The 117,375-nt window shown below is 32.3% G+C and overlaps 3 protein-coding genes and 1 long non-coding RNA gene across 5 annotated transcripts; 3 read left to right on the top strand and 1 right to left on the bottom strand.

The window, feature by feature from the left end:
• Positions 1–2,823: 2,823 nt before the first annotated feature.
• LOC127717622 (uncharacterized) lies at positions 2,824–18,869 on the bottom strand. 2 transcript variants are annotated; one of them, XR_007989274.1, is made up of 4 exons: positions 18,509–18,869; positions 8,592–8,731; positions 6,884–7,009; positions 2,824–3,139 (listed from the first exon to the last, which is right to left on the bottom strand). It is a non-coding gene; the product is annotated as an uncharacterized LOC127717622 (long non-coding RNA). The 2 variants fall into 2 exon arrangements; XR_007989275.1 differs by lacking the exon at positions 18,509–18,869 and adding an exon at positions 18,337–18,502.
• Positions 18,870–22,824: 3,955 nt separating this feature from the next.
• Positions 22,825–85,674, top strand: LOC127717616 (dynein beta chain, ciliary-like). Its single transcript, XM_052223329.1, has 47 exons — positions 22,825–23,393; positions 28,954–29,138; positions 29,688–29,877; positions 30,446–30,545; positions 31,252–31,463; positions 32,218–32,451; positions 32,839–33,006; positions 38,425–38,541; positions 38,922–39,187; positions 39,508–39,576; positions 40,106–40,488; positions 41,574–41,818; positions 42,295–42,882; positions 43,368–43,537; positions 44,680–44,902; positions 45,887–46,090; positions 46,641–47,042; positions 47,728–47,973; positions 48,851–49,075; positions 49,576–49,794; positions 50,232–50,384; positions 51,224–51,457; positions 53,632–53,924; positions 54,803–54,959; positions 55,978–56,240; positions 57,693–57,924; positions 59,020–59,214; positions 60,426–60,636; positions 61,754–62,030; positions 62,323–62,605; positions 63,421–63,594; positions 64,237–64,710; positions 66,158–66,397; positions 68,020–68,805; positions 69,383–69,544; positions 70,088–70,582; positions 72,465–72,611; positions 73,355–74,815; positions 75,865–76,035; positions 76,676–76,798; positions 77,963–78,156; positions 78,977–79,253; positions 80,017–80,244; positions 81,208–81,519; positions 82,493–82,735; positions 83,256–83,444; positions 84,350–85,674. Exons 1-47 carry the CDS (start codon positions 23,037–23,039, stop codon positions 84,965–84,967), a joined length of 13,395 nt encoding a protein of 4,464 aa, XP_052079289.1. The 5' UTR covers positions 22,825–23,036; the 3' UTR covers positions 84,968–85,674.
• A 12,852-nt stretch (positions 85,675–98,526) lies between these two features.
• On the top strand, positions 98,527–99,773 carry LOC127718674 (uncharacterized). Its single transcript, XM_052224727.1, has 3 exons — positions 98,527–98,668; positions 98,947–99,063; positions 99,724–99,773. Exons 1-3 carry the CDS (start codon positions 98,527–98,529, stop codon positions 99,771–99,773), a joined length of 309 nt encoding a protein of 102 aa, XP_052080687.1.
• A 5,827-nt stretch (positions 99,774–105,600) lies between these two features.
• On the top strand, positions 105,601–110,227 carry LOC127718673 (cerebellin-4-like). The gene is given in 4 exon segments (XM_052224726.1): positions 105,601–105,660; positions 105,662–105,793; positions 109,212–109,221; positions 109,775–110,227. Coding segments are annotated over 4 exon segments (600 nt in total). The 3' UTR covers positions 110,173–110,227.
• Positions 110,228–117,375: the final 7,148 nt, after the last annotated feature.

The raw sequence follows: 117,375 nt of genomic DNA, 5'->3' as shown, positions 1-117,375 counted from the left end.
TTGTTGATATTTTCCCGTATGCAGTGACCTTTACTACGATACCTCTCGTTAGAACTTCGGCAACTGCATAGCGCAAGTGCAGGGGGAAAACTTTGATGAAAGAATGTAAAACATATACTGGAAGGTAAATAGTAATAACTGATTCTTAAAGAACAAATTTAATACAACAAATCAATCCAGTAAACTTCGGCAACAAACTCTAAAATTTAATTAGCTTGTGATCAACAATCATTGAATGAAATAATATTTGTCGATAATTAATAATAGATTCGTAATACTTATAAAAAAAAGTGCAAACAGGACTTAGTTTAGTATATATGAATGCATTGGTTCAATAATTTAGATAACATTAAAATTGCAAGAAACTCGTTTCGTATCACTTTAACTAACAAGTTGGTACAAAGCAGGCATGGCAGGGTTAACATTCATATTACATTAACATGTTCTCGTCCTGAATATGCATTTAATTTGCTGCTGGATTTAAAACAGCCATCCATCATCATCATGATCATTAATCACTTATTCATTTAAGTCCTGATTATGCTCATTGAGGAACTGATATTGTTTAATTTTATTTACTATTTTCTATAAAATAAAAATAAATACTTCTTTATCAAAACATGTGTGGATAAATTTATTTTTGCTTGGTTTATGGATGATAGTAAATGTTCTTCTTGACAAAATCTTTTTGAATTCAAATGCAATATCATTGACCAAATTATATTATTTCCATTTTGAAAAGAATGGACATGATCAGTTTAAGAGTTATGCTGTAGGTGAGGTTGTTTTTTAAGCTATAATTTGTATGTTTAATAATTTTTTTTCTGCACTTACTATACATTTTAAAAGATAGGCTCATTATTTACTTATTTGTGCTTGAAATGAAAAATATGCAGGGATTTATTTCATTTCGCTTAAATAATTGTCAGCACTTCAAATCACTTTATAATCATGGAATGTTCATATATATACATGCATATATTTCAAAAACAGTTGTACGTTCAAGATTTACATAATTACAAAATAAAAATGTATAACTCCTAACAACTTCATTACAGTATTCAGTATTCAAAAATAGTTTTTGATTTATTAGACAGATATACATACAATTCAAATTTAAACCCAAATATTAAACTTAAAAGGTTTATATCTAATAGTTAGAACGTTAATATGTCTTCATGGTCAAGTGCCCCTCATGTTAACAAATAGTTGTTTAATAACTATAATGTCATTGAAAAACATCAATACAATAATAGATAAAAAAATATTAAAATATTTGATATGAGGGTCTGGATGGGGGTCCTTAATTTCTGTATTCTTTAAATTTTAAGGACATTTGTATGTATCTTTAATTATAATGCTTATTCTGTAAAGTTTTCATGCAAATAATTTCAATATTAAAATTTTCTGTAATAAGATGATTTCTTTAGAACTGTACATCATTCATTTCTGTAATTAGTATTTTATTACTTAATTCTTTTCCATTGTTATTCCTTATACACAGGCAAATTTTGTTCACGTGAATTTAATGTGAAATTAACGTGAATTTCACGTGAATTTCACGTTAATCGAGCTTATACGCGTAATTCACGTGAAATATTTCACGTGAATTTCACGTTAAACTCACGTGATTTTCACGTGAAATACTGATTCACGTGAAATTCACTTGAATTTTTTCAGGTGAAATTCACGTGAATTGAGCCTTCACGTGAAATTCACGTGAACTTTTCACGTGAAATTAACATGAATCGAGCTTCTATTTTTTAATGAAATTAAAGTGAATTCAGCCTCAATCACACTAATTTCACAGGATTTGAGCTTATTTATGTAAGTCAATTCTAATCTAATACAAATTCTGTTTTGATATATATAAACATGAAAAATATTCTTCTTGGTCTGGACCATGTGTTCATACTTCCATTCTGTTTTACTTTCTTTGTTTCCAAAATTTTTTGGTCTTCAACAAAGAAGGCAAGCAAATGCATCACAGGATATAAATTATATCCAGGGCACCTTAGTTCACTCCTAGAACTTTTTTGGTTGTGTTGAGTCTCAATCCTTTTTTGTAAATGATTTATGGACTGTGGTCATTTATAGAAGTTGATTGCACTGATGTATATTTCATTTGAGTTGATTTTTATTATGTTTGTATAAGTCATATTGTGTGGTCATCAGTTTTGACACAAACCAATCACATTATGGAAAAGACCCACTTGCAAAAGATGCCAATTCTCTTTAAGAAGGTTTTGAAGAAAAAAAACTAGTTCACCTCGCCACATATTCATGTACCTGCATAAAGCCAGAAATCTTTTCAGTGGTTGTCAAAAATCTCGTCTTAATAAAAAAAAAAATATTCAGAGAATTTGGTGTTGATGGCTATTCTTGATTCATATTGTAATTTTTTTTATAGCCTCTGGTCAATTAAATAGATCATGGCATATCTTTTAGACACCTGTTTTTTGTTGAGGACTGCATGTTAGCACCTTAATGCCTTTCAGGTGTTTTTGTTGTTATATAGCTGGCTCATTGATGTATACCTCATATCTCATTGTACTAATAAACTAAAATAGAAAGTTCTGTGAAATATAGCTGATATACAAATGTACCATATTGAAAGGCTCTCTGTAATTTACAACCATTTACTTCTTATTTCATATATGCAAAAATAGTTTTTTTCTCATTTTAACACTGATCTTAAGGTTGAGGCAAAATGTTGACAAACAACAGGCATATACCATTAAAAGATCTCAAAGTTTGGCTGCACAATAAGCTAAAAATTCTAGTTCTTTCATTTTTTTTATATAAAATTCATTTTAAAACATGCATTTTCATTTTTTTAATGTAACTTGTATGTTGACACAATAATTTGAATTTGAATTGTATTATATTCTGAAAGTACTTGTGGTTGAAAAAATATACACAATTGTTAATTCCAGTTGGTTTACGTTTCTTGAAAACACCACTACTATGACTACATGTCTGTTAATAATGTTTAAGAGTCCTCTTCTGCATATAATTGCTATTTGTACCCAAGGATTCCTTCATACATTTGCACTTCTCCTCCTAAGATGTTGCTCCAATGATAAAATCCTGTAATGCATACTTAGCAATCAGACTCTTTGAATACTTCCTACAGTTCCTGTAATATAATAAAATCAGCATGTTTGTTTCTGTAGTCAAGCAAAAAAGATAACACCAATTTAATCTCCAATGATTTACCAAACTTATAATTAGGAGATAACTGTTTTGTATTTTAAGCTCAGACATGATCATTTGGTGATTTGATGGTGATTTACCCAGTAAAACCCAGTAATTCCCACTGGGCTGGGCAATACTCATAAAACCCAGGTTTTTGCCAACCCTGTTTCAGGACATTTTGTAGCTCGCTATGCTGTATCAGTTTTGCTCATTGTTGAAAGCTGTACATATGATCATTTATAGTTGTCAATATTCAGTCATTTGGACTCTGGTGGATAGTTGTCTCATTGGCAATCATCCCATGTCAAATTTTTTAATAAATTACTTATGAAAACAAACCATATTCATGTATGTGTACTACACATTACCTGTATATACAAGTATACTTAGTGCCTATAGAAACACAACTCATCATTTTCAAGCCCCCTTCTTACATGTCTTAGCCCCATTTAAATTACAATACTAACACAGTATGTTTATGGCTCTATGCATTCTGGAAACATCTGGTTACCTGATACTTTTCCAGTTAAGAAATTTGTGATTAGCTTCCATAGGGGTATAAATCAAAACTCCAAATGCTCTGAAAATTGATAATCTAGCAGACTGTACATTTTTAAATTACCTCCGCAACAGAGGTGTGGCGGTTCATTATGGTTGAACTTTGCCATGTTAACAAGTTGTACCTCCAAAACTGTAGGAGGAGATAGCCAGACAAACAAAGTATCCTCATCCGGACGGACAGGGGTAAATTGATATTATTCCCCCACAACTGTTGCTGGGCATAACTACATGTGCTGTAGCATGTGTAAGGGGACCAGAATTGTGTTTTTATTGGCACTCAGTATAAATTTATATAAAATAGATATCACAAGAGACGAGTAAACACGCTGAAATGTCTTGCCTGTTTTACTATTCATGATATATTTTATGTTGATTGTTCTAAACATGCTAAAGATATAATTTTACTATATAAGTATGATATATAAACTTAACATAACTAATGATCCATGAAAAAAATACTGTCAAGCAAATAATGCCAAGGTCAGAAAAACCAAGCCAGACAGACATGTGCACCTTACAATCATTGCCTACCCCAAATATAGCTGATCTGTTAATTGATTATAGCTTGTATAGTATACAACAAACACAGTGGCAGATCCAGAAATTTTCATAAGTGGGGGACCACTGACTGCCTAAGAAGGGGCCGCTCTGGTCAAGCTTCAGTGATTCCCTATATAATCAACCAAATTATTCCCAGAAATCCGCCTCTGCAAACAGACCAAAATATGAAACTTATTATTGACTAATGAACTATGAATATCAGGTCATGGTAAGATGAACCCTGCCCAGACAGACATGTAAAAATGTACACCATACAATCAGTTGCAGACAAGACAAAAATGGCCTAATTCATGATAGCAGTTATTGTCTAATCTTGGTCAAGCTATTTTGATAATTTTCCTCAAACTACAAGCATAACACATGGGAATATTAATATGAAATAAGAATTGAAATCTAAGGAAATCCAGAATATAAAATTCTATTCTCATAAATTTACATGGACTGAAAAGGGGTAAACAAATCTAACTACATGCCTATTCCATACATGTATATATAGCAGATTAACTTTTCCCTTGATCTGTTGATTGATAGTGTTTTTTTATTTTGTCAGTTTGCGTTGACTCCTTTTTATACGACCGCAAAAATTAAAAATTTTTTGGTCGTATATTGGTATGACGTTGGCGTCGTCGTCGTCCGGCTTCGTCCGAAGACACATTGGTTTTCGCACTCTAACTTTAGTTTAAGTGAATGGATCTCCATGAAATTTTACCATAAGGTTCAATACCACGAAAGGAAGGTTGGGATTGATTTTGGGGGTTATGGTACCAACAGTTAAGGAATTAGGGGCCAAAAAGGGGCCAAAAATAAGCATTTTTGTAACTTCCAGACAATAACTTGTGTGTAAGTGTATGGATCTCTCTGACATTGTACCACAAGGTTCCATATCACAAAGGGAAGGCTGTAATTGATTTTGGGGGTAATTGCCTCAAAATTTTAGGAATAAGGGGCCAAAAAAGGGGCCAAAAACAAGCATTTTTCTAGTTTCATGACAATAACTTGTGTGTAAGTGTTGTGATATATCTGAAATTGTACTACAAGGTTCCATATCACAAAGGGAAAGCTGGAATTGAGTTTGGGGGTAATTGCCCGAAACGTTTAGGAATTGGGGGCCAAAAATAAGCATTTTTCTAGTTTCCAGACAATAACTTGTGTTCAAGTGTATGGATCTCTCTGAAATTGTACTGCAAGGTACCATACCACAAAGGGAAGGCTGGGATTGAGTTTAGGGGTGATGAATCATAAGGGGGTTCAAAAAATTTGGGGGGGGGGATTTTTTTTCTTTTCTTTTTTTCCTTTTTTTTTTCTTTTAAAATTTTCCATTTTAAGTTGGTTATTTCTGATTTATATTTAAAAGCAAATAATAATGATATGGTAGAAGATACACACCAAACAGGATGTGTAAATTATTATATAATAAGTATTGTGCAATAGCAAGAAATTTTCAATTGCACAGTATTGCACAATAGCAAGAAATCTTCAATTGCACAGTATTGCGCAATAGCAAGAATCTTCAATTGCACAGTATTGCGCAATAGCAAGAAATATCCAATAGCACAATATTGCGCAATAGCAAGAAATTGTCAATTGTACAGTATTGCGCAATAGCAAGAAATATTCAATTGCACAGTATTGTGCAAAAGAAGATACTTCGTATAAATTGCTTATTTCTTGATCAATTTCAATGGGGTTTTATTCTTGAATTCTTGGGGTTCTTTAATATGCTGAATCTAACTGTGTATTAAGTTTTTGGATTTTGGGACCCGTTTTTTAATTGGTCCACATTGAGGTCCAAAGGGTCCAAAATTTAACTTTGTTTGATTTCATCAAAAATTGAATTATTGGGGTTCTTTGATATGCCGAATCTAACCGTGTATTTAGATTCTTAATTTTTGGTTCCGTTTTCAAATTGGTCTACATTAAGGTCCAAAGGGTCCAAAATTAAACTTAGTTTGATTTTAACAAAAATTGAATTTTTAGGGTTCTTTGATATGCTGAATCTAAACATGTATTTAGATTTTTGATTATGGGCCCAGTTTTCAAGTTGGTCCAAATCGGGGTCCAACATAAAACTTTGTTTGATTTCAACAAAAATTGAATATATGGGGTTCTTTGATATGCTGAATCTAACCATGTATTTAAATTTTTGATTTTTGGGCCCCGTTATCAACTTAGTCCACATTGAGGTCAAAAGGGTCCAAAATAAAACTTTGTTTGATTTCATCAAAAATTGAATTCTTGGGGTTCTTTGATATGCTGAATCTAACCATGTATTTAGATTTTGGATATTGGACCATAATAGGTGAATGTCCAATTTAAAATTTTTAAGTTCTTAGACCACATTCATTCTGTGTCAGAAACCTATGCTGTGTCAAATATTTAATCACAATCCAAATTCAGAGCTGTATCAAGCTTGAATGTTGTGTCCATACTTGCCCCAACTGTTCAGGGTTCGACCTCTGCGGTCGTATCAAGCTGCGCCCTGCGGAGCATTATATTAAATTTGCACAGGATTCAGCTTTTTTGTTATACAATTTTGACAGCAAATACTGTAACAAATACATACCAGTTACATGTACTGTATCTATAGGGTCTCCACTACATGTACAATGTATATCTAATCAAGTCATTCATTTCATCGAAACATATAACATGTATAACTTCACTTCCACTTACATCTAGGGAGCTAATTCTGAAAATTTAAATTCCAGTGATTATTATAAATATAAGACCTGAACCTGATCATGCTGATGAACTGTTTTCCAAATAAAAAAATGGCAATACAACTGAAAATTCATTTAGATATATGTCAAATTCACACAGGCAATTGTTGTAAATAAATGTTGATAGTGTCCACATGAGGACACAGATGATGCCCCTGCTTGCATATCATATAGTTATAAAGGGACATAACTGAAGAACAGTAAAAGTGATGCTACCCAAATTTGAACTTGATCTGAGTTTTGTGGTAATAAGCATTGTATGTAAGTCTCATAACATTCGGTTGAGGCTAACTTAAGTAGAAAACAGAAACTAAAAATTCAGCAATTTTTCTATTTGTAAACACGCATAACTCTAGAACGGTTGTGTATAAGTTTCATAACATTTGGTTGAGGGAAACTTAAGTTAGAGAACGGAAACTAAAAATTTTGCAATTTTTCCATTTATAAAGGGGCATAACTCTAGAACGGTTAAAGTGACGCCACCAAAATTAATTCAAACTTGATCTGTGTTTTCTGGTAATAAGCATTGTGTATAAGTTTCAAAACATTTGGTTGAGGCAAACTCAAGTTAGAGAACGGAAACCAATTTTGGGACGTACGTACAGACGGACAAGGGTAAAACTTAAAGCCCCCACCGCTATGGCAGGGGCATAAAAATATTCACCAAGAGAGAAAACAATTGATTTTTCTTTTAACCAATAAGTGAACATCACTAGCAAAATGACTAGTACTAAATTTCTAGATTGAACTGTTGCGCATTTTGTCCGGATCTTTAACAGCTGAGTAAACAGTATTGTTCTGTTCATTGTTGAAGGTCTTAAAGTGGCCTAAAACTGCTTACATCCCCTTCATTTTGACCGTGGCTGATCATGATAGTTTTCTTATTGGCAATCCTACCACATCTCCTTATTTTCAAATTACTAAAAATTATCAATCTGCAACAATTAAATTCTATTTATATACACAGCTACTTTTGCATAGGTACTATTTCTGTACCAAACATATGTAGTACTGGAAATCTACTTTTAATATTCAGTACTATTTTGTTACTTTAAAATTAGTGCAATATTTAGGAAACTTTATTTTACAGTAGCAGTGTACATGTACATTGTATATATATTGATTAAAGGTAATCTGATCATCACTATGAAGCAATGTTCAAAACACTCTGCCATTATCAGAAATCAAATTTATTTAAAGTCCAATGACCAAGTATATGTGCAAAACACTCAAAACTTGTTTTAAGTACCACAATCTGACAGAATTCATACATATACACAATCAGTGAGGCATAAAATGAAGGTCAAAAAGATATACTTTTTGTTGGATGCTGCGCATGCATCATCATTATTAGTTAAATGAATGCGAGACATTGAGTACATGTAGTTACTAGTACATAATATTTGAACTTAAAATAAAGGATAATCTGATTTTTATCAGTCTCTGATCAGAAATAAAGCCACACAACAGCGAAATATATGTATCAGAGATGCACATACAATCATTGAATATATGTTTAAGATTAATACTTAGCATTGGCTGTCAACGTACATTTTTTGGTACATGTAAAAATGGACTGTCTGATAGGCAAACTCCACATAGAGATTGGACACTACATGTAGGTTACTTCATTAATTCCAGTATCAGTCATTATCAATAGTCAACTCCTCTGCCCATACCTTGTAATACTGCTGAAAGGGAGAAAACAGTACATTTGTGGACGCAATACTATTCAAAGAGTTTTGCAAACAATTAGCTTATAATATACATGTATTTCTTGCTATATGTATTTATATTAAACTTAGAATTGTACCATCAAATATCAACTAGAGGCTCTCAAGAGCCTGTGTCACTCACCTGTATCCACTGTTGTTTTGAAAATCATAATTAATATATAGTATTAGATACCCTTTTAATGATTTTATTAAATTTGGTCCAGTAGTTTAAACTAAAAGTAGCTTATAGGTCATCCCATTGTAGTCTTACAACAGTAACTGAAGACCCCTTGTCATTATTAAATTAGTTTTCAAGTTGTAACCATTTGAAATTGATTGTTTACAATTTCCCCTTAGACTGTATGGAATTTGCTCATTGTTGAAGGATGAACTGTGACCTGTAGTTTATGTTAACTTCTACATGTATGTCATTTATTCTTGGGTGAAGGGAAATTATACCATATCTTCTTTTATCTATATATTAGTTCAGGTGAATGAACATATACAAATGATGTACAATGTATATTATTCAAGACTTAAATGTTTGGAAACCAGAAAATCCTTCTTTTTTTTTGGCCCCAAATTATTAAATGGTTTACATGGTTTAGTCTGTTACCCCAAAAATTAATCCAAACCTTCTTTTGAGGTATGGAACCTACAAATGACCTATTAAGTAGTACAATTTTATAGTTATCCTACACTTATACACAATTTATTGCCATGAAACATGAAAAATGCTTGTTTTGGACCATAATTCCTACATTTGTCCTAAACAGTTTCTGCTATAAAAAAAAATCATCTGAACTGAAACAAAATTTGAACTTGATACGCAACTTGTCATGGTAAAACTACATGTATACAATAATCATGAAAATTATCAGATCAATATCTTCAAGCATATATAACAATAAAATGCTCTGCTGGGCGCAGCTTGATACGACCGCAGAGGTCGAACCCTGAACAGTTGGAGCAAGTATGGACACAACATTCAAGCTTGATACAGCTTTGGATTGTGATTAAATATTTGACACAGCATAGGTTTCTGACACAGAATGAATGTGGTCAAAGAACTTAAAATTTTTTAATTTACCTATTATGGTCCAATATCTAAAATCTAAATACATACACGGTTAGATTCAGCATATCAAAGAACCCCAAGAATTCAATTTTTGTTAAAATCAAACTAAGTTTCATTTTGGACCCTTTGGACCCTAATGTAGACTAATTTGAACAAGAGGCTGTCAGAGAGACAGCAAACCGGATTTTCCTGCAGAGGTCGAACCCTGAACAGTTGAGCAAGTATGGACACTACATTTAAACTTAAAACAGCTCTGAATTTGGATTGTGATTGAATATTTGACACATCATAGGTTTGTCACTTTGTGACACAAAATGAATGTAGTCAAAGAACTGATATATTTGAAATTGGACATTTAAATACCTATTATGGTCCAATATCCAAAATCTAAGTACATATTAGAATCAGCATATCAAAGAACCCCAAGAATTCAATTTTTGATGAAATCAGACAAAAGTTTAATCTAGGTCCTTTGGACCCTGATTTGGACCAACTTGAAAACTGGGCCTAAAAATCTAATATCTAAATAGAGTTTAAATTCAGCATTTGAAAGAACCCTATATATATATTTAATTTATGTTGAAATGAAACACAGGTTAATTTTATCCATAATATTTTCTGTGCAAATGGAAATAACTCAAACTGGATAAATAGTTCTCTAAAATAAGATATGATGCATTTTTTCAAATTATAATCAATAATATAATAACAACCAGTGATGACTAATTAATATAAGTTCTCTAAAATTAGATATGATTTAACACTCAAACATTGTTAGAATCAGCATATCAAAGAACCAAAGAATTCAATTTTTGATGAAATTAAACAAAAGTTTAATTTAGGACCCTTTGGACCTCAATGTGGTATTATCTTATTAATAATGAAAAGCTCGACCGTTTACAAGTTCTTAAACAGGAGGGGGGTGGGGGTGACCCAAAGGGACTCGCCTTATACCCCCATGGATTTCATTTGATTTGTTTTATTGTCCCATACAAGAATATATATGGTTTCGGGGTGGAGATCTTGACCCTTTACAAGTTTTCAAAAAGAAGGGGGTGGGGGTGACCCCTGGGGACTCGCCTAAAATTTTGAGGCAATTACCCCCAAAATCAATCCTAGCATTCCCTTTGTGATATGGAACCTTGTGGTACAATGTCAGAGAGATCCATACACTAACACACAAGTTATTGTCTGGAAGTTACAAAAATGCTTATTTTTGGCCCCTAATTCCTTAACTGTTGGTACCATAACCCCCAAAATCAATCCCAACCTTCCTTTTGTGGTATCAAACCTTATGGTAAAATTTCATAGAGATCCATTCACTTGAACTAAAGTTATTGTGCGAAAACCAATGTGTCTTCGGACGAAGACGACGACGCCAACTTCATACCAATATACGACCGCAAAATTTTTTAATTTTTTGCGGTTGTATAAAAATGAAAGTGAAAAACTGATTGTTTGCGTGAATGTAGCTCTGCAAAATTAAAACAACTTAAGTTATTTTTTCTGAACAGAATATATATTGAACTTGATCTGTGAACTTGTCATAATGTATACATATCTAAATATTATTGTTTATAATAATATTGTTTGTTTGCTATATGCCCTTCTGGGGCCCTAATTTGGTGAATAAAAATATTCTATTCTATTCTATATATAAGGGCGAGGGTTTGGATTCCCCTAACATGTTTAACCCCGCCACATTCTGTATATATGTGCCGGTCCCAAGTCAGGAGCCTGTAATATTAATTCAGTGGTTGTCCTTTGTTGCTTTGTTACATATATATTTGTTTTTAGCGTTCATTTTTTATACATTAATTATGCCATTAGTTTTCTTGTTTGAATGTTTTACATTTGTGATTTTGGTGCCTTTTATAGCTGGGTTTGTGGTATGGGCTTTGCTCATTGTTGAAGGCCATACGCAACTATTATCAGCACCCGCTTTGCGCATGCGTCAAATTTGACCACAATCAATATCGATAAATTTACTATAGATTGTTAAAGGAAATCTTAAATTTTGATTAGCTGTCTTTAAATATCATTAAATTTCTTTTTCATTGGCAACAATTTTGAAAGTTCAATTTATAAGCTTTCTACAGATCTAATTTGTATTTTGATAAGGATTGCAGAAGTACGGGCCTTTTTCAATTAAAGAACACCGGGTGCACGACCTATTACATTGTACTTCATACAATACGAAACCAAAAATGTGTGCACATGGGTTTTCTTTAATGAATTGACATAAAATCTTTATTAGAAACAGCTTCATTCGCATGTATATTTATTCTCTGGTTTTAAATCTATCCAACGATATAAATTTCATATTTTACAATTTTTTTTGAATCAGGGCCTTTTTTATTCAAAAATCGAGATGCGATCATTTTTTGAAGTTGACCAGAAATAATCTAAGTCAAACCAGGTAAATATAGTATTCATGGATAAATAATTAACTCATGACAATGTGATAACTTCTGTTATTCTCAGTAGACATGAGTTGTTTGTGTTTTTTTTTCTTTGACGGTTTAACAATGTTTAATCATGTTAATAGCCTCTTTCTTTTCAAGTTTATTTTATAAATTGTAAATTTCAATGCACAAAAGTTTCAAATGAGAAAAAAAAAATATTCTCCAAGATAAACCAATTGCCAAAGTCATGAAAGTCTTAAAAGAATAAGACAAGGGCAGCATATGTGCCAGTGTGGACTATATACGAAAATATTTGTATATAGTAATGCTAATTTAAAGATTACAAAACGGCAATCGCTTAAAATTGAAATAAATTGAACTAAAATATTTTAACAGTTTAAGAAACAAAATTTTAGATACATACATGTACATGTGAATTTACTAGTCTATTGCTTGTTTGATGCACATTCTCCTTTTATACACTTAACTTTTAGAAAAATAAATCGCATTGAACAAAATAAATATTATTTTTAATTTGTCTCCGTCCTTTCAAAAGATTCTATCATGAAAAAAATTTTAATTTTGCAATTGAACATTTATGCAAAATATTTATTAAAAAGGAAACTTATTTTAATTATTTTTCTGTTAATGTAAAGTTTACGGAGAGCTGTCTCATTGGCACTCATACCACATCTTCTTACATTTACAAAACTTAAAAAAAAAAAAATGTATATTGTACATGTATTTGCAGAATTTGAAATTTTTAATTTATCAAATGAATAAGATAATTGGAATCGTTAAAATTCAGAATTATACTTGAAAACAGATGCCTGCGACCCCTGTTGTTTCGATTAGCATGTTTTCTAAAGATATCCGTGTGAAGTTCACAAATTGCAACATGTATTTGGTCACCTGGTGTGAATTTCAGATAAAATTGTCAAGTTCAAATCTGTGGTTAAAACTTTCCTTTACATATCAGTTATATTATTATCTGGGCAGGGTACTCCCCCCCCCCCTTTTTTTTATATTATACTCTGAACATTATTGTATACACTTTTTCTGTGGGACTTTCTTTATGTAAAACAAGATAAAAATCTACGTTGTCTCATATTCGGATTTACGTCGAAAGAAAGGTTTAAGATATATCAAAATCGAACAACATCGTGTGAACATTTCTATTGATGACTATAGTGAATCATTTTTCGATTATGTATTTTGTTATTACATGAATTACATCTATCCATATTTTGATTGTCAACTCATTGCATACTTCTCTAAAAATGATGTTACTGAAATCAAGAATATTATATCTAATATAATATAACCTCACAATTACAACCCTCTTGCTTTTGAAATTGTTAAAGAACAATTTTAATTTTATGTAAGTGCTTTTATAAACTATAACAAGCCAACGATTTAATGATAGATATATATAAATGTATATATGTTTGGTTATCATAATCTCGTATTTGTCCTTTTTCGACTTTTTATTTTGTATGTTTGATATTCGGTAAAATCGAATTTTATCTTTTGGAAATAAAGTCAGTTTAGGCCGCAATTAAAAATATCTTTGTTTCCCCTTACCCTACCCACCATTTTGGAAGTGGGTAGGTAGGTAGGCTTTTTTTTTTTTTTTTAGAGAAAATCCCTTAAATATATCTAACATACAGGAAAACACAGAAAAACAACAAATTGAACTTTATTGATACCAAAACAACATACTGTATAACGTATAATGCATGACTAGAAGACCTTACAATTTCAGACTAGAAAATGTTTGTAAATATCAATGCCTTTGTGACTTAGAGTAGACCACATATAAATTGAGACACGGTTCTATATCTTTCTTATAGTTTTATTAATTCAATTGAAAATATAAAACCCCGAGACTGATACCTAGTAACATTCGATGCAAAAAATATGTACACTTGTTTTTCATTTAAGGAAATACTAGAAGCCACAAACCGTGATCCAAGCGAGTATGACTACGCCTATTAAGGCTTATTCTAGAAAACTATGAATTTATTTTTAACAATAAACTTTACCATGAAACCTTGGGCGTGCCTATGTGCGGATCAGCATTCGCTGAGTTAGCACACCTTACAATGTTTGTTAATTCTTGAACACATTTTACAATGCTTTCAACACAGAGAAACAAAATGATAATGATAGTTGAAGTTCACCTACGAATTTTCCTGTAATGAAACAATATTCTTAGACACTGTCATAATTATACAAAGGAGAAAGATTCTTTAATGAAGGCATAGTATGATACAAGACATTAAAACCAATATCAAACCAACTGAAACATATCAATATCTGCACAGACACTGCTCACACCCAAAAAGTGTTTTCATTGAAAGGATTTATCAAGGGTGAAGTATTGAGGTATCTCAGAAACACAAGCAGCAAAACTGATCTTAAAAAAACAGTAAGAAGCTCAAACGAGGATATCAAATATCTGAAATCAACGATTTTTTTTATCAAACACAAAATACAGAAAGGGAAACCTTGCTAACACATCGCCCAGCGAAACGTGAGCAACCGCTAGTAATGTTGACAAAATTCAACCCATCTATACAGAAACTAAAAATATAATAATGAAAAACTGGCATCTTATTTCACAAAACCCTGAATGTGTGACCATATTTAATCATCAGCCCATTATAGCTTATAAAAGACATAAGAACTTACAAGAACTTTTATCAAAGCATTAGCTGGTATAGTCATCTCGACTTTTCACAACACAATATGATGCTGAGCTCGAAAAAAATCAACTACTATTTTATCCAAAGACAACTAGTGTATGGTCCAATATCACATACGAAATGAAACAAAATAGCATAAATAGCACGCCAATATACAACTTATTGAGTCAACCACTGATAAAGGCGAACTCAGGGATTAACCACAAACACGACAGAAACACCGGGCCTAACATTTAAGCTCAAGGGTGAGCTTTGATGCGCAATCGTAACTACTCGACCATTCTCGCTACGCATTTTGTTATTGGAGGCGTAGCTAGAATGGAATAGTAGTTAAGATTGCTTGGATGCATTTATTTAAAACATTATTCCATTCCAATTTCAGTATCCTTGCATACGTTGTTTACCCTTTGCTGCAAACACACGGGCGACAATGATTTCGCGGAATGTTGAAAATACGGACCATTCAAGGAAACGAAATTAAAAAACGAACTTTTGAGCGAAACGAAAAAAAAACAAACAACAACGTGATTTTCGAAAAAAATTATTTCAGTCGGCGGATTTTTAGAGGGTCGGTCGGGTAAGGGGAAACAAACTTAATTTTAATTTTGGCCTTATACAACTCGTATTCATGCGGAACCTAGCATGCTACAATGTCATATGGTTATAATATTGTTTACTTAGTGTTGTCAAATTATTAACGAGTGTCAACATTGTCTTTACAAACTCAGCATGTTGTCTTGATAAGATATCACACACAGAAAAGACTGATCAGACGGATAAGAAATTAAAATCATGCGCGATAACTTGTACTGGCTTACACTGAGGATAATAGTTGGCCATGCTGTACAGTGACCTGTAGCATTCTCATTGGCAATCATTCCACATCTTCTTTTTTATACTGTATCGTTTTGTTGTCATTATTGATTCATACCATTTGTAGTTTTCTGTAATCTAAATATGCTGGAATAAAAAACTAGAGGCTCTATAGAGCCTGTGTCGCTCACCTTGGTCTATGTGCATATTAAACAAAGGACACAGATGGATTCATGACAAAATTGTGTTTTGGTGATGGTGATGTGTTTGTAGATCTTACTTTACTGAACATTCTTGCTCCTTACTATTATCTCTACCTATAATGAACTTGGCCCGGTAGTTACAGTGGAAAATATTTTGTAAAAATTTACAAAAATTTACAAAATTTATGAAAATTGTAAAAAATTGACTATAAAGGGCAATAACTCCTTAAGGGGTCAATTGACAATTTTGGTCCTGTTGACTTATTTGTAGATCTAACTTTGCTGTACATTATTGCTGTTTACAGTTTATCTCTATCTATAATAATATTCAAGATAATAACCAAAAGCTGCAAAATTTTCTTAAAATTACCAGTTCAGGGGCAGCAACCCAACAACAGGTTGCCTGATTGGTCTGAAAATTTCAGGGCAGATAGATCTTGACCTAATGAACAATTTTATCCCGTGTCAGATTTGCTCTTAATGCTTTGGTTTCAGAGATATAAGCCAAAAACTGCATTTTACCCTATGCACTATTTTTTAGCCCTGTCGGCCATCTTGGTTCGCGGGCAGGGTCATCGGACACATTTTTTAAACTAGATACCCTAATGATGATTGTGGACAAGTTTGGTTAAATTTGTCTTAGTAGTTTCAGAGGAGAAGATTTTTGTAAAAGATTACAAAAATTTACGAAAAATGGTTAAAAATTGACTATAAAGGGCAATAACTCCTTAAGGGGTCAACTGACCATTTTGGTCAAGTTGACTTATTTGTAGATCTTACTTTGCTGAACATTATTGCTGTTTACAGTTTATCTCTATCTATAATAATATTCAAGATAATAACCAAAAGCTGCAAAATTTTCTTAAAATTACCAGTTCAGGGGCAGCAACCCAACAACAGGTTGCCTGATTGGTCTGAAAATTTCAGGGCAGATAGATCTTGACCTAATGAACAATTTTATCCCGTGTCAGATTTGCTCTTAATGCTTTGGTTTCAGAGATATAAGCCAAAAACTGCATTTTACCCTATGCACTATTTTTTAGCCCTGTCGGCCATCTTGGTTCGCGGGCAGGGTCATCGGACACATTTTTTAAACTAGATACCCTAATGATGATTGTGGACAAGTTTGGTTAAATTTGTCTTAGTAGTTTCAGAGGAGAAGATTTTTGTAAAAGATTACAAAAATTTACGAAAAATGGTTAAAAATTGACTATAAAGGGCAATAACTCCTTAAGGGGTCAACTGACCATTTTGGTCAAGTTGACTTATTTGTAGATCTTACTTTGCTGAACATTATTGCTGTTTACAGTTTATCTCTATCTATAATAATATTCAAGATAATAACCAAAAACGGCAAAATTTCCTTAAAATTACAATTCAGGGGCAGCAACCCAACAATGGGTTGTCTGATTCATCTGAAAATTTCAGGGCAGATAGATTTTGACCTAATAAACTATTATACCCCATGTCAGATTTGCTCTAAATGCTTTGGTTTCAGAGATATAAGCCAAAATCTACATTTTACCCCTATGTTCTATTTTTAGCCATGGCGGCCTTCTTGGTTGGTTGGCTGGGTCACCGGACACATTTTTTAAACTAGATACTTGAATGATGATTGTGTTTAAGTTTGGGTGCATTTGGCCCAGTAGTTTCAGAGGAGAAGATTTTTGTAAAAGTTTACGGACGACGGACGCAAAGTGATGAGAAAAGCTCACTTGACCTTTCAGGTCAGGTGAGCTAAAAATGACACAATTCAAGTCAATTGTGTTGCTTCTGATATGACGTTAAATCTAATGTCAAAGTGAGGTACAGCCACGTGACCAGTATTAGAGTGTACATTTTGTACAACAGATTAGGTGCATTGTATTTGATCTGGCTTTCAGTTACTGCTAGTGCTAGCAAGTCCGGAAACTTGTCAGTGATTGTCTTGTGTCATGTATGTGATAACTGTAAGTCAGCCAAGTGTTTGTTATCTATATAACTTTTGAGTTAATCATAGATAAGATAGTAATACGTATGATTTGAATCATACACAAATAAAAAAAGAAGTGACAAATTTATACTGTATAAGACTCAGTCAGAATTTGACATATCCATCTCCATTATTCATAAATATTTTTTAATCTGCCATTATCTGGGAAGTTGCGACACTTAAAGAATTCGATATGAGAAACTAAATCATGAATGCGTCTTAAAAGATTTAAGTATCCATATGAACATTGAAAAATTATAAGCAGGTAATGAACTAATAAGTTGGTAGTTTAACTTTAGTTTGTTCAAATTGTTAAAAAAAATCGATAGCTTAAGACCCCTTGACTTCGTGAATAACAGAATGCAAGCTACGTTACTGTATACAAATAATAAAATAACTTACAATTCAACTGGAATTTGAAATTAGATGCGTTAGGTCCTATGGGGCGAACGTGTATAAAAATTATTTCGGAGCGAACGAAAACGATACCAAAATCGAAGATGAAAACCATTCTCATTCAGTCATTGCAGATTTCTGTTTATTCCTGCACTATTAAATCATTTGTTTGAGTTACCTGTAGTACATCCTCGAGTATTCATTGACTCATAGCTCCTTGGTATTGTTTGTCTTGTTAAATTAACTGAAACAAGTACTGTTGTTGACAATCGGCTGACGGCGTTCTTCTCTTTAAGACGCGTCATAATCTGTATCTTTCAAGCGTTTTAAAAAAAACCCGACTCCGGACGAGAGATTCACGGATATTGTCCTGATCTGATGTTCAAAGTATTTCTCCATGTGAAAAGTGAAAAATAGGTACCTGCTAGTTCCCCCATTCCTACTATACAAATCCTTGGAACATATAACAAATTATTTTGTTAATAAGCATCCTTTACATAGGAGCACCTCCACATGGAGCTGTTAGTTAATTAAACCCTTACAACTATTTAATATAATATATTTATAAAATCTTGGACTATTATACTAACTTAGTATAATAGTCCCAGATAAAATATAATAAATATAATTTTAATTATGACTGTGATTTCATTGTGTAAAAGAATATATATATATATATCTATACAAAAGTAAAATGTTTAACCTTAATTCAATGAGCAAGCCTTGTCTAATTGGCAATCATTTACCACACATTTATTAAAGCTTAAAGAATGTAAGTTTTTTTTAATAATAAAGTGTAAATGTAACCAAGGAATTGTATATTTAAATATACAATTCCTTGATGTAACCATTCATTTTTTCTGAATAAAAACATTAATCTAAGAATACAGGGACGTAAAATTGTTTTGTAATTTTAAAATGTGTCCCAGTGCAACAATTGATCATGCAATCTTTCAATTTCAAAGATTATAAACAAAATTTGCTTCTTGTATAGATGTCATGTTATAAAAAGCAATACAAAAAATTTTATACTGCACTTTCAATATACTTAAAAAATTGATAAACATTCAAATTTACATTTATTGACAAAATTTAGTACATATAAAATTCTTTTCTGTATTCTTACTAGTTTTTATTCATATATGTCCTAATGTTAAACTTATGTGCGATTCAATGCTCACAAATTTTCTTGACTTATAAGTTTGAGGAAAAGTTTTATGCACAGTAAAAAAGGGAGATAACTCATGTTTGGAAGTTAATGATATATATATATGATATATATTATCCTTTTTTTCTTTGCAATAATGGGAAGTAAAGAATCTATTACAGTAACAGTAATCTATTTCATAAGTTGGAGTTACCTCCCACATTTTTTAAAAGTATAAAAGTAAAGAAGACATAAGATGTGTGAAAGTAATTAAATTTACTACTTAATAATTATAGAAATATTACTAGTAAATCAATTAGTCCATCAATATAATATAGGCATCTAGGAATTTGAAATAAGAGATACACATGTATACAAAATTCCATCCTAATGACTCTACTAGAGATAAATATAAACAGTGATAGAAAATATAATTCAAAACCAACATGTTTTTGTAGTTGCATCTAACCCACTATCAAGGGAGATAATTCATGCTTAACAAAAAGATAAATATTTATCATTTACAATGATTGTATGTCCAAATGTGTAAATCTTGAGAGACAAAGAATAACAGTTTTGAAATGATTCAATTTTGCAAAAAGAAAATTGGAATGAATAATAGCAAAATTCAGGTGAATTTGTTTCTCAATGTTACAAAAATTTAACTCAATAAAGTTAAATTTCTCTTATGAATTCATGGTTTAATTCAGATAAAATGAAACATAACATTTTCACATGAGTTTTGATTCATGTTAATTTCATGTGATATTGTTCACGTGAATTTAACGTGAAATTTTTCATGTGAATATATCATGAAATATTCACATGAATTTAACGTGAAATATTCACGTGAATTTCACGTGAAAATTGAATTTTTCAAATTAAATTAAGATTTCCATGGAATATATGATACATATAATACAAGATATTAGAGGTTGACAAAATGTTTGATTTTCGGTTATTTCATTTTAACTTAGACACCATTTATATTTTTTCACGTGAAATTCACATGAAATGTTTTACGTGAAATTCACGTGAAATAATTTCACGTGAAAATTTAACGTGAATTTCACGTGAATTTCACGTGAAATCACTTCACGTGAAATTAACGTGAAATTCATGTGAAATTCATGTGAAATTCATGTGAAATTCACGTGAAATGAGATTCACGTGAAATTCACGTGAGCAAAATTTGGCTGTGTACTTTGCACCCCTTTATTCTCTATTCTTTATACTTTTTCTCCTTTTTCTCCATTCATTATTTATTTTAGCCATTATTCTCTATTCTTTATATTTTTGCTCCTTTTTCTCCATTCATTATTTATTTTAGCCATTATTCTCTATTCTTTATATTTTTGCTCTCTTTTCTCCATTCATTATTTATTTTAGCCATTATTCTCTATTCTTTATATTTTTGCTCCTTTTTCTCCATTACATTATTTATTTTCCCCACCATTCTCTATTCTTTATATTTTTGCTCCTTTTTCTCCATTCATTATTTATTTTCCCCTTTATTCTCTATTCTTTATATTTTTGCTCCTTTTTCTCCATTCATTATTTATTTTAGCCATTATTCTCTATTCTGTAAAGCCCATCCAGAACCCCAAATATCACAAATACAGGTACATGTACTCAAAGTTTAAAAGGGAAAATCATTAAATTTATTGTCAATCAAGTTGTTAAGGTGTAACATTACAATTGAAAAATCACCTGTGAAAAACACTTAATTATTTTAATTCATACTTTTAAATAACATAATTATACATGACTGAACATTACAAACATAATAATCTTTAATTGTATTTAACAATTACATATGAAATGAAAAACAAGATTTTATATTTTAAAACAATAGGCTTATTCCATACAGAGTTATCTGCTCATGTACTAATTATAGAATATTTTGGAACTTTGTATATTTTAACTAGATGATTATATAAATTCGATTTCAAAATTTTAATTTATATCAAAATTTGTTACAAAGATATATGGATGCTTAAAAGTACATTAAATATAATGGAGAAATCTGACTCTGTACCTGGGAAGACTCAAATCATCCATATATCTGTATCATGTTGTTTACAGTAGGTAAAATGAAGTTTGTGTAAAACTTTATAAAATTATAGTAAGTGTTTGAAAATTTGCACAAGTATGCACAAATAGTTTATGCTTGAAATAGTTGAAATATTTTTGCCATTTTTAATGAGATATTCACATTTATGTCACCATTATAATGATTTTCATATTTGATAATGGACATAGAATACAATAAAATTGTAATTCACTAAATATAACTTACAGAGAGATTTTCATGATAGAATTTAACTTTTGGGACCATTAGACATTATCACTATTTGGGAATCTGTGACACTTGACCTGAGAATTTGCAACACTAAATCTGAGAATCTGAGACACTTGACCTTTTAATTTGCAAAAATTGAACTATTGACATCATGCAACAATCACTTTGTGGCGTCAGACATCATTAACTAAACTAATTTAACTTTAAATTCACTAACCAAATGTGTAGATCATGAATTAATTGAAAAAATGTATTTTTGCGGATTACTGAAGGTCATGACCTCTAGATGTTAATTTTTTATTTATTTGGAGGAGGAGGAGGGGGAGGAATTAATGTGTCTTAAAGGTTTTCTCTATTTCCTTTTGACGAAATAAAATTACATGTTTTAAAATAAGATACTGTCAATTTAATTTTTTTTTTTTGTCATTGTTAAAATGCTCTCTGTTAGAATCGACATGACACATTAAGGTTAGGTTAAAAGGAATATAAACCCCTCCCCTTTTTTAGAATTTTTTTCTTAACTATGTACAGCAGATGTATACATTTAACTTATAAATCTTTTATAAATTCTTACATTATTATAAGTACAATTTAAATGAAACTTAAAAGTTTTATACCAAAAAACAGTAATAAAAAACCCCAGCTGACGTAGACTTGAAACATTAAACCATGACAGTCACAATATCATGTATATCAATACACTAAATAAAAGAAAAGCACAATATGATTTGCATTCTTTTAAGTTTAAATAACTGTTAAATCAATAATGAATTATTTAACCATGCTGAGCATACATGATACAAGGTAAAATTTGATAAAATCTTAGCATTTAAAAGACATGTTTTAAATCCCTGATTATATTAAAGCAGTTTTAATCTTTTAATTCTTTCTTAAATCTACTTTATAATTTATTGACAATATATAAGTTCTTTTCAAATCAGTTAATGTATTTTATTGACAATATACCTGTATATAATTAGTTTAGCGGTTCAGCGAGTATGACCATTAATTTATTGATTTTAGCCTTGTACTACTTATAGAACTTAAAACCCAGTTTGCATGACAATGGTCCTGATCCTGGTAACCATGGCCTGCAGACGACACACAACAAGTTCCCGTACAAACTGAATCACATGGTCCAATTAAATCTGTGAAGTAGGTCTGGTTAGGATATATTCTGATTTAGAGTGGAATAAATTTGAAAGGACATTACAGTATTATTTTCTATAGTGTGTGAAGACAGCAGAAACTGCCACCATGTCGGCGGCAGATTTAGATTTACACGATGCCCGTGTGGAATTCATGGCAGACTATGTCATCAAGACATTAAAAATAAAACCAGATAAATTTCAAAAGATGTATAGTTTGGAAGATACCAGACAAATGTTCATGGACTTCTTTGAAAAATCAGACTGTCAGTCTATAGTTATTGGTCAGCCTACTGGTAGTTTAGTTGCCACATTGGAATGGCCCACGAAACCAAAAGCCAAAGCTTGCTATTTCGTCAAGATGACGGGAAATAATATCAACAAAGACACCAATATGAGGACGGCTCTAATGTATGGAGATCTCTCCTATGCTCCGCTAGATCAACTTTCCGCATTCGTTGACGAGGTATAGTTTTGTTATTTCAATAAATTTACATAAACACAAAATTATTTTTTACTGTGGATTAATTTATTTTCTGTTATTTCAAGGGTACTTAAATTCATTTGTCATGATTTACACCTACATATGTGTCAAAATAACTAAAATTTGTATTTTTGATTGTTTTAATTCATGGGTTTCCTCTACCAATAAAATCCATGATAATTGGTATACAATGTATGATGAACATTAAAGAAACCACAATACCACTCCTCAAGCCCAGTGACAATAATGATATGTTATAAAAAGGACTTTATGTTATATATCGTTTGTTTAATATGTTTAAGGGGGGTTAGTTTGGTTGATGGTCTTTACTCTCCTGCTTGTCGAACCAAATAATATTGTCTTTACTCATAGAATAACAAATAATGGGAGATTTGCGGATTTAAAGTAGGAATTCTATTAATCCTCACCAAGATATTTTGTTACTTTTATTATTTTCTATAAAAATATGGTGAATACTTTTTGTCCAACAGTAGGATCTTGTATCATTAAATATGTTCACAAAGGAGTAAATTTCGAGTAATCAAAATACTATGTATGGTAAATGTTTGAGACTCCATTCTTTAAAAAAAACAACAACAGTAGATCTTTAGTTATTAGACTGTGGCTCCAACATGGTCAAATCTGACCTGCAACCTTGGGGAATATATTGAACGACCTTGAGACCTGACATCTCATTTAAAAGGACCTGTGACCTTTTAAAAATGATCAAAATTGTTTTATTCAAATGTTTTATTTGCTTAAAAGCGACTTGGTGACCTGAGAAAAGTTTTTGATTTAACCTTGTGACCTATGTGGGGTACCCTATTAGAGCCCCCAGAATATCCCTTATCGAATTTGATATGATTTTATTAGTGTAGGAATCAATGGCTTCAGATGGCAATTAGATAATCAATATGTGAACCTTTCTAATTGGTTCTCATGTAATATTTTTTTTAATAAATCGACATTTGATTTCCTGGTATAGAAAATGTAATCCTAGAAATAGACCATATAAATTTGATTACCCTGAAATTACCAATATTATTAAATGATATATTTAATTTGTAGTTTCAGGATATTTTTACTATACCAAGGTTATCTTTTAAGAGGATCTGAATGGGGAGGGGTGTTCATTTTTATATTCTTTATTTTTTAGGCCTTTTTTCTCAATATTTTGTTTTTTACCCATATTCCATTCTTTGTATTATTGAAGCACCCCATTATCCTCTAATATTCTTATATTTGCTTACCCATTTTTCTTTTAATCTTTTTTTTAGGCCCATTATTCTCTATTTTATAAACCCCAATCCACACCCTCAGTTATTTTTCTTCTAGGAAACCACTTAATTAGTCAAGCTAATAAGTCAAAATCAATATCAAACAATTGTTTTCTAAACTTGACCTTGCACAAAGAGAACACACAATAGTTAGATATCTTCATGTTACAATTTGCATACAAAATCATATCAAGATATTATAGAAGAAAGTAGGGAATTATTAAGAACTTCTATTTGAATATACAGAGTACCGGTAACTCTTGTAATCCCTGAATAATGTAACACTGACTTAATCTAATTTGTATTGGGTAATAAAAGTCCCATATATGAATAATTAACGTATTAAAAGTATGGATAAAAGTTATAAGTAAAAGATAGAAAGACTTTTGGATTGAGTTGCCATATGTAAAATATCAAATAAAATAGATAGCAGTATATAATAAACTTGAGGTACATTTTCTTTCCAAGAAAGGGAGATAACTATGAATGTTTTACTTTACATTGGATCTCAACCCCCCCCCCTTTTTTTTGTCTTTTTTTTTTTTAATCATTTGTTTTATATTTAAATTAACTTAAATGGTAAAAAGTGACTTATTCTATTATGTCAAGAAGGATACAGGACATTCCTTTTGAACAAAATAATTAAAGTACATGTAGCTGATCATAAATCTTGTAAAGGCACAACAAACTGTCGTGAATGTATTAAATATTGGCATTGTATTTCATGTGATGCACTATTTCTCTGTTTTCAATAGGTATCTGACTGTTCAGTAGTTGGTGTTTGTTGATGTGGTTCATAAGTGTTTCTCGTTTCTCGTTTTTTATATAGATTAGACCGTTGGTTTTCCTGTTTGAATGGTTTTACACTAGTAATTTTTGGGGCCCTTTATAGCTTCCTGTTCGGTGTGAGCCAAGGCTCCATGTTGAAGACCGTACTTTGACCTATAATAGTTTGCTTTTGTAGATTTTGACTTGGATGGAGAGTTGTCTCATTGGCACTCATACCACATCTTCTTATATCTATATCTCAAATATTTAAATCCCCTGGCTAGTCTGGTATTTGAAAATTTGAAAACTGTCTCAATCAATTGAAAACATTTCATATCTCAATCAATACAGTGTTAGAATCTATATCAGACTCTATCATGACTTGTCTCTTTGATGTATGACAGTTGTTTCTTCACCTTAAAGAAACATTCCACTCACTCGCGGTATATCTTAGAAACATTGTCTCACATGTGTACCTTCACATGGTCCCTAAATTTAGATAATATAAACAACTGTCTATTTCCGGTGGAGGGGGATGTGTTGATGGATATTTTTTTTTTTAACAGAAGAATTGTTTTTCTGAGAAGAGACTGAAAATTAATATACAGAGTTGATTTAATTTTACCTTGAAATCGAAGATCAAAATGTTGGGATTTTTTTTCACATTAAGAGTATATTGAACACCTCAGCAACAAAATATTTTGTTAGTAATTAATCATTTCTTACGCTGTAAGCAGTAATTATACATCAATGGCATTGAGTGAGAAATCTTTTGTATCATATAACTTTAAACTGGTAACCATATTATTATGTAATGAAAGTTAAATAACTTGTATTTGGTTGTCAAGTTTTTAACAGTAATAAATAAAAAGTTTATAAAGAAACATGATGTAATGTAAATTGATTTACTTTTTAATGCCCCCCCTTGGTAGGGTAATAAGTTCATTTACCTAAATTAGCTTTCTATCTTTTACATTTGGTTTTATTTTTCTCAATAATTTATGTATGGTTGTGTTTACACGGAGGCTCAAACAAGTTTGAAACAAGTTTAATTGGATTTTTGAACATAAATGATTAAGGATCAGTTCATTACTTTTTAAGCACTTTAAGCTGTAATTTGACTTATAGATAAAGAACTGAATGCATGGCAAAGAATTAGTTAGTTTTCATTAAAAAGATAACAACAAAACATGTGTACACAAAACACATTTCACATGGTCCATGTAAACACACCCTAAGCCTTACAATATCTTTTGCGATTATAAAATATTGTCAGGTGTTATTAAACACAGGTCAAAATTTACTGTAATATTTTCTTACTCATTTTCTTTTTGCAATAACCTTGATATGTTAAAAAGAGCCAAATTTGATATTATATATTCAATCTGAAAATGTTGTTAAAGACCATCAAAGACTATTCAAACTTTGCTTTGACATATTTCACATGTGTCATTCCTTAGATGTACCCTTGATTATATATGGAGAATAGCCAAACCAAGATCTCTATTTGATAGTTATAGTCATGATAGTATCATTTAAAAACCAAAGACATTTAGAGGTTAATCTAATGTTTGATAACAAAAGACAAGTTGACTTAGTCTGCTCTAACATGTTTGAATTACCCTGTATCTAAAAAAATCTGAGATACGAGAAATTTATCAGAGACTTTTCATGTTTGGAAATCAAATCAAATCAAAAGCAAAATATAATTCTGAACAATTAGTTTATTTTTTGCTTTTCTGGTAAGCCAGTGTTTGGAGTGATACTTGTAAATTGTCTCTACTTTTATCAAAAATGAAGCTGCATAAGGGGGGTTTGGGCCCCTTGTCCCCCTCAATCAGCTTCTGAATTAAGGTGCCCTGTTTGAACATTGATTTGGTCTCTAAAGTTTAAAGTTAAAGCAGAAAAAGAAGGTTCATCATACATCAATTTAAATTTAGATTTATGTTTTTAATTAATGATAACCATATGTATTTTTTTCAAGTGTAATTTTTTTGGGCGAATTTGATAAAAATATATTTCTGATGAATTTGTGTATACAATTTAATTTTCAAGTATTTCTGAAAAATATTAAAACATGCTCAACAGACTTAAAATATTTAAATGTCATTAATTAGGTCTGTCTTTGTTTGTTTAAAAAATGAAACAAAACAAACAAAAGTTTATTATATCATCAAAATAGACCTCTGTTCTATACAGGTTATTATCCAATTGTAATTTACACTATAAAGCTGTCATATTTTGCTTATGGCATTACTTGTTACCTTTTGTCCTTTTTTATCCTTAATTTGTTTTCTGTATGGATAATTGGTGTTGTGTTAACAGTTTCACAGTTCAATAGAGGTTATGTAAGGTAAAGAAGGTAACCATGCATATACAAGTGTATAATCCCAGTGGTATCTATTCAAGGACAGGTGTATAATCCCAGTGGTATCTATTCAATGGTTTCTATATGCATGTAACCTGCATTTGTAATCATGAAATTATATCTATCAGGAACTTTGTGAATATTGATACACCGCCAAATATACAATATCATAAACTTTTATTAATATATATTTAGAATATCTGATGAGTACACATTCAACAAGATTTTTCATGTTTCATTTATTAAGTAATGCAGCTTTTGAAGTAATAAAATTTTGTACAATAAACAGTTTTTGATACTCTCTGATAGTTTATGCATATACTTTCCAGACTTAGATATTAAGAGCAATAGATCATAGACACTTGGGGAACGACTGTGAAAGTTGACTTTAAGATGTGTGTTTTAGTTGTTGGGTTGCAAGACCAATTGATGTTAACCCCTAACCAAAATGAACTTATATTTACATAGTACACAGAAAATAAATGTTTGATTTATTAAGATTAGCAAATTTTAGATTGGAATTTTAGTTTTGTATATGATGCCATAGTTCAATTTTAATTTATTTGCCCCTGGACATTAAGCAGCCAACAATCAATCAATCAATTTTAATGGCTAAATTAAGTCCTTCCTGGTCCTACTCATTTTCCTGTATATTTGCTGTGGATTCATTATTGGATATCAATTATTTTGTGGATTTTGTAGAAAAGGTGAACTATGAATTTTAATTTACAAATTAGAAGCAGCTTATATGCTGACAATTCACAGTTGTGGCATGATCGTCATTTTGCAAAGAATTCCGTCTTAAACAGTGCTAGGGGCCATCTTAAACTTACAGTGAGGTGAGAGTTTTTTGGATGTGTGTTGAAGGCCTCATTGTGACTTTGAGAGAAAGAACAGCAATAAAAGCGCTGTTCCTTTGCTTTTTGTGTTTTTTGCTGTGTATATAATGATTTTGTGTCATGGATGGATACCCCATATCTATTCTTTTCTATGGTTTTGTCAAAACCATAAAATCAAATATCCACAAAAAGTGGTACCCATTTTAAAAAAAACATTCTAAAAGATTGAAATTAATTTTGTTATATAGAATAATATAGTTCGATATATAACCAGATAATTTTTATTACAGGTTTTAGTTCCACTGTTATCCAACGACAGAAACCATGAATCCTGGCCACAAGTTGTTTCTGCTGATGTCTCCCGCCATTCTCAGAGACTTAAAAGTGACGTATATGTGGTGTCTGGACAAGCAAAGGGCAAAACCTTATTGCCACTTCCTGTTGGTGCTGAAAAAGTGGATGCTGATGATGATAAGTATGTTATTATAAATGTCACACGACTTTGTTCTTAAATTAAAGAACTTTTCTTTGGTAATCTTATTTAGACTATGATGTGTAAATGAAGTGATATTAGGGAATTTATTATTGACCTAAAAATCTGGGTTACTTTTACTTTGGGTGTCTCTGTAGCTCAGTTTACAGTTAGGTTTAGGTTAGGGGTTGGTTTTAAATGTTAGAACGATTGTTATGGTTAGTTATGGGTTATAATAAGGTTTAGGCTTAGGGTTTATTTATTATAGCTCTAAAAGGCACAAAGAATTTAGGAATAAGGCAAAGATTTGATGATACTGCAGCCCTAAAGCATTAGAGAAATTAGTCTGACAAGAATGAAGTAAAATTTCTTCCTGACTGTTTCAAAAGTTCTCATTTCACATTAAATAAAATTGGCCCCATCTTAAAAACTGGTCAATGCATGTATGATAAATAGTAAATATGTCCACTTTTTGATATGATTCAATAATGAAGGTATGAAAATGAATTGTCATTGATTGTTCTTATAATATAATGATTGTTTTTTTTCCAGAGCGGACAGTATTGACAGACAGCTTATCCATGCCATTGAGTCAGTGGTCATTGACTGGACACATCAGATCAGAGATGTTCTGAAAAAAGATTCAGCTCAGCCATTATTAGAGGGTCTTAACCCAACACCATTTGTAGAAATAGAATTCTGGAAAAATAAATCCACTAATCTGGATTGCATCTATGACCAGGTAAAAATTGATGATTAAATTATACCAGCCTTACTGAAAAGTACTTCCATTCAGAGCTCAGACCATAATCAAAATGTTACGATTATTGCCTTTTTTAAGTCATTTACCAAAAGACCAATGTTCCAATACAACAAAAAGTGATGCATTAAAATGAAATTTTGACAACATTATTCATGTTATTATTTTGTAAAGTGTTTTATATTATAGATATTTACTTCAAAATTTGAAAATTGCATATTGAACAACTCTTACAACAGAGCATATTGCCAATTCTTAAGAACTAAATTTTGACCTTAATGGTGAATTCCAGAAAAGTGCCAAAACTAATATACTTGACTGAAATATCCGATATTCATTACATTCATTTGTAATTGGCAACTGGACATCTTTTTTTTCTAAGTTGAGATTTTTCTTGTTAAAGGGAGACAATCCATGTTTGATTTCACTTTACAAATACATTATATGTCTGATACTTATGTTAAATAAAGATAAGTTCCAACCCACATAAAGATTCTGTATAAGTTTAGGTGCTTCAGGATGTCTCTAATGATTGACTATGTGTTTGTAGCTGAGAGATCCAAAAGTAAGAAAGATGGCTGAAGTATTGGAAAGGACACAGAGCAGCTATTTCCCAGTTTTCAAAGATATCTTCAGAGATGTTGTAGCAGGTTTGTATTCCACCATATGAATATTCATTATGAAATACTAGGAAGTAGGGAGGGGGGAGGTAACTAGACTTTGAAAGGTTTTGATAGAACACTGGATAATGTAGATTCATTATTTAGTTTGGTACTAATGCTTGGGATTGTGGGAAATTGTATATAAATAAACAGGAGAAGCAATACTTTTTTTCTTACTTTGTGTAATTTAACAAAGAGATTTACTGGTAATGTTTTGTGATTATTTGCATATATTCTTAAATTGAGCTGAATTTACCACTAATGATATTGATAGACTTATAGAGGCTTATAGAATAATTTCATTTTAGTATTTAATGCTAATTATCAGCAAGAATGTGTTGCAAGCCCACTGTGGAGAGCTGATATTCAAGCTAATGAAGTCAGTATCAAGAAATAAAATGCCAATACTTTTTTATTGACTTTCAAGTTAGAATTTGAAATTACATACAGAAGATAATAAAACTCTTTTCTTCGCATACTACAGGTTGCAAGAGTTGTTCAATTGTATGAATGATTTTGCATGCATTTCATTGATATGTACATGGAAGTTTGACTTTGCTACATTGTTACTGGAATTCATTGCTTAATATTTTCGTTTATCACCTGTCCTTCACCTAAAAAAATATTAAGCAGTAGGATCAAAAGGAATATGTCAAAATTGCCAATGAATTACAATATTATTCATTTTATTTAGCACTTGAAGAAGCCAAGGACATCAACATTTACCTGAGACCAGCCAGACATCACTTTGAGGACTATGAACAGTCTGAGTTTGATGATAGTGGTCCATTATTGGCCCCAATGATGCACACAGTCTGTTTGATATGGGTCCATTCTCAGTACTACAATACCCCAGCTAGAATCATTGTTCTGCTTCAGGAAATGTGCAACATGATTATTAACCATGTAATTATATAATTACTTTGTCATTTAATAGTAATAAACCTTTTCTAAACAGTTGTCTATTAAAAAATAAGAAGGTATGGTACTATTGCCAATGAGACATCTATAAGGCCCCCAAGTTATCACATAATGACAAATATTTTGCCAATATAATCAAATAATCATTAATTATTTTTTTAAACAAGATAATCAAATAATCAAAAATACAGTCCTGGATTATCAAATAATCATGAAATATTTGGTCTTGTAATCAAATAATCACTATAAAAACGGCCAAGTAATCATATAATCAAAAAACCCCATGAGGAGGCTCATCTATCCATCAGAGTCTGAGAGACCAATAACTATAGATCGCCAATATATACCCATTGTAAAACTGTAATTGTGCACAAACAAATATTTATTTTGCAATTTTATTATGCAAATAACACATTAGAGCATAAGATTTTAAATAAACTGGTTCTACTACACTGCAGTGTTGAGATTCAAAATAACCAAAACAAGACTAATTCTGTAATAACCATGAAATTAATAGGTTTTCATGAATCCTCAAGGAAGACAATTGTAAAACAAAAGGAAGGCAAGAAAAGGTTGATAACTTTAATTGAAATAAAATGGGGGAAAACATCAAGAAAAAAAATCATTTATGAGGTAAAAATTCCTGAAGGAACATTCTTTGTTCAAATAAATAGATAGAACAAATGTGAAAAGTTTCTAAGTGAAGTTTAAATTATGTCAAATGTTCCTTTTTTTCTAGGCCAGAAATTTCTTAGACCCAACAGAATTGTTTAAAGGTGAGCTAGAAGAGACCATAGGCAAGGTCAGGAAGTCTGTTGAGGTGCTCCATACTTACAAGGAGACATATGAAGACCACAAGAATAAACTGAAGTCTTACTTTGGCGAAGGGGAGGAACCAAGGGAGTGGGAGTTTACTCCTAAACTGGTGTTTGCCAGATATGACAAATTTACAGAGAGAGTTGAGACAGTTTTGGTAAGGCTATTCTTAGGCCAAATTGTAAATATTTGTAGAAACAAAAAAGTTTTTTTGTTAAGGCAATACATAAAGACTGAACTGTTAATGTTTGTAGAAAAAAAAAACGTTTTGGTAAGGCATACTTAGGCTGAATGGTAAATGTTTGCAGAAAAGAAAAACATTTTAGTAACGACTTATAAGGATTTGAACTTATATGATTGAAACAATAGTTATATAACTTAAGACAGTATCAATCTGACATTATATTTGTATTCATAACGGATATAAATATATTAACATTACTAAAAATGAGTAATTAAAAAAAAAAGTTAAAAGAAATATTACCTCTTTTAAAAGTTTATTTTCAACTTGACAAAAAATAACAAAATTATGTTTGTTCCCTAGGAATTGATGGAAACTGCCTTAGAGTTTCTGAAGTTAGAGAAAGTTGAACTTGGTGGAGTTAAAGGAAAAGTGCTGAGTCAGCAAGTTGTACAGTTGTTCGAGGAGTTTAATGCAGTATACAGTACCTTCACAACAAGGAGTTATGATTCACTGGACCCTAGTAATCCAGTACGTTTTTATTTATGATCTTAACTGTTTTTCTCATTATTTATCACTTTTTCCCTCTATCTATTAAGTTTCAACTAATTTCACTGCAATTTTTTATTTGATAGTTTATTTCAGTTTTGTTCTTATTTTGGCTTTTTATATTATTTATGAATTGTAAAAATTATATAATTCTATAAAGTTTTTATGAGTAAAAGAAAAGATACATGAAAACTAAAACAAATAAGAAAGAAAATAGAAAATACAAGTAAAGACTGCACAAATTGAGTTATGATAAGAGCCATTCACTGGTCACTATTGTGAAAATATTTAGGATAAAAAGTGCAATCAACCATACCAGTATATTACATATTCAACTTGCTAGTAAAATATTCTTTAAAAAAACATTTTTCAAATGCACACTGTAATTGATTTTAATTTGCACTGTGTTTTTTTCCTTTTTTTCACTGTTTGTTGGCTTTAAATTTTTGTTCTTTTTTTCAGACTTTTTGGCCAAATAAATGGTTTTATGATAAAATTTCAAATATTAATTGAAATTCACCAGCATTTTCCTCAATTTTGTGACATATGTGCATATAATGACATTTATAATAATGATCTAAAATCCAGACAAGATAAATGTAAACTTCATTTTTTGCCATAAATATACAACTTTTTATTTGGCCAGAGAACATTATTTTCAAGCACCCTATGCTTTTGTATGTGTGTTTTACTTACATATTCAGTCATAAATCTTTCAGGCTTTAGATAAGGTAAGATTGTTGACACCTAACTCAGTGGTGTGTAAAGTGATCAGGAGTACTAAGCTAGATAATTAACACCCTTTTTTAATGCTTCCAAGTGTTTTATGATCCTAGGTTCTCAGAATGTAAAGAGTGTATCTGACTTTTTTTGATAAATTAAGAATATTAATTGTTAATGATTTACAATCCCGAACTAGCTCTAAGCTTTCTCTGTAAGACTGTTCGAATTCCTTTCAAAAGAGATTTTTTTCACCTGCAATATTTATATGTAAAGAATGCATGGTTGCTGTATTGTGTAATGCTCTATGAAATCATATACCTGTTGTTGTGTTTTTTATAAGTGTTGTAATATGTTTGAAAAAACTAATGTGTTGTAAATTTTTTGTGTAAAACTCCTAATTAGCAACAAAAAATCTGTATTGGCAAATTTGTAAGCTTTATTTTCCCATTGTGAACCTTCCATTTTCTTGTAGCAACATTTCAGCAGCATCTGCAAACAATCTGCCAATATTTTCTATGTGTTGTTTTGTGGACTTGTCTGTCTTTTCGTAGCCTTTTGATTCTAGCCATGGCGTTGTCAGTTTTCTTCAACTTATGGGTTTTGAATGTCCGTTGGTATTTTGCACCTCTTTTTTCTCCCACCTTTTATTTGAGGTTGGAATATATCTATTCACAAATCAGTCATTTTAAAGGAGGATATACTCCCTCTATGTTTCATTTTATAATCAGTTAACTCGAGTTTTGTGTTTATTCTAATCGGAAAACTTTTATATACATGTATATGTCAATTCTAGTTGTAAGATCAAGTGTCCACAATGTAGTGATCACTTAATCAAGCAAGGTAAGGAAAAATTGGTTATTTACTATTTATATACAGTAGAATCTTGATTGTTCGAATTTAAAGTTTCTTGTGCAAAAAAGTTAATTTTTTTTTTTGTTCCCAGCGGATCACAAACTGTCAAAAACTTTGCATTACAGTATAACAAATTTTTATGACTACTTTATGTTATTATAATTCAATTTATATTAACTGTTTGATATTGAGAAATATTGTTGAAAATGACTGGATTCAAAAACAGACCATACAAGAAATCCGAGTTCAAATATGAGGTTCAACTGTATTTAAATGGTTAAAACCAATTACCAAGGGGTACATATATATGTATCAGTAGGCAGTAGAAATTAATTAACTGCTAGATATTCTGGTATTAGTATCTTGTATTTCATAGTTGCCATCTCACTAACCTGTCTGAATACCAACAAATGTAAAAAAAAAATAAAACATAATTATATGCATTTACCGTACAAACTGAGAATTAGGTAAAATGACCTATTGAAAATCTCTGAATCTTTAATGATTAATCATTACATTGAGATTGGCAACTATGGTACATAATCAGTTCAGCCTCTGTTAAACTAGAAATAGAATGTAAGGGGATAAATATCTAACTTGTAGATAGCAAAGATGTTTAAATTCACCATATCATTTTATCCCTTATAAAGGGCAGATAACTCCATGTTCATCTGTTTTCATTGGTACACCAGTGTCAATAAGTAAGTTCAATCAATAGTTTTTTAAATGACTTAGGTCCTGAAATAATTATTTAACCTACAATGAATTAATTTTGGTCCACCAGAAACATTGGGAATTTGAACATCTCATAACCATACACATTTTTATGATTTTTTTGTCGAGCCTGCGACTTTTGTCGCAGAAAGCTCGACATAGGGATAGCGATCCGGCGGCGGCGGCGGCGGCGGCTGCGGCGGCTACGGCGGCGGCGGCGGCGTTAGCTAACTTCTTAAAAGCTTTATATTTTAGAAGATGGCAGACCTGGATGCTTCATACTTTGTATATGGATGCCTCATGTTACGAAGTTTCCGTCAGTCACATGTCCAATGTCCTTGACCTCATTTTCATGGTTCAGTGACTACTTGAAAAAAAAGTTCAGATTTTTTGTAATGTTAAATTCTCTCTTATTATAAGTAATAGGATAACTATATTTGGTATGTGCGTACCTTGCAAGGTCCTCATGCCCGTCAGACAGTTTTCACTTGACCTCGACCTCATTTCATGGATCAGTGAACAAGGTTAAGTTTTGGTGGTCAAGTCCATATCTCAGATACTATAAGCAATAGGTCTAGTATATTCGGTGTATGGAAGGACTGTAAGGTGTACATGTCCAACTGGCAGGTGTCATCTGACCTTGACCTCATTTTCATGGTTCAGTGGTTATAGTTAAGTTTTTGTGTTTTGGTCTGTTTTTCTTATACTGTATGCAATAGGTCTACTATATTTGGTGTATGGAATGATTGTAAGGTGTACATGTCTAGCTGGCAGGTGTCATCTGACCTTGACCTCATTTTCATGGTTCAGTGGTCAAAGTTAAGTTTTTGAGTTTTGGTCTTTTTTTCTAATACTGCATGCAATAGGTCAGCTATATTTGGTGTATGGAATGATTGTAAGGTGTACATGTCTAGCTGGCAGGTGTCATCTTACCTTGACCTCATTTTCATGGTTCAGTGGTCAAAGTTAAGTTTTTGAGTTTTGGTCTTTTTTTCTAATACTATATGCAATAGTTCAACTATATTTGGTGTATGGAAATATTTTATGATCTATATGTCAGTCACGCAGGTTTTATTTGACCTTGACCTCATTTTCAAGGTTCATTGCTCAGTGTTAAGTTTTTGTGTTTTCGTCTGTTTTTTCTTAAACTATAAGCAATAGGTCAACTATATTTGTTGTATGGAAGAATTGTTAGCTGTACATGCCTGCCTAGCATGGTTCATCTGATCTTGACCTCATTTTCATGGTTCATTGGTCAATGTTTAGTTTACTTGGTTAATGTTAAGTTTATGTGACAGTTGTACTAAAGCTTTATATTTAGGACTATCAACATAATATCAATGATTAGTAAAGAAGGCGAGACATTTCAGCGTGTGCACTCTTGTTTCCATGTGCAGTTTAGTTTTGCACCCATTAGTGTATTTTGAAATTTATTTTCATTTAGGAAAAATAATGGAATTTTTTTTAGGAAGGAGTCAGTGATTTGCCTAATTGTTAAGATCTTTACTGAGTTGGATGGATTCATACATCATAGTTACTAGTTTTATATTGTTTATTTTATATTGTAAAACTTGAGAAATGTAGCTACATAAAGACTCTGTATAATCAGAAAATCACTTAACAAAAGAAAAAACACACATTTTATTATCTGTTTTATAGTAGATATTTTTTTTGCGTGGTTAGTTTTTAAATTTTTTTAATTTGAAATGTGGAAAGAAGGCAATATGACAATGGTTTTGGAGCTGGAAAAAAATAGCTCAAAATTTTAGAGAGATGGGAGAAAAGACTTCAAAAAGTAAATACTTATAAAAATCATCAAATATTAGACAAGAGTATGAACACTCAAAGGATTTAGATATAAATATATATATGTAGGACTCTGAACCGCGATGGTACTCCGAACCGCGATGGTCACGCTGAGGTGCGATGGTTTGACGCTGAAGTGAGTTTTGATCACGCTGAAGTGCGATGGTGGCATTGTGACGCTATCTTGTTTACAGCTACGCCGAAGTGCGATGGTGATAACGCTGAAGTGCGATGGTCTACACAAACTACATTTTCAATTCTTTTCATGTCGATGTAGAACTCAATGTGTATGTTAAGAGTTTGTAAGTTGATAAGGAGCTTATAAACTTTGAATACTACGAGACACGGGGAGGATTGTTGGATAGGGGAAAGTTAATCTTCTGTAGCGATTTTTTTTCCCAAAATCTTCAAAAGGTTCCTCTTTACGGACGATGGAGCTTGACATTCTGTAAATACATACAGGTTCGCAGACAGCCTCTCCGTATTACTATATTACGGTAAACGAGGAACTCATGAGAAGAAGTAAAGATAAAATGTTAATGCAGAATTATGTCCACATGAAGAAAATCAAAGAGGACGATCTCTCATTTAGTATGCAACTGTAATTAAGGACAGACATATACAATAATAAATGTAAATTGATTTACTAACTATTGAAGAAATCTACATGTATTTCTCATAATAACTGCACATCTCTATATTTTAAACTAGCCGTCAGGCGTCAAATAGACCATCGCACATCAGCGAACGGACCATCGCACTTTGGCGTAGACCATCGCACTTCAGCGTGACCATCGCACTTCAGCGTCCCCATCGCACCTCCGAGTCCTACATATATATATATGTATGAAATCTCTTAGTTATGATGAAATATTTAGGTAACAATTTTATGAAATTCTGATTTCTACTCAGGTCAGTAATCACCAATATTAGTTTAAAAACTTATATTATATATGCTATATGAGATTTAGTATAAAATAATTTGCATGAATGCATGTAATCTAATAAGAGCTGTAGCTAGATTTTTTTCCCTATCATTCTTGTTTAATCATTTTGTTTGTTTCTCTGCAATTTGATTTAATTTGTCTACACTAGATCCAAAAATACAATCTCCTAATTCATTCTACTTAATACTGATTTAAACTTGTTTAGAATTTAAAAATTTAGAAAGTAAATGGAATCGTCCGATGTTATAAAATTTGGTATATACCTTCAACCCTCTTGATGAATTTGAACAGAATTGCAGATTTCATATTATTTTATTTTTTCGTCTCTTACTATGATTATGATATTATTTTTCTACAGGACTTTCTAGAAGATTATAGCCGATTCCAGGAGAAAATAGGTGATTTTGATCGACGACTAGCTACAATCGTCTGCCAAGCATTTGATGACTGTTCAACATCAGAGTCTATCTTTAAGGTATGAAGGAATATTCATGTTTTCTGCAAAATCATAATCTTAAATTTTACACAGCTGCTGCAATCGATATTTATTTCTCATAGCACAAATTTTATAAAATTTGCAGCTGGACATTAAAAAATAAAGATTCTAAATAAATATATCCTATAATTTTTTAAAATCCTAGTTGTTAACTTCTATGTCATTTAGTCTCTGGTGGAAATTGCTACATTTGCAATCATACCACATCTTCCTATTTTATATTTAAAGAATTTGAACGTATATTTTACTTTAATATCAATTCTTTACTTCATTGATGAAATTTTTGCCTACTTCTCTTCAACTATGAGATGTCTTTAAAATGATATAAAAAAAAATCTACTTTTTATCTTTTATTTTAGTTATTGGATATCTTGGGTACCCTTTTGGAGCGACCCTTGATAAAGACAGATTTTGAGTCTAAATACCCAATTATCATAGATATGATGAACAATGAACTAGATACTGCCAAGGGTATCTATGATGCACAAGTGGCTATGAAGAAAGGCAAAGGAAAAGCTGGTTTACATAAGAACATGCCAAAAGTTTCTGGCAGTTTGAGATGGTCTCATGAACTCAGAGAAAGGATATCTATTCCCATGAAAGACTTCAAATCAATAGATCACTCGTATGTATACATATATAACGATCATTTTGTTAATGAGCGTTATTGCATTTAAGCGTGGGGATATCAGGATTGGAATGCATGTTAGACAAATACCATGTGTATATATCATAATTTGAAGAGCTTTCTAACCTTTCAGAGTTTTGTGAAAAAACCCTAAGCTGTATTTTCAAATGAATTTGTTAAATAATCAAACAAATGTATACTTTAATGATTTCCTGAATAGATTTAACATTGTTTTATTTTTGAAAAATATGAAATTTGTTTTAGTATTTTTCATGTTTTAAAGGCATATTTAACCTTTTGACAATTTTTTTCTTCAGGTGTATGCAAGGAGAAGATGCTAAATTAGTTTATACCAAGTTTGAAGAAATGTTGGGACTTTTGAATGGGTAGGTGATTTGTCATTTTTTTTTTATCTATGATTAATTTCAATTCATTTTTGCTCTTGTTTATAACACCTTATCACTTTGTCCACCATTATAGAATATCGCAGAAGTTATTTTAAAATTTTGACATCACGTGAAATTGTCTGATGCGACAAGATTAAAGTGATCATTGTATGACATCAATAGGGCAAGTCTCTCAAATCTTGAGTCAAGTGTCGCAGAATTGCAGATAATGACGTGGTGGCTATTACTGCTCTTACCAAATGTCCAATATGAAAAACATCATATACATTGCGAAACAACCAGTTATCAATAGTATTCTACAAGTTGTAAAATATGAACAAAAACCTATAAAATCGGATATTTTTCGGAATTTTCTTTCAGTCACATTTAAGAAAATAAACATTTTATTGTCGATTTTTAGTTAGAATCCAGCATGTCTAAATTAAATAAAAAAATTGGTCCAAAGTCTATGACATCACACCTTAACTTTCCTTGACTTTTAATCAAACTGGAATTTTTTTAATTTTAGTTGGGACTCTGAAGTCTATTCTGAATGGTCAGCCAGTGTAAGTGAAGCTTGTGCCTTCAATATGAGTCAGCCACTGATCGTTAGAAACGAAGAGACAAACCTTATACAAGTTAACTTTGACCCACAGCTTACTGCCGTGTTACGAGAAGTCAAATATTTGGACGGACGTGAAGAACAGGAGATACCAGAATCTGCCAAAGCCATGTTTGCCAAGAATGATACTTTCTGGCGTTTTGTAACCAACTTAGATCTAAGCGTTCATCTCTATAATAAAGTCAGGAACACTGTGTTAGAGGTTGAGTTTCCATTAGTTGAAGACCAGTTGAAAGATATTGATGTCCAATTGGAACAAGCTGAAAAATCTCTCAACTGGGAGAGTGAAGGTAAGCAAATATGTTTATATAGGTTTTACAGTAAAATATGTGAGGAAAATATATTTAATAATAAAAACGAGTAGAGGTACAATGAATATATAAATGAAGGTTAAGTCTGAAAGTTTTGTCTTTGGTTTATGCTTTACTTACAATAGTAGGTTTTTGTTGGTCTCTGCGAAAAAAAGTTTTTTTGGTCCAGCATCAGATTAAAATTTTGGTTTAAAGTAAGTCACATCAATTTGACACTTAGTACAGTACTCATGTTCATTAAGGTAGATGGGGTGTTTAAATTATAATCCATAGAATTTTTTAATAATTTGCCAAAATGAAGTTTATATCATGCTTTTTAAAAAAAAATAATAAAAAGAATGGGTCACGGAGCTTATTTTCACGCTACAGGTTGTGCAAAATTGACAGATTTTGTATAGATTATGCATGGAAAACCCAATTTTCTGCCATAAAACAAAAACTGCACCATAGAATTTTGAGATAAAATATGAGAAGGTAGCTCTATTAGTATGCTTTCAGATAAGAAAAAGAAAAAATAGGGTCACGGGACCCGTTTTCTTGCTACATAATAAAATAGGTAAATTCCTAACACATTCTATTGTAAAAGTAACTTTATCTGAATTATCTGCCCTTACATTTGAGTTTCCTCCCCTTATGTGGCAAAGTTGGAAAAAATAGAATCAAACAAAAGTATTCAGTTATTTTGTAAAATACAACCATAAATATGATAAAATATGTCATTTTCTATATTGAATTGAAAATTCTTACATATGAATTACCTACTACTCTCAAAATTTGCACCTTTTATTAAAGATCTAGACCGATTGTTTTCTGGTATTTCAAAATCCAAGATGGAGGAAGACACCCTATCTACCTTAAATGATTCGATTTTTTTCAAAAATATATGCATCACTGAACCTGGAAATGTGATAGTGCAAGTTCAGCATTGTGTCCTATGGACACATATTTTCGTTTTATTTACTTATTGTCTTTGAATATTTAGTTTAAACATATTTGATTTGCTTCAATATTCTAAAGGAAATGAGATGCAAGTAAATCAATTTATAAATCCTTGTATATTTCAGGGGTATGGGAATATATCCAAAAGACTAGAGACCAAGTCATAGACCTCGAGTCCCGTGTACAAAAGGCCAAGGATAATGTAGAGGAAATCAAGAAACTGATGTCAACATGGAGTAAAACACCGCTGTTTGAACGTAAAGAAGAAAAACATGATTCTCTTTTGAATTTGGATGATAGAAAAGAAAGACTTGAAAAGCGTTACACTAACATTAAGGGACTAGGCGACAAATTACATGAACTGTTAAAGGTAAGATTAATTGAGCATCACAAGAATGAATCTTCAGAGTCATGGTTTGATTTCAACCATCGAAACAAATATTTAATGAGATTAATATGGATAAAAATTAGCAAAGGCAACGATTTTTCACAGTAAATATTTTTCGGTCATTAATATGAAGCATAATTTTTACTGTAATAAAAGTTGAAGTTTTAAAAAATAGAATAAGTAATTTATCTACATATGCACCCACTATTGCTCCTTAACAAAATATGTATAAGTGTGGCATAAAGGCTAAAATTAAATAAACCTACTGTGCTTAAAATTCGTCTACTGTACTTTGTGAAAAAATACATTTCAATATAGCTAACAATCAATTTTTGTCTTAAGATTTTTTGTGAGAAAAGGCCTTGATATTAATACATAAAAATATAATAATATAAAACACTATGTAATGTCCTTTTTGTTAGAGTCACATTCATCAAATAATAATGGATTTATTTCAGCAAAACTTGGAATATTTCAAAGCCAGTGGTAGTTCAGATACATGGAAAGCCTATGTAGATTATGTTGATGAAATGGTCGTCGATGGATTCTTCAACACCATTCACTGTAGCATTAAATTCTTACTAGACAATACTGATCCTAAGATTGAAGTGGATCCATTATTCGAAGCACAATTAGAACTAAGAGTACCGGAAATGATTTTCATTCCATCTCTAGATTACGGAGTAGCCGATGGATTCTATGACTTGGTCGATAGCCTTGCCGGGGACATCTACAAACAAGCTTCTCTGATCCCACGTCTCGCTGCTCATAGTGGACAGGAAAATTACCAACCTGATTTGGAAGAAATGGAAGAACTGTCTGACATGAGAAGTGAACTCATGGATAGAATCACTAACATAATGAACAAGGCTGTAGAGTATAGGAATTCTTTTGATAATTACTCCTACCTTTGGGTTGATGATAGGACAGAGTTTATGAGACAGTTCTTACTGTATAACCATGTTCTCACACAGGAAGAGATAGAAGCTCATGCAGAGGATAGTGTCCCTGAGAATCCACCCACACTCAAACAATTCAAAGAACAGGTAGGATTGAATTAAGCATTCTCATTAGGTTCGCCCTCACCCTACTGATGTTTGTCTATATGCCCATGTTAATGCTACCAAATTAAAAAAAAAATTAAGCTTTGTCCCCTTGAAATGTAAATAAGATAAGATGGAAAATCTTTATTTTTTTCAGGGAGATCAATGTTATATGTTAAAGGTTTTCATCAGAGTCAGAAATATCTTTACCAATTTTGCAATCAGCAGTAAAAAAATCTCCTTATTTTATTTGAATTTTGAATTCTATTTAATTGAAGAAAAACATTAAAAGATTCTGTAAGCTCACTGCAGAGATATTGCTAATTGATATTTGTAACTGAAGATATTGTATGCTGCCATCTGGTATTCTTGTTCTTCTTTTGATGTAAATTTCAATCTGAATGCTGCTATGAAGAAATAAAGTTTTGGTTGATTTTACTAGGAAACCCATAGTATGTAAGAATCATCAAACTTTATTCTATTTATAGATTGACACTTATGAGAAGATATACGGAGAGGCAGAACAAATTCAGCCTACACAGTTATTTGAGAGCTGGTTCCGAGTAAATTCTAAACCTTTCAAGCAAGCTCTATTAAACACTATAAAAAGATGGAGTTACAGTTTCAAACAACATCTAATTGATCATGTGACCAACAGGTAAGTAGATCTCTTAAGTACTAAGTTCATTATCCTTTGTGGGATACCAGATTTCATGGATTTCATTGGTTAAGGTAAATCATCAATTCTAATGTTCAGTGATGTACACATTTCCTATAGGCTTGTGTGCAGACTATGACAAAGCCACGAAATCAAATATCCACAAAAATATGATTTTCCTCAATCCACAAAAATTGATATCTTCAAAAATATGATTTTCCTCAATCTCCGAAAATTGGTATTCACAAATATGAATGAATCCACAGTATCAATTTTGCAAATACATGTATGAACAAAAGGGGATTTGGGGTATAAGTTATTGAGACAGCAACCTGATGACTAAAAAATCAGAAGACATCAAGTTCATTTAAAAATGAAAAAATCATGTAAACCAGGAATATTTTTATGAAAATTGCAGAAAAAAAATTAAAAATATTAATTTTTGAGGGTCTATAGACTATATATATAAAAATAAGAGAAAGGGAATGAAATTGGCTTTGAAATAGTCAAGTAACAAAAGAAAAAAACAGCATAAAAATTTTCCATCATACAGTTGAAAAAAATGCAGTTGATTTAACAACAGTGTAAATCATGTATCACTTGATTTTATTGTGAGTGATTGAATTTGAGTTTGAACTGATATGATTGACAGATCCATTGTTGGTTGACTAATGTTCTGGACTAGACTGAAAGAAAAAGTTAACACATTTTTGGGACTACACAGTCGATATGGAATGTGTTTTCAAGTCTAATAATGTGTAGTTTGGTTTAAATTGCTATAACATGTATTAAATAATTTGATTTGTTTTCTAAAAGTAAAACAATCATATGAGCTGCATCGGATAGAAATTATGCAAATGAATATCAATACATCTGTTAACTTATTTTGGGTTGAAAAAATCTATATATATATATGCAAAGTCTGGAACTGTTTGAAAATTGAGTTGATATTCATGTAAGGACCCTACAAAGCAGACCCACATTCATCTTGTATTTTGTATTTGAATGTTCCAAAATCAATCAAAGTCTTATACATGTACACGTATACGTGCACTTGCATAAGGTCGATTTCTATCCAACGCAGCTAATATTTTTTGCATTGCAGTTCATAATAACAGTTTCTGTTTTTTTATTTTTTAAAGTTTGAAGGAGTTAACTGACTTCATCAAGACAACAGATGCTGGATTAGAACAACAAGTTGAGGAGGGTGATTACAATGGGCTGGTCGGATGTATGGGTTACCTATTGGCTGTCAAGGATAGACAGGCTACGACAGATGAGATGTTTGAACCGCTGAAACAGACTATAGAACTGCTGAAAACTTATGATCAGGAGATGTCTGAGGAAGTACATCTTCAGTTACAGGTAAATTATATTAGTAACAGGTAAAATATATTTGTTACAGGTAATATATATTAGTTACAGGTAAAATATAATATTTACAGGTAAATATATTAGTTACAAGTTATATCAGTCCCAGGTAAATTAGATATTGCTGTTACTATTTCTTGAGGTTGTTTTAGAGAGGAAAAAACACTCATGCTATCAAATGGATATTTTGAATCTCAAGAAAAGATTTTATGTGAATATATTAGTTACAGCAAAATGATTAGAGTGTGTAGGTAAAGGTAATATCTTTGGCTAGCTTGCTTGCTAGCTGAACCGTGAAATCATTATTAGGTTATGTATACTACCCTCCATTCTAAGTAGTCTTGTCCTACAGACAAAATAGATTGGTTATCTGTTGGACTAGTCTACTCTCCAAGGAGGGTAGTATACCTAACCTAATAATGACTTCACGGTTTAGCTAGCATGCAAGCTAACCAAAGATATTACCTTTACCTACACACTCAAGTGATTTGGCTGTAAATATACTTGCCTGAATCCACCTCTACAACTTCATAAATTTTTGGTGTTGTATGAATGATAATGAATGTTATAAATTAAAGGCATCATTAAAACTAATGAGAGTATTCTAATATAAGCAGAACATATTCTTTATGTAAGGTAAATGTATCAGGCAAGTATATTTAACTATTACATATATACAATTCAAATAAAATTATATATTTACATGCTATTAGACCTCTCTACAATTACATCTAAAAAAATATTTCATTTTCAGGGTTAAAAATGGTAAAGAAGGGGCATTATTTCCTAATTTATTTTTAAGGTTTTGCTTATATTAGATGATTTTGTACATGGCTAGCATAGACTACTCTATGATGATTGATTGATGAATGCTGGTTGTCTCATCAGGATTAAACGACTGTGTGGGGGTGGGGGTGGGGGGCAAGGGCTCTCTATGGTACTTAAAAATATTCACAAAATTATGTTTTTACTTTTTAGGAATTACCTGAACAATGGAAGAATACAAAGAAGATTGCCATCACTGTAAAACAACAGGTGGCGCCACTGCAGGCTACTGAGGTGGCTAATATTAGACGTAACACTGCTACATTTGACGTCAACCAACATAAGTTCAGGGAACATTTCCGCTCCATACCACCATTTAGATACAATTGTGAAAAACCATATCGTAGTATTGATTCTGTAAGTTTTTTTCTCAAAAAAGTATTTTGTGTCAGAATTATGTTTTTTATAATATATTATATATCTTTCAATGAATCCAGTTTTTGTGATTTAAATATTTCAGTTTGCCATTAGCCTGACATATTAATGGAAGTTATTTCGATGAAAGAAAACAATTGAAATGAAGAAATAAAACAGTTTTGTGTTAAACTTTTGACAATACAATTTTTGTACGAGCAGTATGCCTTGACCAATGAAAAGAGGTTATTTTTGGACTAGTTGTAATGCCATCATTTATAAAGATTAAAGTAAACACATTTTGGAATTTTGAACCTTAAATGTAAAATAGGTTGTTATAATATTTCTACAGTGAATAAAACACTCTTGGCTTGTTTTCTTTTTTAAGTCTTTAGAAATGATGATCAAGAAAGATGATTGATTTGAATGTTGTTTGCTGGTCCAGTGGCAAATATTTCATGCATATTTAGAATGAAAGAAATTTGAATACACAATTTTAATCACAGGAGACCAAAAAAATTAATAACCAACCTTATTTCCTTTATTTTTTCAGTACCATAAAGAGATATCTGATATGGAAACAGAAATGGGTAAACTATTAGATGCAGCAGGACTTTTTGAAGTCAATGTCCCAGATTTCAAGCAGCTTAAACAATGTCGTAAAGAACTGAAACTATTGAAAACTCTGTGGGACTACGTTATCATGGTCAGAAGCAGTTTTGAAGATTGGAAAACAACATCATGGAAAGAAATCAACGTGGAGCAGATGGACATGGACTGTAAGAAATTCGCCAAGGATATCCGATCCCTTGATAAGGAAATGAGAGCCTGGGACTCCTACACCGGTGTGGAAGATAGTGTAAAGAATATGTTGACATCTTTAAGAGCCGTTGGTGAGCTCCAGAATGATGCCATTAGGGAACGCCATTGGCAACAGCTTATGGCTGCTACTAAGGTAGGTTGAAGGGTTATTTTCATAACAGAACTTAGATACTGTTATTTTTTCAAGCGATTTATTTACAGGATTATTGCAAGTAGAAATATAACTAGACAAATTTAAATCATGTAAATTTGTCCATAAATGGTTTACTGATTTATATAGATATAGGAAGATGTGGTATGAGTGCCAATGAGACAACTCTCCATCCAAGTAACAATTTATAAAAGTAAACCATTATAGGTCAAGGTACGGCCTTCAACACGGAGCATTGGCTCACACCGAACAGCAAGCTATATCTACTGCAAAAAGTATCTGTAAAAATAAATTGGTCTTTACAGTACCATCTTAGACTTCAGTCAAGTTTTACTCTACTGGCAAGGACAAATTTAACAAATTTGTAAATCTTGGAAATTTTTTAGGAGGGAAAAATTTGCAATACAAATGAAGAAATAAAAACAAAAATTAAGCCATCAGCTCCAATAGGCTTATTTGACCCTAGATCGGTCTCCAAATAACCTTCTGATGTCATGCAACAATCACACTTTAATTATTATGTCAAATATTTTAAATTGTGATGCAAAATTTTACATCATTTTCTAATATACAATACAAAAAAACTGATAAATAATTTGTATTTCTTTTTTTTTTTTTTTTGTTTTGAAACTGAAATACTTTAATAAAAATGATATTATATTGACAGGTACGATTTATGATGGACGACAAGACAACCCTGGCTGACTTACTCTCCTTGAACCTCCACAACTTTGAGGATGAGGTCCGTGGTATTGTTGACAAAGCTGTAAAGGAAATGAGCATGGAGAAGGTTCTGAAAGAATTGGATGTTACGTGGGCAACGATGGAATTTGAACACGATCCCCATCCCAGGACAAAGATTACTATGCTGAAGACCAGTGAGGAGTTGATAGATACTCTTGAAGATAACCAGGTAATTTGGTGCCTAAGGAAATTTGCTGCTGAAATAAAAAAAAATCTTAGATGCAGGTGCAGCTTTAAAGGGTGTGCACCTCACCACCTCCCCCTATCAGAAGAAAAAATATGTAATTTATAGGTAAAATTACAGCCAATTTTTTGGTCAAAATATGGTCCTCTAAATCCTAATTCTCAGGAGCGCCTCCAGCCCCCTAACATCAAATCCTGGATCCAAGCCTGAGATGAATTCTTAAGTACATAGTGAATCATACATCAGAATTGTCGGAAAATAACGATAGTACTTTTATGCATGTTTTTAATATACCAGTGCAAGCTTTAAAAGCAATAGAATTTTTGGCTGCTTTATAATTATTTTGCCTTTCAGCTTTACATGGTTAAATCTGTTTAGATTACGGTATTTGATAGGCTTTTATATACATGTTTTTTCTGTATTTGAACATATTTGCCTATTTAGTGTTACACACACTTAAATTTGCAGGATACGTCTTAAGTTTATTGTAAAAAGTTATTTCCAAGGAGTCTTTTAAGGTAAATGTTTATAAAGTTTTACAGGTAGTTGTATGAAGAACACATTTTAGCAAAAACTATATTGTAAAAAGCTCTATTGGTAATGTTTTTTTTCTGGAAAAAAGTACCTTCAAAGGACCTCAAGTTCTCTTTCCTGCAACAACCCTTATTACTTTACCATATTTTAACCAGAGGCCCCCGTCAGTCATTTTAATTTCAATACCTGATATTTGTTAAAATACCTCCTGATAAGATAAAACTAAAAGTGACTACCATTAGAAAAATTATTGTACACACATTTGGTTTCTGTTATTAATTATGAAATGAATTCAATTAACAGTTATATTTTAAAAATTACATTTCAGGTACAATTACAAAATATGTTGTCATCTAAATTCATCGCTCACTTCCTACAAGAGGTATCATCATGGCAGAAAAAACTATCGACAGCTGATCAAGTTATCCAGATCTGGATGGAGGTACAGAGAACATGGTCTCATTTAGAAAGTATCTTCATAGGATCAGAAGACATCAGAAACCAGTTACCTGAGGATTCCAAAAGATTTGATGGAATTGATAGTGATTTTAAGGTTAGTAGAATTTAATCCCCTATTTGATAATTTAGGAAGATCGCATCATTTTTGTGTCACACAGTATCATAGCCTTGAAAAACTTGAGAAGAGAATTTAAAGTACTGTTAGTTCAAAAATTTTTGCAAGGTTTTTATTAATGCGAATAATGCGACTTTGTGAGTATCGTATAAATAATAAGAGCTCGCATTATGATAACCAATATAGATATCTGTATGCAGCTTTTCCTACAATCGCAATAATTAATCTTGAATTTTAGTAGGTTATATCAAAATTGCAATAATAAATGCACACAATAATTTTTGAATTTACAGTACTCATGCATTATCCAAAACTGTCCATTTTAGAGTACAGAAGAATGCGAATGATTAATTACATGATTGATTTTTGGTTGCTTAATGTCAATAACATGATGAATGAAAATTCATTTCTTTTTCGAGATATTGCACTAAAATTCCATAAATTTACATGATAGAAATTCTATATTTGTTACTTTGCAGGAATTAGTGTCTGAAGTTGAAAAGACAAAGAATGTTGTTGATGCTACTAACCAGCCTAACTTGTTTGAGAGATTAGAGGCTCTCCAGGGGCAACTTACACTCTGTGAGAAGGCACTGGCTGAATATTTGGAAACAAAGAGATTGGCATTCCCAAGATTCTACTTCGTATCATCAGCAGATTTGCTTGATATTTTGTCTAATGGAAATAATCCTCCAGTTGTAAGTAATTGAAAACAACCCACATAATTTGAATTGCCATTTGCACAGTTTTGAGGGAAGAATTCATATTTAAGGCAAATTTCTGTACAAAAAACCTAGAATTTTTTCATATTTTTAAAAATCCATTAATGTTAGGCTTGAATTGTGTTTCTGGATAGTAACCCATTATGGTTGGTTGATGGCGGCTTAATGTCCAGTGTTAAATATTACATGCACATTTATGACAAAAAGAAAATGTGAGGCTAATAGAGACAAAACTGGTAAAAGACCAAGATTTCTATTCTTGATAATTTTTCTGTTTAAATTTTTTTGGCATTCAAATTACTGCAGTTAAGTGCTCAGAAATCTTCTACAATAAAAGAAAAGAAAAAAAACAATTTTTTGCCCTTTATAGCAATGTACTTTATGTTTCTAAAACTCCTGATCTCACATTTTAGGTTGCCCGTCATCTGACCAAATTGTTTGATAGTTTGGCAAACCTTAAGTTTGAGGAGGACGACAAGGGAAACAAAATCAAATCTGCCATAGGTATGCACAGTAAAGATGGAGAATATGTGGATATGGATAAACCATGTGATCTGAATGGTCAAGTAAGTATAATAGTATGAAAAAGGCCTTGACCTCCTCACGCAATTTTATATTTTCAGTTTTTGTGTATTTCCATAAAAAGTCAGAAACATAATCAATTAGCATTAGCATGTTCCTCAAAATAGTAAATGTTTTCTTGCAATATATATACAGGGTGTCTCAACATATAAATTTAGGTACAGGCATCTGCCTGGAGTTAAAAAACCACCATCGAGTCATATATTGATTTATGCAAAACTCCCTACCCCATTCATAGGAAAATCACAACCCATTTGTATATATTTCCCAGCTAATGACATCTTATTTAGACGTTTACCACATGGGATCATTCATACTATAAGATAAAAGATCAGTAGACAGTTTTTACAGATATCTTAACATAAGATGATTTTGTAAGATCCATTGACACATAAATTTCTACCGATTGTTATATTTTTTATTACCTATGTGAAATTGCACCCCATTGATATATTGAACATTCCAAAAAAGTGACCCAGACCAGAGGCAGCACATCTGTGTATACTTTTGTATAGGAAAAGACCTCCATGAATATGAATATGCTAACCAATCACATCATCACAAATAATATTCAGATAAATTGTATCGACCACAACTTGATTTTAATTTGTTGCCAAAACACCCTGTTTCAATGGTTGCTTTACAGAATTGGGAGTTCCATGTTTGTGCATGTCATATATGTATGAATGAACTTTTTCCTCAGTTTTAAGGGCCAAGTAGGGGTAGCATACTTTGTATAAATGGGTCTTATAGACACCAACAGAGGGTAAAATAAAATGTAGCTTTTCTGAAAATGATGTAACATGTACCGATTTATTTCTAGGTAGAGGCATGGTTGATGAGACTGTTGGAGTCCCAGTGTAGTACAGTCAGACATGAGATGACTGAAGCTGTTAGCTCATATGAAGAAAAACCCAGAGAACAGTGGCTGTTTGACTTCCCTGCTCAAGTGGCATTGTGTGGCACACAGATTTGGTGGACTACAGAAGTCAACATTGCCTTTGCCAGACTTGAGGAAGGTTATGAAAATGCCCTGAAAGATTACAACAAAAAACAGGTAAGAACTATACTAAGAAATATGTCTTTGATATTACTGTGGATTCATCATTATTCGTGAGATACCAATTTTTGTGGATTTCGTAGGCAAAGGATAATCACAAATTTTAATGTTCAACTAATGACACAGTTTCTTCAGGCTTGTATGTAGACTTTGGCAAAACCCTGAAATCAAATATGCATGAAAATAAAATTTGTCCTCAATCATTGAAAATTGGTACCCACCAAAATAAATGAATCTACTGTTTGTGTCATGCTTCATATTTCAGCGAACTAAAACTTTTAAAATGGTTAAAGAAAAAATTTTAAAAATCAAAGGTCTAATCCTTTAGAGTGGTTTCAAAATTCCAGATGACAGATATGGTTAAAATAATGTGGAATAATTACTTAGACTAATAATATATATATATAAATTTATATTTTTGTGACTGCATCTTACGATCCTTCACAACAGATAATTTAGCTAATTTGCAATCAATTCCATCTTCATTCCTAATATATCATGTACTGTGTAGATTCTACGGATGAGGAAAGGTAACACTAGGCCACCGAAAGCTGAATTTTTAGTTCAGTCTAGGTGGCCGAGTGGTCTAGAGAGCTGGACACAGTGCAGGCGGTGGTGTCACGATGTCCCAATGGCATGAATCCCGGCGAGGGAAGAACAAAAATTTGCGTCTGCAAATTTGCAGATTTATCATTGTTGTGCTGATATTCAGAGTAGTAATGAATATATAAATATATATTTTGACTCTTTCAAAATTCAAGAGTCTATCCTAAATTGAGGTAAATTATATGGCCTTCCAAATACCGTTTTGATTCCTAACATCACTGAAGAGACATTAATTGTCGAAATCCGGATATGGTGTACAAATTTTTGCACCTCAATGTTTGCGGTATACCATCTTTTCCGCAAGTTTATTGTTTTCTGTTTGGTAATAAATTAATGATAGGATCTATTTTGTTACATCTTGTGATCGGTTTATTTGGCAATCGCCAATGGCAGTCAGCAGGGTTTAAGAACATCAGTTGTTCGACCTGTTAGTCAAATGCGTTTTGTTAACAAGCCGCAATTTTTATACGTGTGCATGCAAAACAAATTTCTTGGTAGACGGGTCTTAATACAGCACAAACAACATTTTCCAAAAGACCAAATGAGTGAAAAAGTATATTTTAACAAAATGCATTTGACTATATATATACAGTCAAACAGATCATATAAACCCGAAGGCAAATATAATACAAGCCCAAACGAAAAAATATAAACAAGTCTAAATTGAAGAAAACGTTCAAACCTATGATTGCATTGGATAAAAACCACAATTTTTATATGTGTGCATGCAAAACAAATTTCTTGGTAGAGGGGTCCAAATACAGCACATTATTAAACAACATTTTCCAATAACCAAAAAGTGAAAAAGTATTATTTTAACAAAACGCATTTGATATATATAGTATTTCCCTTCTTTTCATTGTGGGTCCCTATATTTTCTTGAGTATCAATTTTTTCATGGATTGAGAAAGAATTGTATTTTATATTGTGGACTTGACAAATTCTGCATACAGACCTCTAGAAAGTTTCTATTTTGTTGAAAACTTGATTTCTTCATTGAGAACATTTACCATCGATATCCTCAAAAAATTAGTAAGCCACAATTAATATTAAATCATCAATTTATTATGGATCGAGTCAGATAATAATCTATTCTGGCTAGTGAAAATTTGGATAAGACAAGTTGACAAATGGACAAGATTTTGTACATTGTTTTTTTCTTGTTTAAAGTCAATGATTTTTAGTGCTTACAACAGTGATTATAAAAAAGCATATGTGACAAAGATTTGGTTTTATGGTGTTGATGTGTTGCTGTTTCATTTAAGCACGCATCTAAATCTTCATTTCTTCATATTAATAAAAAGTAAGAGATTAAAACCTTATATTGATATAATCACATTTATAACAACTTATTATGCCCCACCCCCACCCTACCCCAACCCCAGTAGGCGACGGGGGCATTAAGTGTAACCCCTTGACCGTCTGTCCTCTTGTCTTTCCGTCCGGCCGTCTCTCCTTCCCATTTTTGTTTGTTTGAAGCTTGAGTGGGGGCATTCGTGTCCTCAGACATATTCTTCTTTTATTTTTGAATTGATTTTACTGTTATATCCTCTATATTGTTTTAGGTAACACAGTTAAACGCTCTCATTCAGCTGTTGATTGGCAAATTGAATGGAAATGATCGTCAGAAAATTATGACCATCTGTACTATTGATGTGCACGCTCGTGACGTATTAATAAAGTTGGTAGCATCGAGGGTAGACAGCTCCCAGGCCTTCAGTTGGTTGAGTCAGCTTCGTCACAGATGGGATGATAATGAGAGGGATTGCTTTGCTAACATTTGTGATGCCCAATTCCGATATTCTCATGAGTATCTCGGCAACACACCTCGTCTTGTCATTACTCCTCTAACTGATAGGTATGTTATCTCATGAGTTACACAGTGAATTTTGTAAGTTGTGAGTAAAGATAGATTCTACCACTGCATCAAGTTAGGTTTGAAATTTCTCAAATCAAGAAAGTTACATTGTTGTTTTTTTTTTATGTTAAATTGAAAATTATGAAATCTTTTAAGTATTGCAATAAAAATTACAGAAATACATGACAAAAGGTTTTTTTAATATTCCATTCTAATGGATCATTTGATATGACTGTAGCTCGTTTTTTTGGAAATTTTGAATAATTCTTACATCTACCTTGATTGTACTGTAGATTTATTTATTTTTCGTGGGTACCAATTTTTGTGGATTTAGAAAAAATGTATTTTCATGAATATTTGATTTTGTGGTTTGCCAATGTTTGCAATCAAGCCTTTAGAAAATTTGTACTTTGTTATATAGATATAGAAGATGTGGTATGAGTGCCAATGAGACAACTCTCCATCCAAGTCAAAATTTATAAAAGTAAACATTTATAGGTCAAAGTACGGTCTTCAACATGGAGCCTTGGCACCAAACAGCAAGCTATAAAGGGCCCCAAAAATTACTAGTGTAAAACCATTCAAACGGGAAAACCAATGGTCTAATCTATATAAAAAACGAGAAACGAGAAACACTTATGAACCACATCAACAAACGACAACTACTGAACATCAGATTCCTGACTTAGGACAGGTGTATATTTGAATTCACCTTTTCCAATGAAATCCACGACAATTTGTATCCTACGAATAATAATGAATCCACAGTAAACTGTAATGGCTTGAGTGATGTCGTTTACCGTACTTAGATCATTTATTTATAAAGTCTTCAACTAAATTCGCAGATATTTTGAATGTTACTTAAAAATTTATTACAGATGTTACATCACACTTACCCAGTCCCTCCATTTGATTATGAGTGGAGCCCCCGCTGGACCTGCAGGAACTGGTAAAACTGAGACCACTAAAGATCTGGGTCGTGCTCTTGGTATCATGGTCTATGTGTTCAATTGTTCAGAACAGATGGACTATAAGGTAAAATATATCTTTAATCAGTTTAACTGGTATTGTGGACTTTGAGATTATATTTATATTTCATACCAAATTTTAAAGGACTTCGAGAAAAAAAACATTCATATAATCAGAGGACTGGCAAAATATAAATAATCAAATTGAATAAAAGAAAGTGTTGAGGAAGTTCGCTCCTCATGTTTTTGAATTTTTGCCAGATATTCGGAATCCTCTGGTTTTATCCATGTAGTGCCATTAAAAAAATTTGCCCATTAACCCCTACTTTTCTTTCCATTATTTGATTAAACATAGTTTAAAATATCTTCTTTGAAAATCTTATAAAATCCTTGTTATTTTTTCATCGGTTTTTCGTTTCTTTATTTTTATACTATCAATATATAACAGTCTTTTTAAAAGCTTGTTATTTTGAAAAAGAGTAGTGAACATCCTTAACTGGTGCTTCAAGATATTAATATAAAACAATTTTTATGAATATGATTTTGATGTGAGGTAAACATCAATGAGACATTATTAAATTCTACAAATAAGGTTAACAAAATAGAGGTCACTGTTCTTGACCTTTAACAATGGACAAGCACTCACATTGTAAAATATAAACCAAGTTCTAAATTGACCCAAATTTGAAATGACATTAGTTTATGACAATTTAGTGTATAAACTTGTCAAAGATACCAGGCTTACAATGTATGATCTGTTATGCCAGATGTGCATTTCACCTACATATTAAGACTTTCTAATAAAGAGTTGGAAGGCCAAAACAACATTGATGTCGAAGAGCATTGCTAGCCAAAAGTTCTGAAAAATTTTACCAAATACAGCTAAGGCCATGCACGTGTCTAATGCTGCGGGGTAATAAAACCTTTGGTGTTTCTAATAATTCAAAGTTTCCTAAAGAGAAAATTTACAGAAAATGACCATATCAATGATATTCCAGGTCAACACAAGTGCTGACCACAGGGTTGCTAAATAAACTTGAAAATTTATGCAAAAAATTAGATCCTCATAAATTTATATTTTGCAGTCCATTGGTAACATCTACAAAGGTCTGGCTCAGTCTGGAGCTTGGGGATGTTTTGATGAGTTCAATAGAATCGCTGTTGAAGTGTTGTCTGTAGTGGCCGTACAGGTCAAATGCATCCAGGATGCCATCAAAGAAAAGAAGAAAGAATTCAACTTCCAGGGAAGTGTCATCAAACTCGTATGGACGGTTGGTCTTTTTATTACCATGAACCCTGGTTACGCAGGAAGAACTGAATTACCAGAGAATCTGAAAGCTTTGTTCAGGTAGGTTTATTACAATAAACTTTGGTAAACTGTTACTGTGAATTCATTTATTAATGTTGGTACCAATTTTTGTGGATTGAGGAAAAAATGTTTTTCATGGATATTTGATTTCGTGGTTTTAACAAAGTCTGCATACAAGCCTATAGAAAATTTGGACTTTGTTGAACATTTAAAGTTGTGGTTCACCTTTCCCAATGAAATACACAAACATTGGCATCACACAAATAAAAATGAACCCACAGTATTCAGGAAGAACTGAATTACCAGAGAATATTAAAATCTTGTTTTATAGGTAGGTTAATTTTACGGACGCCATCACGAGTTGGTTGACCGTTATGGAATTACCGTTTCACAGATGATATCTGATATGTTCCTTATGTCGTAACTACAATACCCTTCCCTTTTCACGAATGTGACTTACCGAATTAGACTATTTACCGGATTTGTAATAACATAAGCAACTCGACGGGTGCCAAATGTGGAGCAGGATCTGCTTACCCTTCCAGAGCACCTGAGATCACCCCCAGTTTTTGGTGGGGGTCGTGTTGCTTAGTCTTTAGTTTTCTATGTTGTGTCATCTGTACTATTATTTGTCTGTTTGTCTTTTTATTTTTGGCCATGACGTTGTCAGTTTGTTTTCGATCTATGAGTTTGACTGTCCCTCTGGTATCTTTCGTCCCTCTTTTAATTGGAAATGATCAAAGCCTTTTACAAAAGTAACTTCTGATTATTCACTTAGCAAGCCAATGACATTTCAGAAAAACTTAAGCAAAATGATTCTTTGCTATGTCTCTAAAGGGTAAATTAAATACAAGTTCTTGGATCACAATCAAAGAGTTGGCCTTCATTTACATTAGGGGACCCTGTTGAGGGTTCGGTTACGGTTTGTTTTATGTCAGGGTTATGATTTAGTGTTACGGTTTGGTTTAAAGTAAGTATAGCCAGATATCATATACATATATATATATATATATATATATATATATATAAGCTGGGTCTCCTAAAGAAAATGAAGGCCCAAGAGATTGAATAACTGAAAATGTAACTATTAATTATAGGATCTGTTGGTATATAAAATCACTGCATTAGAATTATTTTATGAAATTGAACGCATTATTTATTTATGTCAGTGATACTGTAAATTCAGAAATTATTGCATGCATTTATTATTGGGATTTTTGAAGATTGAACAAAATTGATGGATTAATTATTGCGATTTTAGGAAAATCAAAGATATGTATCTGATATAAGCTTGTGAGATCTTATTATTGCCATACTCTCCCAGTCGCATTATTAGCATGAATAAAAACCATGCAATAATTTCTGAATTCACAGTAATAGCTAGGTTTAGTTATTTATTAATGGCAACTTGGTGAAAACAGGACAACACAGGCTCCTCTGAGACTTTAATTTTTGCAATGATTTAATGTACAACTTGTGTTTTAATTTCAGACCTTGTGCTATGGTTGTCCCAGATTTTGAACTGATTTGTGAAATCATGTTGGTAGCTGAGGGTTTCCTTGAAGCTCGTCTTTTAGCCAGAAAATTCATTACATTATATACCCTGTGTAGAGAACTGTTATCTAAACAGGACCATTACGATTGGGGTCTGAGAGCCATCAAGTCTGTACTGGTAGTAGCAGGTTCCCTGAAGAGAAGTGACCCTGATAGACCTGAAGATCAGGTGAGAATTATGTCTTTGATTTCATAATTAAATATTTCAGTAATTATTGTCTATGCCCCCGCTGCAGCAGACGGGGCATTAAGTGTTACCCTTGTCCATCTGTACATATGTACATGCGTATGTACGTTCGTCCCAAAATTGGTTTCCCCTCTCTAAATTTAGTTTGCCTCAACTAATTGTTATAAAACTTATACACAATGCGTATTACCACAAAACTCAAATCAAGTTCGAATTTGGGTGGCGTCACTTTATTCAGTTCTCGAGTTACGCACCTTTATAAAGGAAAAATTGCTGAATTTTTGGTTTCTGTTCTCTAACTTTATTTTGCCTCAACCAAATGTTACGAAACTTATACAAAATGCTTATTGCCATAAAACACAGATCATGTTCGAATTTGGGTGGCCTCACTTTTACAGTTCTCTAGTTATGTCTCTTTATAACGTTATATGCCAGCGGGGGCATCATCTGTGTCCAATGGACACATTCTCCATTTATTTCTTTCTATGTTTTATTATTGAAAATATTGACAAAGTACGTTATAGACTGTAAATTCAGAAATTTTTGCATGGATTTTATGTAATATTATAGTACAGTGTACATTTGTACTAAAAATAAAAAGTGTCATTTTTAATTTTGCTAACATTATTTGTATGTAGCATTTTTTGAAATCGCAATAAATTATCTTGCATATACTGTAAACCAACTTATTTTTGCGGATACTTTATTTCGCGTTTTGCCGTTTCTAACACACTTTGCGGCGATTAAAGTTCGCGATTCTCTAATTTTCTTGATATAGTTGAATAAGGAAAGATCCAAGTTTTACATATTCGCGACGATTTATATTCGCGTTATTTTTCTACTCGCGATTGTCGCGAAAAATAAACCGCTCACGAAAATTAGTTGGTTTACAGTATGTCTATTGTTCAACAATCACAATTATATATAGGAAATCCATGTAAAATTACTGAATATACAGTTTATAACAGAAATAGAAATCATCATTATTTAGCCAAGGTATTATGAAATTTTGGATGTAGATTTTTTTATTCTGTAAATTTTTTGTCCTATTTCGAAAATTCTTTTATTTAACCATAGGTATTGATGAGAGCCTTGAGAGATTTCAACATTCCAAAGATTGTAACAGATGATGTACCAATTATCATGGGTCTGATTGGTGATCTCTTCCCAGCTCTGAACGTACCCAGGAAACGTGACATGGAGTTTGAACAGAAAATCAAACAAGCCATCCTTGATCAGAAACTACAGCCTGAGGAAAACTTCATTCTTAAGGTATTTTTCTCTGACAGTTACTATGGATTTTTTTATTTCATGGGTACCAATTTTTATAGATTAAAGAAAAATTATATTTTCGTGAATAATTGATTTCACGGTTTTCAAAAGTCAGCATACAAGCCTATGGAAATTTGTACTTCATTGAACATCTGAATTCATGGTTCACATCTACCAATGAAATCAATGAAAATTAAGTATCCCACTAATAACAATTAATGAATCCACAGTATTTAGAGATTTTTATTTAAAGTGCCAATCTGCCTAAGAATCAGACAGTGGTGAAAACATGACAAACAAAAACCCACTCAGGTTTACATTAATTTAAGTTCAGAATGTATAATGATGCATGAATATAACATTCGTTTCCTTTTCCTGTTCTGGTAACTCAACATATAATTTGGTTGAAATGCTCTAGAAAATAACAATTAAGGGGAGATAACTCCGTAATTTGCTATCATTCTAACCAAAATTTATCTAGATATTTCTCAAATTACTAGACACGCAGAAACGAAAGACCTACCATTTCTAACTCAGGATGAGGGTACCTTCAAAATAGGGTGGTTAGGTCGGTGGGTTTTTTTTGGCCATGTTTTGATTTTTTTCTAAATTGCCTGATTCTTACAAAGACTGGCACTAAAATAATAAATAGTAGGTAACATACCTGAGGAAAACTTCATTATTAGGATATGTTTTTCTGTCAGTTACTTACAGTTTTAAAAAAGTGGAGGAAGATTCCAAGTGGAGAATCAAAACTCATAAGTCTTAAGAGAAACTGACAAAATCATTATAAAAAACGAAAAACAACAGAAAGATGGAACATTAAATTGTGATTTAAGGAGATTGTGAGTAGCCACCATTGAGTCAGCAACTTTAACAATAATTAAATTATATCTCTCTGTATGAAAATTATGTTGAATATTTTTTGCTTGAAAAGTAAATTGGTGAAAGAGATTTTTTCACATGTAGTCTACACGTGTTCAAATTTTCAGAGAGATATGATCTCAAATCAGTAATTTGTTAAATGTTCCAAAAAAATATTTGGTGAAAGTGTTAATTTTCCAACAAAAATTTATAATGAAGGGAAAATATGAAAATAAAAGTGTTAATTTTCCCAAAAAATTTAATAATGGGGGCTAAGGTATGAAAAGAATCTCTCATTCATTTCAATATTTGAATAGCCCTAAAAACACATGTTTTATCTTCTGCAGGTTGTACAGCTACAGGAATTGTTTGAAGTACGTCATTCTGTCTTCTGTCTGGGTAATGCTGGTGTCGGTAAAAGTAAAGTATGGGGATCACTCATCAGAACATACAGAAATGCTGGCAGGAAACCACAGGCCATTGATCTGGATCCCAAGGCTGTTACCAACAATGAATTGTTTGGTATCATTAACCCAGCTACCAGAGAATGGAAGGATGGTACATAGATCTTTTTATTTTGTTTTGCACTAATTCTTACTAGCAAGGTTGACTGTTACTGCTTTAAAAGATTTACTAAATTTGTTGGAGTTTACATATATATGGTTGATATTTAAAAAAATTTTGTAACAGTCATATTAAAGTTATTAAATTGGTATTACAGTGTTAAAATTTATCAACAATTTGTCATAAAGACTCACAAATGTTTTTGTCAATGCTAAAATATTACCAGTTTTACTGAGGGCTATTCCATTAAAATGTATGTGGGAGGGTAGGAAGGAAGTTTAATTATTGAATGTGGGTCATGGGTCTTTTTTCAGTATGCGTCTATTACCATTATGCGAAATTATCTACAAAATGGTTCTTGGTTGTAGGGATATTTTGAAAGTCCTTTCCTACCCTCCCACATACATTTTAATGGAATGGCCCTGAGTTACTGCATCAAATTTTAATGAATTATAAGTAAAGCACCATTAGGTTTTCCCATCTGTGAGTCCTTCTGTTTGACTGAAAAATGTGGTAAAATGACTGGGGCATGTTTTCCTATGGATTTTTTGTTTATGTTTTTTCCTCCTAAATCTTTTTTAAATTTAAGAAAAATTTGGAAAGGAGTATTAAGGAAAAATGTGAAATTAAAAAAATCTAGAATTTAAAATTGATACTATAAGTCGAAAGAGCATTAATTAAGGAACAAAATAATCTAAAAATATTGATAGGTTATGGAGCTCCTTTTCGAGATATTTGAATTTAAAAAAATGTCGGGAAAAGGCTGACTCTGACTTTTACCTTATATTTGCATTAGAATTATTTGGGTCTCAAATCGAAAGAAAAGAAATCAAGAATCTGCTTAAATTTTGGTAAATGACCTTTTATGGGCTATTGAAGTCTTACATGGAAAGAAAAATGGGTGTTACGGGGCAATATATTTTACCCTGTATTGAAGGAAAAAAACCAAGGAGTCCGAACATCTGACACAAATTCCTAAACCTCACCTAAGTACATCCTTAAAGTTCATGAAAGCTTAATATTGGATCTTAATTTCTGTAAAATTTTAAATTAGTATTCAGAAAAATTTGACGAAAAAAAATGTATTAACTGTCACATTTTGTTTCTGCAGGTTTATTCTCGGTCATCATGAGAGATCTAGCCAACCTGACGACAGATTCTCCAAAGTGGATTGTCCTTGACGGAGATATTGATCCTATGTGGATTGAGTCTCTTAACACTGTGATGGATGACAACAAAGTATTGACACTCGCCAGTAACGAGAGAATCCCTCTGACACCCAGTATGAGATTGTTGTTTGAAATCAGTCATTTGAGGACTGCTACCCCTGCTACTGTGTCTAGAGCTGGTATCCTGTTCATTAACCCTACAGATGTAGGATGGAATCCGTAAGTTTTCTAAAAGTATTTTGATAGTTGTTGGACAAAATCAAATACTTTAAATTCAGAAATTAATGCATGCATTTATTATTGCCCATCCTTGACCACTGACAAAAACAAAAATGTTAAATCTATTTAATGTGAATGCAAAATGTTATGAAGGAAAATCGCTACTTTTTCTGACTTTTAAGTTATGATATTTGAGATGCCATAGAGGTACAGTCAGAAAGGGCCAATTTGACGATCTTGTTTGACATATATGTTATATATTTCTAACAGATATATTATTTATTTCTAACAGATATGTCCAAAGTTGGATTGATACACGAGAGGTGCAGTCAGAAAAAGCCAATTTGACAATCTTGTTCGACAAATATGTACCAGTCCTATTAGAGACCCTTCGAATCAGATTCAAGAAAATCACCCCTATTGCAGAAGTCAGCCATATCCAGATGTTGACTTTCTTACTGGAGTGTCTACTGACAGAGGAAAATACACCCCCAGATTGTCCAAAGGACTTGTATGAATTATACTTTGTCTTTGCCTGTGTCTGGGCCTTCGGTGGTGTTATGTTCCAAGATCAGGTAAATGTTTTATTTAGTGTAATTACTAAATACTGGCTATTCTTGGTCCCCATTCCTATCCACATTTAATTTTCACTTTTTAACATTTATGGGGGGCAGTATCAATAAACCGTTATTTACACATCAGACAGTACTGGTTACCAGAACTTTGGATACACCAAACCAGGTACTTCATATCTGAGAAACAGTCACTATATGCCCTCAATTTAAAAGTTCATTCATACATTTTTAGTTTATTCACCATTATCAGGCAAAATGTGTTCTACAAGGATCACCAGTCCTTCACTTTTCATTTGATAACTAAATTACCAAAATATATTCGACATAGTTTGATATTTACACCTATGCATAGGAACTATTTTGTTTTAAATATTTACTACTTTCCAGTATGCTTTTTTCTTACATGGCTCAAACTTTAATGATACAAATATAGTAGAAAATACAAGGGACTATATCTTCTTCTACGCATTCACAATATATCGTTTTGATGTAACATCATTGACAATATCTTGACAAAACCAATTAGGGCTATTCCATTAAAATGTATGTGGGAGGGTATTCCTACAATCAAGAATCATTTTTTAGATAATTTTACATAATGGTAATAGATGCATACTAAAAAAAAGACCTATGACCCACATTCAATAATTAAACTTTCCTTTCTACCCTCCCACATACATTTTAATGGAATAGCCCTTATTGTATGACCTGAGAGAAGTTAAATTATCAGATATATTTCACATGTGAAATTATTGGAATCTTTTTTATCTAACTGAGAAATAGGGGTATTTCATTGTGTTTATTTTTCATTACAGCTTGTTGACTACAGGGTAGAATTCACTAAATGGTGGGTAACTGAATTCAAGACAGTCAAATTCCCAATAGCTGGTACAGTATTTGACTATTTCATTGACCAAGAGACCAAAAAGTTTGAACCATGGACCAAGAGAATTCCAAAATTTGAAATGGACCCAGATATGCCATTGCAGGTAAAATAATAAATGCTCTTACTTTCTTTGAAAAAAAGACAAATTTAAATGTTGAGCCTCCCACTCAAAAAACAATATGCCGTTTTTAGCTAAAAAAAACAGATGCTTATATAATGGAGTTGTCATATATCAAGTTGCAAGGTGTTATTTTGTTGTAAAAATATCTTGTAAGACATTTCGGCCACTGGCCTTCTTCAGTTTCTTTATTATCCTTATTAATTGCATTGTAGACATTCTACTTTCACAATCATTCTTACAGAATGGTTTATCTACTACAATAACGTAACATATGTTCCCTATTGGAATTTTCAAACAAGCGGGTAAAAATATCGTAAAAATATTTGTTTGGGAACATTTGAAAGAGATAAACAAGCGGGTAAAAATATCGTAAAAATATCTGTTTGGGAACATTTGAAAAGGAGGTTAAGTTAAACATGCAGTTGAAATAAAATTGATTTAAATAAGGGTGGGTGATCTTTTTAATACCATGTGCATGACTGATCCTTACACATGTAGGCAATTACTCAGTTCAATAAAGTAGGTAAATTGATTTGACTCCCTATATATGAAGAAAAAATGAATATCTAATTAACAATGATGGATCTAAGAAATGTTTAACAATAAGATTTTTTTTACATACAGGCTGCATTAGTACACACAGCTGAAACAACCAGGGTCAAATACTTTTTAGACATGTTGGTTGAGAAGAAACGACCAGTCATGTTGGTCGGTAATGCAGGTACTGGTAAGACAGTACTTATGGGAGACAAATTATCTGCACTGTCGGAAGATTTCATGGTAGCCAATGTACCATTTAATTTTTACACAACGTCATCCATGTTGCAAGGTATTCTTGAAAAACCATTGGAAAAGAAAGCTGGTAGGAACTTTGGTCCACCTGGAACTCGCCGATTGATCTACTTTGTTGATGATATGAACATGCCAGAGGTTGATAAGTACTTCACAGTACAACCTCATACACTGATCCGACAACATATTGACCACGGTCATTGGTACGACAGGCAGAAATTGTCAATGAAAGAAATCCATAATACACAATATGTAGCCTGCATGAACCCTACTGCTGGTAGTTTTACTATTGACTCTCGCCTACAGGTAATTAGTAATGCCTCATTGATTTTATGGGTCACTGTGGGTTCTAATTCATTCTCAGGTATACATTTTCATGCTTTGAGACAAATTTGATATTTTGAGTTTACCTTATATCCTGGTATCATCATTTGCTCCTTTCAAAGCAAATACAATTTGCATTTTGCTGAGTATTTAAATTCATTGTTTACCTCTTTCAATGAAATCCATTCATTCACTATCCCATCAATAATGATGAATCCACTGTATTTAATAGTCTATTTACTATTTTTTGGCCAAATAAACTTAACATGTAGATTTCCATTCACTTACCTCTGTACACAAAAAATACAGGACATATGGGAAGAACTCAATATTTATTTTATTTTTTCTGTTCATATCATATTAGTTATGTTAATAATACTTTACTTTTTTCCAGATGAAAAAGAAACCTTTTGATAATGAAAACTATTTTACTAGCCATGAACACAATAAATTTTATTTTTGTTCCTGTAATTTCAGGAAATACAACTAATACAAATGATATTATCAAACAATTTAAAATGCAAGTTTTTGTTTATGCGAATTACCTAACCATCACAATTTTCCCAATAATGAAAACATCATAAAAATTACTGAATTTATAGTTATATTTTGTAGACAGTATCATCAAAAGCAATTTATCTCTGTGTGCATCATATGAAAGGGCCCATTGCCATAATAAGTTCATATAGTTCATATAATGATTGCTCCATTGATTTCAAAAGTCAAGTACTTAAATTTCTGATTAGTTGTGCTAATAAGTATTTAGATCCGCAATTTGTACATTTTCAGTTTGATCTTACTGCCTAATAAATTTAAGATCATGGACAGGATACTCAAAAATATTAGTCAATGACGTCATGTATCAGTGCAGCAACGTGCTCAAGTCCATCCACCTCAATTTATCAATGAAATGCACACGACTTCATTCATACATCCGAATAACTCTCCCAACTTTTTGTACGCGTAAAAGTAGTTTTACTTACTATTTCATATTACTTCATTTCTCAACCAAAAGAATAAAGAGTGAAGACAAATTGCCTATAAAAAGAATAATGTAGTAGTTTGATATTCTTGTTGATAAAGTCAGTACATGTATCAACAACAAAAATGCCATAATTTTATATACAACATACTATTACTGCAATGCGTCAGTGATTTTTGAACTTTTTACATATATATAGTTGTAACAGGCAAGTGGAAGAATAATGAATATATATTTGTTATAAAAAAAAAGTTTCCTAATAAAATATGTGTATAATGAAGTAATTTTGCTAGACCGTTGGTTATTTGTTGTGCTTTTGCATTAAAAGTCTTCTTAAACATGCAAGAAATATTTGCCACCATCTGTTCATTCCCCGTCATGGTTGAACCTGGGTGGAAAGAGTTTGTTTCAATTTCGCTACATGTATTCTTCTCTCCATTTTTTCAGCGCCACTTCTGTGTATTCTCTGTGAATTTCCCCAACTTGGATGCCTTGACAACTATTTATACCAGCATCTTACAACAGCATTTATCGCTCAACCACTTTGCCGCAGCTGTACAGAAATATGCCCCAACACTTATCTCCGGAGCGGTGTCACTTCATTCAAGAATAACCAGTAGTTTCCTTCCAACAGCTGTCAAATTTCATTATATCTTCAACTTGAGAGATTTGTCCAACATTTTTCAGGTAAGTTTAAATTCGGATATATCTAAAAACAAAGATTAATTGATTGATTGATTGGTGTTTAACGCTACTTTTAGCATTATTGGGCTATTTCATGGCAGTTAGATTTTATTAGTGGAGGAAGCCGTAGAGAACTATCAACATTCGGTAGGAAAACTGACAATCTTATGTTTAAAAAAATAGAGAGATCAGCAACTTAGCAAAATCTCCTGATACCACACAACCGTCAAGATTTTATTGAAAATATTAAAAAGTATGAAATAAATAAAACCTGCAGTACCCTATCAATCATTTGGATATTCATGCTTAATTGGTCGTTTTCTTGTTACGGACATTCCCAATTGGTCGTCTCAGAATCTAAAGGACAATGGGTAACACTTATTGTTCGTACCCCAAAATGAAAATAACATCGGTTGTAAAAATGAAAATAGCGTCATGTCATTGGTTGAATTTTTATTGTTTAGGATGTTTTTAACCAATCACAACATTTTGGTGTTCAATTTTGAAAACATAACCCAGAATGCATTAGATTTTGAAACTGCGAATTACATCATAATGGTATTATAAAAAACAAAAGAGCAGTATCAACCATCCAAATTCCATATGAAGTTGCATGTGTTTGGTTTTATATTCTCTGGTTAATGTAAATGGTTGTTACTGATGTCAATAATGAGATGGCAGGTCTCTGGAAAAACATTCATCAGGTATGCTGGGGACTAACATTTTACAAAAACAAATACATTTATTATAAAAAAAAAGCAGCAACTTGCACATGGATCTTAACAGAGTACTGTGGATTCATTTAATTTCGTGGATATCAATTTTCGTGGATTGAGGAAAACTTGCTTTTTCGTGGATATTTGATTTCGTGGTTTTAACAATCTCTGTATACAAAGCCTATATATAATTTGTAATTCATTGAACATTTGAATTCGTGATTCACCTGTACCCATGAAACCCACGAAAATTGGTATCCAACGAATAATACTGAATCTACAGTAGTTAAAATCATTCTGAGTCAACTTTACCTGAAAGAAATTATTAACTATTGGATAATTTAAAAACTGAAAATTTTCTACAAAACGCACTAATTAGAATATGAAGCTTTTCAAATGTAAAAGTTTGTCAACACTAATTAAATTTTATACTGGAAAAGAAACAAAGTTCATATTACTTCATACCACATGTTTTTGTATGTCCTCTTTTATTTCCATGCATGACGCATATGAGAAAGTTTATCAACATATAATATTTTACCGTCAAATTAGAACAAACCTTGACAGACTTACTTCATAAAACATATTAGTTGTGCACCTCCTATCTCATTTTATTCACAATTATTTTAATGGTTTTTCATTGCAAAACATGGTCTTCTTTTATCTATCTTCCGTGTTTCAAAAATTTGAAATTTTTGCATGCAATATCTTATACTGAATGGACAGGGAATTGCTTTATGAAATGTGCAATTCAACGTTTCAAAGTTTGGAACGGATCATATTAATTTTTCAGTGTTTGGTCACCTACTAACTTAAATAGGAGAAGACAAAGGTAATATTTTGGTTATATCAATTTTCATAAGAGTGAAAAATAATACTGTTCATTTTAAATACATTTTTTTTTAACAGGGAATTCTCTTCGCCATGCCAGATGCAGCTAAAACTCCCATTGACTTAGTGCGACTATGGCAACATGAAGCTGAGAGAGTGTACAGGGACAAACTGGTTGATAACTCAGACTTGGAAGCCTACGATAAACTAGTTAAAGATGTGGTCAAGAAATCGTTTGAAGACATTGAGGAAAGTGCTTTAGAAAAAGTACCGCTGATCTTTTGTCACTTTGCTAACGGTATAGGAGATCCCAAATATAATATCGTAGAAAGCTTTGAAAGTTTAAACAAAATCTTGGTAGAGTCGTTAGATAATTACAATGAATTGAATGCAGTTATGAACCTTGTACTGTTTGCCGATGCTATGTCCCATATTTGCCGAATCAACAGAATTTTAGAATCCCCTCGTGGTAATGCTTTGCTAATTGGTGTAGGTGGTAGTGGTAAACAGAGTTTGTCACGTCTTGCCGCATTCATCAGTAGTTTGGACGTGTTTCAGATTCAATTGAGGAAAGGTTACAGTATTGCCGACTTAAAACTTGACATTGCTGCACTCTACATGAAAGCCGGTCTTAAAAACATGGGAATGGTCTTCTTGATGACTGATGCACAGGTAGCGGATGAAAAGTTCTTGGTATTGATCAATGATCTGTTGGCTTCCGGTGAAATCCCTGATCTCTTCCCCGAAGATGAGATCGAAAATATCATTAATGGAATCAGGAATGAAGTTAAGGGAGCAGGAATAGAAGATACCAGAGAGAACTGTTGGAGCTTCTTTATTGATAAAGTCAGAAAGACTCTGAAGGTAATCATTTATGTTTATAAAAGAAAACAAGTATTAGCTTTCCAAAAAAGATTGTCTGACCTGTGCAATTAATGTAGAAAAAGAACAAATTATTTAGTAACCAAATAATTTAACACTGTTATGACAAATTTGAATAAACAAATGGGAATGTATGGAAAATAAAAAAATTATCTCACTTATTTTTCATGCGCTCCATGATTCTGTGTTGAATGTTAATCAAGGTCACGATAGGTATAATTCGTCAACAAAACCTGAAAGTTAATAAACAGCTAAAATTTTTGATCAACAATCCCCAAATGAATTTTTTTTTTTCTTGTCGATTATACGTCATGGATAAGTAATAAATGTAAAATATATGCACAAAGGACTTAGTTATGTATATATGCATGCATTGGTCCAATAATTTTTGTAACATTATAATCACTAGAAACTAGTTTTATATACCTCTAATAGTAGGTACACGTTTTCAATGATAGAAGTTTTTGATTTAATATAGAATCCCCATGAATATATGAAAATTATTTACTTAGTCAGATTTAAATATATTGAAGTAAATGATTTTTTGCTATTTTTTTAGGTTGTATTGTGTTTCTCACCTGTTGGTTCAGCACTAAGAGTTAGAAGTCGTAAGTTCCCTGCCGTCACCAACTGTACCTGTATAGACTGGTTCCATGAGTGGCCTGTGGAAGCTCTCAACTCTGTGTCAGCCCGATTCTTAGAAGACATAGAAATGTTATCGGTAAATTAATTGTTTGATAGATGTATTTTTGTGTTAGTGTCGTTGGGCCTCTGTTTCATTGGCATATACCCAAAATCTCTTTTTATGATACAACTTAACTTGTATGTTACAGTAGTCTTTCTTGATGGTTCTGAAAATATTTTAATATAATTTTAAATTAGAATTCTTGTTTAAAGTTAATTATGTAATGAATTGTAAACGTGATTATTGTGTGTATTTTCACAATGAGTACTGTAGAGAGAAACAAAGTCCTCCTTTGATTTTGTATTAAACTATAATGAAATAAACAGCTTTCTGTAAATTCAGAAATTATTGCATGCATTTATTATTGCGATTTTATCATTTTAGACTAAAATGCGATTTTAATTTTTGCAGTGTTGAGAAAAATCCTGTTTAATTCATATAAAAAATTTCAACGTACGAGTTTAGATTATTGCGATTATAACCCTGTAGCATTTATCGCAATAATAAAAACATCGCAATAATTTCTGAATTTACAGTATTATGTATCAAGACTGATGTACATTGTATCTTCATTTCCAGCCTGAGATGAGAGAATCTATTTCCGAGTTTATGGGATATGTGCATACATCTGTCAACACAATGTCACATGCCTATCTCACAAATGAACGTCGTTACAATTACACCACGCCAAAAAGTTTCTTAGAACAAATCAAACTTTATCAGAATTTACTGGAGAAACAGAACGTTGACCTACAAGGAAAGATCGTTCGTCTAGAAAATGGTTTGGAAAAACTTAGAAGTACAGCCACACAAGTAGACGATCTCAAATCTAAATTAGCATCACAGGAAGTAGAATTAGCACAGAAGAACGAGGATGCAAACAAATTGATTAGCGTTGTAGGTGCTGAAACAGAAAAAGTGTCAAAAGAAAAGGCTATTGCTGACGAAGAAGAGAGGAAAGTGTCCAAGTTCAGCGAGGAAGTGGGTAAGAAACAGAGAGATTGTGAAACGGATTTGGCAAAAGCAGAACCAGCCTTGTTAGCAGCCAAAGAAGCCTTGAATACTCTGAACAAGGTAATTACAACTTTAAATTAAGTGTTTCATAAGTGTTTTTATAGCATGCTTTCATTAGGTAGGCTCAAACAAAAACATATGTAACCCAGGAAAGTGTTTAGGTGTAATACCACCAAATCATAGGACGTCACATCTGGTTGCATACGAAAATAGGTCGAAAAAAAATATTCCCTTGAATTTGACAGTTGCAGGTAATTGATCCTACATTTCATTGCAGTAAAACATTTCTGGGTCATAAACATATATCTTGGGTATTTTAAAGCACCATTATTTTTTAATTTGGGGTGTCTATAGAATATTTTGGAAACTTGAGGTTACATGGTTACTAAAGCTTGTACACAGGTTAAAAAAGGGGGAAAATTTGATTGGTTAACTTCCAGTGATGGTTACTTTCTTATATGCAATGAAATGTTATGTGAAATTTTTTCTATAGTACTGAACAGGATAAAACTTTACTCATGCCAAGTATTTCTTTATTTGAAACAAAGATAAATTCTGCACATTTTTTTTGAAAAGTGCAAATTTAACAAAGACTAATAGGGGAAAATCAATGGTTTTTACACCTAAATATTTAGAAATATTAGAAGCTATATGACCAAAAGGGACCCAACAAGAATAGACAAATTCAGCTGGGGTCAACTTTGCCTGAGGGAGTTGGAACTATTAGATTCTTAGTAATTTATTAATGGGAAGGTTTTTTTTTTAATTTGCTATAAATCATGTCAGTATGTACTGAAGCTTTGATTGTGAAAACATATCTTATACAGTTGAAAATAGTTTTAAAAAAAAAGTCTAGCCAGAACTGATCAAGCATTAAAAACAAAGTTAAAGTCTAGCCAGAACTGATCAAGCATTAAAAATAAAGTTAAAGTCTAGCCAGAACTGATCAAGCATTAAAAATAAAGTTAAAGTCTAGCCAGAACTGATCAAGCATTAAAAAATGATAAAACGCAAATCTCGTCTTAAAATAAAAGAGAAATAAAAAATTATCAAAAATACCAGACTCCAAGGTAAATTGGAAAAATGGGAAGTCCATAAAATCTGACAAAATCTTGATCAAACACTCGACTATATCAACCAACTACCACGGTAACGAATGGAAAACAACTGACTTTGTACAGGCATTTCATGAAGAAATTGGTGGGTTAAACCTGGTTTTATAACTAGCTAAACCTCCTACTTGTATGACGTTTATAGTTCCTTTATATTGTAAAAAATGAGTGAGCAACCCAAAAAGATATAATTGATAAACATGACAATAAATGGGATCCAGTTGCCAGAACTGTGTATTAAAACATACATCACTGACATACAAACATAACTGATTTAAAAATTCAAACAAACATACAAGTCTGATGAGTTTTATTCTTATTTTCTAATATAAATGAGTATGAAATAAATTTTGGAATACAGCAAGATTTGAAATGAAATATAGAATGAAGGAATTGTTTTACTTGAAGATATCTGCTTTTATATAACAGGGAAAACAAATAATTTGCCAAAAAAGGGGAGCTAATTCTTAAAATAACAATGATCAAATAAAAAATCTTATTAAACAAAATTTATACCAACATATTAAGAGTTCAAACATAACAAATAACATCAGACATACATGCAAGAACATAGACTTATTAAGTTTATCAACACATACACATGACTAGCAAAGCAATTAGCAAAGCTAAAAACTAATATCCACTTGTTTATAATAAGCACATATATTAATTAATATCCTATGGTTTTAAAAATATTCTGCAGAAGATTAAAAGTGATATAAAATGAGAGCACTAGTAGGATACATATTATTACTTTTTTTTCTCTTTTTACTAGCAGACTGACCTTTTTAACTTTTTTATTATTATTTTTTCTCCTTTTTTTCTTCCAGACTAACCTGACAGAATTAAAATCTTTTGGTTCTCCTCCACCGGCTGTAATTAATACATTGGGTGCTGTCATGTGTTTGATGGCACAAGGAGGCAAAGTCCCTAAAGATAAAAGTTGGAAAGCTGCCAAGAGTACAGTCATGAACAAGGTAAGAGTACAGTTAGGAACAAGGTAATAGTACAGCCATGAACATGGTAAGAGTACAGTCATGAACAAGGTAAGAGTACAATTAGGAACAAGGTAATAGTACAGTCATGAACATGGTAAGAGTACAGTCATGAACAAGGTAAGCGTACAGTAAGGAACATGGTAATAGTACAGTCATCAACATTGTAAGAGTACAGTCATGAACAGTTGTTACATTCTCTATTTAACAGACCCATGAAAGAAGAGAGGTGAAAGATACCAAAGAGACATTAAAACTAAAAAAAAATCGAAAAATAAGCTGACAACGCCATGGCTAAAAAAGAAAAAGCAGACAAATAACAGTACACAAAACACAAAATAGAAAACTATAAAGACTGAGCTACACAAACCCCACCATAAACTGGGTGTGATCTCGGGTGCTTTGGAAGGATAAGCAGATTCTGCTCCACATGTGGCAGAAAAAAGTGTTAAATGTTTTTTTAGTGTCTGCTTTAGCCTTAGAGTGACAAAACAAAGCTCAAGGGAACATTCACTTTGATTGTGAAATTATGACTGTCATTTCTCATTTAATCTTGACCTGAATATACATGAGGGTTCTGATGGGGTTTAGAGAATAAGGGGCAAAAAATGCAGCACAAAGGGAATGAATGACTCCCATCTAGACCCTCAGAAATGAAATTATTGCCATTGGATGTTTATCAATCAACAAACAATCAGTCATTATAACCATATTTTTCTTTACAGGTTGATCAGTTCTTGGATAATTTAGTCAACTATGACAAAGACAATATTCATGAAAACTGTCAGAAGGCAGTAGCACCCTATATGCAGGACCCTGAATTCAACCCTGACTTTGTAAGAGGCAAGTCGTTGGCCGCTGCAGGTCTCTGTTCATGGGTAATTAACATCATCACATACTATGAGGTATACTGTACAGTAGAACCTAAACGTAATGCCTTAGCTCAAGCTAATTCTGAGTTAGCTGCGGCCACTGAAAAGTTGCGTCTGATTAGAGCCAAATTGGCAGCACTGGAAGCTGACTTGGCCAAACTAACAGCAGAATTTGAAAAAGCTACAAATGAAAAGCTCAGATGTCAACAAGAGGCTGAAATGACTGCTAAAACTATTGAGTTAGCCAACAGACTGGTTGGAGGATTGGCATCAGAAAATGTCCGTTGGGCTGAAGCAATTGGTAACTTCAAAGTACAAGAAAAGACTCTCCCTGGTGATGTATTGTTGACCACTGCTTTTGTGTCATATGTTGGTTGTTTCACAAAACAATATCGTCTTGATCTGATGGATGGACACTGGGTCCCATATTTGAAAGGATTGAAGAGCCCAATTCCAATAACAGAGGACCTAGATCCACTGACTCTGCTCACAGACGATGCTCAGGTTGCTTCCTGGAACAATGAAAATCTCCCTAGTGACAGAATGTCAACAGAAAATGCCACCATATTGACAAACTGTGAAAGATGGCCGCTAATGATTGATCCTCAATTACAAGGTATTAAGTGGATCAAAACCAGATATGGAAATGATCTTAAAATCATTCGTCTTGGCCAGAAGGGTTATCTTGATGCTATTGAAAAGGCTGTGGCTAACGGTGATGTGGTTCTTATTGAAAACATCGGAGAAAATGTTGATCCTGTATTGGCTCCATTGATTGGTCGTAACACTATCAAGAAAGGTCGTGCCATTAAGATGGGTGACAAAGAGGTAGATTATCATCCTGACTTCAAGTTGATTTTGCAGACAAAATTGGCTAATCCTCATTACCAACCTGAAATGCAAGCTCAGACAACTCTTATTAACTTTACCGTTACTAGAGATGGATTGGAAGACCAGTTGTTGGCAGCTGTCGTCAGCAAGGAAAGACCAGATTTAGAAAAACTCAAAGGTGATTTGACCAGACAGCAGAATCAGTTCAAGATCACCTTGAAAGAACTTGAAGACTCGCTCTTGGCTCGTTTATCGGCTGCCGAAGGAAACTTCTTGGGTGATTATGCTCTGGTTGAAAATCTTGAACATACTAAGAGAACTGCAGCTGAGATTGAAGTGAAAGCTAAAGAAGCTAAGAAGACAGAAGTGGACATTAACTTGGCCAGAGAGAATTACAGACCAGCTGCTGGTAGGGCATCTCTTCTGTACTTCATCCTGAATGACCTAAATAAGATTAATCCTATGTACCAGTTCTCACTCAAGGTAAGCTGAACTTTTATAAAGTTACTTTATGTATCATATCATATTCTAAGTTTCATTTAATTCTATCGAAATTTGTACAGAAGCTCCAAGAAAGCTCCTTTTTACTTGTTGACCAGGGGTTAAAATTATTGGTAGCCTGAGGTTCGGGACCTATCAGATTTACAGTTGGACTTCCGATTTGGGTATTAGCTGACTCGACGGACTTTCGATTTTCAAGTTTCAGAAAACATATATGATGAATTTCTGTATGAAACACTTTGTTATAACTTGTAAATTGTTGTGGTAATGAGTCATGATAAATTAGCTTTGTGCTAAAATTTATTTTTGACTTAGTGATCTACTTCCTGGTTCATTAATAGTACACTTGTCAGATGACAATTTTTATGGATGCTTTCGTCAAGGTCTGCATTCGTCATATTAACGCATGTGGTTGTCAACGTTGCTAAACCATGAGTTTGTTTCGCTTTGGCGTCACATCTTCGAAGAGAAAAACGGGCGAGACATCTGCTGTGTAGCCACTTCCTGTTTGCAGATAGTTTGAAATTTTACAACACTCTTTGTACAAAGAAAATTATTGGTCATAGTTTTCTTGGCTCCTTTTGAAGTGAATGATTTTAATATTTGGTATGGGAACGATCAGTTATGCTACAGTATACATGTTACTTCTATTAATTGCATGCAGTGATGCAGGTCCAGACCTGGTATTGGTCTTCATTTTTGCCTAATCTACAGTAGATAGAGAGGAAATGTAAATGGCAAAAATGATCATCAAAAATAAAATCATCAAATTAGTCAACATGGCCAAAATGGTCAGTTCACTCTTTGTAGGCGTAATTGGCCTTTTAATTGTTCACCTGAGGAATATTGATTTTACTACATGTTAATTTTGTGCTTTTTAAAAATTGGAAAAGAATTAAAAAAAAACTCCCAAGATAAGTTTTGTATGATAGAGCAGTCATAGATTTGATTATGTTTAACAACTTATAAGCCTGGTATCAGACTTTGCTGAGTTTTCTCATAACATGTAAAACAATTTTTCCTTTTTTCAGGCTTTCAGTGTTGTATTTGAGAAAGCTATTGACAAAGCTGAACCATCGGAAGAATTGAAAGAGAGAGTTAACAATTTGATTGACTGTATAACATACTCTGTATTTATGTACACCGCTAGAGGTCTATTCACAAGAGACAAGATCATATTTACAGCACAGATGACATTCCAGGTAAGAAAGAGAGAGTAAACAATATGATGTATTGTTTATCATACTGTGTATTTATGTTTGCAGCTAGAAGTTGAATTATTCGATCTATGGACATGATGGAGGACCTGAAATATTTCAGGTAGTCCTCAATGATTTATGGATATCCAAAATTTGAATTATGGAGTTCCTAAAATATTTCAGGAGCTCCTTTAATACAATGGTTTTGACATAAATCTGCACCTCATAGTACTGACAAGGATATTGTAATAATAATCAGTTAGTGATAATTTAACAGTGAAAACAGGTGATTATTGGTGATTCACTCTGAAGTACAGTCAAGCCTTCCAAACCTACTATAAAGTTCACCTCTTAAGTGAAAACCTATCTTGTTTGGTCACCTAAAATTTTTCTAAGCCTGCTGTAGAAATACCTATGCATCCAAGGTCACTGTTCTTTGGTACAGAGGACAAACTTGATGTACAGGTTTGACTGTACCACTCTGTAAATTCCAAAGATAATTACCATAAAGGTTGTTAATCAGAGTGTATTCACTCCAAATCTCAACCAATCATTGTGAATGACTCAACTCACAAAAAGTGAATTTTATGTAAATCGATTTGTGTGTTCTGTATATTATGTAATTTATTTCTGGTGTTTTTAGATATTATTGATGGCTAAAGATATCAACCCAGTGGAATTGGACTTCTTATTGAGATTCCCTGCTACACCCAATGTGACAACTCCTGTAGACTTCATGAATAATAACAGCTGGGGAGGAATTAAGGTTTGTAATACAAAAATAACAGCATAGATAAATTGTTCATCCAATTCATAGTTTCTAATGCATTCTAGGTAGTATCGTTAAAAAAAAGAGAACACCCAAGTATTGTGATTTGCTGATAACATCATAAACAATGAATACCTGACAATTGTGTAGTTCTTTCCTTTTTGGTGTACATACAATCTAATTACCCATAATCCTCTAGATTCTTAAAAAAAGATAGAAAGACAACACTTTCTAAATATCATGCCTCCAAAGTGTTTTTCTAGATTTATCTTCATCAAGAACCATCAAAGCACAATATTTGAAAGTGATAAAATTGAGAAAGGAAATGGGGAATATGTCTAAGAGACAACAGCCCAACTAAAGAGTAGACAACAACAGAAGGCCACCGATGGGTCTTCAACGCAGCGAGATAATCCCGCACCCGGAGGTGGTCCTCAGCTGGCCCCTAAATAAAATTGTGTACTAGTTCAGTGAAAATGGACGTCAAACTAAACTCCAAAACATATAAATGAACTAAAATTAAAAAATATACACGTGACTAACAAAGGCCAGAGGCTCCTTACTTGGGACAGGCGCAAAAATGTGGCGGGGTTAAACATGTTTTGTGAGATCTCAACCCTATACCTCTAGCAAATGTAGAATAAAGAAACACATAGCAGTACGCACAGTAAAACTCAGTTTAAAAGAAGTCTGAGTCCGATGTAAGAATAGGTAACAAAAGAAACTAAGCAAAATGACAATGATACATAAATTAACAAAGGACTACTAGCAGTTACTGACATGCCAGCTCCAGACCTCAATTAAACTGATTGAAAGATTATGTCTTCATGTATAAGAATCAAACAGTTGAAGAGCTTTATGACCAAAAAAGGCCTGATATAATAGCCAAATCCATCTAAGTTTAACTTTGCCAGAGGGAGTTGAAACCTTAGTTTCTTGATAATTTCTACTTACTTATCCTTCTGGAGCACCCAAGATCCTCCAAGTTTTTGGTGGGGTTTGTGTTACTCAGTCTTTAGTTTTTGTAGAGTTTTCTTGGCTTGTTTGTCTTTTAGTCACCTTGCATTTTTTCAACAGCACTAACAGTTTCTTTGAGTTTTGAATGTCCTCCTGGAATCCTCTTCCTCCTCTTTTTGATTCTAGTCACCTTTATTTTGACAGGCTATGTCTAACATGGATGAGTTCCGTAACTTGGACCGTGACATTGAAGGCTCTGCTAAGAGGTGGAAGAAGTTTGTAGAGAGTGAAGCTCCAGAGAAGGAGAAGTTCCCACAGGAATGGAAGAATAAAACCTCTTTACAGAAATTGTGTATGATGAGAGCTCTGAGACCTGACAGAATGACTTATGCTGTCACGTAAGTAATGAGGGTCTGAATAGGGTTTACAGAATAGAGAATAATGAGCAAAAAGTGCAGAATAAAGGTCCCAAAAAATAACAAATAGAGAAAAATAGGCCAAAAAAAAATAAAGAATAGAGAATAATAGGGTGCTAAAATATAAAGAATAGAGAAAAATGGTCTAAAATATTTGACTAAAGAAATGAAGGATCCCGTTCCAGACCCTCAGTAATGAAAATATATCTTGTAAAAATGAATCAATGATTTCATTAATAGCCAAATAACAAAATTTTAATTTTTAATTTTAGCCAGAAATTTAGGCCTCTCCTTTTACAAATTCTTGCTTCAATTATTCGGTTTTTTTTTTTTATCTCACTTGAAAACATTACATTCAGTTATTAATGTTTAGTATTTTGTTTAAATGTTCTATTAAAAGGTATATATTATTGCTGTTTAATAATAAAATTACCTGTACTTGTTTTCCATTATCAATGCAGTTTTACTCATTGTGCCAAATTAGTGAAATACTTTAATACTGTATATAAATATATAGTGTACCTTAAGAATTTAAAATATATAAATATATAGTGTACCTTAACATGCTTAAGAATTTAAAATATTTGTAGTGAAAAGATAGAGTTATGGCTATTTTATAAAAATATGCTGCCAGAAACCTGATTAAATACCACAAAGTGACCACTGTCATTAGGTTGACTATCTTGTCAATGTTTGGTGTGCAATTGTATACTTAAGTCCAAAGTTACTTTTGATTGAAAATTTGTTTAACAGAAACAACAAAGAGGATGAATAACATATTTTATGTAATGTCAATTTTTAGTGACTTCGTGACAGAGAAACTTGGAAACAAATACACAGAAGGCAGGAGTGTTGACTTCTCTTCATCTTATGAGGAATCAGGTCCTAGCTCACCGATATTCTTTATTCTGTCCCCTGGTGTCAATCCATTGAAGGACGTGGAAATTATAGGGAAAAAGCTTGGATTTACTGATGATGATAAAAACTTCCATAACATTTCACTAGGTCAAGGTCAGGAAGTTGTTGCTGAACAGGCCTTAGATATTGCAGCCAAAGAGGGACACTGGGTCATTTTACAGGTAAGTTACAATTATATCCATATATGAGTTGATGGATTTAGAAGCCTTCATGTTAATCAAATTTGTAAACTAATTAAAATCATTTTTATGCCCCCGCTATAGTGGAGTGGGCATTAAGTTTTACCCTTGTCGGTCTGTACGTACGTCTGTCCCTCCGTACGTATATCCCAAAGTTGGTTTCCATTCTCTAACTTCAGTTTGCCTCAACCAAATGTTATGAAACTTATACACAATGCTTATTATCACAAAATACAGATCAAGTTTGAATTTTGGTGGTGTCACTTTAACTGTTCCAGAGTTATGCCTGTTTACAAATGGAAAAATTGCTGAATTTTTTGTTTCTGTTCTCTAACTTAAGTTGGCCTCAACCAAATGTTATGAAACTTAGACACAATACATATTACTACAAAACTCAGATCGAGTACAAATTTGGGTAGCGTCACTTTAACATTCTTTAGTTATGTCCCTTTATAACTTTATATGATATGCAAGGGGGGGCATCATCTGTGTCCCATTCCTCATTTATCTACAGTATTATTACAAGGGAAAGGTTTTTAGTAGCTTTACCCGTGTCAATTAGAATTTTTAAGCAATGAACTGTCCCATTGTTCATCAAATTTGTTAGGTTATTATAACTATTTCCTACAGTATTAAAATATTTAAGCAATTATTCACTAATAGTCTTAAATCACATTACAGAAAGAAATTACTTTTATCATCCATCAATTTCAAAATAAACAACTTTTGCACAATTGTATTTCAGAATGTCCACTTGGTGCAGAAATGGTTATCTACCCTTGAAAAGAAGCTAGAAACGTACGGTGAAGAAAGTCATGCCAACTATCGTGTGTTTATAAGTGCTGAACCAGCAGGATTACCTGAATACCACATCATACCACAGGGAATCCTGGAGGCTGCCATCAAAATCACCAATGAACCTCCTACTGGCATGTTTGCTAATTTACATAAAGCTTTGGACAACTTTGACCAGGTATTTCTTTGTTCTATTTGAGTTAAGTCTCCTTTCATTACCATCCAGGGGCTCTTTTCACAAAAAGTCTCCTTTCATTACCATCCAAGGGCTCTTTTCACAAAAAGTCTCCTTTCATTACCATCTAGGGGCTCTTTTCACAAAAAGTCTCCTTTCATTACCATCCAGGGGCTCTTTTGACAAAATATCTTACGACTAAAGTCGTTGTAACTTCTACTGAAATGTTCTTGACTTATGAGTATTTTTTATTGTTAGTGTTTTTGTGATACGAGACAAGTATTGCTATTTATTTTCCATGAGTATTTCTAGAGGATGAAACACAAACTGCTTTTAATAGAAAAACAAAGATATGGGGTATCCATCCATGACACCAAATCAGTACATGTACAGCAAAAAACAAAGGAACAGCGATTTTATTGCTGTTCTTCATCTCAAAGTGAGGCCTTTAACACGGAGCAACAACAAAAACAAACTCTCACCTCACTGCAAGTTTAGGGGAGACAATATTAGACAATATTTGTCTTGTTTCTAGAGAGATAATATTGAACAATATTTGTCATGTTTAAGAGGAAATGATATTGAACAATATTTGTCTTGTTTAAGAGGAAATGATATTGAACAATATTTGTCTTGTTTCAGAGGAAATGATATTGAACAATATTTGTCTTGTTTCAGAGGAAATGATATTGAACAATATTTGTCTTGTTTCAGAGGAAATGATATTGAACAATATTTGTCTTGTTTCAGAGGAAATGATATTGAACATTATTAGTCATGTTTCAGAGGAAATGATATTGAACAATATTTGTCTTGTTTAAGAGGAAATGATATTGAACAATATTTGTCTTGTTTAAGAGGAAATGATATTGAACAATATTTGTCTTGTTTCAGAGGAAATGATATTGAACAATATTTGTCTTGTTTCAGAGGAAATGATATTGAACAATATTTGTCTTGTTTCAGAATACAATGGAGATGTGTGCCAGAGAGACTGAATTTAAGAGCATTTTGTTCTCACTGTGCTATTTCCATGCTGTTGTCTGTGAGAGGCGTAAGTTTGGACCCCAGGGCTGGAACAGAGTGTACCCATACAACACTGGAGATTTGACCATCAGTGCCATGGTGTTGTACAATTACTTAGAGGCCAATGCCAAGGTTCCATGGGAAGATTTGAGATACTTGTTCGGAGAAATTATGTATGGTGGACACATTACAGATGACTGGGACAGACGTCTCTGTAAAACTTACCTAGAGGTCTACATGCATCCAGATATGGTAAGTTAAAAATCTGTGGACAGGGGAAAATCCAGGAGGTGACCAGGGCTCTTGGTCATAAACTTAACTCAGTACAAATCTTTGGACAGGGGAAAACCAAGGAGGTGACCAGGGGTCTTGGTCATAAACTTAACTCAGTACAAATCTGTGGACAGGGGCCAACCCTGAAGGAGACCAGGGCTCTTGGTCATAAACTTAATTTAGTACAAATCTTTGGACAGGGGGAAATCCAGGAGATGACCAGGGCTCTTGGTCATAAACTTAACTCAGTACCAATCTGTGGACATCGGAAAATCCAGGACATGACCAGGGCTCTTGGTCATAAACCTAACTCAGTACTCAAGAGTACAAAATTTGTTTGAATCACCAAATCCAGTATTTTGATTGTTTGAATTCTGAGTCTGAGTACGGTAATAAATACAGGGAGAAATTGAATTCATATTTGAAGCCATACAAACAATTACAGGACAAAATTGAAATTGAATTTGAAAGATACTTACAATGACAAAAATCGAAATCAAGTTTGATACCATACAAACAAGGACAGACAAAAATTCAATTCAAATGAGAAACTGCTCTTACAAAGACGGAAGAAAATTGAAATTAAATAAAATTAACTATAAAAGAAAGTCTGGTTTTGTTTTTAGTACATTCAATCAACAGATTTGCAAAATGAAACATATTGGAGATCTTTGATATTAAATGCATATGCTGTAAATTTAGAATTTACTGTGAAGTTTTTATTAATGCGACTCCTTAAGTATAGCAATAATTAGCACTAGCATTTTGATATATGATACAATTATCTGTATGGAGCTTTTCGTTAAATTGCAATAATTCAATTCAGATTTTTTTTCATTCTTCAAAAATAGCAATAATAAATGCACGCAATAGTTTCTAAATTTACAGTAATTTAATAATTTAGCACATGGTCTATTATACCGAACTTCACTGTTCCAATTGTATTTTTCAGCTTGATGGTGAACTGTATTTGGCCCAAGGTTTCCCAAGTCCACCAAACTCTGACTACAAGGGTTACCACTCTTACATTGATGAATGCCTTCCACAAGAGAGTCCATATTTGTATGGTCTCCATCCTAATGCTGAGATTGAGTTCTTGACAACAATATCAGAGAACTTGTTTAGGACTGTATTTGAGATGCAGCCCCGAGATGCTGGAGCCTCAGGAGGAACTGGTGTCAGTAGAGAAGAAAAGGTAAGTTTTGCTCATATAAAATAAGGTGATGTGGTATGATTGCGAATGAGACTACTATCCACCAGACTCTACATGATGTAGATGTTGGGAACTTTAGGTGGTTATAAGGCATTCAACAATGATCAAAACTCAACAACAAAAATATAACAAACTTTTATATGAATACAGGAATGAAGTTAAAAAAAAAAAATAATTACTACAAAATTGACTAAAAAAAGGATTAAATGCGAGAGAAAAACATAATCAGTTGGTTTACAATATATAGCATAATTGTTCTTATTTTCACGTCATTGTTTTTATTTTTGGACATTGGTCATTGGTTATGGGTCTCTTATAGTTATATGTTCATTTGATGTATGAAAAAGTTCTCAAGGAACGTATTTTGCTTGTTCAGAAGATTTTAGAAATTCCTTTCTACCTTCACACATCCATTTTAACAGAATAGCCCTATACACTTTAAAGAGTTATAATCATGTACAAAAAATATGAAGATATTAATAGCATATTTATTTCTTGACAGATTAAGACTATTTTAGACGAGATTGTGGAGAAACTACCAGAAGAGTTTAACATGTTAGAAATTATGGGTAAAGTTCCTCCTGAAGAGAGAACACCATATGTTGTTGTAGCCTTCCAGGAGACTGAGAGAATGAATGGTCTGACCTCAGAAATCAAACGCACCCTCAGAGAACTTGACCTTGGACTAAAGGTACATTAAAATTAAATTAAGGCGATAGTAGTTTACTGATATTCAAATCGTGTAAATCTATGAGGAAGAAACAAGTCAAAGTTACACACAAAACTCACATGAACTCAAAAAGGGGTGAGAATGGGTGTGTTGACAGGGTCTGTCTACTGCTATGTATATATGCATCACCCGCAATGGGAGCACACTCAGTCAAAATGTCACAGGAATAGGACACAATCTGTACAATTACAGAGACCTTAAAAGAGTTGACAACAAATACATATTTGTCACAAACATACTGTATTATCATATCTAAGGTGATATAATTGAATGAAATACTTAGCTGTGTAACAGAAGTATGTAACTAATTGAAAGAAAAAAAAGTTTAAAAAAAAATTCGTTATTTCTTAGATTAAGAAAGCGGCATAGATTGAGTCGAAGCGACACAAGACATAAAGACTACTGAAATTCCTTATTTGTCTGATAACATTTTCAAATTTATAAAAGAAATAAAACATCTTATATGTTTGATAATAGGCATAAATATCAAAATTAAATGTACAATGATATTTGGTTTTTTATATTTTGATGTTTTAATGTTGCTTCGGTTTTTTCTTGGACAATTATGAAGAAGCTAAACCATTTCACCACTCAGAGTTGAAAATATAGAAATAACCATTGATGCATATTTTTCCGGAATATGCATGAAATATTTGTCACTGTACATTAAGTAAAGAACTATGAATTAACATAATCATATCTTTTAATGGAGAATGAATATGCATGAAATATTTGTCACTGTACATTAATTAGAGAACTATGAATTAACATAATCATATCTTTTAAGGGAGTATGAATATGTATGAAACATTTGCCACTGTATATTGATCAAAGAACTATCAATAAATCTACTTTTAACTTTTTAGGGAGAGTTAACCATCACAGCTGATATGGAAAGCTTGGGTAATGCCTTGTACTTAGATGTCGTACCAGAGAATTGGTCTAAGAAAGCCTACCCATCACTCCATGGTCTTGGGATTTGGTATGCTGACTTGTTGCTAAGGATTAAAGAATTAGAAACCTGGACTGCCGACTTCCAATTACCTGCTGCTGTCTGGCTTGGTGGCTTCTTTAATCCTCAATCATTCTTGACCGCTATTATGCAACAGATGGCCAGAAAGAATGAGTGGCCATTGGATCGTATGGTCTTACAATGTGATGTCACTAAAAAGGCCAGAGAAGATATGGCAGGACCACCAAGAGAAGGTGCCTATGTACATGGTCTATTCATGGAAGGTGCACGCTGGGATATGCAGACCAGCATGATAGGGGAGGCTCGTCTTAAGGAACTGGCCCCAGCTATGCCTGTCATCTTTATTAAAGCTATACCTGTTGATCGTATGGACAACAGGAACATTTATGAGTGTCCAGTTTACAAGACCAAGAGTAGAGGACCAACATTTGTCTGGACCTTTAATCTCAAGTCTAAAGAGAAAGCAAGTAAATGGGTACTTGGTGGAGTGGCTCTTCTACTTCAAGTATGAAAAAATAGGACTTCTTTGTTTTCTTGCTTAGTGTGCATTTCTGATTTGATTTGTATGTTTGAAATTTATTAATTTAATTACGTATTTGATATATATTTATATTACATACATAGCTAAGTGAATAGCATTGTTAAAAAAATTATATAATGACTATAAAAGAGATATTTTATGAGGAATAAATACACCTGAATCTGTCAGATGAAGTATTGAGGTTATTTATAGAACGTGTTTATGTATGTCAGAGAAGTACAAAGGATTGAAAATATTTGTTTTGTGAGCACTATAGACTTGATTGATTTAGATAACATTTATGCAACATACATAATACATTGTACCAGTATTATTGAAATAAATTGAATTTTGAAAGAAAGTTAACATGTATGCAACATTCATAATACCAGTATTAGTGAAATAAAGTGAATATTGAAAAAAGATATATTTTTTAATAAATATGTCTTGTTTTCTTTTTTTATTCCACATCAGATAAGCCTTACTTTGTGTATTTTTGCACTATCTGTTGAGTCAAATTTACTTAAATCCGTCCTAAGATTATATATGTTTTGTAACTGAATTATTTTTGTTCTATTCTTTTTTTTATATATTTATACATATTGTTGAATAATATATATATTTGTTATATGTCACTACTAAAGTTATTTGTTTATTTGTGATTTTTGAGTTTGATGCATAATAAAAGATGAAAATTATTGGATTATTTCTTCTCGTTTAGGCTATACTTTAAAAATCCACTTTTATCCAAGTGAATCAGTGGTAGGATTTATGTTTTATAAAAATAAGGATTTGTGGTATGATTGACAATGAGACAACTCTCCATGATAAAGAATATAAAACTAAGGAGATGAGGTATGATTGACAACGAGACAAGTACAGACAAAATGATGAAGAAGTTTTGCCACTATTTGTGAAAATTCCTTACTAAATAAAAGAAAAAAGCAGATAATCAGAATAAATTATTTTTTGGCTGTGAAAACTCTCGTTTGGGGAGAGGTTATGATCCAAACAATTAACGAGGGTCTGTGTGGGGTTTGCAAAATAGAGAATAATGGACAAAACATACAGAATGTAGGACCAAAAAAATGAAGAAAAAGAGAAAAATAGGCCAAATAAAGAACAAAGAAAATTTACTTAAAGATTTAAAGAATACAGACAGGAAGACCCATCCATACAGACTCATACATGACTTCACAAAAGTTGAAACATGATTAAGAGGGCACTATACACTTTACATGATAAGCGTCCATGGAAGATAAGTTTTGGTATAACTCAACTGGATTGACAGACGATAAAAGGGGATTTAGGGGGTTATATCACTGAGACAGAAACATAACAACACAAATAGAAGGATTTTGGGGGTATTCCTAACTGAGCCTTGAACAACAACTCAAATACACAAATATCAAAAATTTTATCTAAACGGTCAGCATACAGTCTTCATCAGTAGACACTCAAAAACACGAAGAATCTAAGAAAAAGGTTATCAATAAAAATAGAGACTTCAAAGGTTTGCCATAAACACCAAATGGCAAAAACATTTAAGATTTGACCAAAGACAACCACTTCATGACAAAGGCAGGATTGAACTGTCAACATATATTTGTTCCTCCTAACACAAGTTCCTTTGGAAACTAAATTGTTATAAACAATAATATAACATCTGCTCCTATTGGAACAAATATTCTATATTCTTTATTCAGTTAAGAACAAATACTGTAATATTTCTTCCAGTGGAATATTATATGCCCATGTTTTAATCGGGGACTAATATATAATGTCCCAGTTCTAACTGAATATCACAATAATCACCCTAGGTTAAACTAATATGTAGATGTCCTACTTTATTGACCTATTTTAAGATTATAATCAAAGTTAAGGATGCATTTTAGAAAGCACAATAGCTGACCACCAATATAAGGTGATCATGACTAAGCTTAAATTTAGAAATGAAGTGACCTACATTGACCTTGGATATTTTTAAGATACAATTAACTAGGTAAATGCATGTGAGGTTTACAGAATAGAGAATAATGAGCCAAGACTCAGAAAAATGGGCCAAAAAATATAGAAGAGAGAAAAATAGTCCCAAAAAATAAAGAATAGAGAATAATGAGACAAGACTGCAGAAAAAAAAGAAATACAGAAAAATCGACCCAAAAAAAATAAAGAATAGAGAATAAAAGGCTGCTAAAATATAGAGAATAATGAGCCAAGACTACAGAAAAATGGGAGAAAAAAAGGATACAGTAAATTGTTTTGTTATAAATTAGTCCATTAGTTTTCTCAATTGAATTGTTTCATATTTTTCATGTCAGGGCCTTTTATAGCCGACTATACGGTGTGGGTTTTTCTCATTGACGGCCGTACTGTTGCCTATAATAGCTAACATCCACTTAATTTGAACTTTGGTAGATATTTGTCTCATTGGCAATTATAACACATCTTCTTAATTTTATATCAAGATGAATTAAATCAGAGACATATAATACAAATGTCTGATTAAATGAAATATATATAGTCATCATCACCCAATGCCATTTGAAGCTGTTCAAGTATCTTATAAATGATATAGATCCCCACCCCTAAACCCTACATTTTTTGTTTGTCATTTCATGATGAATTGAATGATATATAGGCTGAGTTCCCTATGGGTCATCCCCATTCACTGCCTTTTGAGAATGGCCACCGCTTTCAATGTTCCATATTGTTGAACATGGTTCTGATTCCCACCCCTTATTCTGAATTGTTAGATATGAGACAGTTTGCATAAAAATTTGCACCTTAAGTGACCAATCAAAGAACTTTCTATGGCTTTTCCAATTTGAGAAATATTGCACGATATGGCATACATATACACTGGGACTATTATACTAACAGTATATTATGTCCAAGATATACTTGTAAATCTTCCGTGAGGTACGAAATGGTAAACATATACATATTCTATAAGGTACGAAATTGCATATATATATATATATACATATATATATTCCATGAGGTACGAAATGATATACATATAAATATTCCATGAGGTACGAAATGATATACATATAAATATTCCATGAGGTACGAAATGGCATACATACATATAAATATTCCATGAGGTACGAAATGATATACATATAAATAGTCCATGAGGTACGAAATGATATACATATAAATATTCCATGAGGTACGAAATGGCATACATACATATAAATATTCCATGAGGTACGAAATGATATACATATAAATATTCCATGAGGTACGAAATGATATACATATATATATTCCATGAGGTACGAAATGATATACATATATATATTCCATGAGGTACGAAATGGCATACATATATATATTCCATGAGGTACGAAATGATATACATATATATATTCTATAAGGTACGAAATTGCATATATATATATACATATATATATTCCATGAGGTACGAAATGATATACATATATATATTCCATGAGGTACGAAATGGTATACATATATATATTCCATGAGGTACGAAATGATATACATATATATATTCCATGAGGTACGAAATGATATACATATATATATTCCATGAGGTACGAAATGGTATACATATATATATTCCATGAGGTACGAAATGATATACATATATATATTCCATGAGGTACGAAATGATATACATATATATATTCCATGAGGTACGAAATGATATACATATAAATATTCTATGAGGTACGAAATGATATACATATATATATTCCATGAGGTACGAAATGATATACATATATATATTCCATGAGGTACGAAATGATATACATATAAATATTCCATGAGGTACGAAATGGCATACATATTCTACTTTTAAACATAAAAAAGAAAAGAGGAGCACGTGTAAGACATGTAATATGTTAATCACGACTCCAGATTTCACTAGTAACTTAACAGGAAAAACTTATTACACAAAATCTTTTGAGCCTCTGGACTGTTCCACGGACAATGTCGTTTACGGAATTGAATGTACTTTGTGTGGACTACTTTATGTTGGTGAAACTCGACAAACTTTGCGTAAAAGGATGAATCAACACAGGTCTGATAACAAAGACTCGCAATTCAGGGTTCTTTATAACCATTTTAATCAACCGGACAATGATCCTTCTTTATCTATGACAGAACGCATCTTCGAGAAAATTTTTCACCACACCAATAGCCCTATACTAGGTACTCCTTTTTGAAAAGATAGAGAAAATTTCTGGATAAGGGAACTAGGTACTGCAATGCCATATGGTTGCAATGATAACATCAAAGGAGTAGGAAATTTATCCAGCCTGCAGTGATGTAAATGTAATGAGCTTATTTAATACTACTTTAAGACACCAGCGTAGTCATGGGCAAAAACATTACCATCGGCCCAATGTGAAAAAGTCTTCCAATCTAGATCGCCCTCTGGGAGCTTTGATGACCTTCTTTCACATCTTCATCATCCACTAGGGTTACATTACATTAGAACTATTCATTTTTCACTGCCTGTTAATTTCGCCGGTAAAATGTTTATGAGATTATGCACTTGACATCTAGGGATGCATAAATACATATTCTCCAATATACAGACTGGTCAGTATAATTTGTGATGTAGCTCTTTTCCGTCTTTTTAAACCGGTAAGATCGGAACCTTTACACGATGGAAAGAGGAAATTCCTTCCACTTCAGTTTTCTATTAAAGGAATTGCTGCAATCAACATCAGCAACGTTCTTCATCATAAGGAGGTAACATTTAAAATTCAACTTCATTTTCAAAATCAGTCTGTTCCTATTGTATCCCACAGTTACACCAAAACCATTGCATCTAAAGTATTTAACTATAAGCAAGCATTGATTTAGGAGAATACCCAAAAAACCCTCTGACATGTGACTGTTCCCACTCGCCTTATTTACAGCCAATCTGGCCCATGTTATTACTGGGGATCTAAACATAATTCAACATGAACATCTCCGAAAGGTGATATCTCATGGTCCTATGTTCAGAGAATCCCAGCACATTTATTGGAACCATGACTTCAAAATAATTATGGATTCCATTGAGGACTATGCCAGAGCATGGGCTAAACGAGAAGAAGTTGAACTGGACACTTTGTCAGAATGGGTCAAAACAATCAGGTCTCTGATAAAACGTCGAATTCATAAGTTGAAAAACTATGTGTGTGATCGACCAAAGACCGTTTTCAGAAACAAAGAAGCTGTGAAATGTCTATCATCTCTTCACGATAAGTATAGTGTTGTTTCTGCGGACAAAGCTTCAAATAATATTGTCTTTGTATGTAAATCGTACTACTACGAGTGTCTTGTAAAAGAATAAGAAATAGATGAGCACTCATGTAATCCCACATACAAAAACATATCATTTGACAAGGGTGAGATTTTAGCGAATCATAAGTCCTTCATGGCTTCAATGAAAATTACATTGAACAGCAAATCTGAGGACTTCCCTTATTTGTATTGGATACCTAAGCTTCACAAAATTCCGTACAAACAACGGTACATTGCCGGCTCATCTGGATGTTCTACAAAGGAATTGTCCATTAGATTGACAAAAATTCTGTCCGCAGTGAAAGAGGGTCTTCAGAAATACTGTGAAACTGTTTACTCGCGTAGTGGTATTAACCATATATGGATTTTAAAAAACTCTTAAGAACTTCTCGATAATTTTAAATCTCGATCTTTCTCTGAAATTATTTCAATCAAAGCTTTTGATTTTTCAACCCTGTATACACCCTTCCCCATGTGAAATTGAAAAATCGTCTAAAAGAAATAATCCACAATGCTTTTCAATATAAAAATGGTAGCATACACTATAAATTTATTACTTTGGGATACCATACGGCATATTTTGTTAATAGTGAACAAAAAAGTAAAACATGCTACACAGAGGAACAAGCGATCAGTATGCTGGAGTTTCTAATTGACAACATCATCGATTTGTTAAATTTTGAGGTAGACTTTTTCAACAAATTGTCGGCATTCCTATAGGTACGAACTGCGCGCCTCTCCATGCCGACCTCTTCTTATTTTCATATGAGTCGGAGTTCCTTCAGACACTCGTCAAAAACCAGAAGATCAAAGAAGCCAGATCATTTAATTTCACATTCAGATATATTGATGATGTTCTTTCCATTAACAATCCAAACTTTTCTGATTGGGTTCCATTAGTATATCCTCCAGAACTATAAATTTAAGAAACAACAGACACTGCTTCCTCCGCCTCATTTTAAGACTTATACCTCGAATTTGACATAAGCGGTCATCACAGTACCAGAATCTATGACAAACGAGACGATTTTAATTTTGAAATTATCAATTTCCCTCACCTTAGTAGCAATATAACAACTTCACCTGTATATGGGATATACATTTCCCAACTCATTCGGTATTCAAGAGCTTGCAGCTGCTACTCAGACTTTTTAAAACGTCACCAGTGTCTTAGCAGAAAGTTGATGAACAAGGGTTATGTCAAAGAACGTCTCGTTCTTTTTCTAAAAAAGTTCATCGGAAGATACTAAGACCTTGTTGATAGATATTCCGTATCAACTTCACAAATAATACATGATGGTCTTGAAGCATAGATTCTAGGTACTGACGTTGTTTATCATCTCAATTACGTGTTATAGTGTTTTTTTTATTTGTCTTTGTAAATTATTTACCTTTACTGTTTAGTTCATTTTTGGTAATATCCTTTTGGCGTTGCTCGGTACTTATACATCCCGCCATTGTGTAATTGTGCTATGGTCATTTTTGTATTCTTGCCTTTCATTTTTGCTTATGTTATTAGTCTATATGCCATTTTGTTTTTCTTTGTTTACACATTTGTTTTTGTTTATTGTTATTTAGATTATAACACAATGTTGACTGCTGTACCCCTATTTTTGATATTTTTACCTATTATGTCTGTTTATTTTGTTCACACATTGTTGTCAATATAATTGGATTTTATGCGACTGTCATACAACTAAGAGGTTTAGCTAGCTATAAAACCAGGTTTAATCCACATTTTTTTACATAAGGAAATGCCTGTACCAATTCAGGAATATGACAGTTGTTTTCCATTCGTTTGATGTGTTTGGGCTTTTGATTTTGTCATTTGATAATGGACTTTCCGTTTTGAATTTTCCTTGGAGTTTGGTATTTTTGTTATTTTAATTTTTATACAAATATATATATTCCATGAGGTACGAAATGATATATATATGTAAATATTCCATGAATTACAAAATGAATAAAAAAATAAAAAAATTCATATAAATCGTCCATAAGGTACGAAATGACATACATATTTATATACATGTATATATATCGGTCCTACTAAAAAGCGCCCGGGAGAAGAAAAAGCGCCCGGGGAAGAAAAAAAAAAGCGCCCGGGGAAGAAAAAAAAGCGCCCGGGAGAATAAAATAATAATATTTTATAACAATAAATGTTTTCCTGAATAAAAAAAAAATAATCATTGCTTGTTTTGTCCTTAATATAAATGGGGATATGTACGATGCTACATCTAAAGTGTGTAGATAGTGTTGTTGCACTTTTACATTTTATATTTCAAAATTGTATATAAGTAAGTAAGTAAATATAAACAAGAGTATATAGAAGAATCATGAACGATATTGTCCTCGATCATGTCGATCAAAACGTATATTTCGTTAGTTTAAAAAAATCACTGCCCGGGGTGTAATATTCGCAACTGCATGGTGAACACTTTTCAAAGTTTTTTATTTTATTAAACACACTTGAATTGACGGTGGAAGATCGTGGAAGGGTTTCAACATGCCTGCCACAAAGAAAAGAAAAGTTAAACCCACTGCTAAAGCAAATATGATATTCTGGCCTTGTGGAATATGCCGTAAAAATTGTAAGATTGCAAGCATCTGCTGCGACAATTGTGATACGTGGTACCATCTACGATGTGAAGAGCTGGAATTGGCAGACTTTGAGATGTTCCTCACAGACAAAAATGTGAACTATTCACGCAAAGGATGTTTTTCCCATGACCAGTCAGATGAATACACATACACATCAGCTTTATTACGATTGACAGAGGTGAGATTTGTAATATATTATATAAATAATAGAGAGAAAATCATGAATAAAACTTTTTGTTCAGCCAAAAGGTACGCTTATGGAATTTTAATATTTCATTATTCTACCCCCGTTTTCATTTTTAGCAATCATATATATATATAATAAGATAAGACTAATTAACAATCGTTAACTGTACACACGACACGCTGATTACGGTAATCCGATTAACCACAATCGTTAATATACAAAACCATTTGTGTGTATTTCATATCTGGTATTTATAAAGAAATTGATTACTTTCAGGCTGGTGAAAAGGGATTTAATTACCTACGATTTTACAGTAAAAGAGAAAAGGGAATGCTACCCACAATCACTGGAGCTGAGTACAGCGAAGAGAAGTTGGCGGTACACTTGGACCATGCTAAATCTAAACTGCTGTTGGAACGATACAATATGAACGAGAATGGTGAGAGATTCTTGGTCCTATAAAGAAAATACCGGAAATCTATATTTATATTAACATTTTAGCTTTAAAATATATTAGATAAGAAAAAGCGATATCTGGTTCATATGAAGCATTTGAATTCACTGTCTCGTTTGTCATATAATAAAAGACAGCAAAATAACTGGACAATAGTGAAGTCACATGCTTTCTAAATTATTCTATCTCGGGGAGTTGGCTTTCGAATTATACTGCGTATATGTAAATAAGGGGAATTTCTTTACACTATATATCTAAAATATAAAAAAGAAGATGTGGTGTGATTGCCATTAAACCAACTATTCACAAGAGACAAAATGACACAGAAATTAACAACTATAGGTAACCGTATGGCGGCCTTCAACAATTAGCAAAGCCCATACCGCATAGTCAGCTATAAAAGGCCCCGAAATGAAAATGTAAGCTCCCGGACCTTATAGACAAACTACACAAAATTGTTCAATTACAATATCGAGTTATACGCCGAGCATTACATGGCCAGGGGAACTATGCGTTGGCTCCTTGGGCTAAAAAACTTCAAGTAACAGAAGTGGTATGGTCGTCGAAATGTGCAAAAGAAAAGGACGCCATTTTCAGAAAGTTTATGAATCTAAGCAAACCGAGAGACACTTTTGTGGAATCATCTGACGGAAAATTAAAGATTCCTAAAACTCCAACCACCGCAAGGAAGCCAAACCAAAAGAAGCGTATTCGTAGCAACAAGACCACTACCTTGAAATTTTCAACATAACTTTTAATGTACATTGTATTATATTTGTTATGAACTGTAATGTATTTGAAAGTTTGTATGAATAGGTGGTAAGACGCATAGTGCTTTACTTTTAGTGCTTTTTTAACCATGGTAAATGTTTTATATGCAGATGCTGATATAGATTTATTATATCTTTTTATAAAACTGAAATTGTTTTAAATGGCTATGCTGATCAGTGTTTTAATATTTACTTTTTACTTTTAGTGCTTTTTTAACAATAGTAAATGTTTTACATGCAGATGCTGATATAGATTTATTATATCTTTTTATAAAACTGAAATTGTTTTAAATGGCTATGCTGATCAGTGTTTTAATATTTACTTTTTACTTTTAGTGCTTTTTTAACAATAGTAAATGTTTTACATGCAGATGCTGATATAGATTTATTATATCTTTTTATAAAACTGTTTTAATGGCTATGCTTATCAGTGTTTTAATGCTTAGTTTTAAATTTAAACCAAACTACTTTTTACCCCTCTTGTTTTAACTACGGTACATGTAAAGTACTGCTTTATTTGCTGATTTATTATAATTTTTTTTTTTAATTTTTTTAATTTTTTTAATTTTTATACATATATATATTCCATGAGGTACGAATTGATATATATATGTAAATATTCCATGAATTACAAAATGGCATTCATATAAATCGTCCATAAGGTAAGAAATGACATACATATTCCACGAGGTACGAAATGGCATACATACATATAAATATTCCATGAGGTACGAAATGGCATACATACATATAAATATTCCATGAGGTACGAAATGATATACATATATATATTCCATGAGGTACGAAATGATATACATATATATATTCCATGAGGTACGAAATGATATACATATATATATTCCATGAGGTACGAAATGGCATACATATATATATTCCATGAGGTACGAAATGATATACATATATATATTCCATGAGGTACGAAATGGTATACATATACATATTCTATAAGGTACGAAATTGCATATATATATATACATATATATATTCCATGAGGTACGAAATGTTATACATATATATATTCCATGAGGTACGAAATGATATACATATATATATTCCATGAGGTACGAAATGATATACATATAAATATTCCATGAGGTACGAAATGATATACATATATATATTCCATGAGGTACGAAATGGCATACATATATATATATATATATATATATATAAGAGTCTAAATTGAAAACAACGTTTAAACCTATGATTGCGTTGGATAAAAACCGCAATTTTTATACGTGTGCATGTAAAACAAATTTCTTGATAGAGGGGTCTAAATACAGCACAAACAACATTTTCCAAAAGACCAAAAGAGTGAAAAAGTATATTTTAACAAAACGTATTTGACTAACAGGTCGAACAACGGATGTTCTTAAACCCTGCTGACTGCCATTGGCGATTGTCAAATAAATTGATCACAAGATTTAACAAAATGGATCTTAATATTAATTTAATACCAAACAGAAAACAATTAACTTGCGGTAAGATGGTATTCCACAAACTTGAGGTGCAAAAATTTGTACACCATATCCGGATTTCGACAATTAATGTCTCTTCAGTGATGTTACGGATCGAAAAGGTATTTGGAAGGCCATATGATTTTCCCCAATTTAGGATAGACTTTTGAATTTTAAAGAGTCGAAATAGGATGAACGGATCATATAAACCCTAAGGAAAATATAATACAAGCCCAAACGAAAAAATATAAAAGCGTCTAAATTGAAAACAACGTTCAAACCTATGATTGCGTTGGATAAAAACCGCAATTTTTATACGTGTGCATGTAAAACAAATTTCTTGATAGAGGGGTCTAAATACAGCACAAACAACATTTTCCAAAAGACCAAAAGAGTGAAAAAGTATATTTAAACAAAACGTATTTGACTAACAGGTCGAACAACGGATGTTCTTAAACCCTGCTGACTGCCATTGGCGATTGTCAAATAAATTGATCACAAGATTTAACAAAATGGATCTTAATATTAATTTAATACCAAACAGAAAACAATTAACTTGCGGTAAGATGGTATTCCACAAACTTGAGGTGCAAAAATTTGTACAACATATCCGGATTTCGACAATTAATGTCTCTTCAGTGATGTTACGGATCGAAAAGGTATTTGGAAGGCCATATAATTTACCTCAATTTAGGATAGACTCTTGAATTTTAAAGAGTCGAAATAGGATGAACGGATCATATAAACCCTAAGGAAAATATAATACAAGCCCAAACGATAAATATAAAAGAGTCTAAATTGAAAACAACGTTCAAACATATATATATATTCCATGAGGTACGAAATGGCATACATATATATATATAATTATATATATTCCATGATGTTCGAAAAGGCATACATATAAGATAAGATAAGATATTTTTATTTCCAATTATGGGCCCCAAAGGGCATAAACATTACAACATCAATAATTTTTCATAATACAATACAAACAATGAGATAAAAAAAAAAAAGAGAAAAGTTTAACGAGAACTATTTAAGTTCTTAAAGAGTACGTAGATAAAGAATCTATAGTATGTTTTTTTTTAATACTAATGCATTTTATTGCAAGTGTGGTTGATATAGATAACAAACAAGCAGCCCAAAAAGAAAAAAAGAAAAATAGATATCCATATATGTATAGTACACAAAAAGTTGGATCAATTAAACATATAATAATTAGCCAAAAAGAAAGTAGCAATTAAGCATGTCCATGACTCATCCTGTGTCAGCAGCAAATAGGAAAGTCAATGATTATGGTTTCCTAAAGGCAGCTGACACCAGGGGGCGATACCTTATGGGCCATAGGTATGTAAAATGTGTGTAAATGTCTCTTTCCTACCTGTATCAAAAGCAAACAAGGAAGCATCATAGGTAACTTGAATGCAGTTGATACCAGGGGACGATGCCTCAAGGATATAAGAGAACATTTGAATAAATAATATATCTTAACAATTAATTATTTTTTTTTAATCGGCTAGTATGTTTGTGATATTCAGATGAATATAATTTTCTATGTCCAATCAAATGTATATACACACATAGATTTCCTTTAACTAATCTTCACTAAGGAAGATGTTTGTATATAAAATTACATATTATTTTAAGCAACTCAACATTTTCTACACTAAATAACCAGATAATTTTGCTTTGACTGCTCATATGATTAAAATAAGAATTATATTTTGCAATACTAGCTAACATACAATTTCTATCATCCTCAAATTTGTTACAATCAAATAGAAAATGAGCCTCATCTTCGACAGTATTGGAAGAACATTTATTACATATTCTGTTAATTCGGGGAATACCCTGATATCTACCTAATTCTGTTTGTAATCTATGAGAAGATACACGTAATTTAGTAAAACTTCTTCTAAGTTCAAAATTCTTGATCAATGTTAGATATTTTTCAAAACCAAAATTTGTTTTATATAAAAGGTAGGTTTTCAGTTTACTGTCTGAAAATTTATGTATTTGTTTTTTCCAACAGCTAATAAACAATATTGATAGCTTGGTTTGTATATATTTCTTAAATTTGTATAAGGATTCACAAAATGGAGCATTTATGGCATTTGTATAGTCAATACCAAGTATTTTAAAAATAACATTTATTGAACCATACCATGATGTTATATTCATGTGATGTAGTGTCTTTGATTGTGTATATGCCTCTTTTGATAGAGGAAAATTATTACCTAAATTCTCTAATCTATACCAGTACAATAACATATATATAATTATATATATTCCATGAGGTACGAAATGGTAAGGGTACAAAAAGTTCAGGGTACGAAATGGTTTTTGTATGGGTACGGGGGTGAGGGTAAAAGAAACCAGCTTGAGTATGGTTTACCGGTTTAGAAACTAGCTCGAAACCGGTTTGAAACTAATTCATTGGTTTATCTTTTGTAATAAATGCATCGGTTTGTCTTTTGTAATAAATGGCTGAATTGTATGAGATGTCAGACTTGTTTCTTGAAACTAATGAAGATGTCAGTGCAACCATTGCATGTATTAACAGTCGTGCATCAAGGCTCAACTCTTATGATTTGCAGTCTTCCCCTTGTTCAGAAAAAGCCAAGAGAAGACGGATTGCACGGGTAATTAATTATGTTGAAGCAGTTGTGCCCTTGTACCAAATAGATGACTTTCGAGAAAGGTTTAGATTTCACAGAGATACTTTCCATGAAATTACTGAGAGATTATCACCTATGTTGTTGCATGGAAATTTAGATGCTTTAATGAAAATTCCAGTGGATAAGCAACTGCTGATCTATATCAGATATGTAAAATCACAGCAAACAATGCAGTCGATTACTGATTTATTTGGAGTCTGTGAGGCAACTGTATATAGTCTTGTACGCAGGATTTCCTCTGTTATATGTACAGAATTGATACCAGAAATGATTAAATGACCAAAAGACCATAATATACAGCAAAATGTCCGTGAATTCAAAGACCGAACATGTTTTCCAGGGGTCAACGGAGCTATTGATGGCAGTCACATACCAATTAGGACACATACAGACCACCTAGAAAACTATATCAATAGGAAAAGTTTTCACTCCATTAACCTACAAGCAATATGTGATCCAAATATGCATATCATTGATGTTTTCTGTGGTTGGTCGGTACTTAGAACTTAAAAATATATTGGCTTGCAACAAATGCTGATAACAAATTCCCTGGAAATGTCCACTTACTTGGAGATGCAGCCATTCTTGATTGGTTACTTACACCGTTTAAAGACTACGGAAACTTGAATGATGACCAAAAGCGTTATAAGTTTATTCACAGCTCAACAAGAATGACTATTGAAATTACATTTGGATCTCTAAAAGGTCGGTTCAGGCGGCTGAAATCTGTAGATATTTTTGATACTGAAAGTATTTTTAAGCTTGTACATATTTAAGTTTGTTTTAGTGCTCAAAAACATAAGGTCCAAAAACTATGATGGTACAAAATCTGAAGTACATGTAACAAATTAACAATATGAAAATTAGAAGATGTTGTATGATTGCCAATGGGCCAACTCTCCCACCAGAGACAAAATGACATACAAGTTAACAACTATAGGTCACCGTTCGGCCTTTAACAATGAGCAAAACCATACCGCATTGTAAGCTATAAAAGGCCCCAAAATTGGTAACAATTGACATTTCATGGACAAAATTCCACCACGGGTAGTCAGACTGTAATGAAAATTTGCATGGATGCAGATCGTCTTGATGATCATTTTTGCAATTTATATTTATCATCTTTCTATAATCCGCTATATGTTTGATAATTTACATTAGTTTCTAACCTTGACATGTTGTCTACAGATTCGGGAATTATTTGTGACACTCCCTCTGATGCTTGTGCACATTCATACCAAGTATCATTATTTAACGTAAGAATTCTCTATATATAGACTTGACACAGTTTTTGTCAAACAGATGGACACGCAGATTGCTATAGGGATCCTGGCAATAGAAGGAAAGATTAGGCCACACCAAATTTATTTTAGTTCTTTGGATGCAGCACGATTTTCAAAGCTAAAATATTGCAAAAAATGGAAAAAAACAAACCATTTTTTTTAACAAATTTTAGAAGCGAGAGAACACTTTATTTTATATATACTTTTTATTAAAAATTGAAGTATTTGGGGCATGCAAAATGAAGCAACAAAAAAAAACAAGGTCTAGAAAACAGAGCAGCGAAATCCAAAGATTAAATAATCAATTTGATGTGACCTTCGTTCGTCCAGATACATGTATTTGTCTTATTCATGTTATTCACCCGCCTCTTTTAATCATGATCTCTTTTGTGAATTGTTGGTCAAGGCATTCTGCTTAAATGAGAAATACAATGTATTTTATCAACATCTATTCAATAAAATTTGAAACAATACAATAAAAATGAAATAATTAAAACAAAAATAATCAAAAACAAAAACAAAACAAAATGAATCGGTTAACATGTTATGGCTATTTACGAAAAAAAAATGCAATACTGAATGTAAAACTGAAAACACATATATTACTGTAGTGTATTCCCTCAGTGATTTTTTCCTGGTAATTTCTCAATTAGTTTTGCCATTAATCCCAGTATTTTCCTCCTTATCCATCTTCTCGTTGTGTTGGCATTTTAGTTCCTGCAATAATTTTTGCTGATCATCTTTCATTTCCTGCTGCATTTCTTTTAGAAAGTACATTACCTCAACATCAGCTGTTTTCTTTTTGTTTTGTTCATTACTTGGACTTACTGGGATAATTTTTCTTTTGCATGAAGGTGTTGTTTTGCTGGTTGAGGTTATAGAATCAGACTTTTCATCATTGTTTTTTCTCCATTGTTATTATTATCAATTGACCCAAGAAGAAAAACAGGATTACCATTTGGTCTATATCCGTAAACTTCATTCAATTCTTTAAAAAAAAAGTACACTCTTTCAAGTCATTTCCAGATTTGGAATTGATATCAACTGTATCTCTGTAGATTTTTGTTATGTTCTTCCAATTTTGCTCGCGCTGTGTTGCAGAAAAAGAGTATCCAAGATCAGACATTTTTGAAATATTTTTTTTCAAAATAGACTTTTTTCTGTATCCAACTTTGTTAAAAAAGTGGTCGTTTTCTGTGTAAAGCTTAATCAAATTCAAGACTCCTACTATCGACAACTGCCTTATTGTTACTATGTTCTGTTTACTGCTACTGTGTCGTTGATCTTCTGTAGACTTTTCCTCTGTTATGTCTATATTGGAATCTGTCTCATCTGTTTTGTCTTTATTGGACTCTGTAAGTATAAGTATTTCAAGAATTTACAATATGTTTGTAACATGTCTAAAAAAACTGTCATTTGCCCCAATGATCTGGGATTGTATCAAGCTGCACTCCCTGGAGCATTTCATTCCGTATTTTAGTCACATAATTTCAACATATCAAAGAAAGTTAAGATCTCAAGCCATAACTTAAATAAATGGAAAATGTGTACATTGGACATAACTCAAGAACGGTAATTTTGTGATAATAAGCATTTTGTTTAAGTTCCATAACATTTGGTTTAGGCAAACTAAAGGTAAAGTTAGAGAACGGAAACTAAATGAAAATTTGATAAAAATGACTTATTTCCAAAGAATTTTACTCATTTTCGACCATACTTTTGTAAAGAAGGTATTCACTCCAAATCTTTTTACAAAAATCCGCATGTGTTTATCTTTTAAAACAAAAAAGTTAAGTATGTCTATCCAAAGGATAGAAATGTCCAAGAAACCGAAATTCAAGTTTTTGTAAATGTCAAATATTTCGACCCCATTTATCTCTAAATTTAGCACACGAAGGTATATTTTTTATAACATATTTGAATTGACCAGGTGCAAAATAGCTTGTTTTCAAATTTTCATAAACAAATCACCGGGGGATCGAAACTGTATCGTATGCCCTTAAGGGTTTATCTATACAAACTCGGTCGTAAAACTTAATATATCATGATTTATGAAAAGTAAACTATTATTTTATAGCCACCCAACCGTGAAAAATGGTTGATCAGGTATTCATTTTATATTATATGTATCAGTCTCTTCAATGTGCATTTGTTTGCCTCATGTGACTGTATAATTTGTTTCTGAGAACTGTCTTCGTGCGGAGATGTAAAGCGACTAGGAGTATTCCAAAAGTCCCATCAACTTGAAACATATTTGATAGACTGTATTTATATTTTCTCTTTGGCCGCTCTAATACATATCTCGACAAAGGGGGATCTTTTCATAAATTCGGACATACTAGAATTTAACAATGTTGCTATTTTTTACTTCCTCCTTTTTCGGATTGATTTCAACTTATACATTACCAAAATGATCAGTTTGCGTGTTAACAAAGGAGCATACGTGGCAATAGAGTTAAACTTGATATATTGCCCAAAAATCATGAAAACTGATTAGAACTAGTCCAGTTAGCGAATCAACAGATCGAAATGAGGTATGATAATTTGTTTTATATTTTCTTCTAAAGAAATTTGTCTTTGGTCAATTTTCATAATACTAAAGGTATATACTTTACACAGTGGCGTAGGGATGGACTGGATAGTGGGGGGAAGCAAACTTTTGAAATTGAAGAAAAAAGTTTAAATTTTATTATAAACTCATATCAGTATCAGGAGTTAGTCAGTTTTTAAAAGTGAAGGGATTGCCTCCCTTGCCCCCTTTTCTCTCCCTAGCTCATACATTAGTGTAACTGAATGTATATGTCACTTTTTTATAAGTATAACTATATTACAACGTGTTTTCTTGTTTCTATGTATCGTATTGAAAATCTATTATTCTCCATGTTTTGTGCAAATGGTTTTAAGACCTAACATGAGTTTCAATTCACCAATTCATCCTGAAAGCTATTCGAAATTTTATTTCACAGATGTATGAAAGCATTTTTTTCTCCGTATGTACTTAGACTGGACTATACCCTCCCCCTTTTTTAATTGATTGGTTCTTGTTTGCTGTGCGTCCAATGGCAATTATTTTATGCATATATTCAAGACGAAAACAAATTTTTCAATAAATAAAATAGGTATATGTTCTATACGATAGTCCGACAGATATGAAAGGCGGGAAATTTGCATTGCCACTGGAAAAAAGGGTATGTTGGAGAAAAGCAGGCAATTTGACGTGTTTTATGCCAAAAATTAATAGTTTTCCAAGTTAAAGGCCTGGGCGCCATGTGCACACGAACACATGCTCTATGGACTCTTGCTGTCTTTATGTCATTTATATAGCAGAAAAAATAGATGTGTCGTGTTAGAAATTTTTTTGGAAAAGCAGCATTATATATATACACGTCTAAACTTGATGACAGACATTCTCCATCGGATAACACGTGGCAGGGCTAACACCATAATATATAAATATATATATATACATAATTACTCTAAATATCAGCACAACAATGTTAAATCTGCAAATTTGCGGAAGCAAATTTTTGTCTTCCTTCGCAGGGATTCGAACTCATGCTATTGAACAAAAGATTCAGCTTTCGGTGGCCTAGTGTTACCTTTCCTCGTCAGTAGAATCTAGACTTGTAACACAGTACATGATATATTAGGCATGAAGATGGAATTGATTGCAAATTAGCTAAATTATATATATATACATAAAATTGAGAATGGAAATGGGGAGTATGTCAAAGAGACAACAACCCGGCCAAAGAGCAGATAACAGCCGAAGGCCACCAATGGGTCTTCAACGCAGCAAGAAAATCCCGCACCCGGAGGTGGTCCTCAGCTGGCCCCTTAATAAAAATGTGTACTATTTCAGTGAAAATGGACGTCATACTAAACTCCAAAACATATAAATCAACTAAAATTAAAAAACATACAAGACTAACAAAGGCCAGAGGCTCCTGACTTGGGAAAGGCGCAAAAATGCGACAGGGTTAAACATGTTTTGTGAGATCTCAACCCTCCCCCTATACCTCTAGCCAATGTAGAATAAAGAAACACACAGCGATACACACAGTAAAACTCAGTTTAAAAGAAGTCCGAGTCCGATGTCAGAATAGGTAACAAAAGAAACTAAGCAAAATGACAATGATACATAATTAACAAAGGACATACATGTATACGTAATTTTACATAAAACCACTAAAACCTGTTGTTGTCTTAAATATACGCAAGGAGCTCCAGTTACAATATAGCATGTTTGTGCTAACGCATCATTGAACAATCAGTCATTATCCTCCATCATCCACACTTTTAAAACTATTTAAATTGGTTGAATGTTGCTCGCTAAACGTCCAGTGACAAATATTTCGTGAATATTAAGGACGATAATATATTTAGACATCAACAATAAAGACCGGTTAGGGTCTAACCGCTCATAGTCCGTTGTGAATAAACATATTCGTTATAATTATCTACAGAGTAAAGTTGTTATTGAATTTATTTTTGGAAGGCTTTTTTCCCCTGCCATTCATTTTTATATCTGATTTATTGATTGGTAGGCAACTAAACAATAACATTGGTAAAGTTGCCGAAGGAAACACACAAATTTTTAAACATTTATAAGATTGTTATTTCTACACTAATTTTTATTTTGTAAATCATAATAAACTGAAGAAAGTATATTTCTTGACCTTTTTTTATGTATTTCTTTTTAAACTTTAAATGAATTAATGAATTACAATACTTTTCTGTTAAATATCTTGTATTAAACCTTTCATAGAACGTTTCTTTATATTTTCACACCGAAGATTGAGTTTTTTTTCAAAAAAAAGAAATACAAGATACTAAGGGAACATTCAAAACTCATAAATCAAACCGACAGAAACTGACATGCCATGGCAAAAAAAAAAAAAAAACACAAAACGAAAAGACGAAGAAAAGACAAACAAATTCACAAAAAAACTAAATAGAAACCTAACGACTAAGCAACACGAACTGGTGGGGATCTCATCGTGCTTCGGAACTAATATCTTACTCCACTAGTTTCACAAGTCATGATGTAAATTATATAAAATTAAAGAATACTACAAATCTTAAGTTTATTCCATGTGGGTTTTTTTTTAATGACAAATTATAGCAGGATGAATATCGCAAGAAAAATTAAGTTTTAATTTTGATTGATATATGCTATTACAACATGTAGACTGCGATTATTTATTAGTTCCTCGTTATCATAATTTTCGACGATTCTTTACCATAAATACATGCATTAAGGATGTTCGCTCCTCTTATATTTGACTTTGTGTCAGATATTCGGAGTCCTCTTGTTTTATCCATATAGTGCCATCAAATATTTTGCTCTCTAACCCTTACTTTTCTTTTCCTAATTTTATTACATATAGTTTAAATAGCCATATTTGAAATCTAATAAATACATTGTTATTTTTTCATAGTTTTTGGAAGAAAAAAGTTGCAAATGTTAAATGTATGAAAAATCTAGAGAGAATCATTTCCCGGCAAATTTTCAATGGCTTATATATAAAAAAAAATCAAAATAAGCACACGGACCCTTCATTTTTTCTGCTTTATTAGTTCCGTTATATATATATATACCATCAATTTATAACATTCTTTTGAAAGGCTTTTATTTTGAAACAGAGTAGCAAACGTCCTTAAATCGGAATATACAGTACCCATTTCAATTCATCTATGTTAAATCCGTCCTCTACGTCAGAATGCGCGCTTTAAGTTTGATAGAAATAAACACAGGATAAACGATTCGGTTAAATCAAAACTATGTCTTTGGCAGTTCATAATTTGACTACCCGAATGTTATAAAAAAAAACTTTTGTTTAACAAACTGACATAATTTTAATAAAAGAATTGCAATAATGAGGACAAACTTTTTATGGATGTGACACACACATTGATATCGAGCTTCGATTTCAGTTTATTCCAAGTCATCCTCATTGACATGTGTTATGACACTTATGGTAACGGGACATAAGTCCTGCTCCAAAAATGCTGGTCTAATGAAGAGTATCCAATACCAACTTAAACTCGTTGAAGACAATGATGGAAAATGTGATTGTACAGAAAGAGTTTCAGGTATGATAGTTTACACTAAATATAAAAAAAAATAAGATGTGGTATGATTGCCAATGAGACAAGTCTCAACAAGAGACCAAACGAGACAGAAATTAACAACTATAGGTCAACGTACGGCCGTCAACAATGAGCAAAACCCATACCGCAGTCAGCTTTATAAAAGACCCCGAAATGACAAATATAAAACAATTCAAACGAGAAAAGTAACGGCCTAATTTATGTACAAACTAATGAACGAAAAACAAATATGATACACAGCAGCAAACGACAACCACTGAATTAATGGCTCCTGACTTGGGACAGGCAAATACAGAATGTGGCGGTATTAAATTAAACTAGTTTAAGTCTGATACAGATCAATCGGCGTTACGCCCTTTATTTATATGGTTTGACTGAAAGAATCTCCGTCGTGCCGGTTACACTAGCGTCTTGTTGATATTGGGGATGGGTCACGAGTGGATATTTTTGTTCTTTCCCTTTTTTATTTTCCTTTTTCAATTTTGTTTTGTCTTTGATAAATACACGATTGACGAGTATTCAAACAAGATAGTCATTAATCTGACAATGAACTTATCAGATGGATGTGTACTGACTTATATTTTAGTCTTAGATACATGATTTTTTTTATTAGTTGTTATTGGCTTTGAACGTCCTGTCTGTTTTTGTTTGATGTTTTTTCTTTGTATCGATCTGATGAGTTGAGCCTTTTTCAACTGATTTTTATAGTTTGTTATTATGTTGTGCTGTTACTCCACTGTCCCAGGTATATATATATAAAGGGAAGGGTTGGTCGCTCACAAACAAGTTTAACCCCGCCACGTTCTATATGTGCCTGTCCCAAGTCAGAAGCCTGTAGTTCAGTGGTTGTCATTGGTTCATGTCTGTCATATTTGTTTTTCGTAAATTGTTTTGTTATAAATTAGGCCGTTAGTTTTCTCTATTGAATTGTTTCATAATTTTCATGTCGGGGCCTTTTATAGCCGACTATACGGTACGGGTTTTTCTCATTGTTGAAGGCTGTATGGTTGCCTATAATTGTTTACACCCACTGCATTTGAACTTTGGTGGATAGTTGTCTCATAGGCAATCATACCACATCTCCTTATTTTTATTTTCATTATATTATAAACATGCAGTGTCAGTGTTATATTAACGAAGAAGAATGAAACAGGGCTTTACTAACAAAAGTGTATTCTGAGAGCAATTTTGAAGACAAATGGTCAGCTTACCTGGTGAAAAAGGGCAAATATGAAGTATAATCATCACTTAATGCACGTCATATGCATTTCTGGCACATGGAATAAAACACTGCAGTCGATTCACGAAGGGGGGTCTCTCTTCATATATATAGTTATTCACAGACATGCCGCTGGTATGTGCCGTCATTTTGGATATATCAATAAGGTGCAATTTCGCGGAGGTAATATAACAATGGATAGAAATTTATATGTCAATGGGTCATAAATCTTTATCTCCTGTTAAGATGTCTGTAAAAACTGTGACTGATCTTTTTGTCAAATAATATGAACCATCACATGTGGTAGGGATTTTCGCAAACATCAATATATGAATGGGGTTGGGGGTTTAAACCCTAGTCACATGTCTGTACCAAGATTTGTAAGTTGAGACCCCCCTCCCCCTCCCGTGAGAAAATTGTGAATTCATTTTGTTCTGGGCTTCCTTATATATATATTTGTGGATGTAACTCACAACTTGTCTTGACTGTTACTAGCGATCTCTTCATTAGAAGGCTCAAAATTCTATAAAGCGCTAGAGGACGCTGGTTGGATTACTTAATTTTTGATGCGTGCGATTATGAATATGATTATTGCTAGGATATTTTTATACTGTCGGAAACCGTATGCTGCCCTCGAGAAGTTTTTTTTTCTCTCTTTTCGTTTTTGGTTATTTTTGCTGGGATGGGGGTCCTTCATTTCTGTATACTTTAATTTTTTTTTCGCTCATTATTCTTTATCTTTAAAAAAACAATGGTTATTCTGTAATTACTTGATAACTGTATTCTTTTCTGTAATCAGTATGTACATGTATTTACCCATTCTTTAATTTTTGCAGTTATTCTTTATATTTTAGCACCCCATTATTCTCTATTCTTTATTTCTTTTGCCCATATTATCTTTTCTTTAAACCATTATGGTGACGTCAGCCTATTCATTTACCGTGGATTCTTTTTCTAGAATCAACGCTTCCTAAATCTGCCGCTGAAATTGACTCACCAAATTATATTCAATTGTTTCCTTTGTGTGCCTAATTTCATTAAGTTTGAATTGGCTAATTTACTGATTTCTGTTCACTAATGGAATTTATTTAAAAACTTACCTTTATTTCTTGTAATTTTTATATGCCTTCACTGGGAATCGAACCCTTCCTTGAAATCTGTTATGTGTGACTGACATCAACACATCGACGAAACCTCTCGGCTACCAATGGGTTACACTATAGTTGTCTATTTTATATATTTAAATGAACATCTGATATACATCGGTTCATCGGACACACAGGGCTTGTACCTTTATATAGACACAATAGGCAGTCGTATAGTATGAGTTGGTAGCCGCGAGGTTAGCATGGTTAAAATCAATGCGTTAAAGATAGGGATTTGTCGGTTTGGGTTCGAATCCCTGTATTCTCTCTGTTTTTCCAATTCTTAAGTGATCCTGGTTTTTTTTCTAATTTTGCATGTTATAGTGGATATTTTTGTAATAATAGCGAGTTTTACCGGTTTTTTTTTTATTATTATTGGCTATTTCACATGTTTGAAACAAAAATGATTACATTCTATTTGTCAATTTTTGTTTTATAAAAATAGTATGATTTCATCTGTTTTATTACATAATTTTACAAAGGTTTGTTCGCAAATTCCTATGCGAGAAAACCGTGATGTGCCTAGAGTGCTAGAAAAATTTCGATAACATACTTATTATATATACTTTATGTATGCTTTTTGGTCGGGTTGTTGTCTCTTTGACACGTTCCCCATTTCCATTTTCAATTTTATTAGAAATAATTTCGAATACGTCTTATTTTGTATAAACAGATAATATGCATATGCCTGGTAATATAAAGATCTTTAAAGGTAGAAGTGTTATATTTGTATTTTGTTAACCAATTAATTGTAATCTAAGATTTATCAATGCATCGTTGGACACGATAACATGGTTATTTAAATTCACTTACAATACCTTCTAATTAAGAAAAGGCTTTAATTTTGAAAAGAAATTAACACAATAGTTTAAGTTATAGATACAATGGATAAGCGTAGATTCATGAAAAACAAACCATTCGCCCTCCGGGCTCATGGTTTCTTTTTCAAGAATCCACGCTTATCCATTGTATCTATATAACGTAAACCCCATCTACACCCTCTGTTATCGTTAGTTTTTCATATGAAAGGGTTCCGAATATCTCTTTATGATGTTTACACCTATTATATAAAAACCTTCTTGAGCTAAAATTAATGATACGAAATAAAAAGATTTTTGAAAGATTAACATTTCAACTTTTTTTGCCATTTGCAATCACGAAGAAAGGGTCAACAATTAAAAGTGAGCTCATCTTGGTCGCGAGTATTTACAATACGTATATATATGATTGATTTATTGTGATCCTTAACGTCCAGCCGCAAATAATTCATATATCAGTGGCGGATCCACAAGGGGTGGGGGTCGGAACCCCCCTTTTTTTGACGATCAATGCTTTTGAATGGGGACACTTGGTTGGAACCACCCCCCCCCCCCCCCCTTTTATACTGGTTTGGAACCCCCCTTTTAGAAATGGCTGGATCCGCCCTGTATATATATATAGAGGACAATACGTATATATATGTAGCTGCGCTAGTTGCAATGAATAAATATAAGTAGATTACTTCATAATCTGGAATATTCAGGAATTGATTTTAACTCACATATTTTTCAGCTATATCAAAGTATTATAGAACTTTCAATTTCTTTCAAGACCAGGTAAAGTTGCGTTTATGGCTAAAAATTCAGCTTCTTTAGAAAATATCCCTGCTAAATCTGATGTAGTATATAATACCATTATAACAAATTTGGGCAATGGATACGATAAGTTCACCTGGATATTTACCGCTCCTTCAAATGGTGTCTACATCTTTTCCTGGACCGTCCTTACTCATACTGGCAAATACTTCTTCACTTATCTCACTCTAAACGGAAAACTGATAGCCAGAAACTACACAGGAGCACGGAGTGTAGCAGAACACATCTCATCAAGTCAGAATGTTGTTCTTGAAATTAAAAAGGACGATAAAGTATTCGTTAAGGTCCAAGATGGATATACTGGACAGTTCATGTTTGGTGATAGCTGGTCAAGTTTCAGCGGTTATAAACTATAAAAGCTATATAACATAAAAACAAAATTGTCAGATGTTTATTAAAAATCTTTTGATTTTATTATGATAATTTACAATACATGGCCACTGAATTATTACAAAATTATAGCCATATTTGCAAAAAGGAGTAAATATCGTCAATCAAATCATTTGGAGAGTTATTGCCCTTCAAAGACGATAATCACCCATGCGTTTGTTTTGACAAATACTTTGATGAATAAAGAGAGACTGTAAGCATGCAGCAAATAAAAAAAAATGAATCCCTGGTCGAAATCGTCACTACTCATTATGTGAGTTATTACCCTTGCACTTTTCTTCTTTGATTTTTTGGCATGTATATATATCGAAAATTATAGCAAATGCAACAACAAGCTAAGACATGTGAACATCATGTGAGTCAGGCGTTACTATCATTCAATATAAAAATAAAAAGATGTGGTATGAATGCCAATGAGACAACTCTCCACAAGATTATTCGGTATTACAATTTTTTTGTTTTTGTTGGTAACAAATATATAGCTTACATGCAGAAATAAAATGTAAGCAGCAAAATAAAACCAACATGACCGAAATCGAAAATTGACTCATATTACCAACCAATGGCAATTTTCACCCATTTTGTGTTTTTGTTTTGTTAAAAACGAGACTTTTATAAACAAAAATGAGCACCAAAATAAGATTTACAAATTATTAAACATAAACGACGACAATTTTTACCTATATTTGTGCCTTTTGCCTATCATCTTGAAATTTTTAAAATGTAGAAAATGTGAATCACTTTTAAAATGATCAGAACGTCAGATAAGATTTACAAATAGGTGAACATATCTTGGTATTGCACAAGGTCATGTTTTTCTCTGACTGTTAATGGTGTCTTCACACTAAATCCATTGGATGTTGGATTTGTACTGATATATATTTGAGTCTTAGAATATCTCGAGAGATGATTTGCTATATATATAACTGTTATACAGATATTAATTTAATATATAACAACAAACCAGATTATACTGATAACAAATGATTATATCTCTACAATATAATAATTATTACGGTGAGGTTAAATTCCCTGTCATTTATTCATCATCCACACAGGAAGTTGTCTCAGAAAAAAATATTTCTATGTACTTTAACCTAACTTTCAGGTATAGAGATATGATTTTGCGGTCATCCGATGTTCAGTTCTTCAGTACTTTGATTTCTGTTTTCTATCGATCTGATGAGATAAGCCCTTTTTAACTGATTTTTAAAGTTTGTTCTTATGTTGTACTATTGCACCACTGTCCAAGGTTAGGGGTAGGTTTTACCGCCACAAAACTAGTTTAACCCCGCAACATTCTATATGTGCCTGTCCCAAGTCAGAATCCTGTAATTCAATAGTTGTTGTTTGTTGTTGTATATCATATTTGTTTTTCGATCATTGTTTTGTACATAAATCAGGCCGTTAGTTTTCTCGTTTGGATTGTTTTACATTTGTCATTTCGGGGCCTTTTATAGGCTAGCTGACTTAGCGGTATTATTTTTATAATAATTGTATTTAAGGAACCACTTGTTATAAAAGTTGTTGTCCCTTAAAAACTTTTTTCTACGATTTTTAGCCTTTTTGTAATTATCTTGAAAACTTTATGTCTAGAGAGAAACTATGACAGCAAGACAAGATATAGAAAATACAGTATCGTAAATCGTACTAAATTGTTATGGGGATATGTTCTATAAAGTACTTGATCAATTTGTTTTATACAGATTTCACAAGCGGATCTGGATCAAACCGTAATAATTTTAATTCATTACTTCAGTCAAGTAACTTGTTGGACGGCTGGTGTTCATAAACTAACTATTGTTTAGCACTGATGAAATTTATCGGTTCCGGCTAAGTTCATTGTGAAGTCCGGTCATTGAAATTGTTCTCCTTTTTCCCCACAATTACTGATATCAATGTTTCCCAGAAATCATCAGGGGTGCTCGGACAAAGACCCCTCACCACGAACCCATTGTATAAATCTTTTTTTATTGATTGCTCATCTATTCTTTTTGTCAAACGTGCAACGGATTTTTATTTTGTACTAGATACATTCAACAAAAAGTCTTTGATATTTTGTTTTAATTTAAGTATTTTTCCTCTTATACATCTATGGCATGTTATTGGTTGCAAAAAATTGATATTTTTCATTTAAATGCAATATTTTTTATTTAATTGATATGTTTCTTCATTTAAATGCAATATTTTTTATTTAATTGATATATTTCTTCATTTAAATGCAATATATTTTTATTCAAATGGTATAATTTGTCATTCAAATGCAATATTTTTTATTCAATTGGTATAACTTGTCATTTTAATGCAATATTTTTTATTCAATTGGTATAGTAGTTTTTTTTATTTATATGGAATAATTGCATTATGGGAAATTCTTTGACGTCATAAGGTCAAATTTGCAACAACGTTTGTGATTGGTCGGTAATTGTTTGGATTTCTCCCCTTTCTTTCTAAACATAAGTGACCAAACATTAAAAAACGCGTCATAATATCGCCCCTCAAACTAAATCTGGCGTTCGTGAGAGTCCTGCACTGGCTGTTAAAATCTTCTGGTCCTAACTGTTATTTCTATTGCAAAATTTCGATGGTCAAAACGTTCGGACCACAACATTTCAAAAACTTTCATTGTACATGTATATGGATCTATATGCAAGTATATCGGTTTTTTTTAAATAGATTAGACGGCCTCGTTGGTTTTCCCGTTTGAATGGTTTTATTAGTCATTTTTGGGGGCCCTTTATAGCTTGCTGTTCGGTGTGAGCCAAGGCTCCGTATTGAAAACCGTACTTTGACCTATAATGGTTTACAAATTATGACTTGGATGGAGAGTTGTCTCATTGGCATTCATACCACATCTTCTTATATCTATATACAACGTAAACCAGACGTTTCTAAAATTTTCTTTTTTAATAAGTCCTTTGCCGCGCGTTGTGTACTGATTGATACTTCAGTCTGGGAGAACAAGATTTATTTCAGTACTAGTCGTTACTAGCTTTGAGCAAACTTCCACTGAGTAATTGAAAATACTCTAGTGTCGGTGCTTTGTGTCTATTGTCTTAATGTTAGTTTTTTTTGTGTGTCTCGTACCGATCTTTTGACTAATTGCAACTGATTAGTGCAGGTTGTTCTTTTATTGTACTGTTACACCACTGTCCCAGATTCGCCGGGATGGGTTGAGGTCTCACAAACATGTTGTTGTACTGTTACACCACTGTCCCAGGTTAGGGGGAGGATTGGGATCCCGCTAACGTGTTTAACCCTGCCACATTCTGTATGTATGTGCTTGACCCAAGTCAGGAGCCTGTAATTCAGTAGTTGCCGTTTGTTGCTGTGTTATACATATTCGTGTTTCGTTCATTTTTTGTACATTAATTCGGCCGTTAGTTTTCTCGTTTGAATTGTTTTACATTTGTGATTTCGGGGCCTTTTATAGCTGACTATTGCGTAGTAGGCTTTGCTTATTGTCGTACGGCCGTACGGTGACTTATAGCTGTTGATTTCTGTGTAGTATGGTCTCTTGTGGAGAGTTGTCTCATTTGCAATCATACCACATCTTTGTTTTTAGATCAACCCTACCATATTCTTTATTTGCCTGTCCCAGGTCAGGAGCCTGTAATTTAGTGGTTGTCGTTGGTTCATGTCTCGATTCATATTTGATATGTTGTAAATTGTTTTGTTATGTATAATTAGGCCATTAGTTTTTTCGTTTGAATTGTTCACACTTTTCATATCGGGCCTTTTATAGACGACTTTACAGTATCAGGTTTTTGTCATTGTTGAAGGCCTTACGATTGTCTATAATTGCTTACATCCACTTCATATTTGAACTCCGGTGGATAGTTGCCTTATTAGCAATCATATCCCATCCCATCTCTTCGTTTTTATATTATATACCTGACTTCTAAATTCGTGTTTTCCTGAACAAGCATGAAATATTCGTCACTGGGCGTTAAAAATTAGCAACAAGCAATCAATCAATTTAAAATTGTGTTAAATAAGTGGAAAAACCATTTGATATTTATCTATTTGTTGGTGTGGGGGACAGAAGGATTTCATATATGAATATGGTTGCCTGGTAAGAGCTGAAAAATAGGCATGATTAGCGACAGATTAAAATGAATAATAATACCCTTTCTTCCCTTCCCCATCCTTCATCTATAAATTTAAACTGACCACCACGGAATAGGCCAATAGTGTTCAAAGTAGCGTTAAACACCAATCAATCAAAATCCCTTCCCTAGAATATCAAATAATCGTCCCTTAACTGTTATTGTCCGTGTAGTTCTTATATTTATCCAGCTTATCGTCCTACAGGGATGTCCTACTAAGGCTGTCATACCATAAAAACGTTTATAACACAGCTCACATTCTAATATATCTGCATTCATAAATTTATTAGTAATTTAGACTAAACGACGCCATATGTTTGTTATGTGCCTCTGCCGTCTAAACAACCTATCAAAAAAGTATAGGTGGAAGAGAGCCAGAAGATCTTCCCAATGCAAAAAAAAAGAAATGGACTTCTTCTGGCTCACTACCGAAGAACAAAAAAACGCGCCCCATTAATATGTTTTAAAAACGCCTTGTCCCTACCCTTTTTTCCCCAAAATTGGCATTGTTAAATATATATACATATATATAATCATCATTACAATGCTATTGTATTTTTATAAGACCTACTTTATTACAAGATATGGGACTAATGACATCTATCTATAAGTCCAAGCATACAGTACATTATTACAATATGAATATGTTTCTTGTTTTAATAACCACATTTGATGCTATGCATGAGTCACCATTTATCAGGACAGGAATTGGGTTTACATAGGGAGAATAATGTGCAAAAAATAGATAAGGGGCGGGACCAAACCTATAGATAACATAATAATGAAATGATGAAATATAAAGAATACGTTGATTGTTTTTTGGTTGCCTTATGTCCAGTGGCAAATATTTCACGCATGTTTAGGACAAATATAATAGAGATCAAAGGATAAAGAAAAGAGTGAAATGGTAAAAACTAAAAGATTTAGAATTATAGAAACGCGATCTTTGATCTGAACCCCATCCCCCTCCCCTTACACACACCATAACCATTACTGCCAATACTCGCATATATACATCTCTATACAAATATCTAAATCTGAACCCCCTCCCCTAGACACCGAGGTTCTGGATCCGCTCCTGTTAAATATATCTTATTATATACATTTTGTACGGGTCTAGATAAAAGCTAAACGTACAATCCTACAATTTGTTGGATACAAATCATTAGAGATTTGTATCTAATTATATTATATACTGTGTCACAAAATAAAGTTACTTGCATACATAAGCGCACATATTATAGATAGTCCAAAATGTGAAGTTCACGCCTTCATATACAGTGTACGTCCTATGTCATAGGACTATTGTTGTAACATGGGTTAGTAACTGGTTCCAATTTATCCCGAATTGTCTTTATTAAAGAATTAGTTCCGGAGTATCACAGTTCAGGTCTCTTCTTGTGGGACTCTGTGAGCTGGTTCTGCTGTCGTAATTTGGTGATTTTTTTTCTACATGTAGCAAAAAAGAGGGGACTTAGTCCAAATAATTATAACGTCCTGGAAGGCTTTTTATTCTTTTTTATGTTTGCCTTCCTGCAATGTCTCTGAGGATCAAGAAAAGTAAAAAATGATATAGCATCAGAGAACGTCATGATAACATGTATCTGGACTTAGAGGGGGGAAAAGGGGGGGGGGGGGGGGGGGGGGGGGGGGGTAGCTATGTATTTTTTTTTATTTCAATGTGTAGACTGTAGGGGAGTTTCTTCAGAAAGGGTTTTCATTGGAGGCGTTTTTGCCATGCACGCAGGTATCTGTTTCTATCCATGAACAGGTTGTGTGTCAAATTAATTATTATTACTTGTCACTGGCACTTTTTTTTGCTCGACCTGGCCATTATTGGCATTAACAGCCAGTGCACGAACTCGCACGAACGCCAGATTTAGTTAGAGGGGTGAAATTCCGACGCGTTTTTTTAATTCTTGGTCACTCATGTTTAGAAAGAAAGGAAAGAAATCCAAACAATTACCGACCAATCACAAACGTTGTTGCAAAATTGACCTTGTGACGTCAAAGAATTTCCCATAATGCAATTATTGCATATAAATAAAAAAAAATACTATACCAATTGAATAAAAAATATTGCATTAAAATGACAAGTTATACCAATTGAATAAAAATATTGCATTTGAATGACAAATTATACCATTTGAATAAAAAATATTGCATTTAAATAAAAAAAATAAACCATTTAAATGAAAAATTATACCATTTGAATAAAAAAATATTGCATTTAAATGAAAAAATATACCATTTAAATAAAAAAAAATATTGCATTTAAATGAAATATATACCAATTAAATAAAAAATATTGCATTTAAATGAAAAATATCAAATTTTTGCAACCAATACCATTCCATATACATCAAGTAGTTCGCATGTGATACCTCTCCCTGCACATTTATTCTTCCAGCACTACAACCAGTCGTTTAAACATTGTAAAAAAAATATTCGTTTCGTTAAATATTTATATTAATTTTTCCTATAACAAATGACTTCGCATTCAGTTTCTGTTTTGATCTTCTTCTTGTTGACTATTTTTTGCGAAGCGATAACTATTTGAAATATATTTTCGGAAGGAACATCGATAGTAAAAACAGCAAATATAAGATGAAATATTGCAAATAGAAAATAGATAAAAAGAAAATATCAGAAAACAAATAGTTAATATAGCCTTAGATCATATATTATAGGACTATCATGTTAATATAAAAACCTGTCTTCAATAGCAACTAAACCATAAGACTTGCAGCAGCACAAATAAAAATGTCAATGAGTTTTCCGGGATTTTGACATTTAGACAGGTTTATATAGTGGAAAAGGAACTGGTAACCATCCAAGAAAGGGGTAACAGATCATATGAGTTCATCATTAGTTTTTGTGTTGGTTGGTGTTTTTTTTTTTTTCTTTTGTCTATTGGTTTGCCTCTCCTTATACTATTACATTTGCTGTTTATATTGTTCATTAGTAAAGTATTTCAGCATATAAAACCAAACACTGACAGAATTTGTATTCAAACTTTTTATGGAGTGATGTTTACCATGATAGTGATCTATATACACA

This window comes from Mytilus californianus, unplaced genomic scaffold, assembly GCF_021869535.1.
Source record: "Mytilus californianus isolate M0D057914Y unplaced genomic scaffold, xbMytCali1.0.p SCAF_10, whole genome shotgun sequence".
Lineage (NCBI taxonomy): Eukaryota > Metazoa > Mollusca > Bivalvia > Mytilida > Mytilidae > Mytilus > Mytilus californianus.
Note: the sequence above shows the minus strand (reverse complement) of the source record. Positions and strands in the feature narration are given on the sequence as shown.

Coding starts and splice junctions, on each gene's coding strand:
- LOC127717616 (XM_052223329.1), top strand. CDS start 23,037: ATGTCGGCGGCAGATTTAGATTTACACGATGCCCGTGTGGAATTCATG. Junction 49,795..50,231: donor ATGGAAATAATCCTCCAGTT/GTAAGTAATTGA, acceptor CTCACATTTTAG/GTTGCCCGTCATCTGACCAA. Junction 81,520..82,492: donor TCTACATGCATCCAGATATG/GTAAGTTAAAAA, acceptor TGTATTTTTCAG/CTTGATGGTGAACTGTATTT.
- LOC127718674 (XM_052224727.1), top strand. CDS start 98,527: ATGAAAATTCCAGTGGATAAGCAACTGCTGATCTATATCAGATATGTA. Junction 98,669..98,946: donor CAGGATTTCCTCTGTTATAT/GTACAGAATTGA, acceptor TATATTGGCTTG/CAACAAATGCTGATAACAAA. Junction 99,064..99,723: donor CTTGAATGATGACCAAAAGC/GTTATAAGTTTA, acceptor TTTGTCAAACAG/ATGGACACGCAGATTGCTAT.